The sequence below is a fragment of the Tursiops truncatus genome, chromosome 19, assembly GCF_011762595.2.
Source record: "Tursiops truncatus isolate mTurTru1 chromosome 19, mTurTru1.mat.Y, whole genome shotgun sequence".
Classification (NCBI taxonomy): Eukaryota; Metazoa; Chordata; class Mammalia; order Artiodactyla; family Delphinidae; genus Tursiops; species Tursiops truncatus.
Window position 1 is genome coordinate 50,100,331 of NC_047052.1, and position 139,001 is coordinate 50,239,331.

At 51.6% G+C, this 139,001-nt stretch overlaps 7 protein-coding genes across 30 annotated transcripts in view; 5 read left to right on the plus strand and 2 right to left on the minus strand.

Moving 5' to 3' along the window:
• The first annotated feature begins 398 nt into the window (after nt 1–398).
• Nucleotides 399–14,263, plus strand: CCDC9 (coiled-coil domain containing 9). 8 transcript variants are annotated; one of them, XR_012328048.1, is made up of 18 exons: nt 437–517; nt 1,915–1,969; nt 2,232–2,305; nt 2,460–2,564; nt 4,162–4,263; nt 4,450–4,713; nt 6,189–6,272; nt 6,361–6,534; nt 7,137–7,318; nt 7,893–8,000; nt 8,987–9,033; nt 9,148–9,280; nt 9,702–9,792; nt 9,879–10,314; nt 10,652–10,744; nt 11,796–11,845; nt 12,409–12,911; nt 13,935–14,263. XR_012328048.1 is itself a non-coding variant. In XM_073796063.1 (12 exons), exons 2-12 carry the CDS (start codon nt 2,303–2,305, stop codon nt 10,341–10,343), a joined length of 1,650 nt encoding a protein of 549 aa, XP_073652164.1. In that variant the 5' UTR covers nt 399–517; nt 2,232–2,302; the 3' UTR covers nt 10,344–10,537. The 8 variants fall into 8 exon arrangements, 1 of the variants encoding a protein (XP_073652164.1); XR_012328047.1 differs by lacking the exon at nt 437–517 and adding an exon at nt 1,399–1,555; XR_012328045.1 differs by lacking the exon at nt 1,915–1,969 and having other exon boundaries at nt 399–517.
• INAFM1 (InaF motif containing 1) lies at nt 12,918–14,263 on the plus strand. The gene has a single exon (XM_033844409.2). It carries the CDS (start codon nt 13,486–13,488, stop codon nt 14,014–14,016), a length of 531 nt encoding a protein of 176 aa, XP_033700300.1. The 5' UTR covers nt 12,918–13,485; the 3' UTR covers nt 14,017–14,263.
• A 16,821-nt stretch (nt 14,264–31,084) lies between these two features.
• On the plus strand, nt 31,085–42,503 carry C5AR1 (complement C5a receptor 1). The gene is made up of 2 exons (XM_033844736.2): nt 31,085–31,205; nt 40,313–42,503. The coding sequence occupies exons 1-2, from the start codon at nt 31,203–31,205 to the stop codon at nt 41,357–41,359; spliced, it is 1,050 nt and encodes a 349-aa protein (XP_033700627.1). The 5' UTR covers nt 31,085–31,202; the 3' UTR covers nt 41,360–42,503.
• C5AR2 (complement C5a receptor 2) lies at nt 31,183–58,197 on the plus strand. Of its 3 annotated transcripts, none has more exons than XM_033844737.2 (2): nt 31,183–31,205; nt 55,612–58,197. In XM_033844737.2, the coding sequence occupies exons 1-2, from the start codon at nt 31,203–31,205 to the stop codon at nt 56,638–56,640; spliced, it is 1,032 nt and encodes a 343-aa protein (XP_033700628.1). In that variant the 5' UTR covers nt 31,183–31,202; the 3' UTR covers nt 56,641–58,197. The 3 variants fall into 3 exon arrangements, with proteins under 3 accessions (XP_033700628.1, XP_019790615.1, XP_004311951.2); XM_019935056.3 differs by lacking the exon at nt 31,183–31,205 and adding an exon at nt 50,581–50,966; XM_004311903.4 differs by lacking the exon at nt 31,183–31,205 and adding an exon at nt 53,215–53,930.
• Nucleotides 58,198–60,079: 1,882 nt separating this feature from the next.
• On the plus strand, nt 60,080–92,075 carry DHX34 (DExH-box helicase 34). 4 transcript variants are annotated; one of them, XM_033844197.2, is made up of 17 exons: nt 60,080–60,183; nt 62,961–63,943; nt 66,369–66,680; nt 68,083–68,337; nt 71,255–71,357; nt 72,383–72,600; nt 75,785–75,959; nt 77,293–77,486; nt 78,197–78,298; nt 80,056–80,298; nt 80,559–80,732; nt 81,087–81,204; nt 82,410–82,516; nt 84,776–85,057; nt 85,845–86,021; nt 86,237–86,375; nt 87,105–92,075. In XM_033844197.2, the coding sequence occupies exons 2-17, from the start codon at nt 63,239–63,241 to the stop codon at nt 87,236–87,238; spliced, it is 3,438 nt and encodes a 1,145-aa protein (XP_033700088.1). In that variant the 5' UTR covers nt 60,080–60,183; nt 62,961–63,238; the 3' UTR covers nt 87,239–92,075. The 4 variants fall into 4 exon arrangements, with proteins under 4 accessions (XP_033700088.1, XP_033700092.1, XP_033700093.2 ...); XM_033844201.2 differs by lacking the exon at nt 72,383–72,600 and adding an exon at nt 76,324–76,505; XM_033844198.2 differs by lacking the exon at nt 60,080–60,183 and adding an exon at nt 61,454–61,476.
• Nucleotides 92,076–96,442: 4,367 nt separating this feature from the next.
• Nucleotides 96,443–111,195, minus strand: MEIS3 (Meis homeobox 3). 12 transcript variants are annotated; one of them, XR_012328053.1, is made up of 14 exons: nt 108,417–110,082; nt 108,128–108,309; nt 107,749–107,908; nt 107,602–107,652; nt 106,404–106,454; nt 106,074–106,223; nt 103,186–103,297; nt 102,851–103,023; nt 101,835–101,911; nt 101,537–101,595; nt 101,347–101,433; nt 100,925–100,994; nt 100,009–100,050; nt 96,443–98,327 (listed from the first exon to the last, which is right to left on the minus strand). XR_012328053.1 is itself a non-coding variant. In XM_073796069.1 (13 exons), the coding sequence occupies exons 1-12, from the start codon at nt 108,471–108,473 to the stop codon at nt 100,945–100,947; spliced, it is 1,158 nt and encodes a 385-aa protein (XP_073652170.1). In that variant the 5' UTR covers nt 108,474–110,082; the 3' UTR covers nt 96,444–98,327; nt 100,925–100,944. The 12 variants fall into 12 exon arrangements, 10 of the variants coding, with proteins under 10 accessions (XP_073652170.1, XP_073652166.1, XP_073652165.1 ...); XR_012328052.1 differs by having other exon boundaries at nt 99,842–100,050; nt 108,417–110,081; XM_073796069.1 differs by lacking the exon at nt 100,009–100,050 and having other exon boundaries at nt 96,444–98,327; nt 106,074–106,172.
• An 11,882-nt stretch (nt 111,196–123,077) lies between these two features.
• SLC8A2 (solute carrier family 8 member A2) overlaps nt 123,078–139,001 on the minus strand; it is a 32,653-nt gene continuing 16,729 nt past the window's right edge. The window contains exons 4-10 of the mRNA XM_033845081.2: nt 137,184–137,606; nt 132,535–132,638; nt 132,369–132,386; nt 130,919–131,043; nt 130,517–130,616; nt 126,160–126,438; nt 123,078–124,283 (exon numbers count right to left, since the gene is read on the minus strand). Of these exons, the coding sequence (XP_033700972.1) occupies nt 123,907–124,283; nt 126,160–126,438; nt 130,517–130,616; nt 130,919–131,043; nt 132,369–132,386; nt 132,535–132,638; nt 137,184–137,606 (1,426 nt within the window). The 3' untranslated portion in view covers nt 123,078–123,906. The remainder of the gene's footprint in view (nt 124,284–126,159; nt 126,439–130,516; nt 130,617–130,918; nt 131,044–132,368; nt 132,387–132,534; nt 132,639–137,183; nt 137,607–139,001) is intronic.

A 139,001-nucleotide genomic window follows, 5' to 3' on the forward strand; every position in this document is an offset into this window, starting at 1 on the left:
CTCTGATTTAGAGGATGAAGAAACGATTCTTTCCGTTGGAAATTTTAAGCTCCCACAACTAACTGTAAGGTTTCATTGGCAGGAGGGTGGGGCATCCCCCATCCACCCCCAGCACAAGCTGGCAGGTCAGGCTTCCAGGAGTCATTGCCCAGTGCCTGGCATCTATTTATTGGAACCAGAAAAGAGGAGAAGCAGATAGAGGCCAGAGAGAGAGGATGGTGTCTCCTCTCCGTGGAAGAAGGTAATTCAGGCATAAAGCAGTAACACAAGCTTCCAGAACACCTTTGAACACTCTTGCGGACCGGCTCAACCCACTCCCTCCTTCACCCGGGGTGGGGGGGGGGGGGGGGCGCGGCGCCTTTAAGGCTCCCGGAAACGGCCGGCAAGACCGGAAGTGACCCGCTTTAGTGCACCTCTTCACGTGGTGCGGGGGGGAAGTGACGCGCGCGGCCCGGGAGCTGCGGACGCGGAGGCCGACGGAGCCGGAGTCACGGACGCCGCGGGGTCTCCGGGACAGGTGACCGGGGAAGGGGGCCGGGAGCGCGCCCGGAGAGGGCGGGGCCTGACGCCCCACGTACAGGGAGCGGGTGCGGGCACGGGCGGGGTAGCGAGCAGCCCGCGGGGGCGGGGTCAGAGTACTCTGCGGGGGGCGGGGACTGGACGCCCACGAGGGAAGCTGGAGGGGTACTGGAGGGGCGGGACGTCGGTGGGTGGGCAGGGCCGGGGTGGGCCGGGCTGAGGGCGAGTCCGGAGCGTGGGTGGGCAGCTGGGGGCGGGGCCGAAAAGTAGTGCTTGGGCTGGGAGCAGGGCCAAGTGTTACCCGTAGAGCTAGGGGCGGGGCCGGGACTCTGGCCGAAAACTCTGGGGGCGGGGCCAGAAAGTTTTGCCTGCCCTGGAAGTGGGTTCTTGAAGTCAGGGGCGGATCCAGGGGCTGACCCAGGGGCTGACCCGAGGGTGAGGGCGGGGCCAAAAAAGATGCCGGGGAGCTGGGGACGGGGCCAGAGTGCTGGCAGAGAATGCTGGGGGTGGAGCCAGAAAGTTTTGCGGGAGCCCGGGGCGCGGCCAGAGTGTGGTGAAGAAGCTAGCCGTTGATCCAGAACCTAGGGGTACCGGGGGGCGGGGTCAGATTTTGACTCGACTAGGCGGGGGCGGAGCCAGGGGGCGTGACCAGAAGGTTGGAAGGGCGAATTGGAGGCGGGGCCAGGGTGTGGCTGGCGAGCCGGGGGCGGGGCCTGTGTAATAACGCGAGAAGGAGGGGGCGGGTTTAGGCTGTTGCCTGGGGATATAGAGGGCGGGGCCAGAGGATTGGCTGGGAAAGTCGGAAGCCGGGGGTGGGGGGATTAATGACGCGAGCATGTGGGCGGGGCCATAGGTTTGGCGGGAAAGGCGGGGCCAGAAAGTTTGCCCTGGCCCGGGGCGGGCCTGTGGCGTTCTCTACCGGGTGGAGACTGAAGCTTTTACCTAGAAAGCCGCGGGCGGGCGGAGAAGTTTTGTCCGCGCTAGGGCGGGTACAGTTTCCCCTGGGACGTCAAGCCAGACCCAGGAAGTCTCTCCAGTGGGTACCGGGCCTGTTGGCGGAATCTTTGTGGGAGTGCGGGAAGGCAGCGGCACCTTTCTTAGGATGCTGGGGGTGGAGCTAGAACATTCCTGAGTGTAGGGGCAGCAAATAGGAGTGGGGTTCGAACTGTATTGACTGTGGGGTTATAAGACGTTTGTGAAACTCCTGGGAAAGAGGCATATGTAGACTGCTAACGGGGATGTGGGCGGCACCGGAATGGGCACAAGGAGTTGGGCCTAGAACTTTCTTGTGCAGGTTGGGGCAGGGGCCCTACCTAAGCTCTCCTGGGATAGAGGCCCGGGTTTAAACTCCCAGCACAGAGGTGTGGAGACTGACCTAGAATTTCCGTTTTGAAGGGAGCAGTATGGGATGTTTTCCTAAGTGGTGGGGCGGGACCAGAACTTTTCCAAGGTGGGTGTGATTACATTGTTTTTATGGGAAATGGGTGGGTCCAAAACGTTTCGGAGAGGACTGAGTCTAAACATTTCCAGGTAAGGGGCGGGCTAGCACTTCAAGAAGAAGGTGTGGGAGTGAGGGCTAACGTTACCTTGGAGTGCAGGTGTTTGTGTGCCCGCGTGCAGTGTGTGCGTTAGAGGAGGCCCCGTCATGGGAGAGGAGGAGACAGATTGGGTAGAGTCATTGGCCTTAGTCCTTCTGTTCCCTCTGACCTCAGGAACCCCGAGTGCTGTGTCCAGATTCTGCAGGGAAGGTTTGCTGGGACCCTGGTCCCATCCTGCCAGCGGAATGGTGAGAAGGAAAGTGGGGTCTCTGGGATCTGAGCTTTGGGGCAGGGGCCTTGGGAGGAGGGGACCCAGGTTCCTGACTCTCAGACACCAGATTGAATGGCACTGGGGTGGGTGTAGGTTTTCCTCACTGTCTCTGAACTGTCTACCCCTCTCAGTCGGCCACACTGGATCTGAAATCGAAGGAGGAGAAGGATGCTGAGCTAGATAAGAGGATCGAGGCTCTTCGGCGGAAGAATGAGGCCCTCATCCGGCGCTACCAGGTGCCCTAGCCCCGCCCTGGGAGACCCCATCCCCTCTCCTCCCCGCAGTGAGTTTCCCTCACCTCTCCCTTCCTTAAAACCTTTTCATGACTTTTCATCACTTGGGATAAAAGCCAAAGGCCTTAGCCTGGGATCCCTTCTTTCATTCCATCATTCATTCATTCATTTGTTCACAAGTATTCTCCAGTGTCTTCACTGCACCAGGCCCACTGCTGAGTGGTGCTGGGGAAGCAGCAGTGATGGAGATGGCCCTGGTCCCCGGGCCTCACAGGCCAGTAGGGATCCAGCTGTGGCTTCAGTCAGTGATGACAGAGTGGGCAAGGCTGGGATGGAGGAGTTCAGGGTTCTGTGGGAGCCCAGAGGGGGCTCTTCACCCAGCCCGGGGGATACTAAGGGGGCTTCCTGGAGGAGGGGATTCTGAGACCTAAAAGGTGAGTAGACCATTAGTCAGTCGAAAAGGAAAGCATAACACGTTTTGCACAGAGGGAACAGTTTGCGCAAAAACTTGGAGCTTGAAGTGGGAGGGTCAGTTGGGGGATATTGACCTGGAGTGATCAGCTGGGGCCAGGCCATGCAGGGCCCAGAACACCAGCAGGCTAAGAGTTTGGACTTTTTCCTAAGGACACTGCGGAGCCCTGGAGGGCTCTGAGGGGGAGTGGGGCCAGGTCAGAATGCCTTTTTAGGAAGACCCCTCTGGCTGCTGTGTGGTGGTGGGTGGGAGGAGGGGAGACAAGGAGGAAGGTGGGGCAGGGACTTCAGTGGGGGATGTGGAGAAGAGGTGCCCGGCCTGGAACAGGGCTTTTGGGAGGGACTCAGTGACTGACGGGCCGTGGTGGAGTTAGAGAGGAGAGAGGGTCCAGGACGAGGCCCAGGTCCCTGTCACAGGTGACAGAGTAGGTGGTGGGGCTGTCCCTGAGATGGGATGAGGAGTGGGTTTCACTTATTCATTCTTCATGCGTTCGTTCATTTAAAACAAAAACAAAAACATACTGAGCCTCTGTTGTGTGCCAGGCAGTGTTCTAGGCTCAGGGTATACATCAGTGAACAAAACAGGCAGACGATTAGCAAAATACACATAACGCGGGGTAGTGATGGGGGAGGGGGAGGGGTGAGAGAATGGCAGGGGAGCTGGTCAGGGAAGGCCTTCCTGAGAAGAGGACTTTTGAGCGGAGACCTGAAGGAGGTGAGGGACTGGAGGATCTCTGGGGGAAGAGTGTTCCTGTGGGAGGGAACAGCGGGTGAAAAAGGCCCTGAGGCAGGTTTGAGCCTGGTAGGTTCCAGGAACAGTGAGGAAGTCAGAGTGAGGGGAGAGAGCGGGAGGTGAGTTCATGGTGGTAACGAGACCAGACTCTGTAGGGCCCTGTTGGCTGTGGGGAGGCCTTTGGCTCTGACTCAGAGAAGGACACACAGGAGGGTTCTGAGCAGGGGAACAGCCTGGTGGAGTTTGAGGGAAGATGCTGAAGTGACCAGCTTTCTTGTCTAGAGCTCCAGAGAGAGGTCTGGGCTGGGGCAGACTTGGGAGAAGTTCAGGGGGCTGTGGGAATCCAGCTGGTACAGAGGACCCCTGACACTCCCTATCTCTGTTGTTTGCTCCTAGGAGATTGAGGAGGACCGTAAAAAAGCTGAACTCGAGGGAGTAGCGGTGACAGCTCCCCGGAAGGGCCGCTCAGTGGAGAAGGAGAATGTGGCAATGGAAATGGTGAGCTCCACGCCGGGGTGGGGACTCGTGAGTACAGGGTGGGGGGGGGGGGGGTTGAGAACCAAAGGCCTTCCCAGCTGCCCCAGACCTGTGGGAGCCTTGATCCTGGCAGCTGCCCTCTGGGCCTGGGATGTCCCTGTCTCCCTGCCCCAGTGACTGTACTTTCCCCCCCTCCCCCCTTTCCAGGAGAAGAACCTGGGTCCCTCCCGGAGGTCTCCTGGGACCCCTCGGCCCCCAGGGGCCAGCAAGGGAGGCCGGATCCCCCCTCAGCATGGAGGCCGGGCAGGCATGGGCCGGGCAGGCATGGGCCGGGCATCCCGCAGCTGGGAAGACAGTCCCGGGGAGCAGCCTCGAGGAGGAGCTGGGGGCCGCGGCCGGAGGGGTCGGGCCAGGGGGTCCCCTCATCTCTCTGGAACTGGAGATGCCTCAGCTGCCGACCGCAAATCCAAGGTAGGAGCCGAGCAGGGGCTGGAGTCCTCTGGAGAGGCTCCACGTTGTCCTGTTTCTCTTTCTGTTCCTGCTTTCAAACTGATTGTCTCCTTCATCCATCTTTCTCTGCTTCTTTTTCGGCCCCTCTCTTCAGCTCTTTTTCATCTCTTCCCTCCCTCCCTCCCTCCCTCCCTCCCTCCCTCCGTCCCTCCTTCCCTCCTTCCCTCCTCCAGGCCAGTGCTTGTAGGTACTCTCCCTATCTCTTTCTATCTCTCCTGTTTTGCTCTCTGTCTGCTGTGTGCTTGCCCACCCGCCTTTCCTTGCCCGTCTCTTTTTTCTCTTTCTGGTGCTGTCTGGTGGGCTCTGTCCAGTAGCACATGCGCGCACGCTTTCTCTTGCATGTGTGCGTACGCACGTGCTCTCTCTGTGTCACTCCCCGGATTTGTTGGTGGGAAACAGTGATGTTCTTACTGTAACTGCTCCCAGTGCCCCACCACGCAGGTTAGCAGAATGGGAGGCTGTCTGGCGTGGTGGCTGAGGGATCAGCCTTCTTCTGTTAGTTCCCTGTCATTGGGCAGCTCACTTCCCCTCTGAGAACTTCCTGGTTCTCACTCTTAAACGGGAATGAAAATCAGGTTTAAAGGTTATTGTAAGCATCATGTGACATCAGACATTGAAACCCTCAGAGTAAGTGCTCAGTGAGTGTTATTTAAGGATGGTTATTATTTGTAGGTGCTAAGCTGTTGTAACTGAAAGACCCCAAAGCGCCATGGCTTCAGTCAGATGGAAGTTCATTTCTCTCTTGTATGCTGAGTCCTGGAAATGCCACGTGCTCATCTCAAATTCTGTTACCTTGGAAGGAGAGGAGAATGGATTGTGGGGGTCACCTGGCCATGTGCCGAGTTATTACTGTGGCATTGTTACCGTGCCAGCCATAGTGTGCTGGGGTTCCCACCCCTCTCCCAGGTTCAGAGTTTTGCTAGAAAGATTCACAGCTAAGATTTATTACAGGGAAAGAATACAAAATAAAATCAGCAAAGGGAAAGAAGGGCCCATGGGCTGAAGTCTGGAGGATGCCAGGTGCCAGCTTCCAAGAGTCCTCGCCCAGTGGAGCCACATGGGCTGCACTTCATTCTTCTGGCATTGACAATACGTGTCAGAGGTCATCGACTGGGGACTCATTAGGGACCTAGTGCCCAGGCTTTTTATCCGGGGCTGGTCATATAGGTGCCCTCTGCCTAGTACAGGCACAAATTCCAGACCCCAAACGGAAAGCAGGCGGTCAGCACACGCTGTATTTGCACAGACAGTCGAGGTACGTTGAGCCCCTTTATCGGTTGACCGGGGACACACTGAGAGCCAATGCCCAGCTGCCAGCCAGGGGCTGCCATGCACGCAGGCCTAAGAAGAGAGCCTCAGAAGGTGACGGACGCTCGGGTTGAGTGGTTCTTTCTGACACCCTGTGTCTCTCTTTGTCCCCTCCCTCCCCCAACAAGGAGTGGGAGGAGCGGCGCAAGCAGAACATTGAGAAGATGAATGAAGAGATGGAGAAGATTGCAGAGTACGAGCGCAACCAGCGGGTCAGTGCCTCGGGCGGCCCCTGGCGGTGGGGCGGAGCCGCCGGGCCCCGGGAGCCCGCCAACACCCCCCACCTCCGTGTACCCGCAGGAAGGCGTGCTGGAGCCCAACCCAGTGCGGAACTTCCTGGACGACCCCCGGCGACGCAGCGGGCCCCTGGAGGAGCCTGAGCGGGACCGTCGGGAAGGCAGCCGCCGGCACGGGCGCAACTGGGGGGGCCCCGACTTCGAGCGGGTGCGTTGCGGCCTCGAGCAGGAGCGGCAGGTGCGTGCCGGCAGCCGGGGCTCCCGGGGCCACGACATTCCTTCCGGCAGCCAGTCTCTGGGTTCAGGGGTGGAGTGTGTGTGGAGGGCCGGATGCGGCGCAGGGGACACAGAGTAGGGAGAGGCAGCAGCCCTGCACTCAGGCTTCGCCCCCCACCCCCACCCCCACCCAGTGATTGTCGGTTCTTGAGCCAGCACCACACTGTTTTCCTTCCGAAGCTTTCTGGTGTGTTTTGGCGATGTTCTCTCATTACTAACGTTAGTGATATTTACTGGGCCTCTGCCGGGGCCAGGCACTGTTTTGGGTGCTGGGACTAAATCAGCGACCATGTAATAAGATGTCAGGTAATGGCAAGTGTAGAGAAGAAAACTCCAGCCCAGCCGGGTCAGGGGACAGAGGAGAGAGGGATGCTACTAAGAGACAGAGACCTGGGATGGCCTCTCTGAGAAGGTGCCACATGGGCAGATGTGGCTTTGATCTTCTCCACGTGTGACCTTGAGCCGGTGGCTCTACCCCCTCCCCCCAGCTTAGAGGGCCTGGGGGAGGGGGTGTGGCGGGGGAGGGTTGTAGCTGGGTCCTGACTGCCTGTCTGCTGGGGGCAGGGCCGCCGGGCCGGCCTGGGTGGCGCTGGGGACATGACGCTCTCCATGACGGGCCGAGAGCGGTCCGAGTACCTGCGCTGGAAGCAGGAGCGGGAGAAGATCGACCAGGAGCGGCTGCAGCGGCACCGCAAGCCCACCGGCCAGTGGCGGAGGGAGTGGGATGCTGAGAAGACTGATGGCATGTGAGTCTCCACCCTGCCTCTTCTGTTTGGCTTCTTGACCTCGGCCCTGACTTCTGACTCCTTTGCCTGTCTCTGGTTTCTCACCCTGTGTATCAGTTAGCAGTTGCTAGGTGATGCTGCGTAACCACCACCAAATCTCAGGGACACATGAAAGCATTTCTTTCTCACGTGTTCACAGGTCTCCTGGGTTGGGCTGATCCAGGCTGGACTTGAAGCTGTGGGTCTACCTGGGTGTGCCTTCCCTTCAGGCTCCCTGGGGACGTGCTGGCCGTGGCACTGGCAGATGTGCAGGAGGGAGAGTGGACACGCTTCCCTATTCTGATAGCCAGCAGACCCTGCATTGCTGTGGCAGGAACTTAAACTCTGCCCACTCTAGTGGGTGGTACTGCAGTGGCTACATGGCCAAGGGCACAGATGTGAATTCTCACACAGGGAGGGCATGAAGAGTTACTTATAGTGATTACACCTCTGCATCCTCCCTTCATCCCTCTAACCTGTTCCCCACCAACCCAAACTCCTTATCCCGGTGGCATTATTATCCTCAGGTCTGACTCTGTCCCCTTTTGGGTCCCAGGAAACATCCCGTTAGTCAAACTGAAAGCAAAGGCATCATCCACAGGAGCACTGACTTCCACAGCGAAGACAGAGAGGTTCTGGAAGAGCCGCCAACGGCAGTCTTAAGGTCAACAGCTGTAGTTTTTACATCATCCTGTATCCTCTGCCGTGGCGCTGGCTGCAGAAAGAGGATCTTGTCTGTGTGCCTGGCGGTCAGAGCATTTATTTTTGGATTGTGAGCTAAGCCTGTGCCAGCATGAGAAATGTTTTGCACAGATACGGTAGCTGATCTTTCTAAGGTGTAGACAGGTGGGGCTTTTGGGGAGATGTTCTCAGGCTTAAGACTGAGAAAGTAATTGTTTTCCTCTTATGTCCTCAGAGCAGCCAGCAGCAAGTCTCACTACTGCACATGTGCAATGATTTCATGAGCAAACGTTTATTGAGTCCCTCCTATGTGTCTTGGAAGGTTCTAGGTGATGGGGATATAGCCGTGAGGAAAATGCTTCTGTCTTCATGGAACTTAGAGTCCAGTGGGAAAGATGGGCAATGAATAGAGCTCATGTCAGATGCTGAAGATTAATGAAGCAGAGCGTGGAGAGGGTTGGAGGCTGCTGTTCTGGACTTAGATAATATATGTAATAATATGTGATTAGGAAGTTTAGGAAAGCCTCCAGACTGAGGGCTGAAGGAGGTTAGGGGGTGGGTCGCTGAGAGATCTGAGGAAGAGCAAAGGCCCTGAGGCAGGAGCTCCATGTGGTAGGAGAACTTGCTTAGCTGGGGAGGTGAGAGAGTGACAGGAAATGAGGCCGGACAGGGAGCTGGGGATCATGTACTTTCCAAATTTTTGTTCATGGGCGGGCAGGCTGTCAAATACTGAATTTTTTTCTTCTGTATTTGTCACTATGATGTCAAATTTGCCCCTTGCCTTTCACCTGGTCCTGTCCTCCTTTTAGTCAGTGACATTCCTCACCTCTGCCTGCTTCTGGTTGACCACCTTGCCGTCTGTGATCTTGATTTCTGACCCTGGCCCCCATCTCTCCCCCTAATCTCTTCCCACTCTCCTGTTCGCCCTGTGCCCCCAGCTGCCTGCTCACCCCCTTTCTCTTTCCCCAGGTTCAAGGATGGCCCAGCCGTGGCCCTGGAACCATCCCACCGCTATGGTGAGTGGGAGTCCTTGGCGGGGTGAGGCAGCTGGCTGGGCTGGGGCCAGGGGAGGGGTGGGCGTGGTTTGTGCCATGCCCTCCACCCCCAACTTCCCCTGGGTTCTGTTGCAGATGACCAGGCCTGGGCCCGGCCTCCCAAGCCCCCCACTTTCAGGGAATTCCTGTCACAGCACAAAACTGAGGTCAGCCGTAGAAAGAGGAAGAGCGGCCGACCTCAGGCCAAGGCAGCCCCCCGTGCCTACAGGTGGGGGCACCCCTTCCCCTTGCATGTGCACCAGCGGGGCTGTGTGGCTCTACCCCTGGCCATTCTCTGTCTTGTGTGTGGGAGGGTGTGTCTATCTGTCCTGTCTTGGCCCTGCCTGCCTCGGGCACTCGTCTCCCTGTGGGTCAGGAACTTGGTTTTGGGGGTGTTGGGGCCTGGCTCTCCACTTTGCCCTCATCTGTCCTCTCCTCCCCTCCCATCCGAGTCCTCTTCTGCCACTTGGCCCTCCTCCATCTGTCTGTCCCTGACGGACACGCCCACCATTTCCTCCTCCTGGGTGCTCCAGCGTGCCAGCTCCCCCCACCCAGCTGAATGTTGCAGCTCTGTCTCTGGGGGGGCGCTGGGGGTGGGGAGCCCTTCCTCTTTCCACCTGGGCTTCACCCCATTCCTCTGTTCCCTCCAGTGACCACGATGACCGCTGGGAGACGCAGGAGGCAGTGTCTGCAGCCCCTGAGCCCACACAGCCCTCTACCCCTGAGGAGGCGCCCATGCAGGTAGCGTGGCGTGTCATCTCTGGCAGGTGGTGTGAGAATGCCCAGGGCCCACACCCTCTCCCCGACCTGCCTTGTGTTTCTCACAGCCGCCCGAGAGCCCGGCCCCTGCCCATCAGCCTCCTGAGGACGAGGACGAGGGTGAGGAGGGCGAGGGCCAGGAGGGCGAGGGTGACGACGGGGAGGCCGAGGAGTGGGAAGACATGAGTGAGGATGCGGAGGAGGAAGAGGTCGAGGAAGAAGAAGAGGCTGATGAGGAGGGAGAAGAACCAGCCCGGGACCACCGGCCCCATGAGCCTGAGCCCAGCGGGAGCCCCAGCGGGAGCCCCAGCGGGAGCCCCAGCGGGGAACGTGGCGACGAAGAGCCCGCCAGGCCGGAGGAGCCCCTGCCACTCCCCCAGGCCCCTGCCACGCCTTCCAGCCCCTTCTCGCCCACCGGGGGCCACCAGCCTGTGTCCGACTGGGGTGAAGAGATGGAGCTGAATTCTCCCCGGACCGCCCATCCGGCTGACGCCCTCTCTCCGGGTGAGGCCTGGCCTTTCGGAAATGCATGAAGCTGGCTGCTTGTGTGTGTGCTTGAGGGGTACATGGGGGACCCTCAGGCTCAGCCCCAGGACCCCGTGTGTCCCACCGCCCTGGTGGCTAGGGAGGATGGGCCATGCCTGCCTCTGGAATGCCCACCCCCAGATCCTGCCCTTCTGCGAGCTATTCAGAGTGTCCTCCCCAATAAAGAGTTCACTTTCTCCAATGACCCTCCCCACGTGTGTCCTTGAACCCCCCTCTCACTCCCCAAGGGCCTTCTGTCTTGGGTGGGGGGATACTTGGAGGGGAAGGGGCTTGACTGGGCCTCCTCCTCCTCCAGGAGGTGACCAGCCAGCCCCTGCCTCCTTGAAGAGTGGGCCCAGCCTCCCAAGAACCCAGAAAGCTGAAGAGGAGGGGTCTGAGACAGCTCCAGGTGGGGGAGCGGCTGTGCGGTGGCCTTCTTCCTTCCGCTTCCTCTTGGGTTGAGGGGAAGAGGGTTTGGGGGGAGTAGAACGGGGTGGAGTGGGTCTCCACCATGGGTGTGGGGAGCAGCTGGACGGGGGTGGGATTACGCTGCTGGGAAAGGTGGGCGTGAAGGGGGTGGGGCTAAAGGAAGGACTTCCCCCGGGTCGAGCCGCTAGGAACTGAGTGTGTATGGGGTTTGCGGGTGAGAAGGTGGAGCCAGGATGGGATTAGGATTTAGAGGCCCATCCCAGGGGTTCTGGAAAGTAATCTAAAAATAAGGGGGTGGGCTAGGTTCAGGGGGAGGAGCTAAGGGCAGGATTAGAAATTTAAGTAGGTCATAAATAAGAATGGGGAGGGGCAGAGTAATAGATTTAGCTGTGGGCGGGATTAGAGTTTTGAGGTGTAAATTAGTAAATTGGGGTAAATTAGAATAGAAATAGGTAAGATAGTGGGGTAAAAAAATTGGGGTAAAATAGAATGTTGGGGCCAGCGGACCTGGAGCCAGAGGCCAACCCTGTCTCCACCTCCAGCAGGTGGAAGCCAGATTGTGAACCACGGACCTCCCCCAGGAGTGGGATTAGGATTTCGGGGCAGAGCCAAGGAAGGTCTGGTTAGGACTCAGGAGGTGGGCAAGGGAAGTGAAGGGTAGGTCCTGTAGGGCAGGCGTGATAGAGGTTGGCTTAGGCCCGTGGTGGGGTGGGCCCGCGATCCGAGAGGACGGAGTTTATGGTGGTGGCTGAGGCCGGGGTGCCCAAGCGCTTTGCCTTTGGGTCACGTGACTGCGATCTCGTTATATCAGATTATGTATTCGATTGTAAACAGGTTACTGCTGGGGTGGGTGTTGCTGCGTGGGTCCACTCCGAGGATTAAAGGAGTCTGAGACTCGTAAACCGCTTAACGCGGGGTGGGCGGCAGCCAGGCTCAGTGGGGCAGAGGGGCGGGGCTAGAGCGTCCCGGGTCCGGCGGTAGGGGTGCAGGGGTTACTGCTGCCCTCCAGTGACCACCCCTTCTCTTTCCAGAGGCGGACCCTGAGGGCCAGGAGACGGCGGAGATCACCGACTTCCAGAGGGTGCGTTTCTGCAAAGTGGTGGCGGCCGCTTCGCCACCGGGGGCCGCCCGCTGACCGCGCCCGCTGACAGTGGCCTCTGCGCTCTGCACTAACCTCCTGCCGCCTCGCTCCTCTGTCCTCTGCTTCCGCCACACTCCAGCCAGGAGAGGGTTAAATGTAAGGGGGGAGGAGCCAGGGATAGTGAACCGGGTTGGGCCAGGGCAGTAGTCCCGTCTCACAAATGGGGGGCGCTGTGGCACCGGGGTGGCTGAGACGTCCCCGAGTTACCGCCTTATGGAGGCCATGGGGGTCTAGGTGCCAGTTCCCGGGCCGTTTTCCGCTTCCAGGAGCTTACATCTGGGGCATGGCGAATAGCCGGTGACTTCTGAAGAACTTGATTTCCTCGGCCGCCAGCCCGGTCCCTATTAAACGCAGTGCTTCCGCTAACCTTTGAACTGTGTTGCTGGCGGGGGCAGGCTGGATTGCTGAGCTTGGCGGGCTTTTTCGTGGCGGAAGAGGCGGGAGGAAGGGGGTCTTTCTTCCTCCACCCCCCCTGATACGTCTTCCCTCCCCCCCTCCCACAGGCCTCCCCGAATTCCTGAAGACGCTGCTGGGAGGGGACTGAAGCTTCCCCGCCTTGATGGGGAGGGGGAGGCAGGAGGGGCTTAGTCTGGATCTCCGGGCTGTGCTCTCTCGTCCCCGGAGCCCACTCTGGACCCCATGGTTTTAGAGAGGGAGAAATTGAGGGTGGTGGGGGAGGAGATGGGGAGGGGGCGTGATTGGTGTGTGGGGCGGATCTGGAGCTTCGGGTTGTGAGCTTAGACCTCAGGACACAAAGTATGGAGAAGGAGGCACGTCCCGTGAGGGGGCGTGGTTAGGGTGACTGGGTGGGGCCAGAATTCTGGTGTATGGAGTTAAACCATGGGACGGAGGATGTTAGGATGTGGGATGGAACCACGAGAGCAGGTTTAGATGGGAATCCGTTATGCCGGTGTGGGGCGCAGCCAGCGGCGGAGGGCGTGGTTTAGAATGGGGTGCGCAAACTCGTGGAGAAAGGAGGTGGAGCCTGGACCGAAGATGGGTGAGGGTAAGGGGAGAAGAGGGTGGGATCGAAAGTTGGAGTAGAGTTTAGCTTGGAGAAACGCAAGTTACAACTGGGGCGGGACTGCGGCTAAGGAAGGGCGGGACTTAAAAGGCCTGAGCTTGGCAAGGGAGTGGTGGAGCTAGATGCCTGGAAGGAGTCCGAGTTCCGAAAGGGGACGGGGTTAGGGCGCAGGGAGGAGGGCGCAGAAAAGGGAGAGCGGAGCTAAGCGCCGGTACAGGTATAACATCTGCCTGGCCAGCCTGGCGGGTGTCGGCTGAGCCGAGACTTAACGTTTGAGAAAAATCGAGGTATTGCGTGCTTGGGGCGGGCCCAGAGCCAGGTGAGGGCGGGGTCAGACGCTGTGATTAAGCCTTAGGTTGATGATGGTTGGCCGGAGGCTGAGGAGGGGGCGGGCTTACGGCGCGGAGGAAGCCCGCCCGCGCGGGGGCGTGACCACGATGGCGGGGGCGGGGTTGGACGAGGGAGTGTTAGAGCGCGAAGGCGGTCCTCCGGAGGGGGCGGGCCCAAGGGGCGGGTCCTGTGTGGGCTGTGGCGCTGGGCCGAGTGGGCTGCGGGGATGCGGGGCACGAGCTGCGTGGGTGGCGGCGGCGAGAGCCCGGGTGGCGCGGGGCTGAGCGAAGGCCCGCGGGGCCGCTGGCTGCGCCTGGCTCCTGTCTGCGCCTACTTTCTCTGCGTGTCGTTGGCTGCCGTGCTGCTCGCTGTCTATTACGGTCTCATCTGGGTTCCCACGCGGCCCCCTGCGGCCCCAGCCGGCCCGCCGCCCAGCGCGCAGTCCTCTCCCTGCGGCGCCCGCGCGGGTGCTCTACCTGCCTCGGTGCCCGCCGCTGCGTCGGTCTCTTGTCTCCTGGGAGCCCCTGGCGGGCCGCGACCCCACCTCGAGCTGCCGCACAGCCGCCGCCGCCGCCGCCACAGCGACCCCAGCCGCCGCCCGAGCCGCCAGACGCCGGGGGAGACGCCGGAGGCCGCGGGGGGCGAGGACCCGGGTAACCCTCCTTTTCACCCAAGATGGACCGCCGGCCCTCGAGAGCCCGGCGCCCCCGCCGCGGATGCGCCGTTCCCGGATTGGGGTCTGGCTCCCTCTTCATGACATCGTGTAGCGTCTCCGGAGCCGTCATCCTGAAGAATGGGGGGCGAAGAGGGTCTGGCTCTGGGCCTCGCCCCTCGCAGCTTCTCCGCCGTCAGGCCGGTCCTCCACCATCTGGCCGACCGCAAACTGATCTTTGCCTCCTGACCCTCCCTCTTTAGGATTCTGAGTACAGAGTCTTCAGCCCGCCCCCCTTCTCCCTGAATCTCCGTATCCATCTTCCACCTGCAATAAACTCAGCCCCAGCTGCCTCGTGCTGTGTTTGTCGTGTTGTCTACAGAGGTGCCGCCCCTCTCAAGTTTGTGAGGGCAAGTCCTTCCTGGCATCTGATCTTCGTTGCTCCCTAGGTGGGCTGTGTGGGTTCTCCCCTTCCCTCGGGGGGCCCTTTTCTTCTTCCATTGGTATCATGTATTTTCTGGGTTGGGGTGAGGAGAAGAGGCTTGTCGGCAACAGGGTAGTTGAAGGTCAGGCAGTGTGAAGGACTTTGCAGTTTTTTGCATGCTTGGGGCAGAAGTCAAGTTCCTCTGGAGGGGAGCAAAGGGTCCGGCCTCCTGTTACAGCACAGGAGATGAGAGATGGGATGATATCAGCAAGAGCTGGGTTTCTGGGAGCTGTGATTCGTATAATTATAATGTCGGGGACAGAGGCTAAGTCACCTGGAGATGTAAGGGTGCTGCTGGGAGAGAATGAGGCCTTCTTCCTGGAATCTGAGAGATGAGCATGGACGGGTGGTGGTAGAGCTTCTCTGCCCCTCTGGAAATCACAGAGGAAGTTATCAAAGCACGCTGCTGCCTTTGAAGATTAGTACAACCTCTCTGGTCTGCAATGCTGCTTGCAAACCAAGGTAGAGAAACTCCAGTCCTGCTAAAAGAGTCAGAGGTGGTCGAGTCCATTTTCCCATCCCGACTACTAAGGCCTAGCTCTGGGCAGGGCGTAGGACCCTACAAGCAGGAAGTGGTTTCCTGTCCAACTACCTCCCTTGAACCGGAGACTTCCCCAGGATGGTGAAGCTGAGCCTCTTTCCTAGACTGGGACATCTGTGGATATGTACCTGGCTAGGAATGTCAATCCGTTGACCTCCTCTGCTTCCTCTACCCCTCCAGCACCATTTCCCAGAGGGTGTCTCCAGAGTGAATGGGACTCAGGCAGCCAGCACCTTTTTCCAGTTAGCGTAGATGGTGGTTAGGGGCACTGACCTTGGGCCAAGACACCCAGTTTCAAATCCTAGCTCTTCCTCTCACTAGCTGTGTGACTTTGGGCCGGTAACTCAACCTCTTTGGTCCTGTAAAATGAAGATGATCATAGTATTTATCTCATGAAGTTTTCTCTGAGGATTAAAGAAGCTGGTGATTTGAAGCCCACAGAACAGTATATGTTCTTTCTCTCCACCCACCTCTGTCCCTTGGGGTTTTAAAAACCATAGCTTGGATCTCAAGGAATATCCAGTCAGCCCAGAGCCCTGGACACCAGCCAATGGTGAGTTAGAGGGAGGGACTCCATCTCTGTTCCCACTGGCCCCCTTCTCTCTAGTTCTCAACTCACTTCTCCCAACCCGTTTTCCTGCTCTCTTGGTTTCTCGTCTGTGTGTCTCCCTCACCACTGTCTCCTCTTCCCCTTTTCTCTTTGTCTCTCAATTTTTGTGTGTCTCTGTCTGATGTCTGTCAGTATTATCTCTGTTTCTATCCCTCACTCTGTTCTGACTCGCTCGCCTCAGCTCTCTCTCTATTTCATCCCGCTTCCTCACCTTTCTCCCCCCATCTTGATCCAACCCCTGCTTCTCATTTTTCCCGTAGTTCAGCCTCCCTCACTCCCCTGTCTCCTCACCCCCCTCTTTTTTTTTTTTTTGCAGTACGCGGGCCTCTCTCACTGTTGTGGCCTCTCCCGTTGTGGAGCACAGGCTCCGGACGCGCAGGCTCAGCGGCCATGGCTCACGGGCCCAGCCGCTCCGCGGCATGTGGGATCTTCCCGGACCGGGGCACGAACCCATGTCCCCTGCATCGGCAGGCGGACTCTCAACCACTGCGCCACCAGGGAAGCCCTCACCCCCCTCTTTTGTGTGTTTCTCTTCCCTTCTCTCTTCCTGTTTTTCGCAGGCTCTCTTTTGGTCGCTGTCTCTTGATCTTTCATTTAACAAATATTTATGCAGCACTTACTATGTGCCAGGCCTTATTTTAAGCACTGAGGACACAGCAGGGAACAAAACAGGCAGAAATTTCTGCTCTCAATGGAGCTGACATATCAGTGAAGAGACAGACAAGAAATATAGATGAATAACTTAAGTATATGTTATTACTATCAGGTAGTAATAAGCACAAAGGAGAAAAATAATCAGGGCATAGGGGATAGGGAGTGATGAAGTTGCTGGTTACTGGCTAGAAGCCTAAGAGAAGTGAGGGCAGGACATGCAGATCTTGGGAGAAGAGTGCTCCAGGAATCAGGAACAGCAAGTGCAAAGGCCCTGAGGCTGAAGGTGCTTGGCTTGTTCAAGGAACAGCAAAGAGGTCAGTGTGGCTGGAGCAGAGTGAATGAGAGGGAGGGCAGGAGAAGGTTGGGGGAGAGAGAATGGGGGTAATTTGTGCAGGGCCCCATGGGACAGGGTGAGGACTTTTACTTTGATTGAGGTGGGGAAGTGGGAGGCTTCTGAGCCCGACATAGGTGTTAACAGGACCCTCCGACTGCCACGTGGGGAATGAACTGCAGGGAACGGGGGTGCAAGCTGGGAGCCCAGTAAGGAGACTACAGCCGTGATTCAGGTGACGGACGATAGCGGCTAGACCAGGGTGGTGATGGAGAGGCAAGGAGAGGTGGGTGGTCAAATTTGTGTGTATGAAATACCCATGGCATATAAGTTACTATTTTAACCATTCTGAAGTGGACAGTCACCACCATCCATCAGTCTGACAGCTGTGAAAGGAGAGAGGGAAAGAAGGACTGGGTCAGAGGAGCCTTTGGCTGTACGTCTGTGGGGTGGGGGTGGGGTGTGTGTGTCTCTGGAGCGGTCTTTGAGCAAAGGTTGCCCATCAGAGGACTCCTGGGTGGGGCTGCAGTGGACTGGCACTAGTACCCACTGTGTTCTCATTGGGAGCTGCCCAAAGGAGGCGCGGCCTTGGCACCAATGAGGTGGAGCTGTCAGACAGCTGTGCTGTTAGCAGCAGGATCTCTTACAGGGAGATCTGAGCAGCGCCATTCCATGGCCACCACAGGGATCTAACTGTTTCTAGTTCTTTCTGGCCTCATCCCCAGGCGGCTTCACCTGGTGCCCACAGATCCAGGAACCTGTGAGCCCCTCATTCCCATCCTAAAGAGAGAGGGAGGCCTAGTTCCCTACTGATGAGCCAAAAGGCTTGTCTTCAGTCTGATTGGATCAGCTTGGGTCACATGACAACCCCGGAACCAATGCCTGTGCCAGGAGGGTTAGACCAATCAGGACCTACTGCTGGATCTGGCCAAAGCCGGCAGACTTGACAAATCCTCAGCCAAACTGCAAGGACTGGGGCTACCAGGAGGGGGCGCTAAAGAGTCGCAGTCCTCCAGGATCCTGCCGTTCTCCCCCACGTCCAAGTTGAAGTCGAAAATTTACAACAATCAGAGCAGGAGTATGGGTAGATGACGTGTGAAAGGCCTGCCGATAGAATCCCCTATCCCTTATCCGTAATTCCGAATTCCAAAAAGCTCTGACAACCAAAAAAAGAGTTTCTTCAGGGGGTCATTTTGGCCCAGTCTCACATGGCGGCAAGTCACCTAATATGCGTTCTTAACACTATCTCCGTTGGTGTGAATTTTCACACATTTTGCTGCAAATATATTAACATGTCTGATGGAGCAGGGTCTGCTTCAATCCCCTGGGAGCATTACATAATATATGGCATTCGCTCAGAATTACCTTTCTAAAATTGGAACAGTTCTGAGTTCTGAAACGCATCTGTCCCCAAAGACTTCAGCTAAGGGATTGTGGACCTCTAATTGGGCACGCTGCCAAACCTAGATTCATCTTAATTATTTGTTCAACATTTATTTAATGGCTTTGGGAAGAAACTCATTTTCCATTACGATCTTTTTTTAAAAATAGAGAATGAGTTCATTTACTAAATCCCTTTTGTTAACGATATGCTATTTTAGTGTGTGTGTGTCTGTGCATGTGAAAGTGTGTCTGTGTATGACTATGTGAGTGTGTCCATGTGTGAAGCTGTGTCTGTATGTGTGTGAAAGTATTTCTGTGTGTGTACATATGGGGATCTGTGGAGAGATGGTGTGTGTGAGTGTGTGTTTGATCTTGTCTGCGTGTCTGTGCCTGTGTGTGTTTGTGAGCATCTAGTTATGTCTGTATGTAATTTTGTGTGTGTGCATGTGACCGTGGATCTCCGTGTGAATGTCTGTGTGTATGTGTGTGAATGTGCAGGAGAGGAGACATGCTTCACGGTTTAAAGTTAATATGCTGAAATAAAATCCTCATTTCTCGCGACCATCTCTGCTTCTGTCTTAGAATTTCAGCGAACTCCACAAAATGACTCAAATTTTGCGCTGTCAAGCAATACCTTATACTTCCACTAGAGGTCGCCTGTCCACCTGGGCCAGAAGAAACTAATTCCTGGGAGTTTGTAGATCCTTGCAGAGAAGTGCCAGGGACAGCTAGCTCAGGCTTGCCTCAGCTGCACATAGAGCAGCAGTTCTCAAACTTACTGGTCTCAGGATTCTTTTACACCCTTAAAAATTCTTGAGAACCCAAAGAGTTTTTTTGTATGTGTGTTATATTTATCGATATTTAAGCATTAAGGGGCTTCCCTGGTGGTCCAGTGCGTAAGACTCTGCGCTCCCAATGCGGGGGGCCAGGGTCCGATCCCTGGTCGGGGAACTAGAGCCTGCATGCGTGCTGCAACTAAAAGCCCGCATGCCTCAGTGAAGATCCCGCATGTCGCAACTAAGACCTGACACAGCCTAAATAAATATTTTAAAAATATATATTTAAGTATTAAGATGGAGAAGTTAAAAATTATTTAGTAAGTCATTTAAAAATAACCATGATAAATCCATTGCGTTTCTGCAACGGTTTTATTGTGGTAAAATGTACATAACATAAAATTTACCATTTTAACCATTTTTAAACATACAGTTGAGGGCTTCCCTCGTGGCGCAGTGGTTAAGAATCCGCCTGCCAATGCAGGGGATATGGGTTCGAGTCCTGGTCCAGGAAGATCCCACATGCCCTGGAGCAACTAAGCCTGTGAGCCACAACTACTGAGCCCACATGCTGCAACTACTGAAGCCCGCGCGCATAGAGCCCATGCTCCACAACAAGAGAAACCACTGCAATGAGAAGCCCGCGCACCACAACGAAGAGGAGCCCCCGCTCCCCGCAACTAGAGAAAGCCCGCACGCAGCAACGAAGACCCAACGCAACCAAAAATAAATAAATAATTTTAAAAAAATGTATACAGTTCAGAGGCATTACGTAAATTCACATTGTTGTGCAACCATTATGACCACTCATTTCCAGCATTTCTTTTTATCTTCCCAAACTGAAACTCTACTCACTAAACAATAATTCCTCATCACCCCCACACCAGGTAATCTCTATTCTACTTTAGGTCTCTATGAATTTGCCTATTCTATGTACCTCATGTAAATGGAATCATACAGCATTTGTTCTTTTGTGCCTGTCTCATTTCACTTAGCATCATGTTTTCAAAGTTTATTCATGTTGTAGCATGTGTCAGAATTTCCTTCCTTTTTAAGATTGGGTAATATTTCATTGCACACAGATACCCCATTTTGTTTATTCATGTGTTGATGGACATTTTGAAACATTGCATTTAAACATAAATAACATTTTAAATGAGAAATGCTATATTTTCCAAAATAAAAAAATGTAATGACATTATTTTACATTTCTGAGAATAAGTAATGTCCAGTTCAAGAGAAGACAACTGGATTTTCAGAGTTGCTTTTTCACTTGATCTGTTGCAATATCACAAGTCATCTGGCCTCTGGAAAATTCTGGGTGAAGTCCAGCCAAGTCATGGGAAATCCTGAGAGTGGGCTTTTCCAGCCTGTTAACCGCCAACCACGCTACCCTGAAACTTATGTGGTTGTAAAACCGCCTTTAGCCTTCCATGTCATCTGCATTTAACATCTGGTCTGGGTACAATTACTTATGATTTTGCCAGTGTCATCTTGCTATGTGGTCCATGGATCATAAATAAAATAAAAATAATCTGGTGGTCATACAGTCACACTGCAACTACGTAATGATGATGAGTCTGTGGATATACTGCTGGTAATGTATCAATTCACTATAGTTGGGTAACAAACAATCAAAACCTGTGTGTGATGTACACATATTGTAACCAAAAGTGTGGTCCAGCTGCTCACAGCTCAAAAGCCAATAAAGAGGCAAGGTTGGTGGCAAGGAAAGTTTTCTTTACTTTGGTTGCCAGGAACCAGTGGTGGGGCGGGGAGGGTGGACACATGTTCAAAGGCTGACTTTCCCCCCCGCCCTGACAATCAGGAGGCAAGAGCTTTTATAGACAGAGGGAGGGGGCTCCATGCAGAAACAAAACAATCAGCTCTGACAGTCGTCTTGAAATTGGTCATCAGTGGTCTGATTAGCATCATCTTGATTGTTTTAAGTACAGTTAATCTTCAGTTCCAGGGTCGGTTTGTTCCCATTTCCTTGAGGCCAGTTCTCAGAATTGTGGCAGCTTATGTCATGGTTACACTCTGGTCATCATGTAGTTAACTTCTTCCACTTGCTGGAGTTTTCAGTATCAGACAGCTCACAGGATAGGCTCAGAATATTATCTATAGCCCTTGAGAAGGAACTAAAGGTCCTTGACTATGCTTAATGACTAAACTATTATTATTATTTAGTCTTGTTGGACTGATTTCCTCTGTTTCTTCGTTTTCTCACTTCTCTGATTAAACTTATTCTTGGGCTAACATTTTTCCACAGACGAAAGGCAGGTGGAGGACATGCGGAGGGGGAGGGACCTTAGGGTCTTGCTCCGTTTCAATATGAACATTTATTTAGCTCATGCTGAGAGTCACCTAGCTGATTGTGGCTGGATAGCTCTACTGATCTTGGCTGGGCCATCCCATATGTCTGAGGTCATCTGGGGCATGATTGATTGGGGCTGGGCATGGCGGGCTGCCTCGCTGATCTTGACTGGGCTGCCTCAGGTGTTTGTGGATGGGCTGATCTTGGCTGGCCTTGGCTAGTGCATTCAATGCTTGGGACCAGCGGTCTATCCCAGGACCTCTCCTGTTGATGGCAGAGGTGTGAACTTAACTATACAGGTACATGTCAAGCCTCTGTTTGTGTTCTGTGTACCATCATACTATTGGCCAAACAAGTCACATGGCCAAGCCCAATATAAAGGGATGGAAGTATTATACATTCCTTCCAAGGAGATGAGGTGGATGGAGTGAAGACTTCTGAAGAGTAATCCAATCTGCTACAGGTGGTCATGTCCCAACCTAGGCCACCATGTGGGGGGAGGGGGGGTTGGGGAAAGGGCCTGGACGTTGTGTTCAAACCTGAACCTGAGAACCAAAGTATGAGCATCCAGTAAGGGTGATATGAACGGCATGAATATTAATATTGTGCCTCAGAGAGGTTAAATAGTAATTTGCAGAGCAGTGAGTGTGTGTGTTGGGGGGATGAGTGGGTGGGAAGATGAAAATCCAGGCCATCTGACTCTGAACTGTTTCATTTCACTGTTTATTTTGCTTCTTAGCCCAAACCATATGGAGAGCCCACGTGCAGACACTCTGGTTTAAAATCCTGGCTGTGCTCCCACTTGACAGCCAGAATCAACTGTCAGTCATGTGAGTAAGCCCCCTGGGACATCCAGCCAGCCAAGCCTTCAGATGAGTGCAGCCCCAGCCAGCATCCGACTGGCCAAGGGAAAATTAAAAATATGGTCAAGCGTGGACTAGTTCTTAGAATTTGCAGGCTGAAGTGGTACATATTCCTTCTTCTCATGTTTCACTGGGCAGGGAAAGTCACATGGCCCCGCCAAACCTCCAATAGGTGGAACCCTACCATGTGCCCAGGAGAGCCACAGTATTTGAGACCGTCTCTAATGACTGTCACAAATGGGTTGTTTCCTGCTCTGAACCACGAGTCACACATTCTGCAGATCCTCTGTGAAAGACACCATTTTTGACTAGAAATTGGGCTTGCTTTCTCTTTATAACAGAATAGAATCACCATTGCCCACTAGTGTCACAAGTAAAAAGTGGCCACAAATCTCCCCACTTACGCCCTTTGCATTTGACTTTGTAGCTCCTCCTTTCAAGGGGTAACATCAGTTTCCCCACCCCTTGAATTAGGGCTAGCCTTGACCAATAGAATGTGGCAGATGTGATGTTGTGTTAGTTCTGAGTCTAGGTCTTGAGAGTCTTTGTGTCTTCCGTTTGCTTCCTTGGAAAGTTTCCACTGCCATGGGAATAAGCCTGGGCTAACCTGCTGGAGGATGAGAGCCTGAACCAAGAAGACCACAGGCACCCATCCAACTCCCGGAAACAGGGCCACCTACCCAACCCACAGCTGACTTCAGATGCATGGGTTAGGTCATCCAAGACCAAAAGAACCATTCAGCTGACCCATGGATCTGTGAGCAACAAGAAAAGTTATTGTTTTAAACCATTAATATTGGGAGATATTTGTTACATAGCTGTCTTTGTCCATTTGGGCTTCTGTAACAAATTACCATAGACTGGGTGGCTTAAACAACAAATATTTATTTCTTATAGTTCTGGAGGCTGGGAAGTCCAGGTTCAAGATGCCAACAGATTCTGTGTCTGGTGAGAGATCACTCCCTGGTCTGTAGACAGCTGCCTTCTTGCTGTGTCCTCACATGGCAGAAAGAGTCAGAGAACTCTCTGGGGTCTCTTTTATAAAGGCACTAATCCTGTTCATGAGAGCTCCACTCTCATCACCTAATCACCCCAAAGGTCCTACCTCTTAATTCCATCACATTCGGGATTATGTTTCAACCTACGAATTTTGGAGGGGACAAAAACATTTAGTCTGTAACAAGAGCCATAGTTAACTGATACACCACGGGTTCTTCATTTCTTCTCTTAGTGTGACAATAAAGGTCTTGGAACATTTTAACGCTTTGTCAGCCAGTGCTCTTTCAGAACATTGTTCAGAGGATGAGAAATCTTTTTGTTGTCTGTCCCCACTGCCCAGGAAACCTGGGGCTCAGGACTGTGGATGATTTCCACTTTCTGGCAGAGGATGGGAGCAATGATGGTAAACCCCTAGGAAGTGCTTGGCACTGAGTTGGATAGGGAACAAGGAGAGAGTGTTTCTTGTTATCTATTCTGTTTTCTGATGTCCTAAAATTCCCACTTTACTGTAATAAAAATAATCAAAGTGTGGTTTTCGTCAAGAGAGAAGAGGCAGCTGTAATTCTGGCTGTCAAATTGATAGACAGAAACAGCAGATGTTGTAAGGAAATGGAGAAGAGGGAGAGACAGGAAAAATGAGACAAGGAAAGACCTGGGAGTTGGATAATATGTGGGTTTGGGAAATGGAAATGGAGATTGAGATAAAGACCAAACGGAGATGAAGTCGCTGGAATTCTGAGAGGTGTAAACTGAGAAACACCTAGACAGGTGTGTCGGGGGTCCCCAAGACAACTCTCAGGTTTAGAGACTTACTAGAAGGGCTCGCAGAACTCAGAAAGGCTGTCATAGTCATGTTTATGGTATATTACAGTAAAAGGCTAGAGATTAAAATCGGCAAAGGTAAAAGGTGCACAGGGCAGAATCCAGGAGAGACCAGGCACAAGCTTCCAGGGGTCCCTCCCAGTGGAGTCATAGCACAGTACTTATTTCTTTCCAGTACGTCATGTGATGACACGCACGGAGTACTACCAATCAGGTAGCTCACCTGAGCCTCCATGTCCAGGGTTTTCATTGGGGGTCAGTCACATAGGCATGAAGAACCCAGGGACCATTATTCTGTCTACCACACTGTACAATGGAAAGTTAGAAAGAAAAAGGTATAAACTCCTGGTACCTGCAATGACATGATGAAACTCCAGAGCATTTTACTGAGTGAAAGAAGCCGGGTCAAAAAAGAGAAAATCTTCATACTGTGTGTTTCCATCAGTATGAAGTTCTAGAAAATATAAAGTAATGTATAGTGACAGGAGGATCAGTGGTTTCCTGAAAAAGAAGGTGGAGGGAGCGAGAGATAGATTACAAAAAGCCACAGAGAAACTTCTGGGTATTATGGAAATGTTAGTTAAATTGATTGTAGTGATGGTTTCACATACATATTTCTTTTTTTTTTCCTTTTTTTCATATTTCTTTTTAAAAATAATTTCTTTATTTAATTTATTTATTTTTGGCTGCATTGGGTCTTTGTTGCTGCATGCGGGCTTTCTCTGGTTGCGGTGAGCGGGCGCTACTCTTCATTGCGGTGCGCAGGCTTTTCATTGCAGTGGCTTCTTTTGTTGCGGAGCACGGGCTCTAGGTGCGTGGGCTCCGTAGTTGTGGCGCACGGGCTTTGTTGTTCTGCGGCATGTGGGATCTTCCTGGACCAGGGCTCGAACCTATGTTCCCTGCATTGGCAGGTGGATTCATAACCACTGCGCCACCAGGGAAGCCCCAGCACTTTGTATCTTAATCTGTTCAGGTTATTGTGAAATGCTTAGAACAGCCCCTGGTACCAGGCAATGGTTTGATGAGCGTTGGCTATTATTATTATTATTATTGCTGGTGGTGTTGTTTTCCGCCAGCCTTTGAGAGGCCCTCTCCTTGACGCATCCTTCAGAGTTTTCCTCCCGGTCTCCCCGTGGTGCTTACTGCCACCTCCTGTGTCTCAAATTCCACAGTGCCGAAAGTTCCGGTGAGCCAGTCTAGCCAGGATCAGAAGCCTGTGTGGACCTGTTGCTGTTAATTCACAACATCCTGCCTCAGAAGCCACTGTGCCCACAGCTGAGAGCCTTGGCATGGATTGCTAACATCTGACTGGCTCTGGGCTTCCTGTGGCTGCTGGCAGGCTGGTGGCTGACCACAGCTCTACCTCCTTGGGGTGTGGTAGCTGCAGCCCCCTACTCAGTCCTGCCCCTCCACATGGGGTCAGCTCTGAACGATCCTAGGGACTTGATGTCACAAAACCACGAGTCTATATGCCACTTGGTCACAATCCTTTTCTGCTTTCCCTTTCCGTTGCATAAATTTTAAGCCTCTCAGGGCTACTTTAAAAAAAAAAAACAACCTGGGACTTCCCTGGTGGTCCAGTGGGTAAGACTCCATGCTCGCAATGCAGGGGGCCCGGGTTCGATCCCTGATCGGGGAACTAGATCTCGCATGCGTGCTGCAAACTAAGAGTTCTCATGCCGCAACTAAGACCCGGCGCAGCCAAAATAATAAATATTAAAAGAAAAAACCTTTCATTGAAATATAGGACACAGACAGAAAAGTTCACAAACCATAAAGGGGCAGCTTAAGGAATTTTCACAGTTGAATGTCTCTGTGGGACCAACAACCTGATCGAGAAAAAGAATGTTTCTAGCCCCCAGATTCCTCTCTGCCCCAGTGCCCCTTACCATTTCTACCCCTCGAAAATAACCTCTATCCTGGATTATGACACCAAAGCCTAGTTTTGTCTGCTGTTGACCTCATGTAAACAGAATTATACAGTATGTACACATCAGTGCCTGGCTTCTTTCATGCAGCGGAATCACTCTGAGATTCAGCCATGTTGTTTGTTGCATGTATTAGTTTTCTTCTTTTCTTTTCTTTTCTTTTGGCCACCCTGTGTGGCATGCAGGACCTTAGTTCCCTGACCAGGGATCGAATCCGCACGCCCTGCATTGGGAGCATGAAGTCTTAACTACTGGAATGCCAGGGAAGTCCCCTAGTTTTTTTTTTTTTTTTTTTTTTTTTTTGCGGTACGCGGGCCTCTCACTGTTGTGGCCTCTCCCGTTGCGGAGCACAGGCTCCGGACGCGCAGGCTCAGCGGCCATGGCTCACGGACCTAGCCGCTCCGCGGCATGTGGGATCCTCCCGGACCGGGGCACGAACCCGTGTTCCCTGCATCGGCAGGCGGACTCCCAACCACTGCGCCACCAGGGAAGCCCTTCTCCTAGTTTTTTTAAATATTAGTTTTTGTATTCTTCTCTGCTGCTATATAGTATTCCATTGTATGAATGTACAATGTATTTATCCATTCTACAGCTGATTGGATACTTTTAGATTGGATTCCAGTTGTTGGTTATTATGAATAAAGCTTCTATGAACACTCTAGTACATTATTTTGCTGGACATATGTTGGGTTCCCTATCAGGTAAATACCTAGTAGTGGGATTGCTGGGTCATAGGTTAGGTGTGTATCTAGCTTTAGTAGATGCCATGTTTCTTAAATTAAAGCAGTCCTTCCTGATGCTGATCTGACTTCTGTCCTCTAGGATGTATTTTCCCATTTGCCCACTGGAATAGAGTTTTAACAGGACACAGGAACATCCAGATCAAGACCAGGTTTTTCAGCCTCCCTTGCAGTGATCAGCTGACCATGTTTCAGGCAATGGGCTGTGAATGGGAGGCCAAGGGTACCACTTCTGTGTCTCATCCTTAAAAGGTTTGGGCATCTGTGCCCCGTCCTCTTTTTTCCCTTCCTGCTCGGATGAGGTGAGAGCCAGCACAGCCACCTTAGACCCCACAGTGGAAGCCATGAGTTACACTGGTTTGTGAGAGAGAAATGAACTTAAGGGGAATAGTCAGAGATGGGTCCCCTGGTCAGATTGTGTGTGTGCCCTGACATGAAGCGCTGTCTGGAAAGGGTACCTCTTTATACTTCACAAAGGTTTTGGCTGGGCTAATGGTGGCTCCAGAGCAGGGCTCTCCTATAGAAATATATATTTTAAATTTATTTATTTTATTTATTTACTTTTGGCTGTGTTGGGTCTTCGTCGCTGTGCTTCAGCTTTCTGTACTTGCGGCGAGCGGGGGCTACTCTTCGTTGCGGTGCGCGGGCTTCTCATTGCAGTGGCTTCTCTTTGTTGCAGAGCACGGGCTCTAGGCGTGCAGGCTTCAGTAGTTGTAGTGCGCGGGCTCAGCAGTCGTGGCTCACGGTCTCTAGAGTGCAGGCTCAGTAGATGTGGCGCACGGGCTTAGGTGATCCGCGGCATGTGGGATCTTCCTGGACTAGGGATCAAACCCATTTCCCCTTCATTGGCGGGCGGATTCTTAACCACTGCGCCACCAGGGAAGTCCCTATCCTATAGGAATATAATGTAAGCCATAAATGCAAGCCTCATAGGTAATGTTAATTTTTCAAGTGGCTGTGTTAGAAAAGAAACAAATGAAATAATAACATATTTAATAATATAATTGTATTTTAGATTAATATCAACAATATAAACATATATTAATATATTATAGTCATAGTAAGATGTTAATATTATGTAGTTATATTGTAACATATAATGATGTTTTAAAATGTTTTAAATTATTTAAAAAATTTTTATTGGGGCTTCCCTGGTGGCGCAGTGGTTGAGAGTCCGCCTGCCGATGCAGGGGACACGGGTTCGTGCCCCGGTCCGGGAAGATCCCACATGCTGTGGAGCGGCTGGGCCCGTGAGCCATGGCCGCTGAGCCTGCACGTCCGGAGCCTGTGCTCCGCAACGGGAGAGGCCACAGCAGTGAGAGGTCCACGTAACGCAAAAAAAAAAAAAAAAAAAAAAAAAAAAAAAAATTATTGGAGTGTAGTTGATTTACAATGTTGTGTTAGTTTCAGGTGTACAGCAAAGTGAATCAGTTATACATATACATCTATCCACTATTTTTTAGATTCTTTTCCCATATAGGTCATTACAGACTACTGAGTAGAGTTCCCTGTGCTGTACAGTAGGTTCCCATTAGTTATCTATTTTAAAAATGATCTTTTTTTTTTTTTTTTTTTTGCGGTACGCGGGCCTCTCACTGTTGTGGCCTCTCCCGTTGAGGAGCACAGGCTCCGGACGCGCAGGCTCAGCGGCCATGGCTCACGGGCCCAGCCGCTCCGCGGCATGTGGGATCTTCCCGGACCGGGGCGCGAACCCACGTCCCCTGAATCGGCAGGCGGACTCTCAACCACTGGGCCACCAAGGAAGCCCTAAAAATGATCTTTACTATGTAACAATAACAATAATATATAGCTGACCCTTGAACAACATGCGTTTGAACTGGGCAGATCCACTTACTTGCGGGTTTTTTCCCAATAGATATAGTACCTGTACTTTCATTTTACAGATTTTTAAATTAACTAAGTGTGTGGAAAAGTTTGTGTTCGATTAGAGATCACAATATGTGGAATCAAAAGAACTAGAGTTTGAGTCCTGATTCTATCCAAACTGTTTCCACTTCCTGCCCTTGGGTGAGTCATTTATCAATTCCTTTTTGTTTTTGAGACAGAGAGAGCAGTACTAGGATTTTCGACCACATGGGGGTCAGTGCCCCTAACCTCCACTTTCTTCGGGCGTCAACTGTAATTAATAATATATTATACTTAACACAATTTCTCCAAAATTTTATTATTTGAACATGTAATACAATATAAAAATTGTTGAGATGTTTTACAATCTTTGTTTTTTTTTCCAGTAAGTCTTGGAAATCTGGTGTGTGTGTTATACTCAGGGAGGGCACATCTCAAGTTGGACTCACCACATTTCCGTTACTCAGTAGCTGCATGTGGCTGGTGGCTGCTGTATTGAGCCGCCCAGGTCGGGTCTTGAGGAAGAGGATGAAGAGACACCAGCATAAAGGTTGCTAATACTGAGAACGATATATGTACCCCCTCTGCCCTGCAAGTCCATTTCTAGAGTTATCTGCAATAAGTCCTCGTACACAGGCACCAGGATGTATGTGCAAGGCTGCTCATTGTGATATGGACAAAAATATTGGAAACAACCTAAAGTTCCACCAACATGGAAGTGATCAAATAAACAGGTTTCAAACTAACAGTGGACTTACGATGCTGTTACAAAAACACGAGGGGCTTAAATGTACTTACAAAAACATTGCTCTGAAAAAATAGTGATAAAAACACATTATTGGAACAATTGATGAAATGTGAATGAGGATGGTGCCTTACATAAGGTGTTGTATCACATTTCCTTTCTGCTTTTACTATCCCAGCCACTTCCTTTTAAATTTGAAATTACATCAACATAAAAAATTATAAGAATTATTCTGAGAGGCAGTTCATAACTTCGCTAAAGGTCCAGGACATAGAAAATGTTAAGAACTCAAGATTTGAAGGCAATGCACAACTTTGGTCCAAAAATCTTAAAAAAATCAAGCGGGTGTGACCTTGCCTCCTGAGTCTCCCACAGCTCAGGGACCCTCTTTTTTTTTAATTAATTAATTTTTGGCTGCATTGGGTCTTCATTGCTGAGTCCCGGTTTTCTCTACTTGGGGGCGAGCAGGGGCTATTCTTTGTTGTGGTTCGTGGGCTTCTCGTTGCGGTGGCTTATCTTTGTTGCGAAGCACAGGCTCTAGGCGCATGGGCTCAGTAGTTGTGGCGCTCAGGCTTAGTCACTCCGAGGCATGTGGGATCTTCCCGGACCACGGCTGGAACCTGTGTGCCCTGCATTGGCAGGCGGATTCTTAACCACTGCGCCACCAGGGAAGTGCCTCAGACGCCCTCTTGAGGTCAGGGTTGGTATAACAACCACGCATTCCTACCAGCCCCAAATCGCCACAACTAGACCTTCAAAATCCTCCCCGAGTCACGTCCACAACACATGGCTTCATTTAGTAGAACAGAAACTTGCCGAACATCGTGCACTCACATATCCATTCCCAAACACAAACACCACATTTGTAAAAGTCTGGGTGAATACACTCCAAACTGCTAATAGGAGTTTCAGAAGGTTAGCAGTCAGAGGATTTTTCAATGCTTTTTTTGGGGGGTGGGGGTGAGGAGGGCATTTCTGGATTGTTCAAATGTTTACAAGGTGCATGGATCATCTTTGCAATAAAAAGAAAGCTAGATCTTCACAAACTGAAGCTTGCTGGAGAAAAATACTATTTGTGGAGGAATGATGTGGGTGGTCTACAGGAGAGTTGCAGACAAGCATGGGAAAAATGAACCTGTTTCTGCACCCGTCGTAATAATCATGCTCATTGTGGTAGACTGAAGAATGGTTCCCAGTGATGTCTGCATCCTAATTCCTGGAACCCAGGGCGTGACTTTATATAGGAAAAAGGACTTTGCAGACAAATTAAGGATCTTGAAATGGGAGATTATCCTGGATTATCTAGGGGGTCCTTAAATGTAATCACAAGGGTCCTTAAATGAGGGAGGCAGAGGGAGATTTGAGACACACAGTAGGAGGGCAGGAGATGTGACCGTAGAGGCAGAGATTGGAGTGATGTGGCCACAAGCCAAGGAATGCTGGCGGAGACCAGAGCTGGAAGAGGCAGGAACAGATTCTGCTCTGGAGCCTATAGAGGAAGTGTGGCCTTGGCGACATTTTGATTTCGGATTTCTGGCCTCTAGAACTGTGAAAGGATACATTTTTGTTGTTTTATGGCGATTTGTTACAGCAGCAATAAGAAACTAAATCAGGTAGAATCCTTCCCTGCCCCAGACTCCGGCGTGTTTCCACAAGAACCCAGAATGGGGCTGGAAAGGATGGTGGTGGCTCTGGGTGTGTGTGTGCCAACTTCAAAACTCTAGGGAGGAAGACGGAACAGTCCCCAAGTGCTGGGCCACCTCCACAGACCTGCTTTGCCTCTCTGGGCCTCAATGGAACCTGGTTGGGAGGCTGGGTCTCACAATCCCTGTTTCCCAGGTTTAAGCCAGTTGGACCCCTGAGATTTTCCACTGCTATCTGGGGCCATAGAAGGAAAGGAAGATATCATCTCAAATGGGGCAAACCAAGGCCTGGAGAGGGGCTGAGCCTAAATGGAGCGTGGGTCTCTTTCCTCTGGCTTCCTCCCTCCTGGGACCTGGAACTTCCTCAGGTTTCGGAGCCCCTGCCTCCTTCCTGTGGCTGGGAGGAGGTGATCAGGTCTCTCTGGGTGTGTGCCCCGCGGAAGGAGCCCTAGACCAATGAGAACTCCAGAGGGGAAAGATGGGTCATTTCCTCTCCGCCTCTCTGCAGAGTCACTTGGGGCTTTAAAAACCACAACCCTCAGGCAGGAGGGAAACTTTGATCAGCGGAGAACCTGGGAGAAACCTGAATATGGTGAGTCTTGGTGGGGGGAGTGGGGGGCAGACACCCTCTACCCTTCTGGGCTCCGTCTGCTCTCCCCACTTGCCCCTTCTTGCTACCTCTCCCCCTTTCCTTCCCCCTTCTCCTGGTCCTGGATCTCCAGCCCCCAGCCCCCTCCTTCTCCCCTCTCCCTCATCTCAGACTCTCCCACTCCAGGTCCGAGAGGCAGTTAAAAGTTAGATTGTCAAGGGATTATAGGGCCCACGATTAGCTTCGACTTTTTCTTTTTCTTTCTGTTAAATAGCTCCAAACCCCTAAAGGGTATTCCGTGAAACTCCCTTCCCTCCCCAGAGCTTCAGATTCATTGTAGCTTCCCCCAGAGGCAACGGTGGGCACCAGTTTGTGGTGGATCCTTCTGGAAACAGTCTACAGGTGCTCCAGGGCAGCGTAGGGAACGAAGTAAGGAGCAGTTTGACACGAGGGTCATACTGAAATGGGGTTCAAACCCTGCCTTTCCTGTGTAATAGCGGACGAGACCCGTCTTTCTGAACCTCCTTCTCTTTACCGCGAAGATGGGGATAGTAACCTTGCAGAGCGGAATCTACATCGTAGGTAGGGTCGTGGAGAGAATTAAATGAGATAATACACAGAAAGCTCTTACAGCAGTGCCTGGCATACAGTTGGCCCTCAATGCTTGTGACATGTCTATCCTTTCTCCCCCACCCACTCTATAAAGGAAAGTCTCTCTCTTTTTTTTTTTTAAAGGGCTTCAAATGCTTGGCTTTTTAAAATTAATTAATTTATTTATTTTTGGCTGTGTTGGGTCTTCATTTCCGTGCGAGGGCTTTCTCTAGTTGTGGCAAGTGGGGGCCACTCTTCACGGCGGTGCGCGGGCCTCTCACTATCTCGGCCTCTCTTGTTGCGGAGCACAGGCTCCAGACGCGCAGGCTCAGTAGTTGTGGCTCACGGGCCTAGTTGCTCTGCGGCATGTGGGATCTTCCCAGACCAGGGCTCGAACCCGTGTCCCCTGCATTAGCCGGCAGATTCTCAACAACTGTGCCACGAGGGAAGCCCAAGGGAAGTCTCTTTTACACATTGTCCTATGTCTTTTTTTTTTCTTTCATGAATAACATATTATATTATTGCCCAGCATTTACTGAGCGCCTACTGCATGCCAGGCACCGTGCTAGGCACTTGACACTTATGAATTTTGACTTAAACCATCTGTGAGGAAGGTATCATCCCCATGTATTTCAGGGAAATTGCCTCTTTCCTTTTATCAGCTGTGTGATATGCCAGTGGGAGTTTCCACCTCTTATCAAAGGAGATTTAGGCTGTCCAATACTTTGTCTTTAAAACCAAAATTAGGGAATTCCCTGGTGGTCCAGTGGTTAAAACTCGGTGCTTTCACCGCCAAGGGCCGGTGTTAGATCCCTGGTCAGGGAGCTAAGATCCCACAAACCGCGTGGCAAAACCAAACCAAACCAAACCAAAACCCAAATTATATCTTTGGACCCACATCTGGGTTTCCAGAACTGCAAACGCTGAATCCAAGGCATGGGCAATTTTTACTTTAACAGATATTGACAAAACTTGTACCAATTTACATTCCTCATCTACAGAGCATGAGAGTATCTACTTGTCTAGACCCCCATCTGCATAGTTATATGGAAATTTTTAATTTTTGCCAACCTGAAAGGCAGTTCATTGCATCCTCAAAGGATCTGAAGGCTTGTCTTTTTCTCGTGGTTTTTAAAATGCAAGTGCTTATGTTTCTTCGTGCTCAGGGATGCTGAGTCACAAAGATTGCAAACTCAGGAAGGTAAATCTGAGTCGAGGTGCTCACCTCCACCCTTGTATCCCATGTCTCAGAGGATGCTGTAATGGTTTCAAGTGGTTCTGTGGGTGGATTGTTTAAAGACGTGTGTCCATGTAGGAACAGGGAGAGGGATATTCCGGAAAAAAAAGAAAACTGTGCCTTCTTCGTATTTATGAGCTCTGACAGCATTCCTAAGTGAGTCTGTTGTTTCCACCGTAATGGAGGGGACAGTTGGCAGGACTTTCCTGCTGTGAGGATGGCGAGACTGAAGCCCAGTGAGGGAGGGAAGGGGCTGGGGCAGAGTTTACCACCCACCAGCTGCTTGACTGTAGTCATGTCATGCCTCCTTTTTTAAAAAAAAATTTATTTATTATTTATTTATTTAGCTGTGCTGGGTCTTATTTGTGTCATGCATGCGGGATCTAGTTCCCTGACCGGGAATCGAACCCAGGCACCCTGCATTGGGAGCGCGGAGTCTTAACCACGGGACCACCAGGGAAGTCCCCTGTCATGCCTCTTAAGTCTTTCCACTTTTCTTCCTCCCCTGGGCATCACCCCCATCCAAGCCACCATCTTCGCTGGCCTGGGTCCCTGCCCCTGCCTCCTCTCTGGTCCTCTTGCCTCTAGTCTTACCTCCTCACAGCAGCCAGAGGTATCTTTCTAAAGAGAAACTCTCATCTAGTCCCTCCTCAGTTCCAAGACCATCCATGGCTCCCCATTACCCCAGGATAAAATACATATCCTTTAACATGGCATCTGTGGCTCCTCCCACCTCGTCTTGGCTACCTGCCAGCCACACTGATGTTCGTTCATTTTTCTGGTGTGTGGACACTCCTCCCTGTTACCTTGTGGCCTTTTGCCTTGAATGCATGCCCCTCACTCCCAATACACTTGAGATCTGGTAGCCTCTCAGAGAGGGCTCTGGAGTTGGACTCTCAGAAGTTCTCTCCTACCTCTGCCACTTGCTAACTGCGAGGACTAGGAAAGGTCTCTTAAGCTCTGTAGCCTCAGTTTTCTCATCTGTAAAATGGGTGTTGCAATGGCAACAATGCTCATAGGGTCGTCCTGTGGATTAAAAGAGATGATACATGGGACTTCCCTGGCGGTCCAGTGGTTAAGATTCCACGCTTCCACTGCAAGGTGCGCAGGTTCAATTCCTAGTTGGGGAACTAAGAACCTGCATGCCACATGGCCTAAATAAATAAGCGAGCTGATATGTGAAAAGGACTTAGAACAGAGCTTGGCAATTCTGAGTTCTTTTCTCGTAAGCATCTTCTTCACCTTGTTCTCCTCCTATTCATCCATGACTCCTCACTGCCACCACCCTAGTGCAAGCCACCACCATCCCTCACCGCAGCTAGACAATCCCAACCTCCTCTTCTTAGCTTCTGATCAGGAGCCATTTCTCCACACAACAGACAAGGGCTCTTGAAATGAGCCTGTGAACTTAGGAACAATAAGAGTACCCTGCCTTTGGGGTTGTTGTGGCATAAATACTGTGTTTAGGGAATTGACAAACTAACACCTGGGAAGCATGGAGAACAGCGCCCAGCACTTAGGAATCACTTAGGAGCCCCAGACCTGTGCTGTCCAAGACGGTAGTCACCAGCCACATGTGGCCGGTCATTTAATTAGAATGACAGAAAAGTAAAAGTTCAGTTCCCAGACACATCTGCCACATTTCATGCACTCCACAGCCACAGGTGACTGGTGGCTACCATCTTGGAAGGTGCACATCTGGAATATTTCCATCAGTACGGAAAATTCTGTTGAACGGTGCTGTGGTTTTATTTCACCAAGACCCTTCTCCTGGTCCCACACCAGGCTGGATTCTCTATGGAACACACTCAGTTACCATCCCTGGGGATTCATTTCTCTCTCCCAGTAGACCATAACCTCTCCAAGGGCAGGTGCCCAGGTATGCCAGGAACAAATCCCCTAGCCTGTTAATATTTGTGCAATGAAGAAATATCATTAGAATCTTTCCTAGACTCCTAGAATGGTAGAACCATGAATTCTTTTGTATAGTCTATATAACATCCATTTTGGGGGGAAAGGATGGTGCATTCACTGGTATGGCTCGACATATAAGAAGAACAAAAGCATGTATGGTAAAATCTTCCTTCCAATGCTTGCCTCCAACCCACTACTTCCCCTCCCCAGGGGGAACCACTGTTACAGATTTCCTGTCTGCTTCTGGAACTAGTCTGTGCATACACAAGCAAACACACACACACACACACACACACACACACACACGGAGAGATAGAATGATAGAGACAGAGGGGAGGCAGCAGGGGGGAAGGAAGGGAGAGAGAGAGAGAAAAACTGAGAGAGTGAGAGAGAGAGAGAGAGCTTTTGTAGGTAGTGTGCTTCACACACTGTTCAGTTCTTACCTTTTCTATTTCACCCTAGATCTTGGCGCTTTCCACACACATCCTTACGTAAACTTCCTCATTCTTTCGGCGGTTGCATAGTGCTACTTTGCCTGGATTTGCCGTCATTCATTTAGTCATTCCCCTCTTTCTGGATGCCTCAGCTATTTCTAGTCTTTGTAGTTATGCTGCGATGGCAAACCTTTGCAAGCCTTTTTTATCCGGAGCATCCTAGAAATCACGAAGGGTTAGAGTTAGCATCTTTTTTCTGCACTCGTGAAGTCAGTGAGAGGAAGGGGTCTCGTGAGTTCATTCCAGAAAAGGAATTTTGTCAGCTGATGAGAGGGGTAACGGTGAGCGTGACAGCAGGGGGTGGGGAGGCTCCCCTTTTTGAGGTCTGGCTTATTCTGCAGCTAAGCATGGCCGAGAGCTTGTGAAACGAGCAGGGACAAAAGTTAGCTTCATGTATCATGTCTGAGGTGGACCTTTAAAATATTTCACATCCTGCTAAGGGGCAGAGCCCCCGCTGAGCAGGGTCTGGGGCCTCTTACCATGCCCGGCATTAACCCTTTAGTGATCCGAGCATGGGAACTGGGGGTGGGGGTCCCAAAGTAGAAAGATGGGAGGCCAGGGTTCTGGGAGTGGGGATGGTACAGGTGGGTGGCTCAGGGCAGGGGCTCGTTATCAATGGAAACAATTCAACAATTTTAACTTTTTTGAAACATTTTCACACTTATAGAAAAATTACAAGAATAATACAAAGAACTTCCATATACTCTTTTTTATCCAGATTCTCCAAGTTTGCTTTGTCTATCTATCATCTATCTATCTATCTATCTATCTATCTATCTATCTATCTATCTATCTATCATCTACTGTCTTTTTTTCCTGAACCAGTTGAGAGTAAGTTGCAGGCATCATGTCCTTTGCCCCCCCAATGTCTCGATGTCTCCTTCTCAAGAACAAGGACATTCATTTACACGAGCACAGCACAATGATCAATGTCAGGAAATTTACCGTTTGGTGAGATACTATTATCTATATGCAAATGGTGCGATACTAGATCATATTCAAACTCGCTCAATTGTCCAAATAATGCCCTTTAGAGTGAATTTGTTTTTCCTGCTCCAGACTCTGGTCCAGGATGTCACATGACATTGGGTTGTCCTGGCTCTTTCGTCCCCATTCATCTCTTGTCTTTATGACACTGGTATTTTAATTTTAATTGAGTATAATTCACCTAATGTACAATTCACCATTTTATTTATGTATTTATTTATATTAATTTTTATTGGAGTATGGTTGCTTTGCAATGTTGCGTTAGCCTCTACTGCACAACGAAATGAATCAGCCACACACACTAATTCACCATTTTAAAGTGTACCATTCAGTGACATTTAGTACATTCAAGATGTTGTCCCATCACTATCTGTATCTATTTCCAGAACCTTTTAACCACCCTCAAAAGAAACCCCGTACCCATTAAGCACTCCCTCCCTGATTCCCTTTCCCCAGTCCCTGGCAATGACTAGCACGTTCCCCATCTCTATGGATTTGCTTATTCCGGACACCTCATGTAAATGGAAGCATATGATACGTGACCTTTTGTGTCTGACTTCTTTCGCTCAGCATAATGTTTACAAGCTTCATCCACGTTGTAGCTTGCATCAATGCTTCATCCCTTTTTATGGCTAAATAATATTCCACGGCATGGGTATCGCACACCCTGTTCACCCACTCATCAGCTGACACTGACATTTTCCCTCTGAATAATTTAATCACTGCGATGGCTCTACCAGCAAGTACCCTGGACCATCAGCCCTATTGACCCAGTTGACCTTAGGGTAACATAAAGGAACTAGAAATAAAAAACAGTTGTTCAGAGAAAGATCTGAGCTCTTCAGTAATTGTAAGATCGATAAATAATAAGAGCATTACCATTTCTCGGCTCCCTAGAGTGTACCAGGTATTTTGCCAGGTGCTTAAACATTTTTCATCTTATTTAATCCACGAGCTGGGTGTTTAGTGGGTATCAACCTCAGCCTGCAAATTTAGGTGCCCTAAAAATCCAGCTCTTATTATTATTTTTTATTTATTTACCTTTTTTGCGGTACGCGGGCCTCTCACTGTTGTGGCCTCTCCCGCTGCGGAGCACAGGCTCCGGACGCGCAGGCTCAGCGGCCATGGCTCACGGGCCCAGCCGCGGAGCGGCATGTGGGATCCTCCCAGACCGGGGCACGAACCCGTGTACCCTGCATCGACAGGCAGACTCTCAACCACTGCGCCACCAGGGAAGCCCTATCCGGTCCATCTTTAAATCTCCCAGGTTGTCTCTAAAGTATCTTCTTTCCCATATGATTATTCCCATTGGATCCAACCAAGGTCTCCATTTTGCCTTTGCTTGATATGCTTCTTAAACCTCTTTTAACCCATGACACTTCCCGTTCCTTCCCCTGCCCCCTTCTTTTAATCTTTTGGCCGCACTGCACGACATGTAGGATCTTATTTCCCCAACCAGGGATTGAACCTGTGCTCCCTGCATTGGCAGCACTGAGTCTTAGCCACTGGACCGCCGGGGAAGTCCCTCCCCTTCCGTTTTAAAAACGCCATTTATTTGTGAGAGTAACAAGACCATTTGTCCTGTAGCGTTTCCTGAGTTCCGATGGGGCTGATTTTGTCCCTGTGGTGTGAGTTAACGTGTTCCTCTTTCCTCTGCTTTTCCTGTAAACTGGTAGTTTTAGAGCTAGAATCTTGATTAGATTGACCTTCTTCTTCTTCTTTTTTTTTTTTTGCAAAAATTACTTCATAGGCGGTGCCGTATCCTTTCTACTGCATCACATCAGATAGAGCAAAAGTCTACTTGTCTGTCTTCTCCAGGCGCTGAGGCTGAATGGAGGGTGTGCAGTGCCAGCTCAACCTGTTTATTATAAAGTTCCTGTCTGTTTTTCACCTGATGGTTTTATTAGGTGTTGTTGATTGTCATCCAGATCCATGTTTCCTCGTCTGTCATTCCTTCTGCAAGTATTATTTTTAGATTCTTCTCTAAAGAAGGCCCTCCCACATTGACTCTTTTTAATCCCTGAAATAGGCTCTGTACAGAAATGGCAGGATAAGTGCTTGATTCATTCCCTTTCCAGAATAAAAATATGACCAATGGGCTTATTTGCTTTTATTACCATTATGAACTCATAGATCTTTATTATTAATGTATTTTATTGCATCAGTTATTGTTTATTATTATTGTTATTATTATATACGCAAATTGTACCATCTTTTGACCCGTGGGAGCTTTTTCAGGCTGTCTCTTTGATAAGTCCCTCTCATTATTTAACATTTTTTCTTACTTTCTAGTGTGAGATGTTCTGGGCTCATCTTGTATATTTTCTGTCCCAGAACAGGAAACAGCCTTTCTCCAAGGAGCCCTGGTTCCTCTGAATGCCAGGTGGTAATTAAAGACCAGAATCTGTGCACTAAGATACCCTTTGTTCTTGAACTCATATCCTTCTCTATTCCTTTCATCCCTTCTGCCCTGCCTCTAGCAAGGTACATGTCTATTTCTTATTCTTATTTCTTCTTCTTCCTCTTGCTGCCCCTAAATATCTTCTCTCTGCTCTGAGACTGAGGTTTTGGAAGAACGATAGCTAAAACTGAAGGACTGCTATAGGAGTTAACCAGGAATGAAATGGAGGCATGAAGCAGTAATGGAACTTGCAGAGGGCCACGTAGGCTTCAAGTAGGACAGTCGGGGTTTGGATCCTAGTGTCGTGCCGAGCCACCCTGGTACCCAGGGCAGAAGGACACATGTGTGCCCCTATCTACACTCAGGAAAATATCCTTCCATAGTTTGAACCAAGTAGAAAAACTAAATAAAGCTTTACCAGCCCCCTTCCCAAAACAACCCCTCCTAAAACCCCATGACTATACGTAAAGCCCCACGTGGCTTGAATGTTTGCATGCCATTGTCCACCTGCAAAACCCCACCCAGCTGAGAATGAAAACTGTGGGCTGATCTGCAGGTTCCTCTCGCATAATAATGCAGGGCCATAAAACAAACAAACAACTGCAGCAGGTTGCCTTCATTTAAAATTAGAATTTTTTTGCACTGTGGTTTTTTTCTGGGGGTGGAGGGGGTGCATTCATCTTGATCCTTTAAAATATTTCATTAAGATATTGTATATCTTCACTTTGCTGTACACCTGAAACTAACACAACATTGTTAAATTGCCTATACTCCAATGCAAATTTGAAAAAGAAGTAAATGAAAAATTAAATTTAGGGAATAGCTCAGGACTTGGGCTATCAGTTTTGGATTTATGTTCGTATGATTATTAGCTTATTCTCCTGTAAGGATTAAAGTGCAGAATTAACTTTAAAAAAAGATATTATGTATCTTGATGACTGATGCTCCCTGTCTACCCCTGATGCCTGAGTATATGAGGCCCTGTTGAAACACTGCTGACTCTGGGTAGCTGCTCCCAGGCAGAGCACAGAGCTGCCTCAGTGGGTGGGAGGCAGCAAAAGGGGGTGATACTGCTGGTGGTGGTGCTGGTGGGGGAACTACCCGCTCAGTAATATCATCTCAGTGTGTTGGTGACATTAAAGATGTCTAACAAGCAGTGTGTCATGGGTACTGGCCAGAGTCGATAGTGACCACAGTATTGTAGCAGGCCTAGGCTTTAACCATTCGGTCGCTAGACTCTGGGGAAGTCCAGGGACTTCAGGGGGAGGTGGCAGGATGGCACCTGACCCATTAACGTGGAAGGGTTTTCACTATTTTAATAAGTGGTATGACACCCCAGCTGGCTTTCAGCCCCCAGCATCCCCATTTCCCCGGGAGAAACCTAAGACTTAAAGAAGTGGAGTGATGGGCTTTGAGTAGCTCTGATGGGCCCCCCCGCCACCTGTCTGCAGACTTATACCATCCCTGCTTCTCTGATTCCACCCAGGACTCCATGACTAATAGCACCTCTGATTACTACGATTATAGCAACTGGACCAATATTCCCGACATGGTGGATGACTCTTCCCAAAGACGCAGGCTGCGTATTCCAGATGTGATTGCCCTGGTAATCTTTGCAGTCGTCTTCCTGGTGGGAGTGCCAGGCAACGCCCTGGTGGTCTGTGTGACGGGGTCCGAGGTTAAGCGAACCATCAATGCCATCTGGTTTTTCAACTTGGCGGTGGCTGACCTCCTCTCCTGTCTGGCGCTGCCTGTCTTGTTTACATCCATTGTCCTGCACAACGAGTGGCCCTTCGGTGATGCTGCCTGTGGAATCCTGCCTTGTCTTATCCTGCTCAACATGTATGCCAGCATCTTGCTTCTGGCCACCATCAGCGCCGACCGCTTCTTGTTGGTGCTTAATCCCATCTGGTGCCAGAACTATCGAGGGGCCCGCATGGCCTGGGCGGCCTGCGGTGTGGCCTGGGCCTTGGCTCTGCTGCTGACCATACCTTCCTTTTTGTATCGTAAGGTCCATGTGGAACACTTCCCATACAAGCTGACGTGTGTGCTTGACTATGGTAAGGACGGTTTACATATAGAGAGGGCCGTGGCCATCATCCGGCTGGTCGTGGGCTTCCTGGGGCCGCTGGTCACACTTACAGTCTGTTACACCTTCCTTCTGATCCGGGCTTGGAGCCGCAGTGCCACCCGTTCCACCAAGACTCTCAAGGTGGTGGTGGCAGTGGTGACCAGCTTTTTTGTCTTTTGGCTGCCCTACCAGGTGACAGGGATGATGCTGTCTTTTTTCCACAAGACAAACTTCAAATTCGTGTCCAGTTTGGATGCCCTGTGTGTCTCCATAGCTTACATCAACTGCTGTATTAACCCCATCATCTACGTGGTCGCTGCCCAGGGCTTTCATACCCGGTTCCTCAAGTCCCTCCCCTCCAGGATCCGGGGTGTGTTGGCCGAAGAGTCCGTGGGCAGGGAGAGCAAGTCCAACACGTTCTCCACGGTGGACACCCCGGCCCTGAAGAGCCAGGAGGTGTAAGGGGAGGCCTCTCTGGCCCCCATCTTTCCGGCGCTCCACCAAACTTCCGGTCCATTCACTTTGCTTATTGGATCTTGGCGAGGTGGGTGGTGGTTGAGTGAATTCGCCTCCATTCCTTCCATCGTTCCCAGACTTGTCCTTCCTCTTCCAGGCGAACCCTTCTCATCACTCCTCATTTCCAAGATTAGCACGTCCTTCTAGGGACCCCCAACCTTTCTTTCCATCCAAGGACTTTGGAAAACAAACAGCAACCAATATACCTGGAGTCCTTCCATAGAACAACACGTTCGTGTGCAGAGAGTGTGAATACATTAGACACGTAGAACCCAGACAAACAGAAACGTTCAAACCTTGAAAAACAGAGTTCTATATTTATTTTATGGAGAGTTGGCAAAAAAAGAAAAATGTAACTGGCATCTCAGAAGTTATTCTTGTTTAGTACAAAGCAAAAGTCCACGGACCTATCTCAGCTTTTAGAATTGAGTGGATTTAAAGAAAAACAGTAAGTCAGTATGTTACTTCACTGGGTTAAAAAAAAAGTACTAAGTAAAAAGATGTTATATAGTTATGGCAAAAAGTAAGCAGTGAGGAAGACACCTAGGGTTGGGAAACATTGGTTGGGCCCCTCGAGGGAATGGGGTCCCAGGGGAATTTGCTGTCTTACATTGTCAACTGCTGTTCTGTTTGCGCTGAAAAAAAAATTAAACATTTTATTTTGACCTCATTTAAATTCTCATGCCGTTGGGTTGTAGGTAGTAAAACGGAGTGACCCTGGGTACCTCTGACCTGTTTCCTGCAATAGGCACATCTTGCAAAATGACATTACGATATCACAACCAAGATGACGTGAATACGGTCGAGGCGCAGGTCATTTTCATCACTGCCAGGATCCCTCGTGACACCCCTTTCTAGCCACTCTCACTGCCTTCTACCCTCCCCAGCCTTGTCCCGAACCCTTGGCAACCACGAATCCTCTCTCCATCTCTGTGATTTGGTCCTTTCAAGAATGTTATATCGATAGACTCATACATATATAACATACAAAGCATGTAACCTTTGGACTTTCAAAAAAGCTAGTACACACCAGTTGAAAAATGAAAATAAAAAATAATAAATTTTGAAATATTGTGTTGTTTATAACTGACTTGGAAATATTCCTGCTTAGTGTTTTCTGTGTGTGTCTGTGTGTGTGTCCACATTGGCTAGAAATATTGTACAGACCAACAGAAATATGATGTGAGCCACGTAGGTAGTTTAAAACTTTTTACTAGCCACGTTAAAAATTTAAATGAAAAGGATGAAATAATAGTAATATATTTAATAATGTAATGCAATTATATGTTATATTAACAACAATGATATGAATGCTATATTAATTATATTATAATAATTTATTATGTACTATGTGATTATATGTTACATGAATATCTATGTAGTATATATTATATAATAATTTTGTTTATAATTATATAATATATAAATATGTAATATGACAAAATATATAACATATATCAATACTATATTAATGTATATACGTATGAATATATTATAGTAATATTAGTGCTATTAATATATTTATATATTACTATATATAGAGATATCTAATATAAATTGATAAAATAATAATATAATCAGTAATATATTTTGCTTAACTCAATATATTGAAAATATTTTTATTTTGACATGTAATCAGTGTGAAAAATTATTATGAGGTCTTTTACATTCTTTTTTTAATTGAAGTATAGTTAATTTACAATGTTATGTTAGTTTCAAGTGAACAGCAAAGTGATACGGTTATACATATATTTTTTTCAGATTCTTTTCCATTATAGGTTATTACAAGATATTGAGTAGAGTTCCCTCCTGTGCTATACAGTAGGTCCTTGTTGTTTATCTATTTTATGTATAGTAGTGTGTATATGTTAATCCCAAACTCCTAATTTATCTATCCCCTCACCCCGCTATCTCCTCTGGTAACCATAAGTTTGCTTTCTACGTCTGTGAGTATTTCAGTTTTGTAAATAAGTTCATTTGTATCATTTTTTTTAGATTCCACATATAAGTGATATCATATGGTATTCGTCTTTCTCTGACTTACTTCACTTAACATGATAATCTCTAGGTCCATCCATGTTGCTGCAAATGGCATCATTTCATTCTTTTTTATGGCTGAGTAATATTCTATTGTATATATGTACCACATCTTCTTCATCCATTCATCTGTCAGTGGACATTTAGGTGGCTTCCATGTCCTGGCTATTGTAAATAGTGCTGTTATGAACATTGGGGTGCATGTGTCTTTTCTAATTAGAGTTCTCTGTGGATATATGCCCGGGAGTGGGATTGCCGGGTCATGTGGTAACCCTATTTTGAGTTTTTTAAAGGAACCTCCATATTGTTCTCCATAGTGGCTGTTACATTTTACATTTTTTTTTGGTACTGTCTTCAGAATCCTGGGTGTGTTACCGTCACAGCATATCTCCATTCAGACTGGCACATTACAAGTGCCCAGGGAGCCACACAGAGCTGGTGGTCCCTGAATCCGACGACCACATAGATATCGACTCCCTCCTTTTTTTTTTTTTTTTTTTTTTTTTTTTTTTTTAACATCTTTATTGGGGTATAATTGCTTTACAATGGTGTGTTAGTTTCTGCTTTATAACAAAGTGAATCAGTCATACATAAACATATGTTCCCATATGTCTTCCCTGTTGGTCTCCCTCCCTCCCACCCGACTCCCTCCTTTTTTCAAGAGTTGGCTGGGTCCAGGGAACAGCCTCCAGCATGGGGCGCTGGGCTGGGATTTTGCCTTATTCCGATGGGAAACATAGCTGAATCCTGCTACTACAGTGTTCTCATGTCTGCCTTGGGGACAACTTTTATTTAAAGATGCTGTCTGAGCACCTAGAGTGACAGGTGCTCTGCAGGACTTCCAGAAGAGGTTGTGTGTGGTTTTTGATAGTAAATGTTGGTACCTGTGCAGACCCTCTAGCAGCAAGATCGTTGGGGGAAGACCTGAGCCCCAGCTGCCTTCAGGTCTGATACCCTCTGTAAAGATGCTGGCGATCCCTTCTGCCTGGTCAGCCCACATCCTTCCTTCCACCCTCCTCCCAGCTGCTTGGGCCTCCTCCCTGGCTGGTTCCAGGCCGGCTGATTATCCTCTCTCTCAGTGTGATCCTTCCCTGCCTCCTCTGCAGACTTTCTTCCTCTGCCCTGAAATGTTGGCTTTCTAGAGTTCTCTTGAACAGGCTTCCTATTTTGTGACTTCACCCAATACTTTCACAGTTCTCTCTCTCTCTTCAGGGTGTGGACTCCGTACCTACTTTGCCCAAAATGATCTCGGCATCTTCTCCCAAACCTCCCCCTCCCTTTGCATTCCCCAATGCAGGGGGTGCCCTACCGTCCATATAGTCACCCAAGCCTGCACTTGGGACCCATGCTGGACGCCACCCTCTTCCCATCCCATGCCTTTCATGGTCCAAACCCTCCATCCCCTCCCACTTGGATCCCTGCTCCTTCTCCTGTCTGGTCTCCCAGCTGCTTGGTCTGTTTTTAAAAGACCACCTCTATCGCTATTCTACCTTCCTTCAGGGTGCAGCCTCCTCCAGGAAGTCCTCCCTGACTTCCCACCCCTATGTTCCATCTCTGTTCCTGGCCATCCTCTGGCTTTCCTGGTTTGGGCAGTGGGCTGCAGGCAGTAAGGTCTTTCCTTCATGCTGATTTGGAAAGAAGATGCTTCCCAGAAGCTGGGTCCCACAGTGGTCTTCTAGAAACACTTGGAGGCCAACATGTGGGATCCAGGTGTCTTCTTCAAGGCATCCTCAGCCTGGTGTTGATCAGTGCTGCCCAGGAGGGAAGTGGGTTGAAGGGCCAGGCGATTGGGAAATCTGGAGCCTGGGAAATCTGCTAGGTCAACAAGTTCTAAAGAGGAAGTGGTGGGGAAAGGACGGGAATGATGGGTTTGGCTGAGTTGGCGGTGTTCCTACCTCCGCACCACCGCCCTCAAGTTCCCTGTCACGGCCCCACCTGTTGCTCAGATCTGGCCCCCCAAGGCCTGGTGGGTCAGAGACTCCCGCCCTGCATCTGTGCCATGTGACCTTCCCAAGCACCCCATCTCCAACCTCCAGGATGGTATTACTCCAAATTCTTGTTGTCTGATAGGAATATAATGCAAACCACATGATGATTTTACATTTTTCAGCAGACAAGCAAGAGACAAGCAAAGAGAAATAAAAAGAATCAGGTAAAATGAATTTTGGTGCTATATTTTATTGAACCAAATATATTTCAAGCACTGTCATTTCAATATGTGATTGGTATAAAAAGTTATTGAGAGATTTTGCATTCTTTTTTTTTTCATGCCAAGTCTTCAAAATCTGGTGTGTATCACAGCATCTTTCATCTCAGATCCAGCTCATTTTTTTCTACTGGTTCTTATGCAATATATTCTTTTAACTCTCTAATTATAATTTATTAATTATAATAAATCTTTTTTCTTTACCTCTTTGCACTATTTCTGTTTTCACACAGTTTTTTGGTTGTCTTGTTTATTTTCATCTCTGGTTTCAACTTAACATTTTTCTTCCTGTGTCTGCTTATCTTTTTTTTTTTTAATTTAATTTAATTAATTTTTTTATACATCAGGTTCTTATTAGTTATCCATTTTATACATATTAGTGTATACATGTCAATCCCAATCTCCCAATTCATCCCACCCCCACCCCTGTCACTTTCCCCGCTTGGTGTCCATACGTTTGTTCTCTACGTCTGTGTCTCAATTTCTGCCCTGCAAACCAGTTCATCTCTACCATTTTTCTAGGTTCCACACATACGCGTTAATATACAATATTTGTTTTTCTATTTCTGGCTTACTTCACTCTGTATGATAGTCTCTAGATCCATCCACGTATCTACAAATGACCCAATTTCTTTCCTTTTTATGGCTGAGTAATATTCCATTGTATATATGTGCCACATCTTCTTTATCCATTTGTCTGTCGACGGGCATTTAGGTTGCTTCCATGACCTGGCTATTGTAAATAGTGCTGCAATGAACGTTGGGGTGCATGTGTCTTTTCGAATTATGGTTTTCTCTGGGTACGTGCCCAGTAGTGGGATTGCTGGGTCATATGGTAGTTCTATTTTTAGTTTTTTAGGAACCTCCATACTGTTCTCCATAGTGACAGTATCAATTTACATTCCCACCAACAGTGCAAGAGGGTTCCCTTTTCTCCACACCCTCTCCAGCATTTGTTGCTTGTAGATTTTCTGATGATGCCCATTCTAGCTGATGTGAGGTGATACCTCATTGTAGTTGTGATTTGCATTTCTCTAATAATTAGTGATGTTGAGCAGCTTTTCATGTGCTTCTTGGCCATCTGTATGTCTTCTTTGGAGAAATGTCTATTTAGGTCTTCTGCCCATTTTTTGATTGGGTTGTTTGTTTTTTTAATATTGAGCTGCATGAGCGATCCAGCTCATTCTAAATGCTCAGTAGCCTCATGTGGCCAGTGGCTACCATATTGGACAGCTCAGGGCTAGAATATCTTGATTAACGTTCAGATCATCTACAAAATTGTAACATCTAACAGCTGGAGTTTTATTTATTTATTTATTTATTTATTTATTTATTGCAGTATGCGGGCCTCTCACTGTTGTGGCCTCTCCCGTTGCGGAGCACAGGCTCCGGACGCGCAGGCTCAGCGGCCATGGCTCACGGGCCCAGCGGCTCCGCGGCATGTGGAATCTTCCCGGACCGGGGCACGAACCCGTGTCCCCTGCATTGGCAGGCAGACTCTCAACCACTGTGCCACCAGGGAAGCCCTTATTATACTTCTAACACTCGAAGATTCTGGTGTGACATTCTAGAATCCTGTGATTCAAATAGTCTGTGGCTAATGTTGTAGGATCCCTTGGGTCAAATCACCTATGATTCCAACTTTCTGAAAGTCTGTGATGCCAACAATTCAGCCTTCAGAGTCTTTGAACTAGATCAGGCGTTAGCAAACTCCAGCCTGCGGGCCAAATCCAGCCCACTGCTTGTTTTTGTGAATAAAGTTTTATTGGAACACAGCCATGCCATTCAATCTGTGGCCGCTTTCATTCTAGCAGAGAGATGAATGACCTCTTGACCAGTAAAAACTAAAACATTTACTCTCAGTTCTCTCACCGAAAAAGTTTACTCTTGATCTAGATATTCAAAGATTCTAAGATGGATGGTGATTTTACAGATGCTAATTTGTTGTACTTTGTACTTTACACAAGTTACAGGCACTCTTTTTTATGCATCAGATATCACGTAATAGTATGTATTGTTCAAAAGAGACTGGTTTCCCCATCTTGGCCACTCACTCTCTGGACTTCTAGAATTCCGTTAGGCTGCACTCCATGAAATTACCAGGCTTCATCCTGTTTTAGGGTGAGGGGGTATAACGGTTTATTTATTACTTAAAAAAACTTGTAAGATACACATAACATAAAACTCACCATTAGTAGCATTTAGTATATCCACAATGTTGAGCAACTGTCACCACTATGTAACTAGTTCCAGAATATTTTCATCACCCCAAAATAAAGACCCCATTCCCATTAAGCAGTTAATTTCCATTCACATCCTCCCTTCCCCTCAGGCCCTGGCCACCATTAATCTGTTTTCTGTTGCCACGATTTGCCAGACTTCAACCTATTTTGACTCACAAAACTGGCAATTTCATACGGGTCAATTTAATAACCTTCTAAGGATGTCCTCATTGTAAGTTTCTCCATTGTTGAGGGGCTGGTACTCAGTATCTCTCAGGGTATCTGTAAAACGAATCCCACTCCCCCAAAAGCCCCTCACTTGTTATAACAGCTGTGTCCCTGTCCCCGTTCACAGCATCCCTCAGATCCCCAGGTAAGATCCCCCAGCTCCAGAGACACCAGAAAGCCTTAGCTTCCCAGAATCTGAGAAACATATGCCCGAGACTCAGTGACCGAGGAGTTTAAGATCAAGTGATCTGAGAAACACATCCCTGTAAACTCAAGATCAGAGAAGGTCTGGGACTTCCCTGGCAGTCCAGTGGTTAAGACTTCGCCTTCCAATGCAGGGGGTGCAGGTTCGATCCCTGGACGGGGAGCTAAGATCCCACATGGCTTGCAGCCAAAAAACCAAAACATAAAACAGAAGCAATATTGAAACAAATTCTATAAAGACTTTAAAAATGGTCCAGATCAAAAAGATCAGAGAAAGTTTGAGCTGATAAAAGACAGTGCTTCACTCAACACCCCCCACCCCCGCCAATGCCTCCCCACCCAATGCTTCTCCCATGTTAGTTTCTCTTTCTGACCAGGGTGGGTTCCCACAGGGGCCTGGGGCTGGTGGGATGTGGGGATGAGGAGGCCCCCCCCCCCGAGAACATGGTGGAAGGGGGTGGTCTGGGGCCAGTTTCAGCCAAGACTGGGTCACGCAGAGACACCCCAGCCCACGCTGCGAGTTCTAGTCTCTTGGCACAAAAATAACTTCCTTTACCAACATGAGTTTATTCTCCAAACAACAACAAAAGAAATGATAAATAGGGCTTCCCTGGTGGCCCAGTGTTTAAGAATCCTCCTGCCAATGCAGGGGATGTGGGTTCGAGCCCTGGTCCAGGAACATACCACATGCTGCGGAGCAGCTAAGCCTGTGTGCCACAACTACTGAGCCTGCGCTCTAGAGCCCGTGAGCCACAACTACTGAAGCCCGCGTGCCACAACTAGTGAAGCCCGCGTGCCTAGAGCCCGTGCTCTGCAGCAAGAGAAGCCACCACAACGAGAAGCCCACGCACCACAATGAAGAGTAGCTCCCGCTCGCCGCAACTAGAGAAAAGCCCACGCACAGCAACAAAGACCCAACGAAGGCAAAAATAAATAAATAAAATTAAAAAAATAAAAGAAATGTATAAATGTGCCCCCTCAACCTCTAAAGCATACACACACAGTGGCGCAAACACCGAAAACCGCTGAATAAAGGGTTCCGAAGTTGGAATAAATAGGGCCACTTCCTCTTGCTAAGTCTGTCTTCCTAAAATGTAAGTTTAAAAAAATTGATAGCATATGCTTTTTATTACTGCTAATTTAACAAACATGTACACAGCATCTCCTGTGTGCCAGGCGCTGTTGGGTGTATTTTACTTTATTATTATTATTTTTAAAGGTGATTTCCTTCTTTTTTTAAAATTTATTTTATTTTATTTATTTTTATTTTTGGCTGCGTTGGATCTTCGTTGCTGCGCGCGGGCTTTCTTTAGTTGCGGTGAGTGGGGGCTACTCTTGGTTGCGGTGTGCGGGTTTCTCATTGCGGTGGCTTCTCTTGTTGTGGAGCACGGGCTCCAGGCGAGTGGGCTTCAGTAGTTGTGGCACGCAGGCTCAGTAGTTGTGGCGCATGGGCTTAGTTACTCTGCGGCATGTGGGATCTTCCGGACCAGAGCTCGAACCCGCGTCCCCTGCATTGGCAGGCGGATTCTTAACCACTGCGCCACCAGGGAAGCCCTGTTGTGTGTATTTTAAATCTCTTTATCCATTTAATGCCCGTAGCTAAAACGTCCATTTCACAGATGAGGAAGTTGAGGCTCAGAAGGGTTGAGACCCAGAAACTCAACAGTGGGAAACCTGGAATATGTATCTTATCTCTGTGGCTCTCAAATCCATGTTCTCAGCCTCCGTGCTATGCTTGGAAGGAGGTTAGGAACCACTATGCTCAAAATCTTCACATTTTATTTATTATTATTATTTAAAAAATTTTTGGCCGCACCGCGCAGCTTGCAGGATCTTAGTTCCCTGACCCGGGATCGAACCCATGCCCTCAGCAGTGAAAGCGCAGAGTCCTAACCACTGGACCACCAGAGAATTCCCCAAATCTTCCCATTTTAAAGAGGGAAAACAGAGGCTCCACAGAATGGATAGGACTTGTTTGTGTTTTGTCTGCCTCTGAAGCCTTAGGCCCTGTGCTGGGCACGCTTGGCCTTTTGGTGGAGGCTGTGACTCTGAGCTGTCTCTCTCAGAACATGTGAGGTGGGAGGAATATTGATCTGTCTTCAGGGCTCTGCAGAGGGCAGAAGGGAGGGGCTGGGTGCACAGTTGGAGTCTGGGGCGGGGATGGGGGTAGCAGACAGTGGGGACTTGGTGAGGAAGACCTCAGAGGGCCCTGGAGGGACAGTGGGTCTAGGCCAAGACCCCCAGGCCTTGAAGGTCACACCACATTGTAGATCTGGCTTCCAGGAAGCTGGTGACATTGAGATTGTTGTTGTTGACACTGGGTCAACCCTCCACCCACCCGAGCCCGCTCCAGTCTTGCCTGCTGCCCAGTAATTTTGGGATGTGTGAGTCATGGGAAGAATCCAGGACAAACACACCCTGGGAGTAGAAAAAGGCCATTCCTGTTTTTTGTTGCTTAAGAGAATTGGCTGGGACCTGTGAGGTGACGGTGCCCAGTGGAGTCCCCTAGGAATCCTGGCAAACGGGACCAGCTTGCAGGAATCCACTTACTGCCAGACTCGGGGGAGAGACTGCAGACTTCCCAGGTCCTGCTGTGGGCCTGGATCGTGCTCCCAAGTGGTGTTTGGCCAAACTGGGGACCATTCCTCAAGAGATGGTAAGGATGGAGGGAAGGAGGGAGGGAATGATGGCGTATGCGGGGGTCATTTCTCAATCCTGGCCTTTTATTTTTATTTAAAAATTTTTTTCATTTATTCATTTTTAATCCTGGCCTTTTAGACTCATTATTTTAGAATCTGGGAATCAGAACTAGAATTTCAGGAGTGGAATCTTATTGCCATCACACTGGAATCCACACCAGAATCCCAGACTCTTGGAATTTACTTGGGCAGTACAACAGGAAAAGCCTTTGTCAAATGGTCCCGTCCATGGCCACACTCAGGTGTGTAGGAAAACAGCCCTTCCCAAACCTGCAGCTTCTGGGGAATCCACCAAACATGCCCTTTGACTCAGCGATTCCCCTTCTTAAGAAAGATCCTTTAACTTCATTTTCACATAGAACACACACACAGAAAAGTATGCACATGAGACTTGAGCAGTTCTGCGTATCTCCACAAGCTGAGGACACCCAGGGAACCAGCATCCCGGTTAAAAATAGCCCGAGCCCAGCCCCAGAGTTCCCTCCGCCTGCCCTCACTCCCCATCCCCATCGAATTCTTTTGCCCATTTTTGAACTTGAGGAGAAAGGGATCATTCAGTAAATTCTCCTGTGCGTTTGCCTTTCTGTCCTCAACATCATATTTGTGAAGTCCATCCACATTCTCGCGTGTGGTTTGTTCATTCTCGCTGTTATAGAATATTCCGCGATATGTTTATTCATTTTCCTGTGAGTGAATATTTGGATGGTGTCCCATCTTGGGTCACTGGGAACATTCTGGTGCATGTTTTTTGGTGAGCATATGCATGCTTCTCTGGGAAGGGGAAAGTTTTCATATATTTGGCTTTAGTAGATGCTCCCCACGGTTTCCCAGGGCAGAGGTTCCAGCCAGACTGGCTGATACACAAACACACGTGTGCTAAGAGCATGCACAAGGGCCCTTGTGATCGCAAGGAACTGAAAGAAATCTAAGTGACCCCTTTGCTTCTCTGTGCCTCAGTCTCCCTCTTCATTCTTTTTTTTTGCGGTACGCGGGCCTCTCACTGTTGTGGCCTCTCCCGTTGCGGAGCACAGGCTCCGGACGCGCAGGCTCAGCGGCCATGGCTCACGGGCCCAGCCGTTCCACGGCATGTGGGATCTTCCCGGACCGGGGCACGAACCCGTGTCCCCTGCATCGGCAGGCGAACTCTCAACCACTGCGCCACCAGGGAAGCCCCTAATGACAATATCTTTATTGTTAATTTTCTGGCTGTAAAATGAATGCATTGTTTAAAAATATTAGAAGTTTAGTTACGTACTTTTCTCACAAAATAGTATTTCGTGAATGTATTTTCATGTTAATACATACATCATTACATACTGAGTTAAAAATAAAAATAAAATGATGGTATTTTTTAGCTTCTTCCATTAAAGGCAAAGCTAACTCGTTTTTTCTTCCTTTCTTCCTTCCTTCCTCCCTCCCTCCCTCCCTCCCTTTCCTTCTTTTTTCTGTTGAAGTGTAGTTAACTTACAATGTCGTTTTAGTTTCAAGTGTACAGCAAAGTGAGTCAGTTATACATACATATATATATATTCTTTTCAGATTCTCCCTCTTCATTCTTTTACTCAACAAATAAATATCAACTAAGCACCTGCTGTGTGCCGCATGCTACTCCAAGTGCCGGGGACACAGCAGAGCCCGAAGCAGGGAACAGGTGACGCTCTGGAAAATGAGCATAATAATTGTACTTACCTTATAGGGTTGTTCTAAGGGGAATGCCTGGTACATGATAGAAGCTTGATAAATGTCATCTATTATTTGAATGCTTATAAAATAATAATCATGGTAAGTGTTTTATCTATAGACGTACATATAGAAATATAATTTATTTGGTGTATAAAATAAGAAGAAGATAATAATGCTACCCATGATGATACTTAAATGTCCTTTAGTCTAAGGCTAGTTAATAAGCACAAAACGCCCAGCCCGTGGATTGATTTTGAAGTTACTGTGAAGAAAGGAGTCGGGGTGTCTGGATAGGGAAACAGATCTAAGACATTAAATTGAAAAGATTAAGAGACGGCACAGGGGGTGTTGAACTTTCCCCGACTGAGGTGCTTACACACACAAAACTCAGATTTGAACCGGATAGAGCTGGAAAGGGCGGGGTCTCAGGGTGGAGGGAGAGGGTGTGTGTGTCTCTGTACCGGTGGCTAACACATGTCTAATGCTCACAATGGACTGGGCGCCGTGCTCAGCTCTTCACGCCTTTTAACTTGAATTCTCGTAACACCCTCCAAGGTGAGTATATTATTCTTATTTTGCAAATGAGGAAGCTGAGGCACAGAGAGGTTCAGTGGCTTGCCCAAGGCCACACAGCTGATGAGGGTTTGAATTTTTAAAACCTGCACACGTTTTACTTTAGTGATGAAAATAATATGAAAGCGGAGTGCCAAATTCCAAACACACACACACACACACAAACACACAATGACTTGGCCCCTTAGCATCTGCTTGGCAGGGAGGAGTGCCCCAACTTCCTCTCTGCCCTTCCTGTTGCATCAACTCCAGCTGGCACTCTGGGCAGCGCAAGTCAGCCCCAAAGAATCAGCAGAGAGCTGCAGGGTCAGGTTACTATGACATCATGGGGACATCACATGGACCGGTCTACCATCTACCAAGTCCTTACTCTGTGCTATGTACTTTATACATATTAACTCTTCAAGGCCTCCCCAAACTGGTGAGGTAGGCTCACCTCCGTAACTCACTTCTCAGATGAGGAAATCTCGAGAGAGAAAGCCAACCGAAACTGCTCACCCAGAGTCACAGAGCCCAGTTCTGCTTAGGGTCACTGGCTGTCCTGCCTTCCGACTCTCCCAAACCTCAGATTTTTGGATGGTGATGTTCTAGGGCCCAGAGCTCCAGAGTGGGACTAACACAGCTTGAAACTCAGGTCTGTTACTTGCTTAGCTGAGTCATCCTCGGTAAGTTCCTTAATTTCTCTGTGCCTCTGTTTTCTCATCTGCAGAATGGGTATAGCAATGGTAGGAAAATTAGAGGTTTGTAATAAGGACTAAACGATATAACATTTAAAGGGGCTTGGAGCAAGGCCTGGCACATAACACAAAGTCTCAATAGATGGTGGCTTATAGTAATAATAATAATAATAATAATAACAGTAGTAATAGTTATGATTATCATTCCTATGATAGACAATGTCACTTCTCTGCCCAGCACCCTCCCATGGCTCCCATCTCACGCAGAATAAAAGATACAGAACTTACAATACCTATGTGGCCGCTGATATCTGTTTTTACCTCCCATCTACTCCACACTGGTGCCCTTGCTCTTCCTCGAGCATGACCATCATGTGCCCACCTCAGGGCTTTTGCACTGGCTGTTCCCTCTGCCTGGAACTCTCTTCCCCCAGATCCCCACTCAGCTCCCTCCCTCACCTCTTTTATGGCTTTGCTCAAATATCACCTTCTCAGAGAGGCCCTCCCTGACCCCTCATTTAAAATTCCAACATAGGAAATTAAAAATTCCCTGTGTGACTTTTTTTTTTCTTTTTGCCGTAGCACTGATCACCTTCTAAAATACTGTGTATTTTGCTTATTTATTCCTGGACTGTCTGACTCCTCCCACCAAGATGTCAGCTCCAAAGGGAGAGAGGTTTTTGTCTTGGCCCCCCGCTGGGCTTCTAGTGCCTGGACCAGCAACTGTGCTGGAAGGATGGCTGGATGAAAGAATAAATGAATTATAGAAATGTCAAAATTTTATTCCTCTTGTTTTCCTAACACAGTCATTACTTTTAAAAATTGCTCTAGCAGGATTCTAGAAATGTTCTGTTCCCCCCTCTGGGTGCCAGTGACACAGATGGGTTGGGGTGCAACTCAGTGGGTGTACCTGCAGATGTGTACGCTTTGCCATCTGCATGTTTTAAAATGATCTAGTTTACATTAAAAAGAACAAAGATGACAACATTGCTTCAGAGGTACATTTTTGTTGCATCAAGATTCGAAAATCCAGAGGAAGAAGAACCAAGACAAACACTTTTGCTGTGAAGACATATTAACCTTTTCCCATCCTGATGGATATTCAGATTCCAATAGTTTAGATTCTAGAATTCCAGGTTACTAACGGGCTAGTGTTCTACCATTTTGATGCTCTAGAACTTCACTGTCCAATAAGGTAGCCACTAGCCACGTGTAGCTATTTAAATAGATTAAAATTAAATAAGGTTGAAAATTCAGTTTCTCAGTCACACGGGCTGCCACTTCAATACTCGGTAGCCACACGTGGCTGACGGTTACTGCACTGGTCAGTAGATACAGAATGTTGTAATATTTTAGAATTCCAAGATGCTAGTAAGCTGATATTCTAGAATTCCAAGATGCTAATAAGCTGATGCTAAGAAGTTGGGGTTCGAACACTGGAATATTTTAGAATTCCAAGATTCTAATGTGCTGGAGTTCTAAGGTTGTTCTATTCTGGTTTCCAAGATGCTCATGGGCTGGGACCCCAGCCCAAGTCCCAGCCCATGAGCATCTTGGAATTCCAAGGATCTAGGATCCAGGATCGAGATGCTAGGATCCTAGCATCTAGGATTCCAAGGGCCTGAGAGTTCTTATCTCTGAGGTTTCATGCCATTTCTCGCCTGTCCAGGTGTCTGGGGTTTGGATGGAGAACTCTTCTCTCGGCTACGAGTATGGGGATTACGGCGAGATTCCAGATCTCCCTGTGGACTGTGTTGATGACACCTGCGTCTCCATCGAACCCCTCCACGTGGCCCCACTCCTGCTGTATGCCGCCGTCTTCCTGGTGGGGTTGCCAGGCAATGCCATGGTGGCCTGGGTGACCTGGAAAGAGGCCCGCCGGAGGATCGGTGCCACCTGGTTCCTCCACCTGGCCGTGGCGGACCTACTCTGCTGCTTGTCTCTCCCCATCCTAGCGGTGTCCGTCGCCCACGGGGGCCGTTGGCTGTATGGGGCCGTGGGCTGCCAGGCCCTGCCCGCCGTCATCCTGCTGTCCATGTACGCCAGCGTCCTCCTCCTGGCCACTCTAAGCGCTGACCTTTGCCTGCTGGCCTTCGGGCCCAGCTGGTGGGGTGCAGCTGGGAGGGCATGCAGGGTGCAGGTAGGCTGTGGGGCATCCTGGACACTGGCCTTGCTGCTCACTGTGCCCTCAGCCATCTACCGCCGGCTGCGTCAGGAGTATTTCCCACACCGGCTGGAGTGCGTAGTGGACTACGGTGGCTCGACCGTGGCCGAGAACTCAGTGACCGCCACCCGGTTTATTTTCGGCTTCCTGGGGCCGCTGGTGGTCGTGGCCGGCTGCCATGGTGCCCTCCTGTGCTGTACTACCCGACGCCGCTGGCCACTGGGCATGGCCGTTGTGGTAGGGTTTTTTGTCTGCTGGTCCCCCTACCACACACTGGGGCTGGTACTCACCTTGGCTGCCCCACACTCTGTGCTCTTGGCCCGGGCCCTGCGGGCTGAACCCTTGGTCGTGGGCCTGGCCCTTGCTCACAGCTGTCTCAATCCCATGCTTTTCCTGTATTTCGGGCGGTCTCAACTCCGAAAGTCTCTGCCAGCTTCATGTCGCTGGGCCCTGAAGGAGTCACAGAGCCATGATGAAAGTGTGGTCAGCAAGAAATCCACTGGCCGAGACCTGGTCTCAGAGGTGGAAGTGTAAGCTAGAGGGAAATTGGTTTGTATCCTCCTCTTCCACTTTACAAGACTGGCTTCAGGCATAGCTGGATCCAGGGGCTTAATGATATTGTCATTTATCCCTTGATTCATTCAACAAATATTCATTATGTCCCCTGCCATGTGCAGTGCAGATATAGGACATTTCCATCATTGCAGGAAATTCCATGGGACAGGGCTGCTCTAGCATCTTACCTGCTCAGATCTTTTAAATCACATAGCAGTAACACCTTCATGTAGAGTCACTACTCCAGGATAGCACTTTACACATAGTTTCTACTTTAAGGTAATTCTTACAACACCCAGGCAGGAAGGGGGAGATGCCTCTTTTCATAAGCTGAGGCCCAGGGAGAAGAGGTCATTTGCCCAAGATCACACGGCAAGGAAGTTATAGAGTTGAGATTTGACCCCATGTTTACTTGACTCCAGTGCCCATGCTCTTGATCACCAAACTTTTCCTTCATTGCCTTGTTCAAATAATACTTCCTCCAGGAAGCTCTCCCTGATTCATTCCCCTCCCAGGGAGGAAGTAGTGTTCTGTTCTCCAAGTTTCTGGAACAAAAATTCCCAGCTAAACTGTAAATTTCCTAAGGACAACATCTGGGCCAATTTAATTTCTGTCTCTCCTCCACCCATCCCAAGCCTTAAAAAGAGACAAACTGTATTTGTCTACACCTTGTTTTTTTCCAACTAGATTGTGAGCTCTCCACTGGTGGGGATCTCTTTCTTTCTTTTTCTGCCCATTTTAATTTTTTAATTTTTATTTTTTTGTGGGGGGGGATCTCTTTCTTGCTATCTTTTTTTTTCTTTATCTGATACAGAGACACTTAGTAAGTCCTCAACAAGACATATTTTATTTTTTGATATTTTATTCAGAACTCTCACGCGTGAATTATTACGACCAAGACTGCCTTGTAGACTGAACTATGTCCTGTGACAATTTATATAACTTCATGAAAAGTTGGGAGAAATCCTGCTGTTAATCCATTAAGGCCAGGTGCCATTTAGGAGAGTTCTTCTTTGATACATTTACAAAGAGTCTTTTCTGTTTTTTGAAATTTATTTTCCTTTCTTATTGCATCAGCCTTATTTTTTGTTAAGAAGAATCAATTTCATGAAAGCTTTCAGATGTATTTCTGTGGAATTTTCCATGGAACTCCCTTAATCATTCAAAATAATCCTGTGGGCTTCCCTGGTGGCACAGTGGTTAAGAATCTGCCTGCCAGTGCAGGAGACATGGGTTTGAGCCCTGGTCCGGGAAGATCCCACATGCCGCAGAGCAACTAAGCCTGTGTGCCACAACTACTGAGCCTGTGCTCTAGAGCCCACAAGCCACAACTACTGAGTCCGTGTGCCACAGCTACTGAAGCCCGTGTGCCTAGGGCCCATGCTCTGCAACAAGAGAAGCCACCGCAATGAGAAGCCTGTGCACCACAGTGAAGAGTAGCCCCCACTCGCCCCAACTAGAGAAAAGCGTGCGTGCAGCCACGAAGACCCAACACGGCCAAAAATAAATAAATAAATTTATTTAAAAAAAGAAAAATCCTGCTTTTTGTTTGTTGTAACTTCTCCCTTTTGTTCTCAAGTTTGTTCCTTTGTTTTTGTTTATTGTTAGCATGGATATATCGAGTTCCTTAGGTTTCCAAAGAACCAAATCTTAATAGTTTTTCCAAGAACTAGTTTCAAGTTTGCTACTCAATCTCAGTGTTGGTAGTTTGTGATTTTCTTCCTATTTTCCTTTTTTTAAAAAAAATTGTAGTTCTCTTTTGTACATTTTAAGCAGATGTTAGTCAATTTCTTCCTCTTCTTCTTTTGATAATGACACAAGAATTGGCCTACGTTCAAACTGTTTCCCAAGGGTTTGATAGTTACATGCAACTTCCCACTTGACATCCCAACTCAATGTACAGTAAATAACTCAATATGCTCGCAATGGAACTCTGGATTTTCTCTCTCGGCCATCCTCCTGCATCTTCCCCATCTCGGTTGATGGCAACTCTGTATTTCCAGGAGCTCAGGCCAAGAACTTTGGGGTCATCCTTGCCGTCTCTCTCTCACATTCCATGGTCAATCTGGCAGCCAATCCTGCAGATTCTATCTTAAAATATCCATCTTCTCTGCTAACGTCCTGGTCCAGCCACCTATTGCTTCCTCTCTGGTCCCCTTTTCTCATCTTGATTCCCTATAGTCTGTTCCCCACATGGGAGCCAGAGGATTCTGTTAAAATCTAAGTCATATGGAACTCTGCCCATGGAGCCCATCTCACTCAGATTGACAGCCAAAGTCCTCACTTTGGTGTGTACGATCTATCCTCTTCCTCTCTCCCTACTATTCCCCGATCCTTCATCCAGTCACACAAACCTGCTTGCTGGCCCTTGAACCCTCCAAGTTTGTGGTCATCTCAGTCTTGGCCTCTGGGGCTTCCTCTACCTAGAACGTCCCCGCCCAGGGATCCCCATGGCTTGCAGCCCCACTATTTTCAGCTCTCTGCTCAAATGCTACTTTCTGGGAGATGTCTTCTCTGACTGTCACTGGGCCAAAGAGCATCACTCCTTGCCCCTTCCCTGCTTTGTTTTTCTCCATAGAGGATGCAGTTCTTCTTGACAGTCTATTTATTTTAATCTATGTGTCTGTCTCCCCCACCAAACTACGAGCTCCTTTGTTTTGTTCATTTCTGTATCCTCAGTGCCTATAACTGATTCCAGAAATGAAGGCTGTACCTCCTTAACTGCAAAGTTATCCAAAGGTACGAGGAGAATGACAGGAAGGATATAAAAATAAAAATGAAAGATCTAACATTTATGAAGTGCCTATATGTACAGTAGTGAAAAAAGTTTATGTACCTTATGTATACTTTTGCATTTATTTTTCCCAACAACCTTGAAAAGTAGGTATTATCCTCGTGTTATAAATAGGGAAACAGGCTCAGGGCTGCAATGACTGGCCCATCTAGGACTAAAGAGGACTGACTTTTCTCGTTCATTTAGTCATTCATTCAACAAACACTTAACGGCTATCTAATCCCTGTGGTCGTCGCTGGAAAACATAGGACGTCTAAGACAGAAAGCTGGGAAGTTGAGTTGTATTATTCATTAGTGAGTTGATAGGGTGAATTATACATTGATAGAATTATGTATTAATAATTATGAATCATAATAAATAAATAACGGGACTGTTTTAATAGTGTCTGGGCTCCGGCCAGCTTCCTAGCTCGGCTAAAACCCCAGCGTCCGGGCGATGCCCAGATGCAAGTTCTAGCGCAACGTAGAGCAAGTCTCCACCGTCACGCCCCCACCGAACCCCTAGAGGGCGCAGCGTCACCCGAGGCTCCGCCCTAAGTAAGGCGGGGCCTGAGCGTGCTGTACGCAGGCGCAGAGTGAGTCTTGGGCGCTCGCAGCTGCTCACTGGTTCGAGTCTGCAGTGGGGCGGGGCTGGGCTGTGAGGATGGCGTGCGCAGGCGCAGGACCTGTTTCGGGAGCGTGGGGGACCCTGCGGACCGGAAGTTGAGGCGTTCGCGGTGGCGAACGAGGTGAGGGGGTGGGGCGGCTGCGCAGGGTGGTGGCGGCGGCGGCCGGAGTCCGATCGGGTCCGGGAACGTCTTGGGAGCGAGCTGAGGGGGGAGGGAAATCCCGAGATGAGGTAGTGTGTTGGAGGAGGCCGAGCAGCCGGGAGACACAGACCGGGGTGGAGCCTGAGCGTTCCTGAGAGAACCTGAGGGTCAGAGAGCCTGAAAGAAATGGAGGCACGGAAGGAAGCTTCGAGAAACTGAGGGACCGAGAGACAGGGAGGTTGAGAGAGGAGGGAAGCCGAAAACTGGAGAGATCGAGGGCAAGAGGCTGATGGGTCCTACCGAGAGAGGCTTAGAGGGAGTACGAGAGAAATGCGATCGCACCGGGAACTTGGGAAATGGAGGGAAACGTAGAAAGATGAGAGTGGAAACTAAGGTTGCGAGAAAAGTGTGTATATGTGTGTATGATGTATATGTATGCATATAAATATATATGAGTGATTTAGAATAGTACCTGATACATGCGTCAGCCCTAAGTAAATGTTAGCTATTGTTAAAGCTTCAGACAACTGAGTGACAAAATTTTAGGGAGAAATGGAGAGAGATGAGAGAGTCACGATGGAGGAAGAGCGTGATGGAGAGAGACGAAAACGGAGAGTCGGAAAAAAAAAATTCAAACAGAAAATGAGACAGTCGGATGGAAAACTGAAGTAGAGTGGCGTCGAATGGAGGAAGACAGCTGGAGAGAAAATCAGACTAAAGAACAGAATCCGAATGGGAGAGCATTAGATAAATGAAAAGACATGGGACCAGGCAAGGAAAGGGAAGAGAGATGAGGATGGTGAGCAGGATGGACCAAAAAAGACAAGAGACCTGAAGATGGAGAGCCAGACAGGAGAGAAATAGGGAAGCGGAGAAAACCTCTAAAAGCCTTAAGCCTAGGAAATACAGGCCAAGAGACCAAGAGATGGTCCGAGACACAGTTACAGAGAAACTAGTAGATCCAGGAAGTCGAAAAGGTAGTCTTAAGAGAATGGATTCCTTGAGGGTCATGAGGGTGCTCTCATTCCGGCCCACATGCAAGGACAGGCAGGCAGCAGTCTGGGAGGAACGCTCTCCTCCATCTAATTGTCCTTGTCTTCTGAGAAACACTGGCTCAGCATCCCAGCAGTCTTTCAAGGCCTTTTCCTTCCCTTCTAGAACAGGAATTCCTTCTGAAGGCGCTGAGGCATCACGCAGCCCAGGTGTTTACCAGGAAGTGATGTGCACTCCCCACACATCCCCACGCATGGCTACTGCTCCTGTGGGAAACAGGTCTGCCAGTTCACAAGTTCTTCAGCTGAAACCCTCACCTGGCTCTAATAACCCCCAGGGTTGGTCTGGGTCCCTCTGAGGCTACAGAGGTGGAACCTCAGAACTCTTCTGTGATGGCCCTCAGAGACTGAAGGCAGAGTAGGTGAAAGCATTGCTAATGAACCAGGGTGAATTGTGGCCATTTGAGTGTCATTTTTTTTCCAGGTTGTATGCCTGTGGTTCCTCTCACTGGACTTGTATGCCAGTTACCCGTTTAGCTTCTCTGTGCCAGGCTAGGCAATAAACATTGCAGTGTTTTGAGATGGGTATTGCCCCCATTTTATAGATGAAGAAAACCTCAAAGGGTTTAATTTGCCAGTGGTCACACATCTGATAAAGCTGCTATTCAAACCCAGATCTGTTTGACCATGAAGTCTTTACCGTGGAAGTCTCGGGACCCTTTTAAGATCATAAACTCTTTGAAGAATCTGAGTGATAGGCTTCGCTCCAGAAAATTGCACATACGCGGGGATGTGCTTTGTTAGTTAGGACTTACGCAGCTAAGAGTCAGAAACCAAACCTTAAGAAAAAGACATTTTCTTGTGTAGCCATGAAGTGGAGGGTTGGTGGGAACTAAGCCTCAGGCATTGAATGATGTTGCCAAGCTTCTCCCCGTCCCTCTTCCACTTCTCTCCTTGTAGTTGCTCGGTGACCATCCTTGTGTGTGCCTCACTGTGCCCACGTGCAGCCTTTTCTGTGGGATAGATTTCTAGGAAAGACTATTTAAGAGCTACTACAAACAACTCCCTGTTTATATTGTCCTTGCTTAGCCACAGTAAATAAGCTTTTGTCTCCTAATAACATAGTGTAAATTCCAGGGAAAGGCCCTGATTGGACCTCCCCGGCCCATGTGTCCACTCTTCAGACCAGTCACTGGTTAAAGGGGGAGTAGGGTACTGTGATTGGCCAGGCCTTTGTCACTTGCCCAACCAGTAGGAATTCTCTTCACTTAAAGGCAGTGGGAACCATGTGGATTCCAGGAAGGGCTGCTCTCCAAAGGAAAGTGCATAGGTTTTTCTGAAAAAAAAAAAAAGAAAAAAAGAATTGCCGGGCAGGCAAAAACAAAACATACATAATGCAACACTTGCAAAACTGTGCACTTGATTTCAAAGGGTTCCCAGGAGCCCTGAAACTCAGTGGACCACAACTCTCTCATGTTATCACCTCTCAGGACCACGTTCTGCTGTTGACTGGCCACATGACCTACATTCCTTCAGGTCAAACATTCCCTCCTCCGGGGATCCTTCCCTGACTCCCAAGCACAGTCAAGGAAGGCTCTCGCAACCCCCTGGGCTTCCTTTATCACAGCCTCCATCTCGGGATCTCGGTGTGGTCCTATTCATTGCTGTCCCTCCCCCCATCCCAGTGCTTGCAAAACAGCAGGCTCTCAATAAGTGTTTCTAAAAATGAATGAATGTCTTCTGTTCTCTCCCGCAAACATTCAGGGCCCGAGATCCCAGCATGAACTTGTGTCCATCCCAGAGATCACCACAGGAGTCATGAGGTGCCCTGTGTGTCACCAGCTTGACCCAGGCTGCAGGGCATTTACTCTACCAGCACCTGCCGTGATCCTATCGCACCCCTGAGGAGGAAATTAGCTTTTTGAAGACAAAGTGCTCCCTTATTGCAGGCACTGGCCTCTCACTGCAGGAGGTGGGGAATATCTGGTCTAGGTGATCAGAACTGAGGCCAGTTTTGTGACAACACTGGGATTAGCCACGGCATGCCGCCTCCCAGAACATGGGAGGGCAGGGGTCCCCGAGACCGACCCCCGGCTCCCAGTCAGGAAGAGGACCCGGAGAAATGGGACTGGAATTGTCCAGAGACGCGTCGCCTCTTCGAGGACGCCTTCTTCGGTGATGAGGATTATATCCGGCAGGGTTCTGAGGAGTGCCAGAAATTCTGGACCTTCTTTGAACGCTTGCAGAGATTCCAGAATCTCAAGACCACCAGGAAGGAGGAGAAAGACTCTAGGCATCCCAAGCACAGCATCCCGGCACTGGCCGACCTACCTCGCGCTTATGACCCACGCTACCGCATCAACCTCTCCGTCCTTGGCCCCGACGCTCGGCGCTCTCGGGGGCTAGGCAGGCGCCTGGCCCCGGAGAGAGTGTCTGAGTTCCGCCAAGCCCTGCTGCACTACCTGGACTTTGGCCAGAAGCAGGCGTTTGGGCGGCTGGCCAAACTGCAGCGTGAGCGCATGGCACTGCCCATCGCCCAGTATGGGGATCGCATCCTGCAGACGCTGAAGGAGCACCAGGTGGTGGTGGTGGCAGGTGACACGGGCTGTGGCAAGTCCACTCAGGTGCCCCAGTACCTGCTGGCCGCTGGCTTCAGCCACGTGGCATGCACCCAGCCCCGGCGGATCGCCTGCATCTCACTGGCGAAGCGGGTCGGCTTTGAGAGCCTCAGTCAGTATGGCTCACAGGTGAGTGGGACAGAACAGGTTTCCGGTTTTTCCCAGTGACCTCGCGGAATAAGTTGGTTGCCCTATGGCAGCATCGTTACGAAAACCCTTACCCTTTGACCCAGAGATGATTCTTGTAGAAATTTATCTATCGATTGGCCTGGAGATGGTCCAAATGACAAAGGCACTAACATTACCCAATATAGCACCTTAACAGTCAAAAATCGGCAATGCCTCTGTGTTTATCAGTCTTTTTCTAGGCAGTCACAAAAAAAGAATGAGGATGCTTCCTACTAATGAGTTCTAGGGTTCTAATCCTGGCTCGACCACTTAAAAATTTTTGTTTTTGAAGTTATCATACTCTCAACACAGAAGAATGCACGTATCATGCGTATATAACTCTGTGAATTTTCGTAAGTTGACTGCATTTGTGTAACTAGCATTCAGGTAAAAAAGTCAAACTTACCAGCACCCCAGAAACCTCCTCGTTTCGCCTCCCAGTTACTGCCTTGAGGCCTCAAGAGTCATCACTGTTCTTAGGGATAGATCGTTATTTTAGTGCTAGATTATCAGACCTGCGTTAGTGATAGAATATCACAGATTATTTTCTCCTCTTTTTGTTACTTTTTTGAAAATTTATTTATTTATTTATTTGTTTGTTTTGGCTATGCCGGGTCTTAGTTGCAGCACGCGGGATCTTTTAGTTGCAGCATGCGGACTTCTTAGTCACAGCATGCATGCGGGATCTAGTTCCCCGACCAGGGATTGCACTGGGGCCCCCTGCATTGGGAGCGCAGAGTTTTACCCACTGGACCACCAGGGAAGTCCCTCTTTTTCTTACTTTTTATAAATGGAATCAAAAAGTATGTTCTCTTGCTCACTATTACCAGTTATGGCCTCTGTTGCTCAATATTAGTTTTGTGAGACTCACCTATAGTATCATCATGTAGATGTACACCATTCATTCACACTGTTGTATGGTATTCCATTGTGAAGGCACCACAGATATTGGTTCCTTTTACTGTTGATGGGCATTGCGGAGAATTCTAGTTTTAGGCTCTTGTGAATGGTACCACTACGAACATTCTATAACATGCCTTTTGGTGTGTTTTGGTACATATTTCTGTTGGGTATATATCTAATAAGGGTAGGATCACTGGGTCATACCAATACTTGTTATGGTTAATCATTTTCATTTTAGATTTTCCAGTGGGTCTGTAGTGATATCACATTTTAATTTGCATTGTGAGTTTTGTTTTGTTTTGGCTGCGTTGGGTAGTAGTTGTGGCATGCAGGATCTTTGTTGAGGCATGCAGGATCTTTCCTTGTGGCGCACGGGCTTCTCTCTAGTTGTGGCATGCAGGTTTTTCTCTCTCTAGTTGTGGCGAGAGGGCTTAGTTGCCCTGCGGCATGTGGGATCTTAGTTACCCGACCAGGGATCGAACCCGTGTCCCCTGCATTGGAAGGCAGATTCTTTACCCCTGGACCACCAGGGAAGTCCCTGCATTGTGAGTTTTAATTTGTGTTTCCTTGATGACTAAGGACATTGAGTGCCTTTTCATGTATGTATTAGCCATTTGGAGATCCTCTTTTGTGAAGTGTCTGTTCAAGTCTTTTTCCCGTTTCGCTTTTGTGTTTTCTGTGCTTTTGTTCTTGATTTATCTGTCTTTATAGCATCTGGATATGAGGCCTTTGTAGGATTTATGTATTGTAAATCTTGTCTTCTATTCTGTGAGTTTCCTTTCATTTTCTGAATGGTGTCTTTTGATGATGGTGTCTTTTCATTTAAATATAATACAGTCTGTCATTTTCTTTTTACGGTTGCCACCCTTTGGGTTCTGTGTAAGGAATTTTTGCATACTTTAAGGTCATGAAGATGTTCTGTTTTTTTCTAAAAACCTTTACATTTAGGACTGTAATTCATCTGAAATCTATGTGTGTATGATGTGAGGTAGGGGTTAAGATACATTTCCTCTCCATAACACTTTTTAGCGATTTTACTTTGGATGACTCGTGTCTGTTTCTCCATTTCTGAGGTGAGGGTAACACTAGTGCTTATACTGTGTGGCAGTTGTGAGGATGGAGTGAGTTGACATACATAAAGATTTAAAGTAGTTCCTGGTACATAGAAAGGACTCAAAGAAGGGTTAAGCATTACTATTGTAATTAATTAGTATCATACATCAGGCTCTGTGCCAAGTACTTTATGTGCATTAGCACATGTAATTCTCACCGCATCTAGGAGGAAGAAATACGCATCTGTGGGATGCAGTTGCCCAAGTCAACAGCACTAAGTGGCAGAGGTTGCATTTGAACCTAAGCCTGTTGGACTCCAGAGTCTGATGTGGGACATTTGCTCAGATTTTCAATTTGGGGAGGGCGAGGGGCTGTGGCCCAGGCCCAGGTCCTCTCCTGACCACACGTTCCCACTGCCCCCCACTCCCAGGTCGGCTACCAGATCCGTTTTGAGAGCACACGCTCGGCGGCCACCAAGATCGTGTTCCTGACAGTGGGGCTGCTCCTGAGGCAAATCCAGCGGGAGCCCCGCCTGCCGCAGTACCAGGTCCTGATCGTCGATGAAGTCCACGAGCGGCACCTCCACAACGACTTCCTCCTGGGTATCCTCCGGCGCCTGCTGCCCCAGCGACCTGACCTCAAGGTCATCCTCATGTCAGCCACCATCAACATCTCGCTCTTTTCCAGCTACTTCGGCAGTGCCCCCGTGGTACAGGTGCCTGGGAGGCTCTTCCCCATCACGGTCAGTGCCCCCCTCGCCCCTCCCCAGACTTCCCACCTGGTCTCTGGCCACCCTGGACATGTCCCTTCTCTTCTCTTTTTCTCTGTTTCCCATCTCTTTGATTAATGATGTTCTCTCTCTCTCTCTTTTTTAAAGTTGCTGTTTTTGGAGCGTTTACAGTGTGCTGGATAGAGTGCTAAGTGCTTGTTAGAGGAGACCCCAAAATTTAAAGGCTCAAATAACATAGAAATAAATTTTTCTTATATAACCCAAGCCAGCCAGGTGTGGCTGGTCCAGGCTGATGGGCAGCTCTGTTCTACGTGGTCGTTCAGGGACCCAGGCTCCTCTTTTCTCATTGCTCTCCCATCTCACAGGGCAGGGTTTCTAGACTCAGTGCTTTGGACATTTGGGTCTGGGTAATTCTTGCCCTGTGCGTCACAGGGTGATTAGCAGTATCTCAGAAGTGGCAGAGCCAGGACTTGAATCCCACTCACAGACAGACATGTCCCTGTGCCCGATAGCTTCTGTTTGCCCTTCCAGATCTCCTTGTCCCTTCCCCACCTTCCTGTCTTCCCTGGGAGGCACAAACGGACCCCTTTCCCCTCTGCCTTCTGGTTGGCCAGTGGGAAAAGGAGAGTCAGCCCCTCCCCTGAGGTCTCCAGTGACCTGTGACCCTCACCCGAAGTCACAGCTCCTTTTCGAGATGTCTCTCCACACGCGGGCCTCTCACTGTTGTGGCCTCTCCTGTTGCGGAGCACAGGCTCCGGACACACAGGCTCAGCGGCCATGGCTCACGGGCCCAGCCGCTGCCCCGGACCGGGGCACAAACCTGTGTCCCCTGCATCGGCAGGAGGACTCTCAACCACTGCGCCACCAGGGAAGCCCTCCTTTATGGTTTTGATAACCACTACTTCCTCTTGTTTTGGGGCCCAAGAATTGATAAGAGCTCTGAGGTTCCTAGCCCCAGGAGATGCACTGTCCCTTGTGGTTTCTGGGTCTAAATGCCCATCGGTCTGTCTTCTAAGTAACCATTAGAAACAGTGAGGTTACTTTCAGAGAAGTGATTTCTAGTGTTTTAATCCCAACTCCACCCCTTAAAATTTTGTTCTTGTTGGAGTTATACTCCAGATACAAAAGAGTACCCATATCACAAGTGTACAGCTCAATTAATTTTCACAAATTAAATACCTGTATAGAGCCAGCACCCAGATTAAAAAACATGAACATTACCAGCACCCCAGAAACCTTCCAGTTACCTTGATACTTCGACCTTTTATTACATCCTCCTCAGATACCGTCTTTGAGTGTGCTGTCTGCTGCCTGACTGATCTGTGTCTTCTCTGTCAGCCTGTGGCCTCCTCGCCCCATTGCTTGGGAGCTGGAGTGACAAGGTATGCTCCTGCCTGGGGCTGTCTCCTCACAGGTTGTGTACCAGCCGCAGGAGGCCGAGCCGACAACATCCAAGTCGGAGAAGCTGGACCCGCGGCCCTTCCTCAGGGTGCTGGAGGCCATTGACAATAAGTACCCACCCGAGGAGCGGGGTGACCTCTTGGTCTTCCTCAGTGGCATGGCGGAGATCAGCGCCGTGCTCGAGGCCGCCCAGACCTACGCCAGCCACACCCAGCGCTGGGCGGTGCTGCCGCTGCACAGTGCCCTCTCTGTGGCCGACCAGGACAAGGTGGCGCATGCAGCCAGGCCACGTGGGGCAGTTGGGGGTCTGGGGGGGCTGAGGGCAGCTAATGCAGGACAGATATGACCCCACAAGCCAGGGCTGTGGGCTGCAGAGGGGCTGCTCCCATCTTTGAGTTCCTGATGAGGTGGGAGGCATTGGAGCTGAGCTTTGGAGGACAAGGAGGGTTTGTTTTTTTTGTTTTTTGTTTTTTTTTGCGGTACGCGGGCCTCTCACGGTTGTGGCCTCTCCCATTGTGGAGTGCAGGCTCAGCGGCCATGGCTCACGGGCCCAGCCGCTCCGCAGCATGTGGGATCTTCCTGGACCGGGGCACGAACCCGTGTCCCCTGCATTGGCAGGCGGACTGTCAACCACTGCACCACCAGGGAAGCCCTAGACAAGGAGGGTTTTGAGTAGGAGAAGAGGGAGGAAGGCAGTCCAGGTGGGGGGAACCAGCTTGAGCAAAGGCCTGGAGGTGGGAACCTGTGAGTGGGGTGTGGGGAAAGGTGAAGAGACTGCCTGGTTGGAATGGAAGGGTGCTGGGAGAGAGGCCTTTGGGTCACTGTGTTAGTTATTGATTGCCGTATAACAAATTACCCCCAAACCTAGCGGCACGTTTACTGTTACATGCATTATCTCACATAGTTTCTGTAGATCAGAAATCTGGGAGGAGCTTAGCTGGATGGTTCTGGCTCAGGGTCTCTAATGAGGTTGCAGTCAGATGTCAGCTGGGGATGCTCTCATCTGAAGGCTTGACTGGGGCTGGAGGATTATCTTCTCAGATGGAGCTGGCTGTTGGCTGGGGGCCTCTCTAGGGGGCTGTTTGAGTGTCCTCACGATATTGTGGCTGGCTCTTCCCAAGAGACCAAAGTAGAAGCCACAGCATCTTTTATGACCTAGCTTTGGAAATCACAAACCATCATTTCTACAGTATCTCTTAGTGTTTTTTGTTTTTTGTTTTGTTTTTAATTTCCAGATAGTAGATAGTTTTATTTTATTTATTTAATTTTAAATTTATTTGTTTATTTTTGGCTGCATTGGGTCTTCATTGCTGCACACGGGCTTTCTCTAGCTGTGGCGAGTGGGGGCTACTGTTCGTTGCAGTGTGTGGGCTTCTCATTGTGGTGGCTTCTCGTTGTGGAGCATGGGCTGTAGGCACGTGGGCTTCAGTAGCTGTGGCTCGCGGGCTCTAGAGCACAGGCTCAGTAGTTGTGGCGCACAGACTTAGTTGCTTCACGGCATGTGGAATCTTCCTGGACCAGGGCTCGAACCCGTGTCCCCTGCATTGGCAGGTGGTTTCTTAACCACTGCGCCACCAGGGAAGCCCTATCCCTTAGTTTTTTACCCGGTCTGCCCTGTTCAGGGGGAAGGTACTGGGTGAGGGTGTGAATCCTGGGAGTTGAGACTCCCCCAGGCTGTCCTGGAGGCTGACTACCATAGTCACCTCCAGAAGAATCCCTTCAGGTCAGACTTGGTTGTTTAGTGATTAAAGAAACAAGCTTTGAGCACCTCCTTAGTGCTCCCCTTGCTCCAAGGGGCCTCTTTGGGATACAGTGGGAGCTGAGATATGGTTCTTCCCCTCAAGCTGCTGGTCCACTGAGGGGGGATAGACAAGTAATTGACAATCCCACAAGTGGTAGAGGAGAACTCTGGATACTCTGAGAGCAGAGTCTTGGTGGATTCAGGAAAGGCTTTCTGGAGGAAGGGACTCTGTACGTGGAGACCTGAGAAAGCCCCATTCTAGGAAGGGGGTGAGGAGAAGCGTGTCCCAGCTGAAGCGTGTGGAGCACTGGTTTTGTGCTGGGCAGAGTCCTGAGCTCTGTGCACTCCTTGTCTCTAAGCTTCACAGCCGCCCTGTCTGCCAGGTCCTGTTGTCCCCATTCAATAGATACAGAAACTGAGGCGTAGGCACTTATGCAAAGTCACATAATTGGCAGAGCCAGGCTGTAGAACTTGGTAATTTGGTACCAGAGCCCATACTCTTAACCAGAGGGTGGCAGACTTCCTGTGAAGAGGGCAGATTTTTAGTTTTTATGGGCTCTGTGGTCTCTGTCGTAACTACTCTACTATTACAGGTAGAAAGCAGCTGTAGACTGACCTGGTGAGGCTGTGTTCCATTAAAACTTGATTTACAAAAACAGGTGGCAGGGTGGATTTGGCCTGCAGGCTGCAGTTGCTGACAGCCGCTCTTAACCACTGTGCTTGGCTGTCTCTTGGGTCCATGAGAAGGGCTTGTGCAAAGGGCCTGGGGTGAGAGAAAGATGGGACAGCTGGGAAACTGCACTCAAAGTGGCTGGGTCCGGATTGTGAAGGGGAAGTCAGGAGAGATGGGACTGGAGAGGTGGGCAGGGTTAGACCACCAGGGACCTTGAAGACCCATTGTGGTGGTGGGCTTTGTCCTGAGGGCACTGGAGGGGGGTCACGGGAAGGTTCTGAGCAAGGTGGCGGGCAGTGCCAGTTTGTGCTTTAGCAGATCCCTCTGCTGCATGTGAAGGCTGGATGGGAGGGGATGAGACTAGAGACCAGGGAGGAAGCTGGAGCGGGATTAGGGTGGGAAAGGAGGGGCGTGGAGCAGGGCAGGGGCTGTGGGTTTGGGGAGGAGGGAGTGAATTCATGAGATGTTCAAGATGATCTGGTGTGGCGGGGTGGGTGAGAAGGGACAGGACAGCCCAGGACAGCCCAGGACAGCCCAGGTTCTGGTCCCGGTGATGCAGTAGATGAGGAGCCATCTCTAAGATGGGGGCCCGAGTAGGGAAGGGTTCAGTAGAAGGTGCTGAGGCTGTTTTAGACATATGGCTGTGAGGTGCCCGTGGGACATCCAGGAGGCCACTGGACACATGGGTTAGTGAGTGCCGAGTTAGTTGTGCAAAGGGCCTGGGGTGAGAGAAAGACAAGGCACTGATGCCGCCTCTTCACTATACCCCAGGTGTTCGACGTGGCCCCACCTGGAGTCCGGAAGTGCATCCTCTCCACCAACATCGCTGAAACCTCAGTCACCATTGATGGGATCCGCTTTGTCGTAGATTCTGGTAAGCGCTGCCCCCCCAGCTACCTCAAGGATCTGGCGAGAAGTGTGGGGTTTGGAGCTGTGCACATGTAGTGAGGGAACTCTGGACCACAGCAGGGAGGAGGTAGTGTTTAGGGCTGTGTAGCAGTGGCAGCATCTTAATCTTGCTCAGGCCTTCCTAGCTTGCTCCTGCCTCAGGGCCTTTGCACTTACCGTCGTCTCTGCAGAGAGCTGTCTCTCCCCAGATTTTTACACGGCTCACTCCCTCACCTTATTTCAGGACCTGCGCAAATGTCTCCCCATTAGAGAAGCCCACTTGTTCACTTTATCTAAGTGATCTCCTTTCACTGTCACTCCCCTTATGAGGCTTTATTTTTCTTCATAGTATGGGCATTATATTTTATATATCTTGATCTATTTAAGATCAAGATCTGTCCATAGTATGGGCATTATATTTTATATATCTTGATCTATTTAAGATCAAGATCTGTTATTGTCTGTCTTCCCAACTAGACTGTTCTCTGGAAAGTCAGCATAGCCTAGTGGCGAGGAGGCACTGGGGCCAGCCTGCAGGTACACTGCCGGCTGTGTGACTCTCAGTGCGTCTGTTTGCTCATATGATTTGCAATCATAACAGCACCTCCCTCAGGTGTTGAGGGTTAAAGACGTTAATACATTTGGAGGCTGAGGCTGGAACCTGGCACAGGGTGAATGCTCAGTAAATGTCAGCAGTTATCTTATTGTATTGAATCTGATGCCACTGACGATAAAAGATTCCATAATTTTATGTTGGATGACTGAACCTCTGAGTAAGAAAAGGCTTGAGAAAATAAATGAAAAGATAAATGAATGAGGAAACTAAAGAATACATTAACAAAATGGTAGGGTGGGGCCAAGAGTAAGCTCTCAGTTAGTGTTACTGGAACAAAGGAGTAAGTGAGGGTGTCAGTGAGTGAACGGCTGGGTAGAGGGCCAGGCGCATGGAGGGCCCACGTGGCTCCTGCACACGCATTCCCTTCCCTCCCTGCTACCCTCCTGCCCACCCAGGGAAGGTGAAGGAGATGAGCTATGACCCGCAGGCCAAACTGCAGCGGCTGCAGGAGTTCTGGATCAGTCAGGCCAGTGCTGAGCAGCGTAAGGGCCGGGCGGGCCGCACGGGCCCTGGTGTCTGCTTCCGCCTCTATGCCGAATCGGACTACGATGCCTTCGCCCCCTACCCTGTCCCGGAGATTCGGAGGGTCGCCCTGGATGCACTGGTGCTGCAGGTGAGGCAGGGGCTGGTAGGGGACTGCATCCTGAGTGCTGGTGCCAGAGAGGAACCCAGGAGGCATTTAGACATGGTTTCAGGGTCAGGAAGGGCAGGGCTGGCCAGGCCACTGAGTGGAACTCATTCCTTCCAAATGTCAGATCCCGTATTGAGGGGACAACTGTTCCCCCAAATCCACAGGGTCATGGGAAGAACCTTGTGACTCAGTCACAATGCTTTCAGCTGTAACAGAAAACCCATCAAGAAGTGGCTTTTAAAACCGGGGTTTTGGGCCTCCCTGGTGGCGCAGTGGTTAAGAATCTGCCTGCCAATGCAGGAGACATGGGTTCGAGCCCTGGTCCAGGAAGATCCCATGTACCGTGGAGCAACTAAGCCCGTAAGCCACAACTACTGAGCCCGTATGCCACAACTACTGAAACTTGTGCCCCTAGAGCCTGTGCTCCGCAACAAGAGAAGCCACTGCAGTGAGAAGCCCTCGCACCATAACGAAGAGTAGCCCCCGCTCGCTGCAACTAGAGAAAAGCCCGCGCACAGCAACAAAGACCCAACACAGCCAAAAATAAATAAATAAATTTATTAAAACGAAAACAAACCAAAAAAAACGGGGTTTCTCAGTACATTTTATGTCATGGCTTAGACGTCATTTGCTTAGATTAGGCTGCTGTGACAAATAGACCCACTCACATAACAGCCAACACAGCAGAACGTTAGTCCTTGGGTTGGTGGGCAGTTTCCTTTATTCAGAGACCTGGGCCTTTTTCCTCTCATGGCTCCATCATCTCCCTGGGGCGTCTTCATCATGTGTGTCAGCCAGCGATGGGGAGAGAGCGTGGGACTTACGTTTGGGAGGGTGTGAGGGCCAGGTCCACAAGCCGTGTACTTCCCTTCCCCTCACCCTGGCGAGAGCTCGGTTCTGTGGCCACACCTCACTGCAGGGGAGGCTGGGAAGTGTAGTCTCTGTGCTCAGGAAGAAGCAGAAATTGAAAATGGGGAACAGCAGGTGGCATCTGCCTCAGGCTCACACGTGCCCAGGTGAGAGAGAGGCATGAACCAGCCCCCTTTCCTATGGGTGATGCACACTCATTGTTTCTATCCATTTGATTTCCTTTTAAAAAAATGCCAGTTGCGACCCATGTCATGGAGTTCCTGACTCACATAACCTGCTGTTTGAAAAATGCTGACTTGAACAATACAGAAAACGTACCGTTTCACATAACAGGAAACCTTGAGATAGGGAAATTCCAGGCTTGGTTATTTATTTATTTATCTATCTATATCTATATCTATATCTATATCTATATCTATCTATATATATATATTTTTGGTTGTGCCAGGTCTTAGTTGCAGCACTTGGGATGTTTTTTTAGTCGCGGCATGGAAGATCTAGTTCCCCGACCAGGGATTGAACCCGGGCCCCCTGCACTGGGAGCGTGGAGTCTTACCCACTGGACCACCAGGGAAGTCCCCAGGCTTGGTTATTTAAATAGAATGGTGATGTCATAAAGGAACAGGGTTTTTTCTAGCTTTCCAGCCTCAGCTTATCAGCAGCTGTCCTAATAACGATGATGATGATGATGATAAAAAGCACTTACCTCGTACTTCCGGGGTGCTAGCTCTGTTCTAGGTGCCTGAGTTACGTATATAAGTTTTGCTCCTCACACAATCTCTGTAGTAGGTAAACTTATTCCAATTTATGGATGAGAAACAGGATGCAGAGAGGTTACGTAGCTTGATCCATGTGGTTTGGCTGGCAAGTGGCAGAGCCCGGCTTCCATCTGAGGCTGTCAGGCTCCAGAGTGTGCCTCATGAATGCCACCTGGCTCTGGTAGCCACGGGCAGCACCTCCTCCTCCTTTACTGTCTGGCTGCAGAGGCGATGAACTGCCCCTCTTTGTGGGTCTCATTTTTTTTTTTTTGGCCGCGCCGAGCAGCTTCCAGGATCTTAGTTCCCCAAGCAGGGATTGAAGCCAGGCCCACGGCAGTGAAAGTGCAGAGTCCCAACCACTGGCCTGCCAGGGACTTCCCAGTTTGTGGGTCTCATTTTTAAGGCCATGGGAACCTTTTCCAGAAGCCCCCTGGCTGGTCTCCCATCCTGTCTTGTCAGCAGAACTAGGTCACGTGTCCACTCTGTGACCTGTAATTGTCCGGGGTGGCGGGGTGGCATTGCCCAACTGGATCAGAGCAGTGATTCGCAGTCTCAGCTACACTTTGGAATCACGAGAGTGCTTAAAAAAACAAAAAACAGCCGTGCCCTACCCCTCACCCAGAGCTTCTCATTTAAAGGTCTTTTAATGAGTATTAGTGATCTCCCAGACAACACCATAGCTGAGTGAGCAGGGAGGAAGGTGGTACCACTGGCTGCTGGGTGGATGCCAGAACCTCTGGTGCCCTGCAGATCAGGCCCAGGAGAGCAGATCACCTTACCCAGAGACTTTGGCAGATCCCCTAGTCTCTCTGAGCCTTGTTCTCACTCTCTCATGGTCATGGGAGCCACCATGCCTGCCCTTCCTTCATCCACTCACCAGAGAGGTGCCGTTTCCCTATGCCATGCCAGGCCTGGTGATGATACGTGTTTCACTGCTTTCTCCCCGTGACCTGCTACCCCTCTGGGCCTTTGAATCAGTCGGGATGCTTTGGTCAAAAGTGAGAGAAACCCAACTCAAACTGTTGTTAGCAGAAAAGGGGCTTTTATGGTTTTGTGTGTCCATGTTGGGGGGAGGTCTAGCTTAGGAAAAATTAAGGATTTCTCCATCTGCTGTGAATGGGCTAATTTCCAGGCAGTGGAAAAACTAACCACAACAGCTCTGGGCTTCCATCCTGGCCCCTCACAACCAGAGAGGATGCTGGAGCTTCTCTCTCTCAGCTCCAGTCTGCAAAGTCCCAGGGAAGGATTCTGAATGGCCCAGCTCAGGTCATGTGCTCATTCCTTAGTCAGTTGCTCTGACCAGGGGCTGAGAAACCTCAGTTGGTCCAGCTTAGATCGTCTGCTCGCTCCATGGCCAGGGTGTGGAGAAGAGCTGCTAGGCAGACAGACAGATACTGGCCCTCCTTCCCTGCTTCTGTACAATGAACCTTGACATTGGGCATTTTAACGTATCACAAGTTTGTGATCCCTGAGTCCCCCGGTGTTCCACAGTGGCTCATGTGTTCCCCGTTCCTGACAGGGTTTGGTTCTCATTCCAGATGAAGGGCATGAGTGTGGGGGACCCCCGAACCTTTCCCTTCATCGAGCCACCCCCACCAACCAGCTTGGAAACGGCCATCTGCTACCTCCGGGACCAGGGGGCCCTGGACAGCTCAGAGGCCCTCACCCCCATTGGGTCCCTGCTGGCCCAGCTGCCTGTGGACGTCGTGATTGGTGAGGACCCCGCCTTGGGGTGATCACATAGGGTCCTGGGAATGGGTGTGGGACACCGCTTGCTCTGAGTGCCCGGGGTCAAGTCTGGTCCTTCTCTGGGCCCTGTCCATTCATTCTCAGGTCCTCTGGGTCAGGTCCTGTTCTAGCGCCAGGGAGATAGCAGTAAACAAAACAGACATTTCCCTCCTCTGCACAGCCTGTCCCCAGCTCCACGTGGTACCCCCTCTATTGTGGTTGGATGTCAAAACCGCCTGCCTCTTCCTCTTGCCCATCCTGAGTCACCCCTGCCCCTGCCGAGGAACTTGCTGACCGAGGCATATGTCTTGCCCAATTCTCCTGACTTGAGACATTCTGTGTCTACCAGCAACCCACGGCCCAGAGAATATTGCTCGCTGAGTTCTACCACCTGGGGCACCACTTCCCAGGGGAGCTTTCTGCCTGCGCCAATGTCGTTAAAGTCCCCATCATTGCGACACGCTGGAGCGTCAGTACGGGCAGCAGCCTGGATACCACCAACCCTGAGGGCCACCGACAGCCATGGAAATGGTTATTTTTGTTTATTTTAGAAGGAAACAGGGCTAGTGCAAGGAGAATCAGATCTGAGAAGAAAGAGAACAGTCTGTGAGCATTTGCTTTGTGTCAGTGGAAGACTTTGTGGCCCTTATTTCATCTTCACCTGGTGAGGGGAGGGCCTCTGGGCGCTCCTGTTGTACAGTTGAAAACGAGGCTCAGAGAAAGGCTGTCACTCGCTCGCCAGGGAGGCACGCCCCAGCCAGGCTGGCACCGTGGGTCCCCAGGCCCTGCGGAGCAGGCGACACAGATGATGCAGTGCTGGGCAGTTCTGGGCCCCGGGGGGGCCCCGGTGGCTCAGTTACCGTTCTTCCTCTGAGCCAGGTGGAGCTCCCAGTGCTTCCCAGGTGAAGCACAGTTCATCCTCACAGCAGGTAGATGCTGCGGTTAACCCATTTCACAGATGGGGAAACAGAGGCAGAGAGGAGGAGGGGCTTGCCTGAGGTGACGGAGCTAAGGGGTTCTGGGACAGCCTTGTTTTACTGCCCTACTTTATCTTATGAGGCTACATGTGTAACAGGAACTTTCTGGAAAGGTAGGCAAGGGGAACAGTGAGGGTGAGTCAGATGTGTGACATGCAGGCCACTGACCTTGGGGCAGGTGGAAACAGTCTTCCATCACATTGGGATCCGATTCTGGGTTTGATTCTGTCCCTCTGGCTCCCGAGGCCCTTTGTGGGTGAGGTGGAGGGTGGGTCAGGGGCCCCAGAGGGCTGGGGACGCTGTCAGGCGCCCAGGAGGCTCAGCGCAGTGTCTGCCCCCAGGGAAGATGCTGATCCTGGGCTCCATGTTCCACCTGGCGGAGCCTGTGCTCACCATCGCCGCCGCCCTCAGCGTCCAGTCGCCCTTCACCCGCGGCGCCCAGAGCAACCCCGAGTGTGTGGCGGCGCGGCGACCCCTGGAGAGTGACCAGGGTGACCCCTTCACGCTCTTCAACGTCTTCAACACCTGGGTGCAGGTGAGGTTGACAGCAGGGTGCCCCCGTCTGGCTGTCGTTCTGCGCGGGGCCAGGGCCTCCCTGCGGCTGTGGCTCCTCCTTGTGCCCCCACCGCCACCCCAGGGACGACCACTGAGCCCTCCGCAGGCCGGGCCTGTCTGGGGAGGACCCTGACTCCACCACTCATGGGACCAGCACGTGCAGAGGCCCCCGCCTGAGGGGGAGCCTGAGGTTTCTAAAGCACTGACGAAAGCCAGTGCCATCTGGAGAAAGTTAGATGCCTTAGGCTGGGGGCTATATCTTGAGCACACGTTCCCTGACCGGGCCGGGTCCTGTTCTGGGCAGTGCTGGGGACCCAGTGGTGACTAAAACTACCTGGCCCGGCCCTCCTGGGGCTCCCAGCTCAGTGCAGGAGAGAGACTGTCCCTGGACAGTGACCAGCCAGAATGGGCTGTGATGGGGAGTCCAAAGGGGCTGGGAGAGCCCAGGGAGGGTGTCTGACCCCATGTGGTGTCTGGGAGGGCTTCCTGTAGGAGGGGGCAGTGGGGCTGAGACCTGGAAGAAGGAGGAGAGCAGGTGGTGCTGAGGGAGGGCTGGCAAGCCTGCCTGCCATCCTCCCAGAGGCTGGTGTTTGGGCTCACACTGGGTTCGTCTGGGCAGTGGGTCGGCACCCCCATCCCTCCTCCCAGCTGGCCAGGCCCTGACCCTCTGGTGGCCGGACCTCCACCCAGGTGAAATCTGAACGGAGCAGAAACTCTCGCAGGTGGTGCCGCCACCGGGGCATAGAGGAGCATCGGCTGTATGAGATGGCCAACCTGCGGCGCCAGTTCAAGGTGAGGCCCGGGAGGAGGGGTGAGGGCCGGCCTGCCCAGGCAGACAGGGCCAGGAACAGACCTGGCGAGCGGGGGTGGGGGGCGCTGGAGTGGGGTGTGCATGACACCTTCTGCGGCACGGCTTCCCATCCTCTGACAGTCTTCAGAGTCCCACCCTACACCCGCCTCCCCTACCGTCACATCACCAGGTGTGGAGTGCGGCCCGGGCAAAGGAGTAGAGATCCAGGAGGGTTTCCTGGAGGGGTGGACAGGGTCACAAGCCGCATCCTCACGAAAAGCCGCCTTCTCTGGAGTGGGGGAGCCGAGCTGGCCGAGTGCCAGCAGACCGCACGGGGCACCAGATTTGGAGCCGGACATCCCAGCAGTGAATCTGAGCTCTGCCGCTTGCTAGCAGTGCAACCCTGGGCGAGTTACTGGGCCTCTCGGGGCCTCAGCTTCTCACTCTGAAAACGGGGAGGCCAAAAATAGCCCCTGCCTCCCAGCGTTCCCATGAAGATTAAATGAGTTAATACACCTAGAGCATTTAGAAGGGCCCGACACCCAGGTGTTCCCATACAAGTGTTTGCAGTTTTCATCGTCATTATGAGGATGTGGTTCGGGCTTCCCTGGTGGCGCAGTGGTTGAGAGTCCGCCTGCCGATGCAGGGGCACAGGTTCGTGCCCCGGTCCGGGAAGATCCCAGACCGCGGAGCGGCTGTGCCCGTGAGCCATGGCCGCTGAGCCTGCGCGTCCGGAGCCTGTGCTCCGCAACGGGAGAGGCCGCAACAGTGAGAGGCCCGCGTATCGCAAAAAAAAAAAAGAAAAAGAGGATGTGGTTCCACAGCTTGCTTGTGTTGCTAATATTCCACGGGCCTCTTTCCATTCGAGCACAGAAAGATCCAGTGCCGAGCACTTCTCTGCGGTCGTGCCACGGAACGAAAATAAAAGAGCCCCTGGGGTAACCGTTCCTCTCGCCTGCAGGAGGGCAGATTGAGGCCCAGAGTGGACGGTCAGCGCCAAGGCCTCCCACGCAATCACGGGGGGCTCCATGTTGGGGACCACCAACATCCCAGCTGTTCTCGGCATCTCTCAACATCTCTGACTTTCTAAAGAGTGACGGTCCAACCTTTGTTGAGCCCCAGATGCTGAGAAACTAATGAAAAGTGTGGGTCCTTTTCTCTCTCTCACTCTGAGTCACATATGATATCCTATCTCTCCTCGTTGGTCGGGGCTCGATGAGAAACAGAAGGTCCAATGCAGTAGGTCCCTGGGAGACTGTTTCCAAAGGCGTGGGCAGTAGGTCTCTAATGTGCATTGGAATCACAGGGAGGGTCCGTGCTATCCAGATTCCTGAGATTCTGATTCAGTCATTCTGGGATGGGGCCCAGGTCTTGGCATTTCTGAGCGTACCCGGAGCCTGGTGACGACTGTGTGCAGAGGAGGCCCCGGGGAGGACCCTGGGTGGTGATGGCCCGGCCTCCTCTCCTCCCTCCTGGCGGCTGGCCCAGGTGTTCCGTTGGCCGATGACAGAGACGGCTCTTTCCTGGAGCAGTCGTGTGCCCGGCACCGTGCAAAGAGTTGTTCTCATACAGCCCCTTTCAGCCCTAACAGCCCTAGCAGGGAGGCCCCAGGAAGGTCCCTGTTCTTCATTTGAGGAAAAGTTTGGCTCTGAGGGTGAGGTCTTGTGCCACCAGCAGCAGGCCCCAGACCGGAACGTGCTGCATCCAGAGCACGCTTGGCCTGCCCCGTGTCCCTCACTCGGGCCCCACCCGCCCCCAGGAGCTGTTGGAAGACCACGGGCTGCTGGCCAGGGCCCAGGCCTCGAAGCCGGGGGACAGCTACAGTCGGCTACGGCAGCGTCGGGAGCGCCAGGCGCTCTACCAGCTGAAGCGCCAGCATGAGCAGGGCCAGGGACGCAGGCGCAAGGTGCTGCGGCTCCAGGAGGACCAGGACGGCTGCTCCAGCGATGAGGACCGGGGCGGCGCAGCCTCCCAGGGGGGCGGCGACAACGTGGACATCCAGGTGAGGCGCCGTGGGGCTGACTGGTGCCTGGGGTGGGCGGGGATGGAGTTGATCAGAGCGGGGATGTGGGCTGCCCTGGGGGTCTTATGGGACATGGCCTTGCTCTCGGGCCTGAGAGGACACAGCCCTGCCCTCATTCAGTAGGCAGGTTTCCATGGACAGGAGTCTACAGAAACCCTTGGATCCACAGATTCCAGTACAAGCCCCTGGGGTAGTGGGGAGGGCCCTCAGGAACCCACCTTCCCCCGTGTTGCCACCAGGATGTGAAGTTTAAGCTCCGGCACAACCTGGAACAGCTGCAGGCGGCCGCCAGCTCAGCCCAGGCCCTGACTCGGGACCAGATGGCCCTGCTCAAGCTGGTGCTGGGCCGGGGCCTCTACCCACAGCTTGCCATCCCGGACCCGTTCAACAGCGGCCGCAAGGACTCGGACCAGGTGGGTCTCCTTCCCTCTCCCCGTCCCTGTGTGTGTTCTGTCGTCTGTCACCCCTTCCCAGCACCTGCTCTGTGCTGGGGATACAGCAGTGACTGAAACAGCCCTGGCCATGCCCTTGTGGGGCTGCAGTCTAGTGGCGGGGACAGGGGATAGACTCGTTCCCAGACAGATGACCAGAGTGGTTGTGGTCGGGATGGGGACCCAGGGGCTGAGGGGGACCTGATTAGCCTTGGAGGAGGTCAGAGAGGGCTTCCTGGAGGAGGAGCCTTCTGAGTTGAGGAGGAGGGAACCTGGCAGCGGGAAGAGCAAGTCTGAGGGCCTCTGTCACCCAGCGCCCGCCTTCGGCTTCTCCAGATCTTCCACACCAAGACCAAGCAGGGCGCCGTGCTGCACCCCACCTGCATCTTCGCCAACAGCCCTGAGGTGCTGCACACACAGGAACAGGAGGCCAGGGGCAGCGATGGGAGCCGAGGTACCATGAGCCCAGGCGGGGGTTGGGGGAAGCCCTCCACCGGGGACGTGAGGGGCAGGACAGTGACCTCAGGGTGCCCCTCGCCGTCTGGGGTTACCCCCTCGCTCCTCCCCGCATTCAGCTTCGCTGGGGCTTCTGACGTGGGACCTGCAGGTCCCAAGAGCCAGACCTGGCTGGGTGGCCTTGGCAAGTCCGCCCCTTGCTGAGCGTCCCCCTCCCCATGAGGTGCTGGCTGCCCCGAGCCCCGAGCCCGTCCCAAGGCCTGAGCTTTTAGCAATTAGAGCAGCGCCTGCCAGGAGACCTGTCCCGGGAGCCCCGTGAACTTCAGGGCTTGGTCCTGCCTGGGGGGCTCCCCCAGCCCCAGCGTTCAGGCAGTTGGATTCGGTCTACCTTCTAGTGGGATCCAGGCCACAAATGTCGCTTCAGCTGAGGCTGCACTCAGGCCAGGCCAGTCCCACCAGGGTGCCCTTCCCCAGGTGCAGGCCCTGCCCTCAGGAGCGGGCTTCACGTCTGCAACGTGAAGGTCTAGCTGTGTGCTCTGCCTGAGCGCTGAAACACAGCTCATCCTTCTGTTTGTAAAGAAAGTAACATACTGCACTAAAATGGTAAACGGTAATCCCCAAAGGTACGGTTTATGATTTTAAATACCAGAGATAGAATTTGAAGTTTTCTCTCTAATCTTTAAGTGCTGTAAGTTCCAAGTGAATTTACCCTCTTCCTATTACATTGTTTTACTCCTTTTTGGAAACATTTTGTAAGTTCCAGGCATTCTGCAAGTAGAGAGTGTGTGAGGAACCCTCCGTGTTCTTGCCTAGCTGTAGCTGTCACCATTTTTCCATCCTTGTTTATTCTGTCCCCTTGATTTTTTTTTTTCTTTTTGCTGGAGCATGTTAAAGCAGGTCCCAGACATCTTAGCAGTTAGTAATAATAATAAAAATCATATTCATAAGGATTGGTTTTTTGCATCACCACAATGCTGTCGTCACCCTTAACAAAATTAACAATAGTTCTTAGTGTCACTGCATAGCCAAAATCACATCCGGCCCGGCAGAGTGTTAAGAACAAGCCGCAGGCATTTCACCATGGCACACGTGAGCACGTTCTTTGTGTGGACGCGGGAATGGCCCGGGTGGGACAGGCAGCCACTGGGGGATGACGGGTGTGGGGTGTGGCGGGGAGCTGAGCTGTCCCCTCGACCCTTCCAGATGACAAGGACAAGATGAGCAGCAGGCACCAGCTCCTCGCCTTCGTCTCCCTGCTGGAGACCAACAAACCGTACCTGGTGAACTGTGTCCGCATCCCCGCTCTGCAGGTGGGTCCTCGCCCCAGCCTCCCTGCCTCCCAACTACCCGTGCCATGGCTGTGTCCCAGGGCAGGGGGCCCCAGGTGGGCCTGGAGGAGCTGCCCTCCCCCAGGCTGGCTGCTGTCATTCATGACTCACTGAGTGCCTGCTGGGTGCCAGGACCTCTGGAAGGTGCACAGGGCAAGACCCGGTTCCTGTTCCCCAGGAGCTCACATCTAGTGGGGGGAGGGCGGGCAGGAGCACTAAACGCAGTGCAGCACTAACTGATAGGGTAGAGGGCGATAAGCGTTTGGGGAAAATAAAAAGTACGGGTGAGGGGATTGGGGAGGGGTGGGTTGGGGGGCAGGGGAGGGGACAGGTTCTAGTATAGAATCAGGCGATCCGGGTGGGCCTTATTGAGAAGGTGCAGTCAAGTAAAGACCTGAGGGAGGGAGGAAGCCATAGGGATCTCTGCGGGAAGAGTGTCCTGGGCAGAGCGAAGAGCAAGTGCAAAGGCCCTGAGGCACCACGTGCCTGGTGTGGACAGGGAACAGCTGGAGCAGAGTCAGTGAGGGGGAGCATGGCTGGAGAAGAGATCAGGGAGGCAGGTGAGACTGGATCCCCCTCCCCCCCACCACCAGAGGGTTCTGAGCAGAGCCGGGACAGGGCCTGACCCGGGGCAGAGGCCAGGAGCCCAGCAAGGAGGCGACTGAGGTCGTAGGGCAGAAGCGGATGGTGCTGGAGGCTGAGCATGTGCTCAGATTGCAGATACACGTGCGTATGTGTGTCTGCAGCCAGGAAGGGGGGTTCCTCACAGCAGTAGCTGCCACACCTGTGTGCCCACTGTGGCCACCCTGTGGTTCCAGGCCTGGCCACAAGTCTCGCTTTATAGGGGAGAAGATGGGGCTGGGTGCAGGGGGCAGTGAGGAGGAGGGCGTGTCCCTTGACTAAGCCACACAGTGAGCAAGTGGCTGAGCCTGAACTCAGGGTCACAGGCCACACCTGAGGCCTCCCCCCATCAGGTGGGTGTCCCCGTTACCCCGACCCCCTCGCTTCCATCCCAGGGAACATAGAGGGAAGAGAGAAACCCTTCCTAGAGCCCTGGGAGATGTTGTTGACGCTGATTTCCACTGGCACCAAGAAAGCGAACTCTGATCTGCTCCGCTATGTCTTCGTTCAAACATGTACTGAGTGGCCACCTGGCACCAGCCACTAAGTACTCTTCCGGGTGCTGGGAATGCAGTCGTGATCAGAATGGACAAGATTCCCTGTGTTCGCGGGGCTCATGTATAAGTGGGGGAGGCAGATGGTAAAGAGAAGCACACCAGATGCTGTACCAGTGCCGGAGGAGGAATGAAGTGGGGTGAGGGCCGGAGTGCTGGTGTCAGCAGGACCTCGGGACAGAAACACGGCTTTGCTGGCTGAGATGCTGCTTGATATTCAATCCCCCCCGCCCTGCCCCTGCCCCGTAGTTTCTGATGATGGAGACTTTCAAACATGCACAAGAGTAGAATAGCGCACTGGACTCTCATGTTCTATCACCAGCCCCGCAGACCCTCGGCCCGCGGCGAGCCCTGCCCCGCCCACTCACCCCCGCCCCATCCCACAGGATTTTCCCCAGAGAAAAGTTGAAAGAAGTGTAGAGGGAACACTCAACATTCCCACTCCCCAGTCCTGCAGCTAACATTCGGTCTTTGCTTTATCACCTCTCCACTCGTCCATCTATTTTAACAGGTGGGCTTTCCTTTGAATTTCTTGATGCATTTTAAAGTAAGTTGCTGACATCAGTACCCTTCACCTGTAAGCACTCCAGCACGCTTCCTGTCAACTAACATTCAATGTTTGTTTATATATTTTGAGGATAAAAGGTATAGAGAGTGACACGTACACATATTAAGCACGCCATCTGACAAGGTTGACAAAGACACACACGTGTAGCCCCAACCCTAGGAAGACAGAGACGGCCACTGGCCTCCAGCGCAGGTGGTGACTCCCCTGCCCCTGACTTCTTGGAACCTGCTCTGTATTTTACTCTTTAGTCTTCGTTAGTCTCTTTCTCCGAGTAGAATTTCAGTTCCGTGGGGCGAGGACTGAGTCCATCTTGTTCACGTTGTGTCTCTGGCACCCGGAAGAGTGTCTGGCACAGAGTAGGCGTGTGGTCAGTATTTGTTGCAGGGCTGGGTGGGTGGGTGAGTGGGGGGTGGGCAGGAGCCCAGCCAGGCGGGGGGCCTCTCTACGATGGCATCCTCCCCCTCCCGCCACTGCCTGTCCCCGCCCCTTCTCTTCCAGTCCCTCCTGCTGTTCAGCCGGTCCCTGGACACCAATGGTGACTGTTGCCGTCTGGTGGCCGATGGCTGGCTGGAGCTCCAGCTGGTGGACAGTGAGAGCGCTGTCCGGCTCCTGGCGGCTTCCCTGCGGCTCCGGGCCCACTGGGAAAGCGCCCTGGACCGGCAGCTGGCCCACCAGGCCCGGTGGCGGATGGAGGACAAAGACGACGAGGAGACGGACCCAGTCAACCGCAAGGAGGTGGCAGCCCTGAGCAGGGAGCTGCTGCAGTTCACGGCGTCCAAGGTACCCGCCTCCTGGGCACCTGCACACCCTTGGCCAGAGGGGCCATCAGCCATAGGGATGAAAGCTCTGGAAGGCCTGGCTTCCAGCTCATCAATATGCACACATTTGGGGGTTTTCAAACCAGAGAGGTTGATGACAAGCCCAGCGTCACACAGCTGGTAAGGGGGGAGCCAGGGTTTGACCCCAGGAGCCATGCCATTAACCCCTGCGGCCCTCATTCAACAGACGTTTATGAATACATGCTGCATGTGTGGTGCAGGTTACCCCCGTTAGCAGTTAAGGGCGTGCAGGGTGTGAGAGGGAAGCTGTAAGGTGTCTGTCTGTTCGTGGAGGACAGATGGGAAGAATTCAGACGGAGCAGATTTGAAACTGATCCCCCACCTCTTTAAGTGGCGGGGGGTTGAGAATTGCTCCTGAGTCTATTGCTATTACACGTGGATGGGGTGCGACCCAGTCGACCAGGGAAAGGGGAACAGGCTGACGTGCTGGAGGAGAAGGGGCAAGGTGGCCAGACTTGAAGGTCAGACTTAAGGTCTGGATGTGTTCCCAGCAGTCATAAGGAGAGAAGGGCTCTGGGGAAGGCAGGTGAGGTGGGGGATGGGGCATCAGGGAATGTTCTAGACAAGCCTGTGGTCATGAGCATCTGAAACCGTGTTGTGATTGGCTTAAGCAATTAGCCCCCATAACTGAGAAGCCCAGGGGTGGACTTTCGGCACGGCTGGATCCAGGTGCTCCGATCATGTCTGCCTGAGTCTCTCTCCCCTATTTCCTGTCTCTCTTTGTTCAGGTTTCCTACAGCCTCCGGCGGCTCACAGGGCTGGAAATCCAGAACCTCTATGTGGGACCCCAGACCATCACTGCTGCCCCCAGCCTCCCTGGCCTCTTTGGCTGCTCTACCCCGTCCCCCCATCCCACCAAAGGGGGCTATGCAGTCACTGACTTCCTCACCTACAGCTGCCTCACGGTGAGCACGGACCCCACCTTGGCCCCTCATCCTCCTGCCCCTGAAAATGTGACGTCAGTGATTCCCCCCACCCTCTGCCCCCAACTGCACTCCAGCTTAGTGCAGGGATGCAGTTTCAGAAAGGGGCCTGCCAGCCCCGAGGGGTTCTGGGAAGGTCCCAGGCTGGCGGCGGGGGGCGGTGGGGAGCCAGGCCTGACACAGCCTGCCTGTTGCAGAGCGACGCGGACCTGTACAGCGACTGTCTCCGCACCTTCTGGACCTGCCCCCACTGCGACCTGCACATGCCCTTCACGCCCTTGGAGCGCATCGCCCACGAGAGCACCTGCCCCGAGGCCCCACAGGACGGTCCCCCAGGTGAGGCTGGGGCAGTGGCGGCCGGGGCGCCTGTGTTTGCCCAGCTGTCCGTCCAGCCTGTGGTTGTTGATTGTGCGTCTGGGCACTTGCTCGACACTCTGGGGACTCACGACCTCAGCCGTCTGCTCTGGCTGGGGCCACGTGTGGACTCCGTCACAAGGACCCAGAGCCCGGGACCAGGAGGCCCTGCAGCCACCTCATTCTCAGGTCGTGGTGTCTGTCTCTCTTTGGTCTCTGTGTCTCCGCCTGTCTGGTTGGCCTCTGTGTTCCTGTCTGTTTCTCTGTCTCTCTCTTGCCGTGTCTCTTGTTCTTTCTCTGTCCCACAGCTCTCTCTGCCTTGGCCACGTCCATCCTGTTGTCATCCAGGGGACGCTGCAGTGGGCAGGCCCGGGCACAGAGTCTTCTGCGGTGCCCCATGCGCCACCCGCTGGTGCTTGCTGGGGAGATGGCTGTAGGGCCACGTGGTCCCACCCCAGGGCTCTGTTTGTCTCTTTCAGTCTCTGTGTCTCTGCTTGTGTCTTTCTCTGTGTCCCTTTCACCCCCTGGGACACAGAGTAAAGACTCGCCTCTGTGTGTGTATTGATCAAGGAGGGCTTCCTGGAGGACACAGAGCTGGAGTCCCCAGAGGCCAGGAGAGAGCCTAACCCCGCCAGGTTTCTGGGATTTGGGTGGGGGTGAGAGCATGCAATGGAGCGTCCCCCTCACAGCCTCCCATCTCCTCTCCCTTAGGGGCTGAGGAGGCTGCCCCCGAGCCCCTCCAGAAGGCATCCGCCCTGCAGAGGCCCTACCACTGCGAGGCCTGCCAGAAGGACTTTCTGTTCACACCCACGGAGGTGCTGCGGCACAGGAGGCAGCATGTGTGAGCCCAGCCTGTCCTGGACCAGGACCAGGGCCAGGGCCAGGGCTCCCGCCCAAGCCCCCAGCCTAGACGCGGAGCTGTGGTCTGGACCCAGCCCCGCTGGGAGGGAGCATAAATATGTGAATAAAGTCTCACCGATGGAACTTCCCTGGTGGCGCAGTGGTTAAGAATCCGCCTGCTGGGCTTCCCTGGTGGCGCAGTGGTTGAGAGTCCACCTGCCGATGCAGGGGACACAGGTTCGTGCCCCAGTCCGGGAAGATCCCACATGCCGCAGAGTGGCTAGGCCCGTGAGCCATGGCCGCTGAGCCTGTGCGTCCAGAGCCTGTGCTCCGCAACGGGAGGGGCCACAACAGTGAAAGGCCCACGTACCGCAAAAAAAAAAAAAAAAAAAAAAAAAAGAATCCGCCTGCCAATGCAGGGAACATGGTTTCGAGCCCTGGTCCAGGAAGATCCCACATGCCGCAGAGCAGCTAAGCCCGTGCAGCACAACTGCTGAGCCTACGCTCTAGAGCCTGTGAGCCACAACTACTGAGCCTGCGAGCCACAACTGCTGAGCCTGCGCTCTGGAGCCCGCGAGCCACAACTGCTGAAGCCCGTACGCCTAGAGCCTGAGCTCCGCAACAAGAGAAGCCACCGCAATGAGAAACCCGCGCACCACAATGAAGAGTAGCCCCCGCTCCCCGCAACTAGAGAAAGCCCACGCGCAGCAAGGAAGACCCAATGCAGCAAAAAAAAAAAAAAAAAAGTCTCACCGATGGGCTCAGATCTTTAAGCCTGCTCCTGCCCATCCAGAAAGTAGCAGCTGCCTCTTGTTGGTCCTCCTCATGGTCTGGCTCTCATCCCTCCTGCTGCAGCAGGCCATCTGAGATGTTTTGGGGTAGATCCGGGGAGCTAAGGCTGAGCAGGGACCTCAGATTCCAGGTACAGGATCTGATCGCCCCTGGCGACTGCTGTCTCCTGAGTCTGTACTCGTGGCCTCTGCTTTCCCTTGAACCTGAGAGACGCTGCATTGGCCCATGTACATGTGCCACTTTGAGAGTTGGACGGGGTGGGTTCAGTGTTCCTGTGGACCCACAGGCTGCCTGTTCACCAGGGTCGTTCTTCTGCGGGGTCCATGGGCAGTCCTCAGCCGTCCCCTCTGGACTCCCTGGCCACGTCTCCCCTACAGACATGAAAAAGATAGGGAACGCTGTGAACGATGATGATGCCAATGAATTCCATGACTCAGTTGAAATCTGGGTGACAACAGGATAGACGTGGCCAAGGCAGAGACAGCTGCGGGTTAGAGGAAAGAACAAGAGACATAGCAAGAGAGAAACAGAGAAAGGCACAGACTACCAAAGCTCAGTCAAGAAGAAACTGCACAACGCTATGAACTTATTAGGAAATGTAATTCTTAGTTACAAACACAGAGAACAGGCTAGGGTGGGTTCACTGGTGACCTCCAGTAGACGGGGAAGGAGCTCAACAACGGCTCATTCACAGTGTGGAAGGCGACACCTCTGGGCCAGCATTGCCCTAATGAAAAACTTGACTCAGACGACACACAGACGCAAAACTCCTTCCTAAAAGTTTAGCAACTCATATTCAGCAACATATGAAAAGAACGGTAGTACGTCATGGCCAAGGGGCATTTATCCTAGGAATACAAAGTAGGTTTAACATTCGAACGTCAATCAGTGTGATTCACCGTATTAAAAACAGAAAATGCGTTTGACAGATTTTAACAACACCTTGTGGCCTTGGGTAAACCCCCTTGACCTCTCTGCTCCAATATTTCTTTTCTCTGACAAATGAACACAGCTAAACTATTTTCCCCAGAGGTTTCATTTTGATATAGAAATCTTGGGTTTAACTTTATTTCATAATAAAATAAATATAAAAATAAGATAGAAATACAAATATAAAAATAAAATGTAAAATTACTAAACAATTAAAATCAATAAAATAATAAAGATTATTTAAAAGTGCAAGTAATAAAATTGTAATTGAACTTCATCAAAATTAATCTGTTTTGCAAAAGATACTAAGAAAAAGAACAATAAAAAGAATGAAAATGAAAAGGCAAGTATAGACTTGGAGAAAATATTCACTATATATGTATATTTAACAAATACATATATAATAACTACATGTTACAAATATATAAACTATACAAAGAATTCTTTCAAATCAATGACAACTGCTTTATAAGAGGCAAAATACTGAATATAAACTACAAAAAGTAGATAAACGGTTAATAAGCCCATGAAAAAATACTGTCATGGAGATGCAATTAAAACTGCAATAAATATCACAATAAATATCATTAGATATTTATAAATATATATAAATATCATTAGAATGGCTAACAAAAAATACTGACAATACTAATTCAATATGTGGCACAGTCAGAGCTCACGTGTTGCTGGTGGGAGCATTCATCGGTAAAACGACTCTGGAAAAAAACTAAGAATCTGCTAAAATCGAACCTGGGCACGTTCTGTGGCCTGGCAGTTCCGCTCGTGGACACACACTCCACAGAAATGCACGTGTGTCCACCCAAAGCCAGGGTGTGTTAGCAGCATTATTCGTAACTGGAACCCAGCCAAATGCCCATTGACAGAAGAATAGTTAAATAATTGTGATGAATTCATGCAATAGAAGGACTAAACCGCAGCTCCGGCAACATAATGGGGGTGGGGGCAGCATCAGCTGGGCTGCAGGGGGCTGCTCAGGGTTTGTTTCTTGGTCTGGACGCTGGTGGCGCAAGTATGTTTCACTTTCTGGGAAAACTCACCAAACTAATAATGATGTGTGCACCTTTCTGTATATTAAGCTTCAAGAGAAAGTTTTAAAAGGTTGTTGAATGAGTGCCTACCCACTTTGTATTTAGAAAGATCCTGCTAAATTGAAGTTGTACAAATTCCCCTCAAGGAAGATGAAAGTGCCCGTTTCCCCGACAGCCTCACCAGCAGTGAGCATCATCTTTTTAACCTGGGTCAATCTGATGGGTGAAAAATAATGTTATAACGAGGGTTATTTAAGGCAGTTCAGAACAGCAAAGGCACAGCCCCACCTGGAATTTTTGTGCATGTATTGGAACAGACATGTTTCCCCAGGTAATTAATGGACAGTAAGAGCTTCTGGAACTGTTAAGGGCCGTAGAATTCACCCCTGAGGGGCTGTGACCTCTGGGCCCTCAATTATGACAGATGCCCTGATGGCTGTCTCTGGCCATTTAAAGTTTCCTCCCTTCTTCCACTTATTTCTCTGTTTTTAATACCTTTAGTTGGGAAGTCATTTTCAGGGGCCATAACAGAAAAGGGATAGAGATTTGACAACCAAACAATGGAAATATTTTGAGAGGGTAGAGTCACCATAAAGCCAAAAGACAAGCAGCAAACTGGGAGAAGTGTTTGTAATATCTGTGATGAAGTTTAAGATCCAAAATATATAAAGAGCTGCCACAAACCAATAAGAAAATGATAAAGAGCCTAGGAAGGACACAGTCAAAAGATTTGAACCCACACAGAAGACGAAATAGAAATGACCTAGAATAATATGCAAAGATGCTCGGACTCACTGGCAATCAGGGGAAATTAATGTAAATCAGTACAGCCTGTTTGGAAAGACATTTGGGAGAATCTATCAAATGACCTGTGAAAAATGCCGCTTCCCCTGGACCAGTGATTCCACCTTCAGGAATTTATCCTACAGATACACATATGTCTGGAAATGACGTGTGTAAGGATATTCACACCAGCTTTGTAGGAGCAAAATATGGGAAACAGCGTCAACATCTCTCCATATAGATCTGCTTAAATAAAACCCATCCATATAATTGACCACTTATGCAGCCATGCCAAACAACAAGCAGGCTCTGTATTGATACAAACAATATTTCCAAATTTTACTAAGTAAAAAAAAGCAAGTTGCAGAACCATGTGTGATATCCCAATTTAAAAAAAATTGACATGTTTCCATATGCTCACGTAATTGAATAGAATCACACACCAGATACAATAGATACGCAGCAAACTTGAATGATGGTCATCTCTGTGGAGGGAAGGGCAGGGGATAGGAGGGGTGGGGACAGAAGACAGGAAAGGGTGATTTTTCTTTTTAAATCAAGATTATTGAGGTCTAGTTTACATACAATAAAATGTCAATACATTTTGGCAAACACACCTGTGTAACCACCATCTCAATCAAGACAACATTTTCTTTCTTTTTTTTATTTCATTTTTAAAAAATTTTTATTTTATATTGGAATATAGTTGATTTACAATGTTGTGTTAGTTTCAGGTGTATGGCAAAGTGATTTAATTATATATATATATATATATATATATATATATATATATATATATCCATTCTTTTTCAGATTCTTTTCCCATACAGGTTATTACAGAGTATTAAGCAGAGTTCCCTGTGCTATACAGTAGGTCCTTGTTGGTTATCATTTTGTATGTAGTAGTGTGTATATGTTAATCCCAACCTCCTAATTTATCCCTACCCCCCTCCCCTTTCTCCTTTGGTAACCGTAAGTTTGTTCTAGGTCTGTGAGTCTGTTTTGACACAGAACATTTTCAACACTGCAGAAAGTTTCATGGTTCCCCCCTCTTCGGGTCAATGCCCTAGCCCAGCCTCAGCCCCAGGCAATCACTGATCTGCTCTCTGTCACCATTTATTAGATTTCTCTTTTCTAGAATTTCACATAAATGGAACCATACAGCATGTCCTTTTTGTGATAATCCAGTGTCTGAATATTCTACAGTCTCTTCATTCTCTAGATGTTTGGGTTGTTTCCAGTGGGAAGCTATTTGTGAAATAAAGTTGCTGTGAACATTCATGTATAAGGTTTTATGTGGATATGTTTTCAATTCTCTTGGGTAAATACCTAGGAGCAGAATTGCTGCCTTAGGTAGGTGTATGTTTATGTTTAAAAGAAACCGCTAAACAGTTTTCCAAAGTGGTTCATCCACTCTACCTTCCCGCTCACAATTCGAAGTTTCCGGTAGATCCACTTTGTGGTTTTTAATTTTCATTTCCCTGATGACTAATGAACTCGGGCATCTTTTCATGTTCTTATTGGCTATTTGGATGGTCTCTTTTGTGAAGCGTCCATTTAAGTGTTTGATCTATTTTCTGTTGAGTTGTCTTTTTCTTCCTGGTTTGTAGGAGTTCTTTATATATTCTGCATACAAATGCTTGTTGAATGTCTGGACTACCAGTATCTTATTTGTGGCTTGCCTTCCTATTTTAATGATGTCTGCTGACGAACAGGAGTTATTCATCTTATACTTCAGTTTGTCCAGTTTTTCTGTACAATTAGTGTTTTTGTGTCCTGTTAAAGATATCTGACAACTATTTATTGAGCACATGCTATGTCCCGGGCATGACTGCTCTAGGCACTGGGAATGGAAAGTCCAAACTTCACTTCTAGGAGGCTTTCCTCCTAACACTTGCACACATGTGCAGACTGCATGTGGATATTCTGTGCTTCTGTTTGCTACAGCTAGTACCGTTTCTGCAGTACAGTTAGCAGAGGGGGATTTACTGTGATGATAGTGCCGCCGGGGCTTCAGCACCCTCACTTGTTCAGGCCTTTTACAAGACCCTGCACCTAATGTGTTGGTAGTTCTATAGTTTTTCCAAAAGAGGGCCCCTCGAATTGTATGATCCTCAGGCCCCACAAAACCTGGATCCACCCAATTATATCAGAAAATTGGAAGCCACAAAGACACTCATCAATTGGGTGATGGCTGAATAAGTTATGCCTCGGAGCTCTCCTTGGCTGTAGAAAAAGCAAGCTCTCCACGCAGCACAGAATCATGGTTAAGGGCATGGATTCAGGAGCCAGACAGCCTGGATTCAAATCCCAGCTCTGCTACATACTCATTGTGCAGCCTTGGGCAGGTTACCCAATCTCTCTGGGTGTCAGTTGCTCCATCTGCAAAATGGAGGGTAATGAGATTATCTATCTTGCTGGGTTGTTTCAAAGATTAAGTGAATCCATATATGTAAAGTGCTTAGAACGGTGCCTGGCACATAGTAGGCGTTATTTGAGTGTTTGCAGTTACACCACGAGCTGTGGGAGTGAGCACAGTGATATCTTGAGATACCATGTAGAAATCTGATGGCACTCTCATCTCTAAAAAGTCTGGCCTTGGACTTCCCTGGTGGCGCAGTGGTTAAGAATCCACCTGCCAATGCAGGGGACACGAGTTCGAGCCCTGGTCCGGGAAGATCCCACGTGCCGCGGAGCAACTAAGCCCGTGCGCCACAACTACTGAGCCTACGCTCTAGAGCTCACGAGCCACAACTACTGAGCCCGCGCGCCTAGAGCCCGTGCTCTGCAACAAGAGAAGCCACCGCAATGAGAAGCCGGCGCACCGCAACGAAGAGTAGCCCCCGCTCGCAGCGACTAGAGAAAAGCCCGCGCGCAGCAAGGAAGACCCAACGCAGCCAAAAATAAATAAATAAATAAATTTATTTTACAAAATAAAATAATAATAAATAAATAATTTTATTTATGTAAAAAATTTATTTATTTATGTAAAATAAAATAAATAATTTTATTTTACAAAATAAAATGGCCCTGTTTCCTCATATTCTTTCCCCATGTCCCTGCCTTGGCCTGTCACCCCTGAAACCCACAAGGGAAGCCTCCCTTGTCTCTCCCAGCTTTTGGTGCTTTGCTGGCGATCTTTGGCATTTCTTGGCTTGTAGATACATCACTGCAGTCCTCCGTCTTCACATGGCTGTCTTTTCCTTCTGGCATGTCTGGGCATGTCCAAATGTTCCCCTTTTATAAAGAACATTTTTATAAGGAACATGTTTACAGTCATATTGGATTAGGGCCCACCCGATGACCTCATCTGAACTTGACCATCTGCTAAGACCCAAATGAGGTCACATTCACAGGTCCTGGAGTTTGGACTTCAGTATATCTCTTTGGGGGACAGAATTCCACTCATAACACCCCTCCTTTATTCCACCCTCCATGTGGCAGCCCGAGGGGCAAAGCACAAACCGACTCTGTCCTTTCTCTGCTCAAAGTTCTTCCAAGATAATGGGATATTATCAGCCCTAAAAAGAAATGAAGCACTGCCATGACACGGATGAACCTTGAAAATACTATGCTGAGTGAAGGAAGGCAGACACAAAAGACCTCGTATTGTATAATTCCGTGTATAAGAAACGTCCAGAACAGGCAAATCCACAGAGCCAGAAAGTGGATCGGTGGTTGCCTGGGGTTTGGGGCTGGGGAGGGGGAATTGGGAGTGACTTTTGGGTGGGATGGAAATGTTCTAGAATTGATTGTAGTGATGAATGCACAACTCTGTGAAGATAAGAAAGTCATTGAACTACACACTTTAAATTGGTGAATTTTATGGTATTTGAATTATATCTCAATAAAACTGCTATCAAACAACTTCCCTGGCTCCCCAGCGCCCTCTGGAGGGATCCCGGCCTCATTGCCCGGCCCCACGTTCTGATGCATCCGCGCAGGATGACCCCACACTGTTGTGGACACGTAACATAAGAGGCTGCAAAGCCACACACAGGAGACACTGCCATGGACACATATAAGGAGGCCCCCAGTTATAAAGACTCACTTTGCCACATGATCCCACCCAGACACACCCCCAGACCGTACCAGGTGGCCCAGTGGTCTCGCCCACCATCCCAGCCAGACACCAAGGTGGTGTCTGTCAGGGATTCTGTCAGCTGTTGAGTATGTTTATCTCAATTGGGCATTCCAGAATTGGGGAAGTTATCACAGGATGGATTCGGGGATGCCCTGGGCCCACGGTGAGACGGACCTGAGTGGAAAAAAACCATTAGTCATCTGATCTCCATGAGCACCCCGTCTGACTGGTTGGCCACATTGAAGTTTGGGGTCTTTGGGAATCAGCGTGAGTTCAGAGCCGGTGTCTGGCAGTCCCCGAAAGGTCTGATTATTTCGTTTTTCCCAGTGCGCAGTGACCCTGGTCAAAGGCCCTAAGTCCCTTTGGGGAAGACCCGTAGAAAGATTAACAGTATGAATTTTGGGCAGTGTACTGGGGTCCTTCCTCGAGGGGACCCGGCCTCCCCTAATTCAAGGGGCCTTGGGTCTGTAACCTGGCTCAAGCCTGGGGATTGATGGAGGGCCCGTGACTCTCTGGTTTTAGGATTCAGGTTAGACTTTGGTTCACTAGACCCAGAACTCTTCCGCGTATGCAGACCAAGCCAGAACTTAGTGGAGAGGACCTCTATTTCCCTCCTAGGAGCGCCATGATCAACTCCCAGCGCCATGGTCTCTTCTGATTGTTGTTTGCGGGGCTGTCCTTTGTGGTGGCCACGCCCACCGCGGGGTGGTGGCCACGCCCACCTGGCCTTCGGCGGCTCAGTGCCGCGTCTTAGCCCCTGCCGTCCCCGGATCGGATGATCCCACTGCACTTGTTTCCCAGTTCAGGGGCGGCCACCGTGAGGTCTGGTCTGCAGAGAAGAGCGGCCGTGGAGACACAACCAGGCTTTGGACATACGCAAGGTGGTCCCCAGTTATAAAGACCCACTGTCTTGTAGTCATGGACACGCACTCACACGGAGACATACAACCTATGAGGCACAGCGTGACAGCCACAGCCCTTCCTCGGTGACATACGTCCCATTCAGTAGTAGGCTCGGCGGCGGACACACTCCTGGAGGTGGCCGCTACACCGATGCCCCTCCCCACAATGGCACGTCGACCCCAGCATCCTAAGTCCATGGCCTCAGCAGTCATGCAATTGTCACACACACGCACATGCACCAACCCCGGTGACCACTTGGCCCTGCCATCCAGCCCCACACGGGCCACCCTGCAGACCCATCAGAGTCCCCGCCTCTCTGCCCCTTCCACTCAGCAACACCAACCCACTGCACAGGCAGCCTCAGAACTCCAGGTTCAGCTGGTTCCTCACCCCAGGAAGTGGGGGAGGTATTTTTAGTTACAATTAACCTCCCGCCCAGTTTCTCTCCTCCCCCACGGCACAGCCAATTGATTTAATTAGAGAGGATTAAATGAGAGGTATTTTCAACCAGGTGGGGGAGGGGGAAAGGAGAGCTTCCCCTCCCCCACCTGCCAGTGTCCCTTTGCCGGCCAGGCCAGGTTGCAGGAATACAAAGCCCTCCCCTTGATGTAGACCTCAGGCCTTGGCCCAGCCCTGCCCCCTCCCCCATAACCCTCCCCCACCCGCCTTTAAAAGTGGGGAGGTGTCCAAAGTCCTTCTTGTTGTATATCCCTCGTCCATCCCACTTCAGTCCCCGGGAGTTTGGGGAGAGACAAACTGTAATCGTAGTCGCCAAAACAATTTGTAACTCAGAAAACAATCGGTGATATAGGCCCTTTAGAAATCATAGACTCTTAGAATTCTATTTTTAAAAATGAGGGGTTGTGAGGCAAGTGGTTAGCTCACAGCCTGCCTGGGTTCTAATGGGAACACCCACTCTCCAGCTCTGTGACCCCGGGCGAACGATTTCACTTCTCTGGACCTCAGTTTCCTGATCTGGGAAATGTGGCCAGTGATCATACCTCCTCCTGGGGCTTAGTGGTAAGCGTTTACCAGATTGATAGGTATAAACCTCCTGGAACAGAGCCTGGCACAGCACGAACTAGAGAAAGGGTAAATAAATGTGTAAAGGAGGCACCTGTACTCCCATCCCTACCCTGCTCTGCTTTTTATGACACTGTCAGCTTCTCACAGACTAAATGATGTACTCATTTATTTGGCCCATCGTGGGTCTTCCCCACTAGGACGTCCGCTCCCCCAGGGCAGGGTCTTGGGTTTGTTCACTCAAGTGCAGGGACGAGCAGAGGGTGCGTGTCCAGGGCATACCCGTGGCCAGGAGGAATGAATGACGAGGTGAAGGCGGCTGAGTCTCAGAACTATGGAATTTCTTCCTCCGTTCTTCACCTGTTTCCCAGGCACCTGCTGGGTATAGGGTGCTTGCTGTCTGAGGCCCCAGGTCACCACAGTGACAGAGAGAGACAAACTCCTGCCTTCTGGAAGTGCTGAGGTTCCAGCCAATAATGAATAGGCAAATAAGTGATGGAAAGAATTCCAGGGAGGGGGTGATGGGGGACAGGGAATGAGGTGAGAGAGAGTGGTGGACAGAGCGGGGTGCTTTGGTTTGGCTGTTCCTGTCTTTGCAGAGGTGACCTCTGAGCCAGGAAGGTGTCCCAGGCAAAGGGAACAGCCAGGACAGACACCCCGAAGGGGGACTGAGCTGGTCATTTTCCACAAACAAGGTCAGCCTGCTGGGGTATGTTACCATGTACCCCAGTCACTCCTGTTGTCCCCACTGCCTGCCAGCAGAGCCCCCTTGCTGACCTGTGGCTGGCCACAGATACACAAGAGAGCCCTTTTGAAGCCACAAGAACTGCCCAGATCAGCCTACTACATCAACCTGTAGATTAATGTGCTAAAAATTAATTGGCCTTTTGAACCATGAAGCTTTGGTATGGTTTGTTACACAGCAATAGCTAACCGATACATACCGAGGGCCTGAGGAGAGAGCAGGATAAAAAGCATCAATTATTATTATAATTAGTGATTCATGAGCTTCAAACTGATGAGAATTTGAATCATGGAAGAGACCCACGAACTCAGATTGGTGGCCTTTTGTTTTTAAGACTTTATGCTTAAAAAAAAAAGGTAGAAGACAACACAAGAGGGGAGTGGGGGAGGGGGAAAGAGGGTGGGCTGGGAGGATGAAGGGAACCTCTCTAAATGTCGGATCTGGGTGACCCTCCTTCCCTGATGGCCCCAGCCCACCCCCAATCCCTTCTCTGTCCTAGGGGTGGGGGGGTACCCAGCCGCCATCTTCTGAACTGCCAGGCCCAGGATCTCAGCTCAGGTTCCAGGCAGAGGTGAGGGCAGAAGTGGGGCACAGGGCCTAGAGGCCTTGTCTTTGTCCTTGAGAGACCCTCGAGTGGGTGCTCAGGCCCCTCATGTCCCGGCAGGGCCCCAGGGAGGTAGGCATTGAGTTGGGGGGGCCATAGGAGGTGGGGTCCTGAAGCCAGAGGGCCAGGCGTCGACCAGAAGCAGGTATGAACCTGGCAGTCACAGTCCAGAGGTTGGGGTCTGTGGAAAGGAGAGGAGAGGCCAAGTCAGGAGATGGAGAGGGCGTTTGGACCTACATCAGGCCTTCTGCGCTGTCCCCACCAGCCCCACAGTGAGAGGGACACAGAGAGAGAGACAGCGACAGAGGCAGAGAATCAGAACAGAAATGAAGGGAAAGAGACAGACAGAGATGAAAAAAAGACAAGGAGACAGTCAAGACAAAGAAAGAGATAAAGATAAGGAGGGCTTCCCTGGTGGCACAGTGGTTAAGAATCCACCTACCAATGCAGGAGACACGGGTTCGAGCCCTAGTCCAGGAAGATCCCACATACCGCGAAGCAACTAAGCCCGTGTGCCACAACTACTGAGCCTGTGCTCTAGAGCCTGTGAGCCACAACTGCTGAGCCCTCATGTCACAACTACTGAAGCCTGCGCACCTAGAGCCTGTGCTCTGCAACGAGAAGCCACCACAATGAGAAGCCCATGCACCGCAATGAAGAGTAGCCCCCACTCGCTGCAACTAGAGAAAGTCAGCGTGCAGCAACAAAGACCCAACGTAGCCAAAAATAAATAAATTAAAAAAAAAAAAAGATAAGGCGAGAGGGACAGACAGAGCAGGATAGAGAAGAGACATGGAGATAATCAGAGATGGAGATGTGGAAAGAGAAAGAATGAGAGAGACAGAAATAAAGGGAGAGACAAAGAGGAAAAGGCAGGGATTGGGAGAGACAGAAAAGAGTGGGGAGAAAAGGCAGCTTGCTTGGGGAGCAGGATAAGAAGCTCCCTCCATCACTCTTGGTCCCAGAGGTCCCCTGACTCTGGACCAGGGCTCACCTGTCTGCAGTTGGTCAGGGCAGAGCTGAGACCCCCCATGGACCTGCCGGGCACTGAACAAACCTCTCCTCCCAGGCTCAGGCCTCCAGTGCTCTCCAAGCCTAAGCCCTTGCAGGTCTCCACTCTCATATCCCAGCCTTTCTGTGGGCCTTGATTTCATTACTCACCCAGTTGACACACCAGCCTCAGCCCAGCCCAGTCCCTTTGTATGTACGTGTGTGTGTAGTGAGGGACTTATAGCCTTTGCATATACTGTTCCTTCCTCTCCTGTCTCACTCCTCTTATTCTCCTGGTCTCAGCTCCAAAGTGCCCTCCTCCAGGAAGTCCTCCCTGAACACCCCAGCCTAGGCCCGATGCCCCCTCTGGGTTCTTCCAGTTCTTGGGTTCCCTCCTCCCAGCCCTGCCTACTGTAGGTCATTACTGTCTGGGGACAGATCTGTCTCCCCCACTGGACTGTGAGCCTCATGGGCACAGGGCTGGGCTGTCATGGTCACTGCTGTGTCCCCATCACCACCCAGCACAGGGCTGGGCACACAGCTGCTCAGGGAATGTGTATGGAATGAATGAATGAACAGATGCCAAACCAAGGAGTTTGGACCTCATCCAATGGGCACTAGGGAGCCACAGAAGGGTTTTAATCCAAGGAGAGTCAAGATCTGATCTGTGGGGCTTCCCTGGTGGCGCAGTGGTTGAGAGTCCACCTGCCGATGCAGGGGACACGGGTTCGTGCCCCGGTCCGGGAAGATCCCACGTGCCGCGGAGTGGCTGGGCCCGTGAGCCACGGCCGCTGCTTTAGAAACTCCAGGCAGCCTCTCAACCCTGGGCGTTTGCACATGCTGTTCCCTCTGCTTTTCTAAGCTGAGTGAACCTGCACAAGTGAACTCTTCTCTCCGAGCCTCAGTTTTCTTATCTGTAAAATGAAAATAATAATAGCTTCTCTCTTTTGGGGTTATTGTAAAGACTGAGAAGATACTCTAGACTGAAGACTTGGGAGAGTAAAAGAATGCACCCTGCTACCTTGCCCCCAACTTTCTGCCCAGTGGTCTCCTATTCATCCTTCAATGCCCTACCCAGAAGCCACTTCTTCTATAAAGTCTTCCCTGATATCTCAGAGATAGCTGATGATAGCTGTGTTTTATTGTTTGAACTGTTGGACTAGATTGCCATTGGTTTCTAATGTCCACCTCCTCATGAGCCCAGAATCTTCTCAAGAGCTGTACCCTACCTGAGGCATGTCAATATGTGTTTGGAAATGTATGTAATATGTGGATGGGTGGATGAGTGGGTGGGTAGGTAGGTGCGTGAATGCATGGGTAAGTTGACAAGTGGGTGGACATGTGGGTGGGGGGATCAATGTGGAGGTGGGTGAATGAGTGGGTAGCTCTATCTTCTGATGGATGAAGGGTGGTGGATACACACATGGATGGATCCACGGGTAGGCAGGTAGGTAGGTAGGTGGATGAATGCATGAATAGGAGGGTGGATGTGTGGGTGGATGGATCAGTTTGGAGGTGGATGGATGAGTGGATAGGTGGGTGGATAGATGAATGAATGAGTGGATGAATGTATGTTTGGATGGATGCGGGGGTTGGTGGATGATTGACGGATGGATAAATATATGTATGGGTGAATTGATGGATGGATGGATGGATTGGAGAACCCTCAGTTCAGAGACGCAGGCTGACCCTGCCCTGGGTGGGCTCACTGTTGGAGTCTGGAGGTCTTACGAGGGGTTGAGAATAGCACACTCTCCAACCTAGTGCCCCTAGACCTAGGACACTCACATCTCTCCTGACTCCAGCCTCTATAAATAATGCCACTCTCCTTCTAAGTTCAAACTCATCCCCATTGATCCTGGAAGACAAAAGAGGAGTGTTAGTGGTCTTCACCAGACACCCCCATATGCCCCACTCCCCCTTCCTTCCCCAGGGGACTCCTCTATCAGGACAAACTGAGTCATCCTTTAAGAGGGTGCTGGTCCTTTAAGGAAAAGTGGAGCTTTCCAATGGGTGGTTGAAGCCTGGAAGAAGCAAACTCTGGGAGGAAAGGTGGGGACCAGGAAATCTGCATTTGCATCTTCGACTCCCCTTTTAAGCAAATGAAGCAAGGTATTTTTCAAGAACTTAATCCCAGAAGGTAGGGCACATTGTTTGGAGGAGGGGCCTGGAGTGCTGGGGGTGTGGCTTAGTTAGGGGGCGGGGCTTACCTGGGGGCCTGACAGTCACTTGTGGCTGAGTCTCCGTGTAGGCCCCCATGGGCTGGCCCTCTGGGCTGAAGGCTGCACCCTGCCCTGCTAGGGGAGTTGACGGGTGCAGGCTGAGCCCCAGGATGCCCGGTTCAGGCTTTGATACTCCCCCGGCAACACCAGGCCCTCTCTTCCCACCTTCTCCCTGTACCTGTGCGGTTGGATTGATCGATCATTGGTTGCACGATGCGTCTCCGGGCATTAATGAACCTGGGAGGGGGCCATGGAAACGGAGGAGGGTGCAAAGAGGGAGTAGAAGAGAGACAGAAATGAATACACAGGGACAGAGAGAGAGCAGGCAAGAGAGGACGGATACAGGGGCGGCAAAGCAGAGGCAGGACGAAGAGAGGCTCCGAGGGGCTTTGGGGCCTCCTTCAGCACCGCGGACAGCGCCCGGCCTCCCACCCCGGGCTGGCCCACGGAGCGCCCAGGCCTCCGGTGTCACTCACCAGTTGTTGACTTGTAGGATGGTGAGCCCCGTGTCCTGGGACAGCTGTTTCTTCTGCTCCTCTGAGGGGTACGGGTGCTGTGGCCACCAGCAAGAGTCACCCTGCTTGCCTGGTTGCCCTCTGATCCCCCAGGCCTGGCCTGCCCAGGTCCCAGGGAGTTGGTGAGCCCAGGCTGAGGCAAGGCCAGGACAGCTGGCGGCCTGTCTGAGCTTCTCCGTGTTCCCCGGGGCCCAATGGAGGGAGGCAGAGCCAAGCTTTGGGCAATTACACCGGTGGGTGTCCCCCAACCTCTTCCAGCAATTAGAGGCTAATTGGCCAGCTCTCATCAGGGAGGTGGAGCTGCGGGAGGGGGGAACTGGGGGAACTCCACCTCCCTGGGGAAAGGAGGCAAAGCCCAGCACCAGCCCTCTCTGAGTCCGACAGGTCCTTGTGCATGTCTCTCCCCGTCACAATCTCTACCTTTCTCTGTGTCTGTCTGTCTGTCCCTCCCCCAATGTGACTCAGTCTCCCCCTGTGTCTCTCTTGCTCTGACTCTGCTCTCCATAACTCCCCATCTCTATCTTTGTTTCGGCCTCTCCCTGTCTGTCCTCCTGTCTCCCTGAGGCAGGGTGGTTTGCTGATTAAGGCCAGACTGCCTGCATTTGAACCCACTTCTGGCTGTGAGACCTCTGGGCCTCAGTCTCCTCATCTGCGAAATGGAGCTAACGACATCGCTGTCCTCATGGGGTATGTTTGGCTGGATGGTGGATGACTGATGGGTGGGTGACTGGATGGGAGGGTCTGGGGCGGGGGAGAGGACTGAATGAGTCCAGAGCCCTGAGTGGCACCTGGCACACAGGTAGTGCTCATGGATGTTTGCTCTTGTCAATCCCCATCTGCTTGAGATTTTCCCTCAATATTTCCCTGCTGCCTCAGTCTCCCGTCTCTGGGTCTCTCTCCGGGCCTCAGTTTCTGTGTAGCCATCCTTCTCCATCTCTCTCTCTGCCCACCCCGCACCAGGGCCCCAGGGCTCTCACCGAGAGGTGCTGGAACAACCAGGCTCTCATGATGTTGGTGGCCACCTTGGGGAAGATCCCTCTCTTCTTGTTCTGCCGGCGCTCGTGGTCCAGCTCTTCGTCCTCTCCCCCAGAACTGGGAGAGGCCACATTTGTGTCTAGTCCATCTCCTGAGCAGGGAGAGGCATGCTGTGCTGTGGACGGGAAAGGTGGGGGACCAGAGGGACCCAGAACTTTCCCCCAAGGCACCACTCCACACGCCAGTCATCCTTGCCCCTCTGGAAGTCCTACCTGCTGTCTAACTTCAATCCTCAGACTGACTCCCACCTTTCCCCTCCACCTCTCAAGCTTCTCACCTTGGTCACTGGAGTTGTCACCACTCTGGGAGGCCAGGCCCCCGCTGGATGGACCCGGAGTCCCCAAATGTACAGACCCGCTGTCTTCTTGGTCTCTAATCCATGTAGTATTCTGGAAAATAAGACTCGGAAGTCAGTGCCAAGGCTTGGGGTATAATACACTACAGTGGCTAAGACCACGGGCTCTGGAGCTAGGAGCCCTGAGTGTGAAGACTGTGTCTGCCTCTCTCCTGGCTGTGTGTGACCTTGGGCAAGTCACTTCACCTCTCTGTGCCTCAGTTTCCTCCACTGCAAAAATGGAGGACAACCATCCCCACCCCCCTCACAGAGTGTGGTAAGGATTCAGTGAGTTAATTTACATAAAGGCACACCGCAGTCACTCAGGAAAGGTGAGCTTGTACAGATCTCTGGCACCTGATCAGAAATCCCGGGAAGCCAGCGCTCTTTCAAAATTCAAAACTTTTCATATCTTTAGGCAGTGCACACGCCACTATTTCCTAACACCTCCACAGTGTCTGGGGCGTAACCTCGTCATCAAACTCATTAACATTTCTGCAGCAAAATGGATGAATATTTAACTAAGTGGAATAAATAAAGGCTGTAAATAGCCTCTCAGTTCAGGTCAGATTTTGCTGCCAAATAAATCTGCACTAAACTTATGGGGAAAAAAACACCAACTTCTAGTTTTCAGAGATTTGGTGGTCTCCAAATTGCAGATCAGGGAGTCGGGGGTTGTATTTTCTTTATCCAAACTCCTACACACTTTGAGGAACTTGACAATGTGTTGAATTCACCCCCTGCCCCAGCTCTGTGTCCAGGAGGCCCACCCACCTGTATAGATACATCATTTCTTTGTCATTTGGTTTAAGGTTCTTCAGTTGTTGGGAGGCAGACTGGGTGGAGGTGGGGATGGCAACAGCCGCCTGCTGTTGCTGAGCCCTGGGGTACACCCCTGCCCCTGGTGAATGTCCTAGACCCTGCCCTCTGCTTTGTAATTAGCCCCTCACCCCTGCAAACGGATGCAGCATTTGTGTCCTTCCAGGGCTCAGCCTGAGACACGGCACCTTAGAGCAGCTTTCTCTGGGCTCAGAATATCTGTGTGCAATTTAGAGTTTGAGGGCTTTGGGGATGGGTTGTGTGCAGACGACAGAATCATGAGGTCTGAAGGCTTTTGAGCACTGCTGGAACTGTCACCCTGCCCTTCTGGCATTGGATCTGATCGGATGAGCGTCCATGCCAGTGTACCTGACGCTGTCCTGAGACTGTCATGCAGCATGTGAGTGTGAATGTGCTTACGTCCGTGCCCGACAAGGCAAGGTTGTCCCTGGAGAAGAGGTGTCACGTGGGCAGAGCTGAGACACGCAGCCGTATTTGAGCGTGGTTGTGTCACTCTCTCAACCGGCCAGGTGGCTATACCTGGCAAATGCAAGGCTACATTTATTTTTCTAAGCTTGTGGCTGTAGTTCTAGGGGTTGGGGTCCTATTTGGGAGACAGTGTGTGGTTATCCTGAGTCCTGCATGAGTGGGCAGGCAGCTCCGTGATTCTTTGGCGGGGGACGATGGCCAGAGGAGTGTGTTGGCAGCTGTGTGAAGATACAGAATATGGCTACGTCTCCGAGGGAGTTGTAACTGGTCAGCACACGCACATGGTGGGCTACTGAGTGGGTGCATAATACGGGCTGTGGGGCAGAGGGTCCCTGAGGCTCGTCTGTGACTGCTGTGTGCGCCTGCTCCAGTCTGCGTGGTTGTGGTATGGTCACGTGCCTGTATTTGGGTGTCATGCTGTATAATTGCTGCGTTGATAGTGTGACCACCTTGTGGGTATGGGCCTCACTGGGATCCGCACAGCTGTTGTGTGATTGTTGCCTGGGTGCCTAAGTCTATGAAACTATAGTCTGATTGTATCTGAGACTGAATGAATCTGGGGCCACGTGGCCACTGAGTGGCAAGGTGTGTGCCCACACCTACAGCAGTCCAATTGTTAAGAGGTTAGGGTAGGACTTCCCTGGTGGCGCAGTGGTGAAGAATCTGCCTGCCAATGCAGGGGACACGGGTTCAAGCCCTGGTCTGGGAAGATCCCACATGCCGTGCAGCAACTAAGCCCGTGCGCCACAACTACTGAAGCCCGCGCGCCTAGAGCCCGTGCTCCGCAACAAGAGAAGCCACTGCAGTGAGAAGCCCGTGCACTGCAAGGAAGAGTAGCTCCCGCTCGCCACAACTAGAGAAAGCCTGCATGCAGCAACGAAGACCCAATGCAGCCAAAAATAAAGAAATAAATTTATAAAAAAGAAAAAGAGGTTAGGGTAGCGTGTGTGTGTGTGTGTGTGTGTGTGTGTGTGCGTGTGTGTGCAAGCACTGTGGCTGCTCTGGGTCTAAGTGTGGCTGTAGCTGAGCTTATGTCGTAGGATCTGGGGCCATTTGGCTCCATCTCCAGCTGGGTGGCTGTTACGTTGTTGAGGTGTGTATACTGCACACACACGCACACACACACACACACTCTCTCTCTCTAGAACGGCAGTGTCTCAATCAGGCTGTGTGATCTATGATGCTATTATGCCGTTGGGCTGTGAGTGTTTAAGTATGTGGCATATGCTATCACCTTACTGTGAGTGTAATGGGTTTTGTGGCTGTCTGTGAACCTATGTGGGTGTAGCCAAGTCTATGTGTGGCATCTGCAGCTGTTGGGGTGTGTATGCGTCCTGTCATCCAGCTGTATTGCAGTCTGTGTGGCTGTTGCATAGTTGGTGCCTGTCCTGTGGTCAGGCCATGTCTGACTGTGGCTGTCTCAGGCTGTGTGGTGTGTTGTGTGTGCCCTGATACTGGAACCCAGCTCTCTGGGCATGCCTTTGGTTTCAGGGCAATGCCTGTCGCCCCATCCTGGGGCCCACCTGATCTGGGAGGCTCGGGCAGGAGGCCGGGTAGTCGTCGAGATCCTCCCTGCAGCCGCCGTCCCGATCCTCGATGACCAGGTCGATGGGCATCTTTCCCTTGAGGCAGGTGATGTAGCGGTGACAGAAGTTGTCGCACAGGTCGTGGACCTGAGGGGGCACCGGGGTACTGGGGGGGCCACCCGGGGGCCAGGGCTGGGGTGTATAGGGATGGGGGTGGCCTTCTGCTCCAACTCTGGTGGGGAGAGAGCCTGAAGGAGGGGTGGAGGGGGCAAGAAGGGAAGGGATGGGGGGCAAGTGAGGGCGTGAGGGGAAGTGAGGAGCACTCACCTTCTCCAGCTCCAGCAGGTGGAAACGGAGCACTTGAATGGCTTGTATCATCTGAAAACAGAGACACAAGAGGGGAGGGATAGAGGGAGCGAGGGAGCGAGACAGAGAGGAAGGAAGAGGAGAAGGCGAAAAAAGAGAAGAAGGAGGTGGAGGAGGAGAAGAGGAAGAAGAAGAGGAAGAAGGAGAAGGAGAAGAACGAGGAGGAGGAGGAGGAGGAGGAGAAGGAGGAGAAGGAGAAGGAGGAGGAGAAGGAGAAGGAGAAGGAGAAGGAGAAGAAGATGAAGGGGAGGAGGAAGAAGAAGAGAGAGAAACAGATAAAGTGCATTGGATGACAAACAGAAAAAAGAGTGCAAAGAGAGACAAAGACAAAATGACAGGGGCAGAGAGAAATAGAGAACAGAGATGGAGACCCAGAATTAAGGAACAAGGGAGTGTGAGATTGAGATCAGAGACAAAGAAAGAGAAGCAAGAGGTGCAAGAGACAGAAGAGGACCCATCACAAGAAGAGTGAGTTAGGGTATGCTCTAATAATAGCACCACATCCTTTGCCTGCTTGCCCTTGGATCCATTTCCCACCCTTCACCTGAAAACTACATTTCCCAGAGTCCTTTGCCAAAGGGTTCAGCCAATAGGAAGCTCTGGTGGGAGCTGGAAAGCAAAAGGAAGGGACAAGTCGGGGTATTTCTCCCTCTCTCTCCCTCTCCTCCTTCTCTTCCCTTTCTCCCTCTTCTCTCTCCTCTCCTCTCTCCTTTACAGCTAACTGCTTTTATTCATTTTGATGTGAGCCCTGTTCTGACTGATAGAACAGCAAACACTTAATGAGTCCCCATTCAGTGCCAGGCATTGTGCTACAGGCTTGACTCTCTTTAACTCATTATACACTCGCAACAGCCCTACAAGATAGAAATTATTACTAGCTACACTTTACAGATGAGGAAAACGGGGCCCAGGGAGCTGGAACTACCTGCCCTGGTTCTTAGAACTAGTAAGTAGAGAGCTGGGATTCGAACTCAGGCCATCGAGTCCCTGTTCTCAAACTCTAGGCTACACTGCATTGCAAATGGGCAACAATGATCACTATTTGAGGACGTGGGCCAGGCGGTCTCCTCTTTGCTCCCACAACCAATCCCAGGGCTATGGAGAGTGGAACAGGAGACCCCCTTGGAGGAGAAGGAGTTGGGGAGGGCCCAGGTCTCACCAGATTGTCCAGCTCCGGGTTGGAGGAGAAGAGAGGCCTCTCGGAGCGGACCTGGGAGAAAGAGAGAGGCCAGGGAGGGCACATCCTGTCTCCTGCCCACCCCACTTCACTGGTTCTCCTGGCGCACAGCGGATGGTGGGTGCCCACCTGCTTGGCAAAGGCTGCGATGTCCTCATTGAAGGAATCGGAGGAGCATACATCACTGCCTGGGGGTGTGCCCAGCCCAGTCCCAGCCCCATCACGGGGAGAACACGTGGCCAATTCACATTTCTCAAAGACCAGGGCCAGCAGCGGGAAGAGCGGGTGTCTGGGGAAAGCAGGGGGTGAGAGTTCACGAGGGGAGGGCAGGGGGGCTGGGAAATATGGCACAACCGGGAGGTGGAGAGGAGACCCAGAGGGAAGAGGTGGAGAGATAGAGACAGAGTGAGACAGAGTCAGAGAAGAGAAACATATCCAGAGAGACAAAGAAACAGGGTGGGGGCACATCCCGAGACCCCATGGAGCCCTCAGCCTTGTCCCCACTCACCCGTAGATCTCATCCTTCTCCCTCCTCAGGCCATCACTATCCAAGCCCAGGGGCGGGGGCTGGGGAGGCCGGTGGGGGCCGTAGGGCCCGGGGGCTCTCGGTGCCGAGGGCACTGCCTCCGAGAAGCCAGCCAGGGCTGCAGTGCTGTCCACGATGCCGGGGTAGTGGGGCAGCTCATCGTACTGGGTGGGGGAAGGTGAGAGGGGAAGAGCCCCAGGGACGTGTCAGCACCAACAAGAAACCTCCCTACCCTCGCACCCAGGAAATGCCCCCTCCTTGCCCCAGTCACCTGCCCTACTGTCCCCAAGTGTCCCAGCCTTGCTCCCTTAGGCCCCTGATGTCCCATGGAGCTGTCTGGGTGGGACTGAAGGCCCTGTCCTCAAGCCTTCCTTTGGACCCGTGGACTGTGAAAAATGTCCCGTCAGAGATTCCCAGTGTGTGGGCAGGAGGGTCCAGGGGAGAGAGACTGACCCAGGTCTTGGATCTGAGGGTCAGGGTTGGGGGGGGTCAGGGATTGGCTGGCTGGTAACTGCTAGCTTCTCACAGAGACTTAGGGGAGAGAGATTCAGAGAGAGGGAGAGAGATGTGAGAGAAGAGAGAGACTGGGAGGGAGATGCAAGAGAAAGAGGGAAGGAGAGATTAGAGGGAGGGAGAGAAATGGTGAGAGAGACAAAAAAGGTGGAGAAAGAGACAAGAGATAAAGAGAGATGTAGAGTCAGAGGGAAGAGCAGAGAGGGAGAGACACAGGGAGAAGATACAGGAGAAACACACAAAGGGAGACAGGGGGCAGAGAGAGAGAGGGAGGCAGAGACAGAGACAGAGAAGGGGAGAGAGAGGAGGGGAGAGAAATCGATTCTCGCTCCTGGGCACTGCCCATCAAAGCAGTTCATTGTTTGTACACAAATGTACACATACAGTCTCCCCCGCTTCAATTTCATTTCACAGATGAATATGCACGTCTGAGTGCATCTTAACTTGTCACACTCCACTCCCCATGTGGACCCACCACACACGCGCGCACACACACACAGCCAGAAGCCAGGCGCAGGAATGAATGAGTGGGTGAATGAATCAATGCGCGAGACATTTAGCACAGTGCCTGGCGCACAGTCAATAAACACTTGTTGAACCAAAGTGTAACCCGGCTCAACCACACCAACGCACTTGTGCCAACAGCCCCAAAGAGAAATCACGCGTGAGATTTCTGTGTCCTGTCACCACAGAAGCACACGCACCGGTGAAGCCAGGGGACCTTTAAGTCACCCACGTCCAATCCTTTCCTCTTTCCTCGGAAGAAACTGAGGTTCAAAGAGGCAAAGGGACTGGAGAGGGGGAGGTACCAGTGTTCCTGCCATAGCGGGTGTGTGCACGGAGGGCTCTGAGTGTGTGCACGGAGGGCTCTGAGTGTGTGTGTGTGTCTTTCCTTTTCTCCTAACTTCTCCTGAGCACTGAAGTTAAATCCAACTGCCCCCCCCACCGTTCATCGCACATCTCAGGATGTCCTCGAATCCTGCGGTATTCCTGCCCCCCTCCACCCCCAAAGGTGCCTGCTCACCTCTTCGCCTGTCTCTCCAACCCCAGGACAGCGGAAGAGAATCCCTTGGCCCTGCCTGGTGAGACCCACCTCTCCCAGCACTGTCCCCACGCCTAACCCTCTGGAGGACATGGAACAAAAGTAGACCAGGGAGAAGAATAGGGGAGGGACGAAAAAGAAGGGGGGGGTAGGATAACGGGCCTGAGATGGAGGGGAGACCAGGGGCAGAGAGGGGAGACTGAGGGGCAGAGAGAGGGGAGACCCGGGGTTAGGAAGAGGGGAGATTCAGGGGCAGCGAGAGGGGAGGCAGAGAAAGAGATGGTGGAGAGAGCGGGATGGGCTGATGGGGGCCAGAGCTCCCCAGGGAGGAGACGGAAGGATGGGGGATGCGACCACCGGCCGGGGCACAGGATCGTCCGCCCTCAGACCTACCCTCCGGGCCATGGGCTGATGCCGGCGGCAGCTCCCGGGTCCCTCCAGGGCCTGGCCGGCGGGGAGGGCGCAGCCAGGGGCAGCGGCCCCAGATGGCCCGAGGGGCCGACGCCAGGGGGTGGGGCAGGAGGCTGGGTGCCCGGCCCCCCCACCCCCACCGCCGTCAGCGGCAGGCGCCGGGCCGTACGGAGGCTCCGAGCATGGACCCCCAGCCTCCTGCCCCCGCGGGGGTCACAGCTAGGGGCTCCTGCCAGCGAGGGCAGGGGCGAGAAGGCGGGGAAGGGCCGCCCGAGGCCCCCTCCCCGGGGCCCCCAGTCCCTCCCCCGGGTCCTGGGAGGATGGAACCAGCCCGAGATCCACAGACCGAGAGGCGGGGGAGAGGGGGGCGCGAGGGGGCCCGGCCCGGGGGGCGGGCGGCGGGCGGCGGCTCCCAGCGCGGTGCGGGGTCCCGGCGTTGGCGGGCCGGAGGGATGCTGGCGGCTCCGTCTCTCCCTCTCTCCCCCTCTCCCCCTCTCCCGGTCTCTCCCTCTCTCTGTGGTCACATCCGGAAGTTCCACAGCGGAGATGCTTAACCCACTGTCCGCCGGCGGCTCGGCCGCTGGAGGGGCGGGGCGGGGCGGGGCGGGGCGGGAGCGTCCGGAGCCCCTCCCCTCCCGTCGCCCTCCCCACTCCCGGGGGCTGCGGCCGCTCTCGGGGGCGGTTTTTTTATGGGAGTCTCGCAGCGTCTGGTCTAACTCGGTCCCCACCCCTCCTGCCTTCCTCTCTCCACGTCGCGCGCTCGGGTCTTCTACGCCTGTCCCCCTCCCGGCCGCCCCAGGTCCCTGTCTCTCTCTCTCTCTCTCCCTCCTTTCCTCCTCCTTTCCACCCGACCCCGTCTCTCTCTCTCTCCATCTCCCTGCTTCCCTTTTTTCGCTAGGTCTTCGAGTCTCTCTCTCTCCATTTCTTTCTCTCTTTTTCTCTCTGTCTCTGTGTCTGTGTCTCTCTCCCATCCTCTGCTCCCCACAGCTCTGCCCCGCTCCTGGCCGCCCACGCTCCCACTCAGGCCCTCTGATCAGTGCCTCTCCCCCTCCTCCTTCCCCTGTTCTCTCTCTCTCTCTCTCTGACTGGGAGACAGCTCAGAGGAGAACCAGAGGCTGGAAGTAACCAAACCCTATGATGTACTTTCTCTTCCTTCTCCAGCCCCGCCCCCCCCCAACTTCCCACCCCGGGAGACAGGGACACTTGTGCGCTTGCCTGAAGCCATCTGTGTGTGTGTGTGTGTGTGTGTGTGTGTCCCCAGCTGTGTCTGTCTGTGTGTCTGGTTGTTGGATCATGCCTGGTGTGGGTGTGTTGTTTCTGTTTCTGAATATAGTGGGTGTGTAAGTGGTGTGTGTGCGCACGCATGCGCGCACATGCCTGGAAATACCACTCTGCCCCTCTGCCAATGTTTCACCTTTGCCTTTTGGAAGTTTCTTAGCCTGAAACCCCCTCAACAGCTCTCAGGGAGTTTGTGATGGCATCTCCAAAATTGAGGGTAAACGATGTGCCTGGTTACACATCTGCTGGAGAGCAGGTTCACAGCTTTGACCTGATTCCCGGAGGAGCCTGGGACCCAGGCAGCCTTTGAAACTGGTGTTCTAATGAAAGAAAGATTTCCGCAACAAAAGTGTATTGACTGCCTACTGTGTGTTGGGTAACGTTCTGGAGATGTAGCAGGGAACAAAAGACAACCGTTCCTGGTCTCCTGGTGCTCACATGCTACTGGGGATGGTGTGGGGGAGACAGATTTGTCCGGTAAATAAATGTGTAAGTGTAAAATCATGCCTGGAGGTGATAAGTGCTCTGAGACGAAGCAGAATAAGGACAGGGGGATGACAAAAGCTGGACAGGGCAAGTTCTCAGAGGAGGTGACATCTGAGCAGAGACCAGAAGGAGGGGAGGGAGGGAGCTACATGGATGTCTGGGGAAGATCATTCCAGGCAGAGGAGTGGCAGGTGCAAAGGCCCTGGGGCAGGAATGTTTTGGAGGCCAGCAAGGGCAGGAGAGGGCATGGGGCTGGGGGGAGGGAGGTTGATACCCCTGGGATTCCTTCTCTCACTGGTTTTTCTACAGTAGTGTCTTTAGCCTCTGGTGGCTGCAGATTCCCAAGGGGATGTATAAGTGGGTATCAAGAGGCCTGTGAACTCCATCACGTTGCCTGGCAAATTATGGTCTTGGTGCTTATGTGTTTTCTTTAGGGAGATGGCCCAGAGTTTTCATCCTATGATCAAAAAGGATACTTGACCCCCCAAAAGTTACAAACCATCACCCCAGAGTAAGAGCTCCAGAGAGAAATGAGACAGAGATCCAGAGAGAAAGGGACAGAAATTGGAGGAGGGGACAAAGACCCAGAGAAAGGAGGGCAGAGATGGGAGGGGGAGACAGAGTCGAGAGAGAGAGAGAGAGAGAGAGAGAGAGAGAGAGAGAGAGAGAGAGAGAGAGAGAGAGAGAGAGAGAGAGAGAGAGCAAGAGAGAGAGAGAGAGAGAGAGAGAGAGAGAGCGAGCGAGCGCGCGCGAGAGAGAGCTGCAAGCCGTACACCCACCCCTGCTGGGCTCTCTAAGGTTATGTTTATGACCCTCATAAACAGCTCCACCTCACCCCACCCTGCTGCTCTTACCTCCTCCCAGCTTGTGGACCTTAAGCCAAACCACCCAGGCCAGGCAAGCGGGTGAGAGAGCTGCAGCTACAGCATGACGGACTGAGGTTAGGACAGCAGCGGCACTTCCCAGAGGGAGAGGGCAAGCTGGAGGGCTCTGGCTGAGGGCGAGGATGATGGCCCTGGTCCCCCTCAGGCCTGGGGAAGGCCGTTCCTCGTCCAGCCAGGATTCAGCGTCACCTCCAGCCCACACCCCCAACTCTGTCTCTCCCTGGATCGCTTTCTCGCCGGTCCTCACTCTCTCTGTCTCATCCAGGATCTCCATCCCTGTCTTTCTCTGTGTCCCTGACTCTTGTCCTCTGACCCCCCCTCGGCACACCACCAACCTTCCTTCCTGGCTATGCCTGGGTCTCCTCCAGGAATCTGGGGTCCAGACCCACCTCAGACCAATTCTTCCTTCCCTAAGCCTCAATCTCCCCATCAGCTGGATGAGCCTTGGGCTTGAGGAGTGAGGAGTGATGGCGAAATGGTTAAACTGGTAGATGCCAGGACTCTGGGCACCTTGTCTGAGTCCGGTGTCCTCAAGCCAAAGGGTGCTCCCCCTGAAACTTTCCCACGCACTGTCCCACGGGTGACGCTGGCCCTTTAAGGCAGGCGGAGGGGCAGGGGAGAGCCTTTAATCACTGCCACACACACCCCGCCCCCCAGATAGGGGTTTTGGGGTTTTGGAGCAGAAAATTTATTTAAATAACTTTTTAATTAAAGATGCAAAGCTTTTCTGGGTGCACCCCCTCCGCTCCCAGCCGAGGCTTAGGGTGCGGGAGCCAGGGGTCTGGGCCCCCAGCCTCTCTTTGGGTCTTGGGGGATGTGTGTTGAGGTCCCCTGGCCCAAGCTGATTCTGAAAACAAGGAGGGTGGCCTGATCTGATGGGGGGAGCAGGGGGCGGTAAGTGGATGGAGGGGAGGAACCAGCTGTGTCTTAACTGGGTGGCGGCCTTGGTGAAGCCAATGGGGCAGGGCGGCTGGGGAAAGGCAGAAACAGTGGCGCAAAGAGGGAAAGAAGGAAAGGGGGTCAGACTGAGGCCCAGAGCGAGCCGGACAGAGGAGGGGGTCGGGGGGAGAGGGAGGGAGAGACAGAGGCAGAGAAGACAGGAGACAGAGACCAGAGTTACTCCTTGCATCACTCAGCCCCCAAACAAGGAGGAGGGGCTTGAACTCTTGGGCATAAATCTTTTTAATTAAAGAGAAGAGCAAGGGGAAAGCAGGAGTGTCTGTGAGAGAACCTGCTGGGGAAGGCAAGATACTGGAGGGAGGAGGCAGGAAGCTGGTTTTCTCACTGCTGCTGCCTCCATTCTGTCTGACAGACACACCCTGGCCCGTCTCTCTCAGACCTCAGGCCTCCTCTGCAGAGCTGGTTTCCCCCAGCGTGGCCACCAACCTCTCAGTGGCTGGGCGGGACCCTGTTGCTCTCTTCGGTCCCCCCACAGGGGCTGTGCCCACCAGGGAGCGGCGACCCCCAGGGAACCCCAGGGGTCCCCAGGGTCTGCGCTCCGAGGCTGTGGGAGCCGAGGGAGCGAGCGAGGACCAGCTCAGGGCCTCCCATCTTCCCTCGTGGGCCTGCGAGCTCTCCACCTCAGTTTCCTCTCTTTCTCATCAGCTGCGTTCGCCTCGCCCTCCTCCCCCACTCCTAGTCTCTCTCCAAGGGTCTGTATCTCAGGGGTGGGGAAAGTGGATCCTACACGAGGGGGCCTCTGTGTCTCTGTTTCGGTCTTGGGTGTCTGTCTTTCCAGCTGTTTGCCTCATGTGTCTCTCCCTCTATATTTTTGTCTCTCTATCTCTGTGTCTCTCTTTCCCTGGGCGATCTCTCTGTGTCTCTGTCTCCATCTCTCTCTCTCTCTCACTCCCAGTCTCTCCCCTTCTCTTTGTCTCAGACCTCCCTCCCTCCCCCACCTCCAGTCCGTCCCTGGGGACCTGTGTCTCTGGGCCTTTGTCTCTCCACCTCTCTGCACCCCCATCCCCGTCCAAGCCCTCCTCCACCCGGCTGCCCAGGCCTTTCATAGATGCATCGCACCGAATCCCCAGTTCCTTCCCCTGTGCCTGGCCCGGCCCCAGGAGAAGGAAGCATTTATGCTGGTGGGCCCCCTCTCCTCCGCTCCCGGGCCCGGCCCTCCGCCTGCCGCCCAGGCCCATCCAGCACCAGAGCTGGTGACTCCGGAGGCTCATTTGTCACCCGCTGCCTGCCGCCCCACCAGGCAATCGTACCATTAGCCATGGCTGGCCAGAGGCCACCAGGAGGACCGGGCCTGACGCGGGCGGAGGAGGGGCACAGGGCCGCACTCCCCACCCACTTCCCGTCTCTCCGGCCTCTCTCTCCTTTTTCTCCGCATCTGCCTCCCTGTCTCCTTTCTGGGTCTCCCCTCTTCACTCCTCTTGCTGCCTATCCCCTCACCCCACCCCCATTCCTCTTTCACTGTGTCCCTCCTTGTCTTGGGTGTGTGTGTGTCTGTCCATCCATCCGTCTGTCTCATGTGTCTCTCCCTCCATCTTTTTCTCTCTGTCTCCATCTCTCTCTCTCTCTCTGTCTCTCCCCCCTTCCCCTCCCCATCTCTCTCTATCTCTGGGGACCTCTTTCTCTCCTGTCTGTCTCTGTTGCCCTCCCCCCACCCGATGTTTTGTTCTGGACGCCCTCCCTTCTCTCCTGACCCCAGCTGCCCCTTTTCAATCCATCATCCTAGACGTTTCCTTCCCTCCCCACCCAGGGGGAGAAAATTGCTGGGAGAGGGCAGGGGGAGGAGGACGGGTACCCTGGGAGGCCCGTCCCTTCTCCCCCCACCGCCAGCCCTGAGTGCCTGGAAGTCCTCCCTAGAGTCTGACTTCAGTCCTCAGGGAGACAGCAGGATGCAGATTAGGTGGCAGGAGCAAGCCCTCCCTGTTCCCTGGAGGGACAAGAAGCTCTGTGCTCCCAGGGGCGAGGCGGGGAGAAGGGGACTGGGGGGCGTGGGGCAAGCGGAGGGGGAGACCTGGGCACCGTTGTGCCTCCCCTCGTTCCTTGGTGCCCACAGATTTTCCCACGGGAACAGGGATGCCCCATTCACACCCCTCTGACCCAATAGCAGTCCCCACACCGCCGCCTGGGACGCCCCCCACTGAATGAAGCGGCCGGGGGTTAGTAAATAAACGCCCCAATTTCTTCACCCCGGGTTGGGCCCCCAAAGAGGGTTCTACAGAGTCCCCAGCAGACCTCGTTGTCTACAGGGGGTGACCTGTGTGTCAACACACCCCTTAATGGTTTCCTTCCCTGTCTCCCCTCCAGTGTTTCCTGGAATCGCCTTCCAAACAAGCCACTTGCTTTGGGCTGACTTCTCTGGAGCCCAGCCTGAGACGGCGGCCAGCCAGGGACATGGAGGATGGGCAGAAAGGGGGGCAAGGTGAGAAGAGATGCCCCCCCCCCGTGATGGTTAATTGTATATGTCCACTTGGCTAGGCTATGGTACCCAGTTGTTTGGTCAAACACCAGCCTAGATGTTGCTGTGAAGGTATTTTGCAGATGAGATTCACACTGAAATCAGTTGACTTTGAGTAAAGCAGGTTAACCTCCATAATGTGGGTGGGCCTCACCCAATCAGTTGAAGGTCTTAAAAGGAAAAGACTGAGGTTCTTTGAGAAAGGGAATTCTGCTTCCAGACTGCCTTCAGATTTTTTTTTTTTTTTGCGGTACGCGGGCCTCTCACTGTTGTGGCCTCTCCCGTTGCGGAGCACAGGCTCGGACACGCAGGTTCAGCGGCCATGGCTCACCGGCCCAGCTGCTCCGCGGCATGTGGGATCTTCCCAGACCGGGTCACGAACCCGTGTCCCCTGCATCGGCAGGCGGACTCTCAACCACCGCGCCACCAGGGAAGCCCTGCCTTCAGATTTGAGCTGCAACCTCAGTGCTTCCCTGGGTTCCCAGTTTTGGACTTGCCAGACCCCACAATCACATAAGCCAATTCTTTAAAATAAATCCTTTACTATCTGTCTATCTACCTATCTAACTATCTATACATCCTATTGGTTTCATTTCTCTGGGGAACCCTTACTAATATACTTCCAAAATCTAAATTGCTATGAGCATGTGAGGCATGACAAAGAAATAAAAAGAACATAAGGGTTCAAGATGTAGCACCCTTCGGGGCTTCCCTGGTGGCGCAGTGGTTAAGAATCCATCTGCCAATGCAGGGGACACGGGTTCGAGCCCTGGTCTGGGAAGATCCCACATGCCGCGGAGCAACTAAGCCCGTGCGCCACAACTACTGAGCTTGAGCTCTACAGCCCGTGAGCCACAACTACTGAGCCCAAGTGCCACAACTACTGAAGCCCACGCGCCCAGAGCCCGTGCTCCACAGCAAGAGAAGCCACCGAACGAGAAGCCCGCGCACCGCAACAAAGAGTAGCCCCCACTCGCCACAAATAGAGAAAGCCCGCGTGCAGCAATGGAGACCCAACGCAGCCAAAGAAAGAAAGAAAAAAGAAGATGTAGCATCCTTCAGCAGATGAATGGATAAGCAAAATGTGGTATTTTCCTCCAGTGGAATATTATTCCTCCATAAAAAGGAATGAAGTTCTGCTCCATGCTACCGCATGGATGGACCTCGAAAACATTAGTCATGCTGAGTGAAAGAAGCCAGTCAAAAAATACCACACGTTGTAGGATGCCCCTTATGTGAAACGTCCAGAATGGGCAAAACCATAGAGACAGGAAGTAGGTTAGTGGCTGCCTCGGGGTGGGATGGGGTGCGAATGGGGCGTAACTCCTAAGGGGTACGGGGTTTCCTTTAGGGGAGATGAAAAAGGTCTGGAACTAGATAGTGATGATGGTTGCGCCACATCGTGGTGGTACTAAATGCCTCTGAATTGTGCCCTTGAAAATGGTGAACATGGTACATTTTATGTTATGTGTATTTTACCGCAATTAAAAAAAAGAGTTCAAGATGTAGCGATCCATAGAAACTCGAGACAAGAGGCGGTGGTGAATTAGCTCTAGAGATGGTGTGTTAATTTCCTGCTGCGATTGTAACAAATTAGTGCAGTCTCAGTGACTTAACACAAATTTATTCTCTCACGGTTCTGGAAGCTGAAAGTCCCAAATCAGTCCCAGTTGGCCAAAATCAAGGTGTCCGCAGGGCTGCAATCCCTCCAGAGGCACTAGGGGAGAATCAGTTCCTTGCCTCTTCCGGCTTCTGGGGGCCGTGGCATTCCTTGTCTTGTAGCCACATTGCTCCAGTCTTCAAGGCCAGCATCCTCAAATCTCTGCCCCGTCTTCCCATGGCCTCCTCCTCTGTGTGTAGTATGATCTCCTCTTTGCCTCCCTCTTCTAAGGACCCATGTGATCCAGGATCATCTCCCCATCTCAAGATCATTAATGTAATCACACCTGCAAGATCCTGTTTTGTCATATAAGGGAACACATTCACAGTTTCTGGGAATTAGGATGTGGATATCTTTGGGGGGCTATTATTCAGCCTACCATGAAGGGCCACCAACTATTCCTCCCCTCCTTCTAGGGTGCCCTCTCCACCCACCAAGAGGTGGTGTCTACTACCCTGCCCCTTGAATCTTGTGACTTGCTTTGACCCACAGAATATGGCAGACGTGGCCTTACAGCTTCCACGGTGGCTCTCTTGGAACCCAGCCACCGTGCTGCAAAGAAGTTGGTCTAGACAACTAGGGGAGGAAGGGGGGCTCCAGGGAGAAGTGAGGTGGCCCAGCCCACAGACAGCGCCCACTGCCAGCCATGAACGAGGGCACCTTGCACATCTGAGCCCCAGCCAAGCCCCAGGAGGAATGCAGCCACACGATGACGTCAGCCAACACCACCATCAACACAGAGAATCGTTAAAATCATTGTTTTAAGCCACCAGGTTTCAGGGTGGTTTGTTACTCAGAACTAGATAACTGATAAACACACAGACACACAGACACAGGGGCGGTGGGCAGGGGCCACTGACATCTGGAAACGGAGAGATAAGGTGTGGGGGGCGGAAGATACAGATCAAGGAAGCAAAGCAGAGAAACAGAGGTGGAAGGGTCAAAAAGAGACAGAGACCTCTGGAAAGAGACGGGTCAGGGGACAGCAGCGCACAGACAAGATGTAAAGAAAGAGAGAAACAGAAATTGTCAAGAAAGACAGGGGCTAAAGAAAAAGAAAAAAGAAAAAAGAAAGACACGGGCTCCTGTCAGCCCCGGCTAAGCTTTCAGCTGACAGCCAGCATCAACTGTCAGCCATGTGAGTGAGTTATCTCACGAGTTAGTGAGTTGCCTTCAGATAACTAGGCTCATCCGACAGCTGATTGCAATCGTGAGAGACCCCAAGTCAACCCGTAGAGCCTAAGTCAACTGGAGCCAACCACATAACCATGAGAGACAATAACTTGTCATTTTAAGCCACCAAGTTTTGGATGGTTGCTTTGTAGCAACAGATACCCAGAACAGGATGCATGGAGTGTCACAGAAAGGCAGGCGAGGAAATCGGGGGAGGTTTTAAGCTGAAGCTTTAGTTGGAGGAAATCGATTAAGAACTTGGGAAACTGTGAGAAAGATGAAGCAGAGGAAATGTGCGTTTCAGAATTTGGGGAAGGTTAGAGGCTCAGGCCTGGATCCCAGAACAGAGGATCTAGGGCCCCTTTGCATCCATTTCAGGGGTGGTTTCATCCAGTACCCACAATCTGATTGGTCTTTGGAGCACCAGCTCTGTGAGTTCCCTCAAACCTTTTTGCAGAAGAGACTGTTCATTGCCTGATAACCTCCAATTCCCCACGTTTCCTTAAAAATTCTCTATGATTTTTAGCATAATGATTCAGAATTAAAACTACTTTTTCTCCAGCTCTTCTTGCGGCTCAGTGTGGCCAGATGATTCAGGTCTGGACACTGAGACGTAGCAGGAATCATTAAGTGGAACTCCTGGGTCAAAGCCTTACAGAGGACGGTGGATCCGGGACCCGTCCTTCCCTCTCCATCCTTCTGGTTGGAGGATGATGACATGGAGGTGCACCATCCTGGACTAAACAGATGAGGGTCATATTCTAGCTACGTCAGAACAACAAGGTAGAAGCAGGTTCTGTACTGCCCCCCTGAAATAGGGGTGCTATGCCAGACGTGAACTGTTGCATAAGAAATAAACTCTTATCTTATTTCAATCACTATTATTTTGGATCCTTGTTATTCACATCTAAACCCATATCTAACTGCTATTAATAAAAATCTGATTAGGAAGCTCTTACGAGGACTTACCTACACCCACCCTCTTCCGGTTCTGGAAATCACCCCCCTTCTATTGCCCAGCAGGCTAGGGGGAGTAATAGCTCCCCTCCCACCTCTGCTAGCCCCAGGGTGCCCCACCATCCCTTGTCTGTTTCCCTGCACTCTGCACAGCCTCGTTAATATCCCCTTTTACACTTGCCTAAGTCACCCAGTTCAGTGCCATGAGTGTCCTGCTGTGCCTTGCTACAGAGTTCTTGCCCTCACCAGTCCCACTGTGATCACCACCTCTGGCACCCTGGCGTATGTCCCGCCACTACTGTGTAAGCCTTGGGAGAACAGGGCCCAGAGACATTGTGGTCACTGCAGTGTCCCCAGCACAGCGCCAGACACAGGGCGGGAACCCAATGGAAAAGTGAATTAAAGAAACCCAAGGTCTGGAGAGAGAGGAAGGAATACTCCCCCTTGGCTAATTCTTGTCCCCTGGGTTTGATGACTTAGCAACTGGGACTCAGGTGGCAAAGCAGTTCATGGGGAATCTGCATTTCTCTGTCCTTCTGAGGCTGTCTGTTCCAGGAGTGTGTGTGTAAGTAAGTAAGGGGGAAATACTTGGAAAATATAACTATTCCCATCTGTTAAGCTCTTTCTATGTGCCAGGTGTTATTCTAAAAATATATATGTATATATTTAATAGAACAATCCTGTGAAACAGGTACTATTAGTTCCTATTATCCCCATTTTCCAGATGAGGGAACTGAAGCACCCAGAAAGTAAACCTTTACGTTATGCTGCATCCCATGACAAATAATTCCAATCACTCCCAAGCTGCCCCCTGGATCGCCTTGCATCCCGGTGAAGATCATGGCATCTGGGGTGGGATGAAGGGGCATTTGTACTGTTCCTTGTCTTGTCCACATCCCAAGCTCTGGAGACGCCCCTCTTGGAAGCTGAGACCTCACTCCTCTCCCTGTCCCCAGACTCACACCTTTCCCTGTTCACGTCTGGTAAAATACAAGTGTCCTGGTCCCGTTCTGCACCCTGGATGTCATCCTCTTCCATCTCTGTCCTTCCTCACTGTGAGACTCGGGGCAAGTTGCTTCGCCTCTCTGAGCCTCAGTTTCCTCACTGGTAGAAGGGGGGTACTCCGGGGACTGGCAGGGGACTGGACGAGGCTGTGCCCTGGGAAGCCCAGCACAGTGCCGGCATCGTGGGTGCTCCCTAACTGCTTCAGCCCCCTTGCATTCAGTGCCCTCCTGCTTCACACGTCTCCCCACCTTGCAGGAAAAGCCCTCTCAGGTCCCGTAGCTTCCTCCCTTTCTCTCAAGATTCTCCAAAGCGAGGTCTACGTGCTCTGACTCAGTTTCCCCAACTTCCACCCCCTCCTCACTCTATATCAGCCTGACTTCTACCCCCACACCCTCCCCCTAACTGCTCACATCAAAACCTAAACCCAAGGGTAGACTCTAAGTTCTCATCTTCCTCCACCTCTCCATGGCCTTGGGTCCTGTTGACCACACCTTCATTCTGGAAACTTCTCTCGGCTTCAGGTGCCCCAGTCTCCTGCCTTCCCACCTACTTCTCTGGCTCCTTCTCCATCGACAGGTCTCCCACCTTCCACGTGCCCCTTAGATATTGGGGCTCCTCAAGGCACTGCTTTCTTCTCACACTACCCACGCCCCGGGCAGCCCAAGCCCTCCTGTGGCTCGATGACACCTCACTGCCAACAAATCCCAAATCTCTCTCAAGTGCAGCCTCCTCTACTGAGCTCCAGGTGTCCCCTGGCTGTCTCCCCACCCTGACATCTCCTCTGGATGTCCCCCAGGCATCTCACGTTCGGCGTGTACTCACCTGAATCCAGCATATCCTTCAAACCTGTTCTTTCTACTTGCCCCCAACTTGGTCCCCCAAGACCTGGGGAGACCTCACTCTCTGGGCTGGAAACTGTCCACCCCCTCCCAGATCCACTCCCCACTCCCCACGTGCCCACACTCCATTCTTGCTTGCAGGATTCAACCACTTGTAAGACTATGAAAAAGTCATTAACTCACAAGGCTGCACACCTTTACATAGGCTGTTCCCTTTATCTGGACACACACACACACACACACACATCCCTCCTCTGAGACAGTTACCTGCTTTCTGAGAGCCGCATCAACCCCGGCTCTCCTACTCAGGCGACTCAGGTCCTTCTCTTCTGCGTTCCCAGGATAGCCTATGACGTGGCTGAGGGAATGGGGGCATGGCTAGGGAAGCTACTGGGTGATGGTAGCTTCACGAGTAGCTTCACGAGTGCACGAGCTAGTGCAGCTCGTGGGTAATGAGTGGGGGTGTGGCTAGGGGGAACTTTGCGCTTATCTTCAGAGTGGCTGGTGCCTGCCGGTGTGTCCTGGCAGATGAGGGGAGAGGGGAGCATGGAAAAACCCAGATTATTTGGTGTGTTTCCCAGTTGCCCAAATCTCCACCGAAGACTTCATTAGCCCTCCCCTCGTGAATCCCAACTTCCCACGGGGAGGCTGTTTTTCCAGGCAGAATTTCAAAGTTTTATGGCAACTTTTACAGAAATCACAAAGGAAAGAGACAGCGACCGGTGCTGATGAGCTAGGAGTAGAGAAGGCAAGTGGGCAACAGGTCTGGGACGCTGGGGCTGATGCACAGCAGGACGATAGGACGCTAAAAACCTGTGGGAAGAAGAGTGCTACGGGGGTTGCGGGGTCATCCTCAGGGTCCCAAGAAGTGGGCAGCACTCCTCACACCCCAAGTGTGTCCTTTGGGCAGGAAACATCAACAGTAAGAAAATGCACATGGCCTACCAACAGATAGGTGGCCTCCAAAGTTAAAAATGCCCACCCAGACCCCCCGGCCCCAGTCCCACCCTCCCACCCACCCCTGCTCCCCATCAGGCAGAGATGTGGCAGCATTTGCTGGCTTGTAGCATTGGTCCTCTGGGACCCTCGGTCTCCTCTTCGAGGGTCCTGCCCGGATTGGCTGGCACTGAGGGCAAAATGAGCCTTCTAGATAGTCAGGGGAGATTGGCTGCACTCCCTTGGATTCCTGGCCTCCTCCCCAAAGCCAATTCTCACGGCTGGGGGAGTCTGCTGCCCTCTCAGTGGAAAAGTCTGTCACCCTTTCCCCAAGTCATGCACCCTCCCACGTCCCCCCTCCCCCAAACACACTATGTACACACACAGCCCCACCCCCCTCCAAGGCGTGGCTGGGCTCTCAGAGGTACTGGAGGCAAGTGAGGGTGCTGGAAGGTGAGAAGTTACAGGTCCAAAATGTGCCTCCTCCAGCTCTGGAACCCCAAACTTTCCCCTCCCTTCTCCAAGCCTTGAGAATTAGTGTCCTCCCAAGGGCCTGAGTGGAGAAATCAGGGAAGGTGTGCGCCCCTGTGCACATACCCATCTGTTCCTCCCCCATCCCCCGAGGCCCACAGAGCTCCCTGAGGGTGGGGGAAAGGGCTGAGATCTGTGACCTCCTGGGATGGATCAGCCCCCTTCCAGCCCCCCCCCCGCCCCCGCAGGGCTGAGTTCTGAGGCCCTGGGGCACAGGTCCGCGGAAGTGGTGAGGGGGTCCCCTAGAGGAAGGGGGACTTACGGCATGGAGCAAGGCTGGGTGTCTAGGGAGACACATGGGAGACTCTGTAGGGGATTACGGATGAGGGAGGGTTCTCTGGGGAGGGGCCTCGAGGTGGAAATTGCTCCAGTTACAAAGCCAGTAACGAACAGGGACGGACTGGCTGGAGATGCACGTAACTGAGGGGGCTGTTCTTCGCAGGAGGACCTGGGGAGGCTCCCGAGGGGAAGGGAGGAGGCTGTAAGTGGGGACCGAGGAGAGGGGTAGATGGCTTCCCAGGAGGAAGGGAGGCCGAGTCCCAGGAGAGGAGGCGAATCTCTGGAGGGCAGAGGAGAGCCAGTCCAGCACGGAGGCGGTGGTCTCGAGGGGCAGGCCGAGTCCCTGGGGAGGACCCTAGAAGCCCCGGATGTGGCAGTAAGCCTCCAGGCTGGCGAAGAGGATGTAGAGGAACCAGAGGCCCAGGAAGAGCGCGGTGGTGGCGAGCTTGGGGCCGCGCGGGCCGCCCAGCTCGCCGCCGATGTGCGGCCGGCGCCGGTACAGCAGCACGGCGATCCCCACGAAGGCGAAGACGGTGAAGAGCGTGACGGAGAAAGCCAGCGTGCCGGTGCGCACCTCGAAGGGGCGGCCCTGCACCGCCCAGTACACGGCGGCCACCGACCAGGCCACGCCCAGGCCCAGGAACACGTTCACGGCGTTGGAGCCCGTCACGTTGCCGATGGATGCGTCGGCGCACTGGTCCTGCAGCGCCGCCACCTTGCTGGCGAACGTGTCTGCAGGGGCAGAGACACCGCGGGTCAGGGGGGGCTCCGTGGGCCCCCCACGAGCATCCGCCTGGCTTCGTCAGTCACTTGCTCCCCAGAGACCCACCAGCACCCCGCTGGCCCAAGGATCCAGACTCCTCACCCCAGTGTCGCGCGGGTCTAGCCTCCCACTCCTGGAGTTCTGTGCCCTTGACCCCACCCAGGGGGCAAAGTCGATCGCCATCTCTGTGCCTGCTGGCTACAGGCCCCGCTGCCTGCTTTCTATAGAACGTGTCTACATCCACTGGGATCCACTACCTACTCTCTGGAACTCAGCGCCTCTCTATGGGACCCCCTGCCTGCTTTCTTTGGGATCTGCTGTCTACTTTCTAGGGAACCCACTGCCTGCTTTCTACGGAATTTGTCTGCGTCCGATGGGATCCACTACCTACTCTCTGGAACTCACCACCTCCCTCAATGGGACCTGCTGCCTGCTTTCTATGGGACCCACTACATGGTTTCTATCAAGTCCTCACCTTATTTCTATGAGACCCCTATCCCATCACCTGTCTCTTCAATGCCCTGCCACCTTCTTTCTATGGAATCCATCGTCTGGTTTCTACCACTTCCCACCGCCTTAGTTCTATGGGACATCCCATTTGTTGCTTTGGGGGAGGATTCAGTTGACATGTTGAATCTATGGGCCCCCCTGCCTAGTTTCTATTATTCCCCACCATTGCCTATGTTCTATGGGGTCTGCTGCTTGCCCTCTACAAGACTTGCTGCCCGCTTTCTGTGGGACTCAGTCTGCTTTCTGTGGGACACACACCCCACCTGATTTTTGTGGAATCCACTCTATTCTATGGGGTTTGCTGCCTGCTTTTGCTGGGAATCACTAGCTGTTTCCCATGAACCCACTGCCTGTGTTTCTACAGGCGCAATTATCCCATTGCCACCTGGGTGGACAAAATAAATGTTAGGCCCCAGCCACGTGGCACCCCTTGCCCGCCCATCAGTTCCCCACTTGGCTTCTGTCAAGCATACGGCTTCGCTTCTCTGGCCTCCACCCATTCCTGAACATCTTGCCAAGACTGCAAGTCTCTGTTGCGGAGGGCAGGCTTCACAGACCCATTCACCAATGGTTGCTTTCTACAGGACCCATCACCTGCTGTCTGGGCCTACAGCGCCACCACCTGGCTGGTGAACACATTGATGTGGAAAAGCAAGGTGTCTGCCTCCACGCGTGGTCTCCTCCCTCCTACAGGAATTTCAGTCTCCTCCACCTGGTTTCTAAGGGACCCTCCCTCAGATTTGGGGGAAAGAGGGGGTCACGTACACTGTAGTCTCTGAGGCCTCACTATCTTATTTCCATGGCATCTCCTCCAACATGTGGTTTCTACTCTGACTCTCCTCTTAGTTAAAGCTTTGAGATTCATTGGCCTGGTTCCTATCATGCCCAGCAACAAAGGTCTATGGAATCTTTCATCTGGTTGCTTGGCAGGGGGAGGAAAGGGAAAATGAATATCTTGTTTCTGTGGAACTCACTGCATGGTTTCTATGAAGTTCCCACCTTATTTCTATGGGACCCTCCTTCCAACACCTGTCTCTTCAATGTCCTGCCACTTTCTTTCCCTGGAATCCATCGTCTGGTTTCTACCATTTCCCACCATCTTAATTCTATGGGACATTCCACCTGCTTGCTTTGGGGAGGATTCAATTCACATGTTGAATCCATGGGTTCCCTCCGCCTAGTTCCTATCATACCCACCTGCCTATTTCCAAGGGACCCCACCATATGGGTTCTGTATGATTCCACCACCTTATTTCTGCAGGGCCTTTCTCTTAGGGTCCACCTGCCTGGCTTCTCTGAGACACTCCCCCAACAAGGGGTCTCCTGAGGGGTTACCGGGGATGGAGGTGCCCAGGGCCACGAAGACGACAGCGTTGACAGAGTCCTTGAGGCCAACGGTGCAGCCAAAGTGGGAGGCGAGGTCCCCAATGAGGGCGGTGAGCAGCCCGATGACCAGGATGCAGACACCGAAGCAGGCCCAGCCGTGGCAGTACTCGGTAGGGGGCACGCAGGCGAACAGAACCTTCCAGAACACCGTCAGGAAGTGCATGACGTAGTCAAAGCATGACGGCAGTCGCTCCTCCCGGGACCCGTCCTCCTCCTCCTCCTCGTCCCCTGTGGGCACACGACCCAGCTGGGGCACACACCCATGCCTCCTTCCTCGCCTACAGAGCCCCCCTTTTGTTCAACTTCTAGGCAGCCAGTCCCCAATGAATTGCTTTCCCAGAATCCCTTGCAGCTAAGAGAATGTACGGGCCCAGGTAAAAATATTCATTTTCTCAGAATCATTTGAAGCTAGAGGAGGCCATGTGCCCAGATAAAAATATGCAGTTTCCCAGGATCCCTTCTGCTAGGGGTGGCCATGTCCCTAGCTAAAGATATGCCTTTCCCAGAAGCCTTCACAGCTACTGACAGCCAGGTCTGCAGCTAGAAATATTCAGTTCCTCTGATTCATTGCAGCTGACAGTAGCCACATGCTCAGCTAAAGGTGCTCACTTTCCCAGAACCCCCTGAGGCTAGCAACAGCACTGTCCTCAGATAAAAATATTCACTTTCCCAGAATTCCATGCAGCCAACAGCAGTCAGGTCCTCCGCTAAATACGTGGTTTCCCAGAATACCTTGCAGCAGTGGTCGTGTGATCCAGTCTGGCCATGAGACGTAAACAGAGGGTTTCTGGAAAGCTCTAGCTTTCCTGATAGGGGTACTGTTATAGATGTGTTTTCTGAGATTTGTAAAGGATGCATCATCCTTAGAGCTGATTGTGTCACCTACTGTGGCCGAATTTGACCCACTTCTGACCTGCAGTGACTTGTGTAATGGGAAAGTGCAAATGAAATGTCTTCCTACCTCACCTGAAACTCATAAGCAGAAAGCAAGGAATGAGAAGCAATGAACACACTTGCGTGTGCCGCGAATTACATCCGGAAGGATGCTGATTAGAAACATTGTCACCCCTGACCAGCTGCTCACAGCAAGTCAGGAAATAAGAGCCAGGCCAGCCACCAAATCCTGAAGCCACTTTCCATGGTCCCACCCAACGGTTCCCTGGAATGTCAGGGAGCATAGGACAGCTGGTGACAGTGGAGGCAGAGAGAGACTGACGGATTTGGGGATTCGGGTCATACATCCCTTTCCCACTTTTCTAGCTCACTTAGCCACTTGGCTTCTTAAAGAAATAAATGGCTGAATTTGTAAATGCTTAACTAAGTGGTTTGTGAGGCTTCTCGGTTCTGCACGTTGCATCACAAAGAAAATGTTTTTGCTGCGACCCCAAGTAAAATGCAGTTGGAAACTAGAACTGGAAACTCAAATGCAACAGGCACTCTGCCCCTTCCTGCTTCCCTGCTTCCTTTCTTCCTGCCTGGAATATGGACACCTGGAGGTACAGCAGCCGTCCTGCAACCATGAGGACAACACCCGGGAATGGGAAAGAGAAATAAAGAAGGGGCCTGGGCCTTTAATGACACTACTGAGCTGCTGCTAACTCTTGATTGCCTCCTACAGACTTTTTTGTTCCGTGAGAAAAAATAAAGTCTGGTGTGCTTAAGCCACTTACGGTCAAGTTTTCTGTTGTTTGCCACTGAACGCATCCCTGATTGACCATACTGAGACATGGCGGAGGTCAGAGCAGGGAGGACACACTCTTGGGAGGGAGGGGGCTGCTATCACTCCGTCTCTTGGGGCTTCTCCCTGCCCTGCTCCAAATCCTGCCTTGGCTCCCACTGCCCTCAGATCCAGGCCCACACTCCTGAGCTTGGCATTCCAGTACCCACAGGCTCTGGCCTCTGCTGACTTCTCCAGCCTCTCCCATCTAGAGGGAGCCTCACGGGTATGCCTGTGGTTCTGGAGCCGACTCTTTGGTGTCAAACCCTGTGTGATCTTGAATCAGTGTCCTAACCTGTCTGAGCCTCTGAATGTCTATTTGAGAAATGGGAATAATCATCAGACCTGCCTCAAGAGAGGGCTGTGATGACTACACGAGTCAGGCCATATAATGTGCTCTCTATGGGGCCTGGAATATCTCCACTGTGACTGTCATTGTTGCAGGCCCATTCCGGTGCCTGGGGGTGGGGGGGATTCAAAGATGCCTGAAACCAAGTCCAGCCTGCAAAGAACTTTCCATCGGGAGGTAAAGGAAATACAAAATCACCTCTAAGTGCAAGATGGGACATGATTCAACCCCTAAGGAAGCGAGAACCACCCTTCTTCAGCACCTCAGAAAGCTTTGTGCTCACGTGAGGACCCAAAAGGAACAAAGTACAAAATGACCAAGCCCCAACCCAGATACTCGGGATACGTTCATTAAATGAGTTAGTACAGGAAATGGACTTCAAAGCTGCCTGACACTCAATCTGTCTTCATCGCTGTCATCATCGTGATTATTATTACTGTTATTATTACCATAATGGTTTTATCCTTCCTCTACTACTTCCTCTGATCTAATCGCTTGCTTTCTATAGACCCATGGCCTCCACGACCACCATCTCACACCCACAGTTGCAGTTTCATGCAACCCTCTTACCCTCACTAAGCCCCTAGAGGGACCTCTCTGGCTCCCCACTGTTCTTGAAGCTCAAATTCCTCACCACATCCTCTCAGACCCTGCATGACCCATCTCCTGCCAGTTTTGACAGCCCCAACTCACACCCCATCCCACCCTCTCCCTCTTCCTTCCACAGGCTGTCTCCACTTCCAGGAGTCCCCCTCATTCAAAACACACTCCATGAGGAAAACAAAGAAAAGAAAAAAGCTCCATGGCTCCCCGCTGCACATAAAATGACACCCAAGCCCTCTCCTGTGGCCTCTAAGGCCTTTGGGGCCTGAACCCTGCTCATCTCTCATGCCTCATCCCATGCCTTTTCTTCATGCCTGAAACCAATCGCCCTCCCTAAATGTGCCATAATCTTGCACATTTCCAGACTCTGGTTTTCCCTCTGCCTGGCTCCCTCCTCCTGGCTAACTCTTATTCCTATTTGAAGACTCAGATCAGAAGACTCCTCCTCCAGGAAGCCCTCCCTGACCTTCATGTTGGGTCAGACACCCGATGTGGTCTCCCATAGCTCCCTGGGGACCCCGTCCCAGTCCTGCCCAATCTGGGTTGTCACTCTCTTGTGACAGGTTGTTTCCCCCACCGGACAGTGAGCTGTGTCAGGACAGGTCCCGAGCTGTCATGATCATTTCTTTGTCCCCAGCAATGGCCCTGTATAGGACCGGGTCCAGAGGATCCTTCAGAAGTAGATGTAGGAAGAATGTGGCTTCAGAGGGAGATGCCACTCCATTTCTATTAGGCCTACAATCTGGTGTCTCTAGGCCTGCTACCAGGTACTCTTCCATCCCTGATGCCTGGTTTCTTTTGATCCCACCGACCAGTTTCTTTCCACCCACAATTCCTCGTGTGTTTTCAGTTCCCACCAGCTTGGCCTCCCTGAAGGAAACCTGATGTTATTCAAGGGACAGAAGTCCTGAGTTCCACCCTGGTCCTTTCTGGATTCCCTGAGGGACTTCAGGCCAGTCCCTCTTATGTCTCTTGGCCTCAGTTTCCCCAATTCCTATCACAGATGGCCAGTGTTGACCTCCAAGATTGTCTGTGAATCCATGTCATCATATATATGGCCACAGGGGGGCAGTGTGAGCCTGTCTGAGGCCTAAGGGGGTGAGAACCCGCTCAGGTGGGAGAGCTAGGTGCCCTGGAGACTGTCTCCATAGCAACAGAGGAACCCAGGCTGTGTGGAGAGGCCATGCCATTTAACCTGTTTCCACCCTCCAATTACCTGAGGCCAGGAGAAAGCCCGGGCTGGGATCCCACCGCTTCACAGCTCTCCACCTCCGCCCCTGTCTCCACCAACTTTCTGCGTCTCTGTGTCTACCTGCATCTCTCTCTCTCTGGCCCTCTGCGTCTTCATTTTCTACACCCTTCATGCTTTCTCCGCGTCTCTGTCCTTCTCTGGGATTCTGTGTGCCTCTCTCTCCTATTTGTACACCTTCCCTATCTTTTCCTTTGTCTTTCTGTATCTGTTTCTTAGTCTTTTTCTTTGAGTATCTCTGTGCCTTTCCTGTCTTCTTTCTCTTCTCTATTGCTCTCTGTCCTTTTCTCCACGTCACTCTTTCCCTCTCCCTTTCAGTTCTCTTCCTCTGTCTCTTTGTCTCTCCATCCCTCTCTTCTTTCTTCCTCTCTCCTCCCTTCCCACTTACCTGCGCTCACCGTAATTGCCTCTAAAAACTGCTCTCTCCACGAATGGGTCCCAATCACCAAAGCCAAGTTCGTTTTCTTGATGAGTTTATCCACTGTGTTCTGGGGATGAGAGGGTGGGGAGAGACCATGGCCCATGATCACCCCAGGGCAGCTCCATGAGGGGTACTGGGGATGCGGGCTCACACCCCATGCTCAGGGGTCCTCAACCTTCCATATCCCAGTTCTAGCAAGAAGGGACAAGGGAAGCGTGTGCTGTCCATGGTGCTAACGGAGGGACACAGACGTGGCCTCGGACCTTGCTTGCCCTTCCCTTGTGACCCTCATGGTCGATCCCCTCCTGGACTCTCCCCAAGGAAATGACCCAGGCAAGACTCCAGGAAGGTGAGGTCCCAGAAAATCACCTTAAAATCATACGACTCCTCAATGATGACCTCCAGTCGACAGTTTTCCCCAAGAACCGGCTTGCCCATTTCTGCTATCCTCCGAGCCTCTTCCTCCTCAGCCGTCAGTTTCCTGTCCCCATCCCCTGCAGCATGAGAGATGGGAGTTAGACTCCAAGGAGACCTACCTACCTGGGTCTGCGATGCCTTTACTGCCTGTTCCCACTGATTAAAGAAAACCCTGTCTTTCCCCAACTTGAGAGCCAGCTCCCATGGGCTGGTCCACGAAGTTCAGTTGGTGGGCTCTGAGGTTCATGTGATGGGGGCTGTGTGACCTAAGACAATACCTTAGTCTCTCTGTGCCTCCGAGTTCATATCTGTAAAATGGGCACAATAACAGTACCTACGTCATAGGGTGGTTTCCTATTAACTCCTAGTTAAAGGAGTTAATTCATGTGAAGTGCTTAGAAGAGTGCCTGGCTCACAATAACCAAAAGTGTTACTTTATTATTATTATTATCATTATCATATTATTATCATTACTATCGCCACCCTGTGGAAGAGGCCTGGTCTTTATATCCAAGCTCTGAAAACATCCTAGAGTGTGTCTGAGGTGGTGAGGAGAGAGGGGGATTCCCGATTTTGGTACAAATCTTGGACCCAGAACCATCTACAGTTGGCTCTGGGCTCATTGACCTCCCCAAAGTATGTTGATCCTTTGCTCCAAGCCTGGCAACAACCCAATCCTAACTCTCATAAGAAAGCCACCCGCCAACCAGGAACAGTCTCAGAAAACTACGCCTGAGTGAGAAATGACTTTTATTGTGTTAAGCTACTGAGATTTAGGGACCTATTTGTTATAGTAGCTTGTATCACTTACCTTGACTAATATAATCTTCAGTCTATCCTTAATCTTAACCCCAAACCCCAATTCTGATCTCAGCTCCAAAACCACTCTGTCACTATCTCCAAGCCCCTGACCCTAGTCCCAACTCTCACCCCAATCTCTGACCTTGGCCCCAACTCTACCCTCAAATTCCTCAAACTCACCTCAAATTCCAACCTTAGCTTTGACCTAAATCTGACCCCAGTTCTAATCAGATCCCACCACAAACCCAGAAGCCAATCTCCGTCTTAATGCTAGCTTTGACCCAGTTCCTAATACTGACCCCAAATCCCAACCTCAACCCAGTCCTAACCAACCTCAAACCTGATTCCCTCAGACCCTACCAGAAACCCAAGCTGGGGACTTGCTGCCCCCCACCATCTTAACTACAACCAAAACATGATCTGGGCCTTTAAACTTCTGTCACCCCCCATTCACACATGTTCCACCAAATTTATCGCACCTGCAACCTGCCTCAAACCTGACCTTGAGGGGAACTTTAGGCACTGACCCACCCCCAAGACCCTCCCTCCAGTGCCCCCCCCCCCCCCCCCCCCGCCAAAGTCTGGAAGTAACTCCACTCACCTTGACTGAGTAGCAGAGCTGGGGAGAGACAGAGACAGGGAGAGGGTGAGATCTTCCCTGGGAAGCTCAGGTCCACGAGCTTGAAGGATTGCCCACAACTGAGCCTCCAGGGGTCCCCCCGCCCTGGAGCCCTTACCTCTCCCACAGCCCACCCGTCGCCCCTTACCTGAAATCCCTCGCTTAAGCCACTGCGGCTGGCCCAGCTCGATGAAGAAATTATCCTTCTTCTCATATTCCTCATCATCAACTATCTTCACCTGAAGAGTTTTCCTGAGCAGAGAGGGAGAGCACGCAGCGTAAGACTCCCTCCCCCTGAATCACCAATAACTCGCACGTTAGCCACCCGGTTTCTTGAGCACTCGCTCCATCTCAGGCTCTGGAATCTCATTCAATGTTCACAACAACCCTTGGGGGGAAGGCTCTCTTATTATCCCCATTTTACAGAAACGAGCTCAGAAGCATCTGACGAAGGTGCGTTTGTATTCAGTATCAAGCTGAGGGATCCCGATAAAACCTAGGTTAGATTGGGTGCTTCCTCTGCTCGGAACGTTCACCTGGCTCTCATCTCACCCAGGATAAGAGCCAAAGACCCAAGAATGGCCCCCAAGAACCCCTGCCATCCGGCCCTTGTGCCCTTTCTGGCCTCCCAGCCCTCTCGCCCTCGCTCACTCCCTCCAGCAACGCTGGCCTCCTCGCTGTTCCTTGAACCTACCAGGCCTGCTTGTGCCTCAGGGCCTTTGCACCGGCTGTTCACTCGGTTTCCCCATGCTCACTCCCTCAGCTCCTCCAGCTCTCTGTTCAAACTTTACCTTCTTTCTCAATGAGACCCACTCCCACCGCATTCTTTAATATTGAAATCCATCCCTACCCCTACACCAGCACGCTTGGCCCCCTTCCCCTGCTCTATGTCTTCCTTGTTCCAGATTATCTTCTAACACACTGTCTAATATGTTTATTTTGTTTATTGTTTGCCATTTGCCTCTTCACATTAAAATGTAAGTTCCACCAGGGCAGTGATTTTTGTTCATTTATGTTCTTTGCTGTATCCCCAACACCTAGAACAGGGCCTGGCATATAGTGTGCCCTCCCTAAACAGTTGTTCGCTCAAAATTTTCAGTCCGGGAGACCCTTGGCTTCCTGTTCCCTGTCCTGACCACATTCGGAGGTGCAACAGAGGGCTAATTGCTTTTCTCTGCATCCCTGCTGCCATGGTAACCAGGACGGTGGGCGGGGGAGAAACAGCCAAAAGTTATCCATCCCTTTCAGGCACACAACCGACCCCGCCTCGATTACGAAGACCCACAACCCCCCAAAGCCCACAGCTCTGCCGCTAGCAGCTCTTTCAGCTGTAGGAACCACAAGGCCTGGCCCCAGAACCCAGAAACACAAACACCCAGCCCACGCAGTCACCCAGCAGAGGAAGCACAGCCGGTCACACCGCCCACACCCACGCACCATCATACCCCGCAGCCATTCCCTATGCAGTGGCAAAATCACATGGACCAGATGCCAACTAGCACGACACCCCCTCCGCAGCCTGGGTGACATCACCAACGTGTGAGACCCCTGCTGTGGTTCCATGTAGATTCTCCTTCCTTACATCTCACTCTTTATGCCTCTTGGTGTCTGTTTATTCCCTTCAACGTCTCTCTGTGCATCACAGTCTCTCAATCTTCCCTTGTCTCTCTGCCCATCTGTCAGCCTCTCTGTGTCTCTCTCTCCATCTCTCTGACCTTCTCTGTCTCAGTCTCTCCCCAGCTCTCTGCCTTTCTTTCTCTGTCCTCCTCTTCCCATCTCCGTCTGTCAGTGTCAGAGAGACTGAACGGAACACAATGGGATAGCCAAAGTCAACACCATCTAAGCAAAGGGGTCTCAATCAACAGACCTATCTCAACACACGCACGCACAGGACACAGTGACACCCATGCAAAGACAGACGCACACAAGACGGTCACGTGGAGACATACGCCTACTTCCACCTTCACCCACTCCCAGTCTCAAGATATTTAAAATTTTCTGTGGGTGGAACATGGGTGCCCCCCACCTCAGGAGTGGGCTGGGAGCTGTCCGCGGTGCTGAAACACCAGAGCAAGGAGGGGGGTCTCCTAACACACAGACAGCTATTGACACGTTGACACACTGACAGGGTGATACACACACGCCTCTGACGCTCACTCTCTCGCAGACACGCCGTGATCCTCTGACACGCAGTGACTGACACGCAGTGACACACGCGCCAACTGGCGCCCAGACAAGTGTGCCCTCATGGGGCCCAAAAGGAGGAGAAACCCAACTAGCAAGAGACAGCAAGAGGGACTCAAGCTACGCAAGGGCAGGACTTCCTGAGGTCAAAGGAAGCAGCCTTAGGAGTATGGGATTAACGGATACACACCATTAATATATAACATAGATAAACAACAAGGATTTACTATAGAGCACAAGGAACTATATTCAATATCCTGTAATAATCTATAATGGAAAAGAATCTGAGAAAGAATACATATATATATATACATATACATGGACCTGAATCACTTAGCTGTACATCTGAAACTAACAACTATAGTTCAAATAAAAACAAATTAATTATTTTTTAAAAAGGAAACAGCCTTCCTCCCCAGCCTGACATTTTGTCATCCTCACGCCTGCCCTCCTCGTTTCCTGGGCACTCCACTCTAATTTCAGACCCAGTCTCTTTCTTATCCCGTCTCCCATCCTCTCTTGCTGACCCAAACTCTTTTCTCTCTGTAGCATCAGAAGGACCTTTCCTTCCCTGAGTCCCACGGAGTTCCTCTCAGTGAGAAGAATGTCTCTCTTTGTCTCCCCTGCACTCTCTTCCTTTTACTCTTCCTCCATCCCAGTCTCCCAATCCCGTGTTCCCTCTCTTGATGGGTCTCTGTCACTCAGTTTCTGGCTTCCTTGGTATCCATCTCTAAGTTTGTGTCTTTCTGTCTCTCTCGTGCTCTCTCTCTCTTCTCTGTTTCTCTCTCTGACTCTCCCTTGCTCTGGCTCTGTCTCTCTTTCGCTAGGTCTCTTCTGTCTCTGGGTGCCTCTCTGTCTGTCTCTCTCTCTTGCATATCTCCCCGACACCCCATCTCTGGGTGTCTCTCTTCCACCTCTGTGTTGATCCTGCCTGGGGCCAGCCCTCCAGCCCAGCTTCTTGGAAGCATCTCTAATTAGCGCCTGCCCGTCAGAGGAAGGATGTGTTTCCCTAAACGCTAATTTCCTGTTCTCCCTCTCCTGAAGCCACAGCTGGAAGCTTGGGCGGGGGTGGGGGACAGAGGGTGTCCCAGCCTGGGGAAGCCATGCGGGGGAGGAGAGGGCTTGTGGGTTTGTGGTGGCAGGCGGGAAGTTGGTTGGAAGCGATAGACTACAAGAAGGACTGGAACAAGTAGAAAGATAACGCCCTCCATCCCCTCGGCCTCTTGGGTGTGAGACATGGGGCCTGGAATGGTGCCCTCAGCCCCCAAGCTAAGTTCTCAACCCAAGTCAGACAGAGAGAGAGATGGAAAGGTATGGAGAGTTCGTGACTGAAATACAACCCGAGTCAGAGAGCTAGCTAGATACTGGGGACAGAGATCTAGAGACTAACAGAAACCCAGAGGGGAGGTGCCAGGAGCGAGAGACGCAGGGACGCAAACGGAGAGATGGAGAGATAGAGCAGTGAGAAGCTGAGCGGGAGGCCTAGCCACAGAAGTGGGGAGGGAGAGGGAAGGGGAGCGCGGTGGGGGCTCTGCTAGGTGGGAGGAGCGTGGGCGGCAGGAGGAGAGAGACAGACTGGCGTGCGGGGGCGGAAGGGAGCGGGCAAAGGAAGGGAGACACCTTCTGCATCCCAGGCAGGCGGGGGGTGGGGGGCGGGGGGGAGGAGGAGGGGGAGGGGATGTGAGGCTGCAGGCACACATAGGGGGAACTCGGGCATCTGTGTAAGGGGTGGCCGGGTGTCTGGGCGTGAGAACAGCCCTGACTCTGTGTCTTTGACTTTGTGTGTCCGTATGTGCCGGTGTGCGTGTTGGTTGTGTCTGTGTGTCTACATACTTATTCCTGTGTATCCAGCTCACCTCCCAAGATTCCACCCCACCCTCCCAAATCCCAGCCCTCCAGTTTCCCGTGTGTCTTCCTAGGCCCCCAAATTCCTACTCGGCCTCTTCCCAAAGCCTCTCCCACATTCCTCTTAGGTCTCCTGCTATTTCCCCAGGTTCTTCCGCCTACCCAATAGCTTCACCCCTTCCCCCATCCACCTCCTCAGTCTCTGCCCCATCTCCTTAGACCCCCCCCCTCTAACGTCCTTGTCCTTTTCCCTGAGTCCCTACCCAGACCCCACTCGCCCTCCATTTCCACAGACACCTTCCCACCTCGAAAGGAACCTCAGGCCACACTCCTCCATTCTACAAATTAAGCCTTCCACATTCCTCTCCCCAGGCCCCATCCTATTTCCTCTCCTCTCTCCTCACTTGGCCTTTCTTCCTGGTGTCCCACTCTCCTCTCCCCAAACCTGCCCAGTTCTCCCAAGCCCCGCCCACATCCAGTCCCAACACCTTGGCCACGCCCCGTCACTCCAGTCTCCTCCCTCCTCTCCCCTGTCTCACCTCTTCCCTGGGCCCTGCCCCACTTGCCCTGACCTCTCCGTTTCAAGAGCAAGGCTCCATCAAGGCCCCACCCCTTTCCAAGACCACGCCTCTCCTAGGTCCACCCACTTCTCGACCTCGCCCATCCAGGCCCCGCCCCGCCCGGGCACAGTCCCATCCTGGTCCCGCCCCTCTCGCGGGCCGCGCTCGGTCTGCCCCGGCCGGCTGACTGCCGGACCGGCGCGCTCACATGGTCTCGTCGTCGCCGAACTCGAGCTCGCCGCACGCGTCCTCGTAGTGCACGCCGCCGCCGCGCGCCGTCCCGTCCACTGTGCGGTAGGGGAGGCGCACGGTGCCGCGCGCGCCCGAGCTGCGCACGACGCGCACGTCCACGGTGCCCATGCACTCGCTCACGTGCAGCAGGCGGTCCTGGAAGGAGAAGATGCCCGCGTGGTCGTCGTCCAGGATGGTGACGGTGGCCAGCAGAGGCGCCACCAGCCGCCCCTTGGGCCGCCCGCCGCCGTCGGGCTCGAACATGCCCTGCGCGTCGCCCACGCGCAGGTTCAGCAGCCGCACGAAGAAGTGCTCGTCCTCCTCGAAGATGTCGTCGTCGATGATGCCGATACGCAGCTCCTTCAGTGTCTCGCCCGGCTTGAACACCAGCGTGCCCTCGCTGCGGTGGAGGAGAGGGGAAAGAAAGGGGTGAAGGTCGCTCAAAGGCTGTGGGGGAGGTGGGAGGAGTCAGGGGGGCCTCCTAGAGGAGGGGGCCGCACCACGGAAGAACTTACAAATATAATGGTGGACAGGCATTAAACAAGTAATACTGAGGGGGAATGAGGGTGGGCTTCTCCGGGGCAGGAGATGCAGAGGGAGAACAAGACAGAGTTGGTCCCTCCCAACATCATCATCTGATGATGAAGGTCAGATCAGGGCAGGCTTCATGGGAGAAGATTTAGTGGGCAGGAGAGCTCCAGGCAGAGGGAACAGCACTTGCAAAGTCCCAGGGTGGAGAGGGAGCCTGAGTGGTCCACAGCCATGCTTCTCCAACCTCCAGGTGCACACGAATTCCCTGGGGCATCTTGTTAAAATGCAGATTCTGGTTCAGTAGCACCAGGGTTTCAAGACTCTGCAGTTTTACTTAGCGCCCAAGGGATGTGAATGGTTCTGGTACATGGACCACGCTTTCAGTAGCAGGGACATAAGGCCCAGAATTGACCTTGCCATGCTTCTCATAAAAAACATTCTGTGCTCCCAGGTATCCCCAAGATAAAGTCCACACTCCTTAACTTGGCATCATTCAGTCATTCAACATACACTCCCAGAGTAACTGCTGGGCAATGCTGGGAACATGGGAACAGCCCCACGGCAGAGCCATATCACAGCGACAATTACACATCTAGGGACTTAATTACAGTTCATTCATCCAACAAACACCAGGCACTGTTCTTAGTGTTGGGGAAACAGCAGCAAACCAGATCAGAGAAAAATCCTTGCCCTGGTGGAGCTTCTGTTCCAGTGCAGGAGATGAATAATAAAACATATAATGTCAGGTGGTGATGATGCTCTGGAGAAAATAGAGGAAGGAGGGTAGAGAGTGAGGAGAAGGGGCTGTGTTAGCGTGGTCAGGGAAAGCTTTTCTGAGGAGGTGACATCTGAGCAGAGGCCTGAGGGAGGGAGCCACGTGGAGGATATCTGGGGAAGAGTATTCCTGTAAAGGGAACAGCCAGTGCAAATGTCCTGAGGCAGGAGTGAGCCTGGAGTGTTTGAGGAACACCAGGGAGGCCAGTGTGGCTGCAGCTGAGGGAGCAGGGGGAACAGGGGCAGATGTCATGGGGCCTTGGTGGGCCATGGTGAGGACTTTGGCCTTTACTCCAAGTGAGATGGGAACCATGGGAGGCCTCCGAGCAGAGGAGGGACGTGAACTGGCTTAGGTTTAAAAGAGCGTCAGTTGTGTGACTCTCTAAAGCACATGCAAGATGTTCTATTATGGGGTGGGGGAGGGAACGAGGCAGGGCCTGAGACAGGGTGAAACTTTGAGGGAACAGGGAATGAGTGGGCTCCTCCTGGC

Bases quoted from the DNA above. Each gene is read 5' to 3' on its own strand.
- CCDC9 (XM_073796063.1), top strand. The intron at 7,319-8,986 runs GTGAGTCTCCAC...CTCTTTCCCCAG, and splicing joins GCTGAGAAGACTGATGGCAT to GTTCAAGGATGGCCCAGCCG. The intron at 9,281-9,701 runs GTGGGGGCACCC...TGTTCCCTCCAG, and splicing joins GCAGCCCCCCGTGCCTACAG to TGACCACGATGACCGCTGGG.
- INAFM1 (XM_033844409.2), top strand. From the start codon at position 13,486: ATGCGGGGCACGAGCTGCGTGGGTGGCGGCGGCGAGAGCCCGGGTGGC.
- DHX34 (XM_033844197.2), top strand. From the start codon at position 63,239: ATGCCGCCTCCCAGAACATGGGAGGGCAGGGGTCCCCGAGACCGACCC. The intron at 63,944-66,368 runs GTGAGTGGGACA...CCCCACTCCCAG, and splicing joins TCAGTCAGTATGGCTCACAG to GTCGGCTACCAGATCCGTTT. The intron at 72,601-75,784 runs GTGAGGCAGGGG...TTCTCATTCCAG, and splicing joins TGGATGCACTGGTGCTGCAG to ATGAAGGGCATGAGTGTGGG.
- MEIS3 (XM_073796064.1), bottom strand. From the start codon at position 108,473: ATGGGACATCAGGGGCCTAAGGGAGCAAGGCTGGGACACTTGGGGACA. The intron at 108,310-108,416 runs GTGACTGGGGCA...TCCCCCACCCAG, and splicing joins ACTTGGGGACAGTAGGGCAG to TACGATGAGCTGCCCCACTA. The intron at 101,912-102,850 runs GTGAGAGCCCTG...TGGTGGCCACAG, and splicing joins GGTTGTTCCAGCACCTCTCG to CACCCGTACCCCTCAGAGGA.